The sequence below is a fragment of the Dromiciops gliroides genome, chromosome 6, assembly GCF_019393635.1.
Source record: "Dromiciops gliroides isolate mDroGli1 chromosome 6, mDroGli1.pri, whole genome shotgun sequence".
Classification (NCBI taxonomy): domain Eukaryota; kingdom Metazoa; phylum Chordata; class Mammalia; order Microbiotheria; family Microbiotheriidae; genus Dromiciops; species Dromiciops gliroides.
In genome coordinates this window covers 7,672,756-7,806,854 of record NC_057866.1, presented here as the reverse complement: position 1 = coordinate 7,806,854, position 134,099 = coordinate 7,672,756, and the positions used below count along the sequence as shown (strand labels likewise).

The 134,099-nt window shown below is 53.5% G+C and overlaps 11 protein-coding genes across 21 annotated transcripts in view; 4 read left to right on the top strand and 7 right to left on the bottom strand.

Moving 5' to 3' along the window:
• The window catches only part of CARNS1 (carnosine synthase 1), a 13,251-nt gene extending 9,519 nt beyond the window's left edge, over positions 1-3,732 (top strand). For both annotated transcript variants that reach the window (XM_043970139.1, XM_043970138.1), the window contains exons 9-10: positions 206-486; positions 1,818-3,732. In XM_043970139.1, coding sequence (XP_043826074.1) covers positions 206-486; positions 1,818-3,044 — 1,508 coding nt within the window. In that variant the 3' untranslated portion in view covers positions 3,045-3,732. The remainder of the gene's footprint in view (positions 1-205; positions 487-1,817) is intronic.
• A 12,526-nt stretch (positions 3,733-16,258) lies between these two features.
• RPS6KB2 (ribosomal protein S6 kinase B2) lies at positions 16,259-24,508 on the top strand. Of its 2 annotated transcripts, XM_043970149.1 has the most exons (15): positions 16,259-16,486; positions 18,147-18,181; positions 18,390-18,510; positions 18,738-18,806; positions 19,398-19,545; positions 20,095-20,152; positions 20,280-20,380; positions 21,147-21,237; positions 21,324-21,414; positions 21,527-21,634; positions 22,814-22,876; positions 23,402-23,479; positions 23,567-23,674; positions 23,767-23,879; positions 24,013-24,508. In XM_043970149.1, the coding sequence occupies exons 1-15, from the start codon at positions 16,409-16,411 to the stop codon at positions 24,191-24,193; spliced, it is 1,443 nt and encodes a 480-aa protein (XP_043826084.1). In that variant the 5' UTR covers positions 16,259-16,408; the 3' UTR covers positions 24,194-24,508. The 2 variants fall into 2 exon arrangements, with proteins under 2 accessions (XP_043826084.1, XP_043826083.1); XM_043970148.1 differs by lacking the exon at positions 21,527-21,634 and having other exon boundaries at positions 16,275-16,486.
• Positions 24,509-24,687: 179 nt separating this feature from the next.
• On the bottom strand, positions 24,688-27,107 carry LOC122730793 (protein tyrosine phosphatase receptor type C associated protein). Its single transcript, XM_043970164.1, has 2 exons — positions 27,005-27,107; positions 24,688-25,631 (listed from the first exon to the last, which is right to left on the bottom strand). Exons 1-2 carry the CDS (start codon positions 27,005-27,007, stop codon positions 25,035-25,037), a joined length of 600 nt encoding a protein of 199 aa, XP_043826099.1. The 5' UTR covers positions 27,008-27,107; the 3' UTR covers positions 24,688-25,034.
• A 1,405-nt stretch (positions 27,108-28,512) lies between these two features.
• Positions 28,513-36,521, bottom strand: CORO1B (coronin 1B). Of its 3 annotated transcripts, none has more exons than XM_043970143.1 (12): positions 36,391-36,506; positions 35,759-35,874; positions 35,145-35,347; positions 33,481-33,603; positions 33,245-33,374; positions 32,405-32,586; positions 32,071-32,190; positions 31,474-31,578; positions 31,232-31,377; positions 31,100-31,157; positions 29,328-29,630; positions 28,513-29,084 (listed from the first exon to the last, which is right to left on the bottom strand). In XM_043970143.1, the coding sequence occupies exons 3-12, from the start codon at positions 35,343-35,345 to the stop codon at positions 28,956-28,958; spliced, it is 1,497 nt and encodes a 498-aa protein (XP_043826078.1). In that variant the 5' UTR covers positions 35,346-35,347; positions 35,759-35,874; positions 36,391-36,506; the 3' UTR covers positions 28,513-28,955. The 3 variants fall into 3 exon arrangements, with proteins under 3 accessions (XP_043826078.1, XP_043826081.1, XP_043826080.1); XM_043970146.1 differs by having other exon boundaries at positions 28,513-29,081; XM_043970145.1 differs by lacking the exon at positions 35,759-35,874 and having other exon boundaries at positions 36,391-36,521.
• Positions 36,522-46,152: 9,631 nt separating this feature from the next.
• On the bottom strand, positions 46,153-47,493 carry GPR152 (G protein-coupled receptor 152). Its single transcript, XM_043972058.1, has one exon. The coding sequence runs from the start codon at positions 47,491-47,493 to the stop codon at positions 46,153-46,155; it is 1,341 nt and encodes a 446-aa protein (XP_043827993.1).
• A 1,886-nt stretch (positions 47,494-49,379) lies between these two features.
• LOC122731782 (calcium-binding protein 4-like) lies at positions 49,380-63,962 on the top strand. Its single transcript, XM_043972057.1, has 9 exons — positions 49,380-49,401; positions 52,803-52,954; positions 53,055-53,080; positions 58,858-59,275; positions 60,189-60,219; positions 60,428-60,571; positions 63,240-63,349; positions 63,577-63,724; positions 63,841-63,962. Exons 1-9 carry the CDS (start codon positions 49,380-49,382, stop codon positions 63,867-63,869), a joined length of 1,080 nt encoding a protein of 359 aa, XP_043827992.1. The 3' UTR covers positions 63,870-63,962.
• Positions 63,963-67,720: 3,758 nt separating this feature from the next.
• TMEM134 (transmembrane protein 134) lies at positions 67,721-72,092 on the bottom strand. 6 transcript variants are annotated; one of them, XR_006353547.1, is made up of 8 exons: positions 71,617-72,092; positions 70,970-71,034; positions 70,795-70,887; positions 70,380-70,456; positions 68,860-68,904; positions 68,576-68,629; positions 68,270-68,481; positions 67,721-68,097 (listed from the first exon to the last, which is right to left on the bottom strand). XR_006353547.1 is itself a non-coding variant. In XM_043970167.1 (7 exons), the coding sequence occupies exons 1-7, from the start codon at positions 71,788-71,790 to the stop codon at positions 68,399-68,401; spliced, it is 591 nt and encodes a 196-aa protein (XP_043826102.1). In that variant the 5' UTR covers positions 71,791-72,092; the 3' UTR covers positions 67,721-68,398. The 6 variants fall into 6 exon arrangements, 5 of the variants coding, with proteins under 5 accessions (XP_043826102.1, XP_043826104.1, XP_043826103.1 ...); XM_043970167.1 differs by having other exon boundaries at positions 67,721-68,481; XM_043970169.1 differs by having other exon boundaries at positions 67,721-68,481; positions 68,860-68,875.
• Positions 72,093-80,331: 8,239 nt separating this feature from the next.
• Positions 80,332-85,371, top strand: LOC122730787 (aryl hydrocarbon receptor interacting protein). 2 transcript variants are annotated; one of them, XM_043970155.1, is made up of 6 exons: positions 80,332-80,491; positions 81,228-81,378; positions 82,837-83,025; positions 84,444-84,620; positions 84,708-84,849; positions 85,116-85,371. In XM_043970155.1, exons 2-6 carry the CDS (start codon positions 81,277-81,279, stop codon positions 85,319-85,321), a joined length of 816 nt encoding a protein of 271 aa, XP_043826090.1. In that variant the 5' UTR covers positions 80,332-80,491; positions 81,228-81,276; the 3' UTR covers positions 85,322-85,371. The 2 variants fall into 2 exon arrangements, with proteins under 2 accessions (XP_043826090.1, XP_043826091.1); XM_043970156.1 differs by having other exon boundaries at positions 80,350-80,491; positions 81,199-81,378.
• Positions 85,372-86,084: 713 nt separating this feature from the next.
• On the bottom strand, positions 86,085-98,438 carry PITPNM1 (phosphatidylinositol transfer protein membrane associated 1). The gene is made up of 23 exons (XM_043970137.1): positions 98,203-98,438; positions 97,443-97,657; positions 97,203-97,324; positions 96,550-96,774; positions 96,095-96,421; positions 95,900-95,995; positions 95,346-95,453; positions 94,819-94,889; positions 93,976-94,223; positions 93,575-93,764; positions 92,497-92,604; positions 91,953-92,116; positions 91,181-91,359; positions 90,710-90,880; positions 89,547-89,711; positions 88,958-89,106; positions 88,493-88,603; positions 88,299-88,415; positions 87,918-88,066; positions 87,682-87,831; positions 87,306-87,489; positions 87,051-87,179; positions 86,085-86,636 (listed from the first exon to the last, which is right to left on the bottom strand). Exons 1-23 carry the CDS (start codon positions 98,278-98,280, stop codon positions 86,376-86,378), a joined length of 3,717 nt encoding a protein of 1,238 aa, XP_043826072.1. The 5' UTR covers positions 98,281-98,438; the 3' UTR covers positions 86,085-86,375.
• Positions 98,439-101,656: 3,218 nt separating this feature from the next.
• CDK2AP2 (cyclin dependent kinase 2 associated protein 2) lies at positions 101,657-104,092 on the bottom strand. The gene is made up of 4 exons (XM_043970172.1): positions 103,775-104,092; positions 102,540-102,640; positions 102,315-102,447; positions 101,657-102,155 (listed from the first exon to the last, which is right to left on the bottom strand). The coding sequence occupies exons 1-4, from the start codon at positions 103,854-103,856 to the stop codon at positions 102,088-102,090; spliced, it is 384 nt and encodes a 127-aa protein (XP_043826107.1). The 5' UTR covers positions 103,857-104,092; the 3' UTR covers positions 101,657-102,087.
• Positions 104,093-109,428: 5,336 nt separating this feature from the next.
• Positions 109,429-113,629, bottom strand: CABP2 (calcium binding protein 2). The gene is made up of 7 exons (XM_043970163.1): positions 113,573-113,629; positions 112,507-112,671; positions 111,748-111,778; positions 111,327-111,461; positions 110,172-110,281; positions 109,875-110,022; positions 109,429-109,482 (listed from the first exon to the last, which is right to left on the bottom strand). Exons 1-7 carry the CDS (start codon positions 113,627-113,629, stop codon positions 109,457-109,459), a joined length of 672 nt encoding a protein of 223 aa, XP_043826098.1. The 3' UTR covers positions 109,429-109,456.
• Positions 113,630-134,099: the final 20,470 nt, after the last annotated feature.

The following is a 134,099-nucleotide window of genomic DNA, read 5'->3' as shown; positions in this document are numbered from 1 at the left end:
TGCCCTCTGCGCCCCCCGTTGGCCTCCCGACTACCTCTGGTGACGTCTAGGCCCAAGACTCCCAGGTCTCAAGCCCTCAGGGGCCAGGCCTCTGTGCCCCACACTGAGCTGCCCCAGGAGCCGTCAAGGGCCAGGACCTTCGGGCCTGGGGGTGATTCAGGGCGGCCTCGCCTCGCTGAGCCCTGGTTCCTTTTCGTCCCAGCAGGTGTGGACTTGGCGCTGACGCCCGTGGGCCCCGGAGGCTCACTGAGCCCGGTGCTCCTGGAGCTTAATAGCTGCCTGTGCCTGGAAGCCTGCGGGCTTCTGGAGGGACAGTGGGCCCGGCGGGGCCGGTGTTCCCAGTGGGCGGCCGCGGGGCCCCTGGTGGAGACCATGCTGCGTCGCTCGGCGCGCCACCTCATGGAGGGCAAGCACCTGCTGGTGGTGGGCGCCGGTGGTTACAGCAAGAAGTTCGTATGGGAGGCGGCCCGGGACTACGGGCTCAAGGTGAGGGGGCGGGGCCCGTGCAAGTGTCGAGCCAATAGAGGGAAGGCCTGAGCGTGGGGGCGTGGTCAGAGCCAGGGTCGTTACAGGTAGGGCGCCCTAGGAGAGAGAGGCTGGGGGGGGAGGCGGGGAGGTGCTGAAACTAGGTCTATACAGGTGCAAGGAGGGAGGACCGGGGAGCCTTGGGCACGGGGCGTGGCTGATCCATTGTGGGCGGGACCAAGAGAAAGGGAACTGTCCAATGGATCTTCCCTTCAGTTTGACATCTGGGCCCCTGGTTTTGCGTGGCCTCAAGGATGGTTCTTCCCCTCATTCGTCCATTCACAAATTCCGATCTACCCCCTCTCATTTTACAGACGGGCAGGAGGTGGGTCCCAGCAGGCAGGCCCGAAGGAGGCCTCCTATGTGGCCTAACCACATAAGGCGGTTCTTGACTCTGGGGAACTCATGGTCAAGTTAGGGAGAGTCTTCCCACAGCCGGGTCTTGCTAGGACACTGAGCAGGCATTCTGAAGGAGAAGCCTGGGGGAATTGAGCCTTTAGCTTGGCCTTTGAGGGTCATGATAATAACGATGCTGGAAAGATCGAGTCCCAGGGCTTCTAGAGCTTCACATGGAGAAGTAGCCTCAAAGCCGTCTGGGTCTAACCCCTCCTGAACAGGACTTTCCTCTGCATCTCCCGAGGGCTCCTCCAGTCTCTGCTGGTAGACCTCCAGTGCTGGGGAACTCCCTACTTCCTGCAGCAGCCCCTCTGCTCAGGCCTCTCTGAGCTCCAATCTAGCTCACTGCCACCCCTCCCGATAGCTGCCAGTTCACCTCTCCGAGGCCCAGCAGGGCAAGTCTAGCCCACTTTGCCTAAGGCTGATCCTTCAAAGCCCAGAATCCTCCTCACCCACCCAAGCCTTCTCTTCTCTTCTTCATCCTTCACATGCCCAGTTCCTTCAAACAATCCTTGTATGTCATGGCTTCCAGGAAGGAAGAAAGGAGGGAAACAGCCATTTATTAAGGGCCTACTATGTGCCAGGCACTGTGCTAAGCGCTTTACAAATATTATCTCATTTGATCCTCACTACAACCCAGGGAGGTAGGTGGTATTATTACCCCCATTTTACAGATGAGAAAACTGAGGCAACCAGAGGTTAAGTGACTTGTCCAGGGTCACACAGCTGAGGCGGAACTTGAGCTCAGGGCTTCCTGACCACAGGCCCAGGGCTCTATGCACTGCCCAGGGAGGTACAGAATTCCAGGCTTCACAGGAATTCTGCCCAGTAGGGAAGGGATGAGGCGGGGCTGGTCTGGCAGGGGAGGCCACACTCTCCATCCTCTGTTCTCACAGCTACACCTGGTAGAGTCCGATCCCAACCATTTTGCCTCTCAACTGGTGCAGACCTTCATCCACTTTGATGTGACAGAGCACCGGCGGGATGAGGAGAATGCCCGCCACCTGGCAGAGCTGATTAGAGCTCGGGGCCTGCAGTTGGATGGCTGCCTCTCCTACTGGGACGACTGCCTGGTACTGACATCCTTGCTGTGCAAGGAGCTGGGCCTCCGCGGCTGCCCCCCAGCTGCCATGGGCCTGGCAAAGCGGAAGAGCCAGACGCAGTCTCACCTGCTGCGGTGCCGCGGCCCCCGCTGGCCCGCGCCTTCCCTCTACGCGGTGCCCTGCTGCCCGCTAGAGGTGCCCGATGACGTGGAGCGGGCTGCTCGGGTGGTGCCCCTTCCCGGGGTCATGAAACTGGAGTTTGGGGCCGGGGCGGTGGGCGTGCGGCTGGTGGAGGACGCCTCTCAGTGCCGCGCCCACTTCGCCAAGATCTCCCAGGACCTGCAGGGGGAGGCCGACCACCCGGGCATCGGGCTGGGCTGGGGCAATGCCATGATGCTCATGGAGTTCGTGGCAGGCACGGAGCACGACGTAGACGTAGTGATGTTCTCAGGGAGGCTGCTGGGGGCCTTCGTCTCAGACAACGGCCCCACCCGCCTCCCGGGCTTCACGGAGACCGCAGCCTGCATGCCCACGGGGCTGGCCCCGGAGCGGGAGGCCCAGCTGATCCAGGCCGCCTACCAGTGCTGCCTGGGCTGTGGGCTGCTGGACGGCGTCTTCAACGTGGAGATGAAGCTGACCGTGGCGGGGCCGCGGCTGATCGAGATCAATCCCCGCATGGGCGGCTTCTACCTGCGCGACTGGATCCAGGAGCTGTATGGGGTCGACTTGCTGCTGGCTGCCGCCATGGTGGCCTGCGGCATCCCGCCCGCCCTGCCCGCCCAGCCCAGAGCCCGGACCCACCTGGTGGGGGTCATGTGTGTGGTGTCGCAGCACCTGCAGGCGCTGAGCTCCACGGCTAGTCGGGAGGCTCTCCAGGCCCTGCACGAGCGGGGCCTCATCCGCCTCAACCTGCTGGAGGAGGAGTTGGTGCCGGGAGAGTACGAGGAGCCGCACTGCAGCATCGCCTGTGCGGGCAGCAGCCCGACCGAGGCCCGCCAGCGCCTGCTGGGGCTGTGCCAGGGCCTGGGCATCGACTCCCCAAACTACCCCGTAGCCCATTTCTTGTCTCATTTCAAATAGCAGTGGGGGCAGGGGGAGGAGCCCTAGGGCCAGGCCTTCATGCGCTGGGCAGGAAGAGGGGGTGGAGTCCCAGGTAAGGCTGTCCGGGAGCGGAGAGGAAAGAGGAGCTGTCCCAGGATATCTGCCTGTCCTGGGAAGGAGAGGAGGGACCCCCGCCCCCGGAGAATGAGGTGGCCGGGAGGCCGGGAGCAGCGCTTCCAAGAGAGGATATCGAGGTTTGGGAGCCAGAGCGAGGAGGGAGAGGGTTCCTGCCCCTACCCATCTTTAGCTTGGCGGGGATCAGGAGACCGCTCTGTGGCCAAGCCGAACCCTACCTTTGCCTTCTAGAGAAAAGGTTGGGAGGCACTTTTCAGATCCACTCCCACCCCTTCTATTTCCCTTTCAAGAGCTCTACCAGGGGATAGGCAACTGCCCAAGGCCCCAGGGGTGCAGGAGCCAGGCCTTGAACCCATCACCCCTCTCCCAGCAGCCTCTCGGCCTGGCCCGCCCCCTCCCCCACTGTACCATCCCACCCCTCACCCTCTCTAGGCCCTTCCTGTCCTTCTAACCCAGTCTCTCCTAGGGCCTGAGGCGCCCAATGCTTCTGCTAGGAGAGAAAGTCAGCCTCTCCGATCTGGAGCTGCCTTTACCTCTTTCCTCCCTGCTGGCTGGAATGAATGCCCCCTGCTCCACCCCTTTCACATCCCCAAGGCCAGATCAGCGATCACTCTTCTCTTCCCCTCCTCCTATCCCTTCCACCCAACAAAACAGCAACTCTCCATGACAGTCTTCCACAGCTGCAATTCTCACTGGGGCCCTAGGAGGGGTACTGGCCAGGAATCATCAATCTCACGTGAAGCTGCCCTTCCCCTGGCAGAGATGTGTCTCTGACAGCGAGGGGGCTCTAGGAGGAGGGTGGCGATGGCCCCTAAACCACTGGGTGTGCTTGGGGAAAACTCCACAGCTGTCGGTGACTAAGGTCAGAAACCCGGAGCTAGCTTTTCCCCCTACACAGGCCTCAGCCGCTGTGCTAACAAGGCAGTGGGTACTTTCGGGGGACCTGCTTTCTTCAGCCATCGCAGAAATCCCCAGCTTTAGCAGCCCCCACACTAGCCTCTCCCCCTAGTATGTCTTGCCCTTAGGTCAGGCCTTCCATCCCAATGTTAGTGACTTGGCTGCCCACTGAGACCATCACAGCTCCCCACTAAAAACCCACTTAGGGCTGCAGAGGCCCTACGAGAACCAACCTCACCCAAAGAGAATCCAAAGTCCTAAGGTGGAAGTAGGTCCCACTCAATCCCCTCATTTTACCATGAGGCTCAGAAGGGAAGGGGGCTAGCCCAGGGTCTAAGGCTGGGCACAGACAGGACAGCAGGAATGGACCCACCAGAGCATCTAATCCAACCGTCTCACTTTGCAGATGGAGAAACTGTCCAGAGAGGGACAGAGACTTGGCCCACACGCCAAGCTAACTAGGAACATAGCTGGGCCTCCTAGCTCGGGGTGACTAAGTTGCCCTCTCGTCTTTTCTGGAGGGCCCTGCTTGCTGCCTGCCCCTCTAGTTCTGGGTTCGCAGCAAACTCGGTGGCGCCCCCTTTAAGCAATTTCCTCCTCGGGACTTAGGGCTCCATGACGACACCCCTTCCTTGGCAACGCTCCCAGCAGAAAAGTCACCGAGGGAGTCCACAAGCCGGCCAGGGACCGGGCGGACCACTGCGCCTGCGCCAACGTGTTTGTTTGGGATATTTTGATTCTCTCACTGTAACACTCGAAGAGTTCCTGGTAAATAAAGTCGCTGTGAAGGTCTCCGAGTCTGGCCGCGATTCTCAGCGTCTCCCAGAGCTCTGTGTACAGCGCCAGCCCACTTTCTGCTTCCGGGGCGGGGAGTGGGTGGAGCGAAGATTGCTTAGGGAGTTGGACTGGCCATTGGCGGAGGGATGACGTCCCTTCTCTGGTTTTGGGATGATCTGTGGGAGGGGGCGGGGGACCTGAGGCTCGTGATCTGAGTAGCGGGGTAGCAGTGGAGCCAATCCAGTGGTCCAATCCAACAAACATTTATTAAGCGCCTACTAGCTGCCCTTGTGCGAAGTTCTGGTAATACAATCAATCAAAACAAAGTCCCCGCCTTTAAAGAACTTACACCAGAATGGGGAGAGACACATAGGAGGCAGGAAAGGTTGGGGGTGGGGAAGACCAGGGACTGCCTTGGTCGGGGGATCTTCTTTCCGTTGAAACTAGGGTAGTGCAGCAGATGAAGACTGTAGTCAGCTGGAGGAGCCCAGGCTCTGCCCGCTATATTTGGAGGCATCGGGAAGAGTTTGGTAGTCGACCCTCCAGACCTCCAATCAGAGGCGAGAGGAGGCCGAGGGAGGCGATCGGCCAAGGCTTCAGTTAGCAGCCTGGTGATGACTCCATGGATAGAGCACCGAGCCTGGAGTCAGGAAGACCCGAGTTCAAAACTGGCTGCAGACACCCACTAGCTGTGTGACTCTGGGCAAGTCCTTTCACTCCGTTTGCCTCAGTTTCCTCATCTACAAAATGAGCTGGAGAAGGAAATGGCAAACCACTCCAGGAGCTTTGCCAAGAAAACCCCAGAGAGCATCACGAAGAGTGGGACACGATTGAACAACAAAAACCACACGAGATTAGAGGTGTTGAGTTTAACCTGGGGAGGGCATCTTATTATAGTCACAGCCAGAGCTTAGTGTAAGCTCTTACTACTGGCCTGGACTATTGCCTTAGCCTTCTAATTGATCCTCCTGCCTCAGGCTTCTCCCTTCTTCAGTCCTTCCTCTACACCCCATTTGGGGATTTCTTGGCAGAGATACTGGGGTGATTTGCCATTTCCTTCCCCAGCTCATTTTACAGAGGAAGAAACAGAGGCAAAGTGAAGTGATTTGCCTAGGGTCCCGGCTAGTATCTGAGGTCAGATCTGAACTCAGGAAGATGAGTACCCCTGATTCCAGGCCTGGCTCTCTATCCACTTCACCATCCAGCAGCCCCATATGTGAAGCGCCTTGCCCTTACAGCAAAGGGGGCAAATGAACAGGCAGCCAGCGGGCTGTGTGTGTGGCTCACAACTCACTCCAAAGTTCCTGATTAAAATTCAATTGGGAAATATCAAACAATATAAATAAAATTACATTTTGAAATGAAGTTAATCCTTATGGGAAATTTAGTATCTCCTCCCCTCCCCCCTTTCTATTTGCTTTATGTATATGTAATATACATAATGAATAAGCCAACTATTGCTCCATAACCTAATCGAGACTGAGTCCTTATTTTGGCCACTTTGATGGGCATAAGGAAGTACTTCAGAGTTAGAGGAATTTTCCATTCAGATTTTTAATGCAGTTGAGCATTTAAAAGTGATCAGTAATCATTTGTGCTCTCTTTTACAAATTGTTAACATCCCTTGATCATTTATCCATTGTGGACTGAGTTACTACTGGTGACTGTTTAACTGTTCCATACACATTTTTTGTTTCTCTCAAGGTATGTGTGTGTGTGTGTGTGTGTGTATGTCTGTTTCTGTGTGTCTGTGTCTGTGTATCTCTGTGTGTCTGTGTAATCTCCCTATGGTTTCATGAGTCTGAAGGACTGTAGATCCTTGGGGAAAGGTGGTAGTCACCAAAGAGAGGAGGAGAATTCTATGGATTGGTTAGGAGTTACCGTGTGCCCTTCTTGGTATTCTGAATTTTTTGTGGGGTGGAATGCCATTGTGAGCTGGGGATTTGCCCAGGAGTGTCTGTGGAGACTCAGATGTTCAGGTGCTGTATTCCACAGTGCCCAGAGACATCACTGGAGGCAGCAGAATGAGCCAAAGAAGGGGATCTTTGAGGAAGAGTCAAGTTGGAAGCAGACTGCACAGTCTCAGAGTGAGGCATCCTGGGCCATGGCTCAAAGAGGTGATATATGGGAATTGTCCTTGTCCCTGCCTTCCAAAGCCCAGCATTTTTACAGATCTTGGCGGATGGAAGTGAAGAAGAGAAACCACAAATGCCCAGGGCTGGGGATGTCACCTGAACCTGTCAGGGCCATCCCTGATGGGACTTTTTAAAAGATACATAATATATGGGGCAGCTAGGTGGCACAGTGGGTAAAGCACTGGCCCTGGATTCAGGAGGAACTGAGTTCGAATCAGACCTCAGACACTTGATACTTACTAGCTGTGTGACCCTGGGCAAGTCACTTAATCCTCATTGCCCCGAGCAAAAAAACCAAAAAGATGCGTAATATACCCAAGGAGGCCATTAACAGAAAGAAGGACTCCACAGACACCAAAATATTTACAGCAGGACTTTTTGTGGTGGTAGAGACCTGGAAACAAAGTCGATGCCCATGTACTTTGGAAACATCTAAAACTCTAACCCTTACATGAATGTAATAGAATATGACTGTATTGTAAGAAACAATGAACAAAGAATGGATACAGAGAAGCATGGGGAGACTTACATAAAATGATGTAGAGGGAAGTAAGCTGAGTCAGGAAAGCCAGACACACGCAAATGTAACAAGGAAATGGAAAGAACAATTGCCACAAAACAATTGAAACCAATATTAGGCAACAATAAAGAAGAAGCTTTACCTTAAAGAAGAGTCATACAGAGACACCTCCCCCATTCCTTTGCCCCCTGGATGTGGAATAATGCATATACTATTCTCTTTTTTTCCTATATGTTGATCAGTTCCACCAACCTTTTTCTCTTCTTCTTCTCCTTAAAATTCTTTTGCTGTTATAAAGGATGTGGAGAGTAATTTAGGGGAGACATCTAGGCAATATAAAAACAAAATATAAGGGGGCGGCTAGGTGGCGCAGTGGATAAAGCACCGGCCCTGGATTCAGGAGTCCCTGAGTTCAAATCTGGCCTCTGACACTTGACGCTTACTAGCTGTGTGACCCTGGGCAAGTCACTTAACCCCCATTGCCCCGCAAAAAACATATATATTAAGCAATAAATATCTTTTAAAATGCACAGAAGGGCAGCTAGATGGCACAGTGGATAAAGCACCGGCCTTGGATTCAGGGGGACCTGAGTTCAAATCTGACCTCAGACACACTTAACTAGCTGTGTGACCTTGGGCAAGTCACTTAACCCTCATTGCCCCATCAAAAAAACCCCACAAACAAACAAAAAACCAAAAATGCACAGAGCTCTTTGGCATTGGTCCCACTTTGTCTTTTGGTGTTTGTTTTTTCTGGCTGCAGCACACTGGATGGAGGCATGGAGCACAGGAGAGACCCTGGGGTTCCTGCTACAGATTTGGACAGCTGGTTGGTGGGTTCTGCTTGGCCTCCAGCCAAGGAGTGTAGGCAGCATCTGCTGGGGGGGATGGGATGAGGTCATTGTGGTGACTTGTGAGTTCCAGTCCCTTCCCACTTTGAGAAGGCATGCTAGCAGTTCTCTGCAAAGGCCTTTGGGTGTGTCTGTCTCCCCAGTCCCTACAAGACCCAAGAGGTCAGATGCAGAAGAGGGTGGGGTGTTGAGCATTCAGATTTTACCAGCTGGAGCTTCTCTTCTTTTTTTAAAGTAATAAACATTTTTATTTCTAATTTTAAGTTCCAAATTTTATCCCTCCCTCCTTCCTTTCCCTTCCCTCCCTTTCCCCTTCACTTCCCTTCCCCATCCCTGAGGTGGTAAGCAATCAGATGTGGGTTACACACATATGATCATGTAAAAATTACCATATTAGTCATTTTGTACATTAAAACTTGAATAAAAGAAAAAAAATGAAAGTGCTTCAGTTTGTGTTCCATCAATATCAGTTCTTTCTTTGGAGGTTTCTTTAGATAGTATGTAGTCCTTTGGGATTGTCTTGGATCATTGTATTGTTGAGAATAGTTAAGTCACTCACAGTTCTTCATCAAACAATATTGCTGTCTCTGTGCACAATGTTCTCTTGGTTCTGCTCTCTTCACTATACATCAGTTCATACAAGTCTTTCCAGGCTTTTCTGAAATCATCCTGCTTCTCATTTCTTAGAGCACAATAATAATATTCCATCACTATCATATACCTTTGATTTCCAGTTCTTAGCCACCACAAAAAGAGCTGCTAGAAATCTTTTTTAACAGATAGGACTTTTGCTCTTTTGGGGGATGTATTTGGGATATAGACCTAGCAGTGGTATGCACAGCTTTATGGCCTTTTGGGCACAGTTCCAAATTGTGGAGCTACTCTTGCTGCTGGAGTGTTAACAGTGTTACACTTTATAAGATCATAGAATCTAAGCCCTTTAATTTTGTATATGAGGAAATGGAGGCTAGTACATTTACATCAGGATTTAAGCCCATCTCCTCTTGATTCCTATACTGAGTTATACTCAGGAGGGAAATGGAGAATGGGATCCAAGTGGGTGGCGGCATGAGCCAAGGGAGGATTATGAGTTATTATTTAAATGATTACATAACCTTAGATGGGGACACAAGCTGGAGGGAAAATCTGGAGAGGGTTGAAGATTACCTGCACATGCTCAGTGGAGGACAGCTGGGATAGAAAGATGAGTGCCATCTGGTGGCCCTAGTTGGTGCTCCAAGGCCCACTGTAGGAAGCAACATTGTCTCAGCCTTACTACCTTGTCTCAATGCTCAGGGCAAAAGTGTATCTTAAGCCTTAGAGGGGAACTTAACCCTTTCAACTCTGGACCTCCCACACTAGTCAATAGTTAATAAGCATTTATTAAGCACTTACTATATGCCGGGCACTATGTGCCAGGCACTGGGAATACAAAAAAAGAGGTAAAAGACAGTACCTGTGGGGCAGCTAGGTGGCACAGTGGATAAAGCAGTTACCCTGGATTCAGGAGGACCTGAGTTCAAATGTGGCCCCAGACACTTGACACTTAACAAGCTGTGTGACCCTGGGCAAGTCACTCCTCACTGTCCTGGAAAAAAAAAAACCAACACGAAAAAAAAAAAAGGCAGTACCTGCCCTCAAGGAGTTCACAATGTAATGGGGAAGACAAGAAAACAAGTAGGTATAAACAAACTAGAAATTAAGAGGGGTTGGGAAAGGCTTCCTGTAGAGTATGGAACTTGAAGGAAGCCAAGGAGACCATTCCAGGCATGGAGGAAAGCCAGGGAAGATTCCTGGAGCTGGGAAGTGGAGGATCGTGTTTGTGGAATAGCCAGGAGGTTGGGGTCATTGGATTGAAGAGTATATGTCAGGGAGTAAGGTGTGAGAAGACTGGAAAGGTAGGAGGGAGCAAGTGATGAAGGACTCTGAATGCCAAACAGAATTTGACCCTAGAAGTAATAGGGAGCCATTGGAGTTTCTTGAGTCAGGGAGGGGAGGGGTGAGGTGGGTGGGGGAACAAGTTGATTTGATCTGATCTGCACTTCAGGAAAATCACTTCAGTGGCTGAATAGAGGCTGGATTGGAGCCAGGAGAGACTTGAGAAAGGCAGACCTCCCAGCAGCTATTACAATAGTCCAGGGCTGAAGGGATTAGGGCTAGCACCAGTTTGGGGGCCATGTCAGAGGACAGAAGGCAGAGTATCTGAGAGATGGTAACAAAGGGGAAATTGACAGGTCTTGGCAACAGACCAGATATGAGGGGTGAGAGTTAGTGAGTTGAGGATGACTCCTAAGGGACTGAGAGCATGGTGGTGCCCTTGATGGTATTAGGCAAGTTATATGATGATTAAGAAATTTGAGAGCCATAGTTTCTGGGTAATTGAACAATTTTATTAATAAGGTCAGCAGGTTATTAATAAAAGGATGGCCATTTAGCCATCTCTTTAAGACCAAAGACCCCTAATGGTGATGGGCTCACAGTTTATATGCCCTTCAAAGAGGAGGTGTTCCTGAGGGATGCCTAATTACCTCTGATTGGTTAATCCGATGGGAGATGAGCTATGTTGGGGGAACTGATTTAGGTCACTCAAATCTTGGTCAAAGAGACATCAATGTCCATATCACCTGTTTTGATAATAGGGAGAATCACCATTTTCCCAGGAGCTGTCTGAGCAAATACAGTGAACAGGAATATACCTATTAACCCAAACAGAGTTTTTTACTGTCTGGTTGGATCTTGGCCTGGGCAAATCTCTGAGAGAGATTTCCCACATTGGTTGGTTTCTGGATGAGGAAGTAGAAAAGGGGGGAAAAAAACCTTGGTTGTAGTACAATAATTAGTTGTTAAATATAAGAGAGAAATATTAATTTCTCACAGTTAGGACAGGGGAGGGTTTAGGGGAAAAGATCATGAGGTCAGTTTTGGACATGTTGAGTTTAAGACATCTACTGGGGGTGGCAGCTGGGTGGCACAGTGGATAAAGCACCCATCTTTGATTCAGGAGGACCTGAGTTCAAATCTGACCTCAGACACTTGACACTTACTAGTTGTATGACCCTTGGCAAGTCACTTAATCCTCATTGCCCTGAAAAAAGAAAAAAAAGATGGCTATTGGACATCTAGTCTTTGATGTCTGAAAGGCCCTTGGAGGTGCTAGACTGGAAGTTGGCAGAGAGGTTGAGGCAGGAAAGGTAGCTTTGAAAATTATCAGCAAAGATGTACCAAATCTGAAGCTTTACTATAAATCGGCAGTCATCAAAACTATTTGGTCCTGGCTAAGAAATAGAGTGGAGGATCAATGGAATAGGTTAGGCACAGGAGACACAGTAGTAAATGACTTTAGTAATGTACTGTTTGATAAACCCAAAGACTCCAGCTTCTAGGATAGGAACTTGGTATTTGACAAAAACTGCTGGGAAAACTGGAAGAGAGTATGGCAAAAATTAGGCATAGGCCAACATCTTACACAATATACCAAATTAAGGTAAAAAAAAGAGTCCATGATTTAGACGTAAAAGGTGATACCATAGGTAAATTAGGAGAGGAAGGAATAGTTTACCTCTCAGATCTTTGGAAAGGAGAACAGTTTATGACCAAACAAGAGATAGAGAATATTATGAAATGCAAAATGGATGATTTTGATTACATTAAATTAAAAAGTTTAAAAGAAGCGATGCATCCAAAATTAGAAGGGAGACAGAAAGCTGAGAAACAATTTTTATGGCCAGTACTTCTGATAAAGGCCTCATTTCTAAAATATATTGAGAACTAAATCAAATTTATAAGAATCCAAGTCATTCCCCAATTGAGAAGTGGTCAAAGGATATGGACAGGCAGTTTTCTGATGAAAAAATCAAAGCTATCTATTGTATATAAAAAAATGTTCTAAATCACTATTGATTAGGAAAATGGGGGGCAGCTAGATGGCACAGTGGTTAAAGCACTGGCCCTGGATTCAGGAGTACCTGAGTTCAAATCCAGCCTCAGACACTTGACACTTACTAGCTGTGTGTGACCCTGGGCAAGTCACTTAACCCCCATTGCCTGCAAAAAAGAAAAAAGAAAAAGAAAAATGCAGATTAAAACAACTCTGAGGTACCACCTGATACCTATCAGATTGGCTAATATGACAAAAAAGGAAAATAACAAATGTTGGAGAAGCTGTGGAAAAATTGGAACACCATTGTTGGTGGAGCTGTGAACTGATCCAACCATTCTGGAGAGCAATTTGGAACTATGCCCAAAGGGCTATAAAGCTGTACATACTCTTTGACCCAGCAATACCACTTTTGGGTCTTTTTCCCAAGGAGATCATGGAGGGGGAGGGGATCCACATGTACAAAGATATTTGTGGCTGCTCTTTTTGTGGTGGCAGGGAATTGGAAAATGAGGGCTTGCCCATCCATTGGGGAATGGCTGAATGAGTTGTGGTGTATGAATGTAATGGAATACTATTGTGCTGTGAGAAATGATGAGTAGGCAGATTTCAGAGAAACCTGGAAGGACTTACATGAACTGATGCTGAGTGAGATGAGCAGAGCCAGGAGAAGAACATTGTGCAAAGTATCAACAACATTGTGTGTTGGTCAACTGTGTTAGAATTGATTCTTCTCAGCAATGTAATGGTCCAGGTTAGTTCCAGGTGACTGACTCATGATGGAAAGTGCTCTCCAAATCGAGAAGAAAAAAAAAAGAACTGTGGAATCTGAATGCAGATTGAACCATGCTATTTCTATTGTTTTTGTTGTGGTGGTTTTTCCTTTTTGCTCTGATTCTTCTTTCACATCATGTCCAATGCAGAAGTATGTTTGATGTGATTGTACATGTCCAGCCTATATTAGATTGCTTGCTGTCTTGGGGAGGGGGGAGAGGGAAGGGAGGGAGAAGAATTTGAAACTGGAAATCTTAATGGAGACAAATGTTGAAGGCTATCTATCTCTACATGTGGCTGGAGAATAGTAAAATACTTTTATGGGAAAAAAATCATCAGCAAAGAGATGATAAGTAAAGTCATGGGTACTGATGAGATCACCAAGGGAAGTAGTCTACAGGAGGAAGAGAAAGGCCCCAGGTCAGAGCCCTGAGGGACGTCCATGATTAGAGGGTGTGTTCTGGATGAGGATCCAACAAGAGACAGGCCTGCTGGGTAGGAGAAAAACCAGGAGAAGGTGGTGTTCCAAAGAGCCAGAGACATCAAGGAGAAGAAGGGAATCAACAGGATCAAAGGCTGCAGAGAGGTCAAGGAGAATGAGCATTGAAAAAAAGCCATTGGATTTGACAATTAAGAGACATTTGTAACTTTGGAATTTCTATGGATTGGCATGTTGGAATCCAGAATGTGGGGAGGCTAAAAAAAGAAGAGGAGAAGTGTGGAGGCATCTACTGTGAATGGCCTTTTCAAGAAGTTTAGCCCCAAAGGACAGAAGAGATATTGAAGAAGAGTTCTAGGCAAGGGAATCATGTGAGAGCTTTTTGAAGATGGATGAGACATGGGCATGTTTGTAGGCAGTAGGGAAGGAGCCAGGGGTCAGGGAGAGATTGAAATGACAGAGTGGGGGTGACAGAGGGCATCTGTTGGAGGAGAAGGTATGGAATTGGATCCACTGAACAGGTAGAGGGGGTTAGCCCTGGTAAGGAGAGAGGCTACTTCATCATATGAGACAGGGGTGAAGGAGAGTGGCCCAAGGTAGATGAGGGATAACAAAATGAGAAGAGGAAGAGAGGGAGCTAATGACTAATGGCTTCCATTTTGGAGGGTAAAATAGGAGGCAGGGTTCCTAGCTCAGAGGGTGGGGAAGGGGGGGGGCTGGATTATTTCCACAGCTGAACTTTTCTGATTTGGTGAATAATGCCTCCTGTGGCCCACCATTTCTTTTTTCTTCTTTTGTCCTTTTTTTGTGTGTGTGTGTGTGTGTGTTTTTGGTGAGGCAATTAGGGTTAAGTGACTTGCCTAGGGTCCCACAGCTAGTAAGCATTAAGTGTCTGAGGCCAGATTTGAACTCAGGTCTTCCTGACTCCAGGGCCAGTGCTCTATCCACTGCACCATCTAGCTGCCCCTATGGCCCACCATTTCTAAGCTGGCTCCAGCCACCTTTTGTTTTTCTCCATAGAAGAGTGTATCACTCTGCTCCCTTGGGTCCCCACTTATCATCTCTATAACTTTCAAACCCAAGAACCTTGGACCACCACTACCTTGGATGTCTCCTCTCTTTCTATTAGATTATAAACTAGCTGAGGGCAAAGACTGTCTTGGCTTTTGCATTCGTATCCCCACAGGACAGTGGACAGAGTGCCAGGCCTGCAGTCAGGAAGACCTGAGTTCAAATCTGGCCTCAGACACTTGCTAGCTGTGTGACCCTGGGCAAGTCACCTAACCCTGTTTGCCTCAGTTTCCTCATCTGTAAAATAAGCTGGTGATGGAAATGGCAAACCACTCCAGTACCTTTGCTAAGCAAACCACAAATGGGGTCACAGAGATTTGGACATGACTGAACTCTAACAACACTACTGATAATACATGGAGTGCCTTGGGTTTACAAAGTACCTTTGGTACAATAATGGGGTTTCAAAATTGTATCTTGTTCTGATCCCCGATTCCCCCTCCCCTTCTAGTAAGTCCAGTAAGTTTATAAGTAGCACGTGAGCAATAGCAGAAAATCAGATTACAGAGGGGATTTCCCAAAGACCAAAGGGGCATACTTTACAAAGTCTATCATACTAACCCAAATTCATACCCTGCTAATATTTACTGAATTGGCAGAAGCCATCTAGATGCTGTCAGGATTCTGGGTCCTACCATACGGGAATCCCAGACCAATCCCAGATCTCCACAGCTCCTGACAGACCAGTAGAACATCGAAAGGTGTGGCTTCAGATCATGTGGCTATGTTGACCAACTAACCCAAGGTGACACAGAGTGGAATTAGACCCCCCCCCCAAAAAAAACCCCAAAACAAAAACCCTATAAAAAGGAGACCTCGAACTCTGGCCCGAGCCCTCTTACATCTCCATGGGTCCCTGCTGCACAACGCTCCCAGTTCTAATCCCTGCTTCTGTGAGCGACTCTCTCCCCCCTCCCCTTTCTTCTCCATCCCCATCCTCTTCCTCATGTTGCCTGACTCCGGTCTGCCTCCATACCTCTTTCATTGCTGGTCCCTGTACCCTCTGTTATTAACATGTGATTGCACTCCCACCTCCCGCTGCCATCGTGGGCTTTCCCATAGAGTACCCAAAGAACCAGGTGTGCCTGCCCCCATTTCGCAATTTCAAAATTTCATAAAGTAATTATCAATTCAAATGGTATAGGGTAGACAAGTCCATGTTACGAGAAAATTGACGCTCTTGTCCCAACCCCGTCCCCTACGAGGGTTCTGGAAGGAAGGTGGGAGGGAGGCGTTTCGAAAGGGCTGAGGGGCTTTTACTTTGTGGGCCAGCGCAAAGGAGGGCTCCCCTCAAATCGCTGGATTGAAGTGCTTAATTACAGCCACGTGGACGGACTGACGGATGTTTGGATTTACTCTGTCCTCCCCCGAGCCCACACCCTCCCGTTCATCTCGGGCTGGCCCAGCGATCCGGGAGATTTAATCCCGAGCTGGTTTTTGTCCTCAGACTAAGCCGGCAACGAGCAGGTCCACACCCTGCGTGGGGAGAAGCTGTCAAAGGCTTCCAACAAAGGGTGAACTCATCCAGTCAAGTTTCTCGGGCCCAGCCCCGTCCGCGGGCTGTGAGCTGAGCCGAACAGAACTAAACGGAAGTGAACTGAATTGAACTGAAGTGAAACTGAACTGAGTTGAAGACAACTGAATGGGTCAGAATTGACGTGATCAGAGCAGAGAGCGGTCGGGAGTGGAGGAGAAGGTGACCCTCGCCCAGCCCACGGGGCCGGGCCGAACTCGAACTCCCACAAATCCCCGGGAAGGACGCCGCCTCCCTTCCGGGCCCTGTAGGCGGTGGGAGGTGGCGGAGCCGGCCCGTCTCGGGGTGACCGTGACGCCCGCACGCACAGACGCACGCGCTCAGCTGGACCCAGCGGGCGGGGGGGACGCGGGACGCGGGACGCGGGGCGCCGGCGCCCGGGCCGGTGCCGCCATGGCGGCAGTGTTCGATATCGACCTAGAGACCGAAGAGGGCAGCGAGGGCGACGGCGAGCCGGAGCTCAGCCCCGCGGTAAGGCTCCTCTCTGGGCCTCAATTTACCCGTCTGTCAAGTGAGGGCGCTGGACTGGAGACGCCCCCTGCTCCCTACCCGCCGGGATGAACCCTCTGTGTCCGCAGTCCTGGGGGGAGGGGGCGGAGTCTGCGCTGACCTGCGGCGTTCTGAGACCCCCCCCCTTGCAGTGACCCTCCGCCTTCCGAGTGCTCCCTCCTCTGAGACTCCACGTTCCGGAGGCTCTGTGCTTTGATACTCCACGTTCTAAGCTCTCTGCTCTGACACTCTACGTTCTAAATTCTAAAGTTCCTCCCGCTCTGAGGGCTCTCTGCTCTGACACTCTGAGTTCTGTGATTCCCCTACTAATACTCCCCATTCTAAAATCCCGAGGCCCCTCCCTCCTTGGACACTGCGTTCTGAGGTTCCCTGCCCGCCCCCAGTCTACGTTCTAAATTCTAAAGTTCCTCCCAGATCCGAGCCCGCACTCTCTGTCTCTCTCTCAGTGTGTCTCTGTCTGTCTGTCTGTCTGTCTGTCTGTCTGTCTGTCTGTCTGTCTGTCTGTCTGTCTCTGACACTCTGAGGTCTTCGGTCCCCTACTGAAACTCCACATTCTAAAATTGGAGGCCCCTCCCTCCTCGGACACTCTGCGTTCTGAGCGCTCCCCCCACCCCCAACAGTCTACGTCCTAAATTCTAAAGTTCTTCCAGATCTGAGGGCTCTCCGATCTGCCACTTACATTCAGAAATCTAAGGCCCTTTCTCCTCTGATCCTCTGCATTCTAAATAATGGGAGCCCTCTCTGTTCCGACACTCGTTATTCTTGGGGGAGGGATCTTTGCTCTGTCTTGTAACACCCTAAATTCTGAGGATCCTGCTCAGAGCCTCAAACACTCAGCGCTGGAAATCGTCGGGCTCCCCCTGCCTGACCGATATTCTGCTTTAGCTGTCAGGAGTTCTCCTGCCCGAGTGTCCTGTGGTTCCGGGGCCCCTCCCTCCCTGGGCCCACAAATGAGGTTCCCTCCCCCATCTTTCTCCAGGCCCACTGGAGGTCGGTTCCCTTCAGTGCCCTGCCACACTTCCTCTCTAGCATCTTTCCTAGACCCTGTATGTCAGGCCTCCTTCATCCCCTGCCCCAGGATTCTGGGGTTCCCTCCCTTCCAGTTCTCCAGCCTTATCTATTGCCCTCTCTTCCCTGACTTCTCTCTCCTCTCCAGGCTTCAGTCTGCAGTCAACCTGTAGCTAGACTGAATGGAACCCATGCCCTGGCCAGGTTCACCTCCCTAACAAGGCCTTTTTTCACTCTCACCTCCCTGCCTCTCCTCACCTCCCTGGCCTAGTTCCTTGGATAGGCTGTCCTATTCCAGTCCTTTGCTGGAGTTAGGGGATCCTCGATTTAGAGCTGAGTGGAAGAAGTCCTTGAGTCCAGTCATCTCATTTTACTAATGAGGAAACTGAGGCAGCTAGAGACTTACCCAGGGTCATACAGCTGGTAGGTGTTGGAGGTTAGATTGGAATGTCCCCAGTCTGGCAGGCCACCCACAATGCTGCCCTGCTTCTGCCTTTCCACCTTCCTATCACCTTGTTGCCAGTGCTGTTTTCCAGGAGGAGACAGGACTGGGGACTTGGCCTGGGTGTCTGGGATCAGGGCTGACAGAGCTGACCTTGAATTTCTCTCCTAGGATGGTGATCTGGATTTGAGGACAGCTGGTTTGGAGTGAGTCAGGCAGAACCTGAACCAGGGGAGGGGAAGGTGGTGGGGGCTAGGCTGTCCTGGGTTACTGGGAGCAGGGGCTGGGCTGTCCTGGGTTATGGGGGTGGGGTGGGGGGGAGGGAGAAGAGGTGCTGGGCTCTCCTGGATTACTGGGGGGGGGGGCTGGGCTATGTGGCCTGGAGCTTTCATTTCACCAAGGGTATGCCCACAGGCCCGTGGGGCACTATGAAGAGGTGGAATTGTCAGAGAGCAGTGTGAACCCTGGCCCTGAGCGAATCGGCCCCCACTCCTTTGAGCTACTCCGAGTCCTGGGCAAAGGGGGCTATGGCAAGGTATGGGCATAGGCCTTAGGAAAGGCATCTCTCTGGAGGGTGGGGCCCTCCTGGCAGCACCCACGCCCCTTCCCAAAGGCAGCCTGGGCCCCCCAATACGCAAGCCTTCAGGCACTTGCTGCCTGTCTTTTCCCATGGGCACAGCCCCCTGCTACAACCCCAGGAAGGTGGGCTTCCTGGCAAGTGGCACCTCCTTCCGGAGCCCACACCCTTCCCTCCTCTTCCAGGTATTCCAGGTCCGGAAGGTACAAGGCACCAATGCAGGGAAAATATTCGCCATGAAAGTGTTGAGAAAAGTGAGTGGCATCCCTGGCAGTGGAGGCAGCTGACTGGTTGGGTGGGGTGGGCCTAGGGGAGCTGGTGAGCCAGAGCTAGGGCCAGGGGCCCTCAAGACATCCCCTTCCTTCCCAGCTCTGATGCCACTTTGCCAACCTCTGCCAACTGGTTGGCCTCTGTAGTCTCTTCCAGGCCAAGGTCTGTGAATCAATGTCTTCATTTTATAGAGGGGGAAACTGAGGCTGAAAGAACCCAAGGCAGCTGCCCAGGGATATGACAGTAGAAGCCCTTTCAAAGTACAAAGCACTTTTCACTTGAGGAAGCCTCAAAAGATTGTTCTCATTTTACAGAAGAAGCCGAGGTTGAAGAAAGTTAAGGAACTTGTTTAAGGTCCTACAGCTAGTGAGCACTAGCACCAAGAGAGTACTTCAGGAATATTTGTGGGAATGGGCTGCGGGCTCTGAGCTGGGACCCCAGTCAGCCTGACCCAGAGAGCACCATCTGGCAGAGCTGGGAGGGTCTGGCACTCAGGCCTCTAGTCCCATTGGAGGGTACTGCTCCCAACAGGGTCTGACTCTCCATCTCTCCTTCCCTTACCCCTACCCTGTCAGGCAAAAATTATGCGCAACGCTAAGGACACAGCCCACACACGGGCAGAACGGAGCATCCTGGAGGCTGTGAGGCACCCCTTCATCGTGGAGCTGTTGTATGCGTTCCAGACTGGTGGCAAACTCTATCTCATTCTGGAGTGTCTCAGTGGTATGGCTCTAGCTTCTGGAGCATCTCATTGGCAGAGTTCTAGCTCATTCCGGAGTGTCTCAGTGGTAGAGCTCTAGCTCCTTCTGGAGCATATGAGTGGCAGGGTTCTAGCTCCTTCTGGAGCATCTCAATGGCAGAGTTCTAGCTCATTCTGGAGTATCTCAGTGGTAGGGCTGTAGCTCCTTCTGGAGCATCTCAGTGGAAGGCTCTAGCTCCTTCTGGGGCCTCTCAGTGGGAGGGTTCTAGCTCCTTCTGGAGTGCTCCAGTATTATGACCACAGGGTGGCACCTGCCTTTCCCCATCCCCACTTGTCCCCTTATTCTCCTGTAGTCACGAGCAGGCCATTGGAGGGAGGGTTACTTACCTCACAGCACAGGCTGGGCCCCTCGAAAGGGTTTTACCCTCAAGTGTTTGTTTCCATTTCCACAACAGCCCTGAAAAAAGCAGGGACAATAGGGATTTCTGTGCTCTTTTGACATGAAGAAACTGAGGCACAGGGAGGGGAGTGATTGGCTTAGGGTCACCTAGAAAGGCCTGTTTGTGTTCTAGGAGGAGAGCTCTTCATGCAGCTGGAGCGAGAGGGCATCTTCTTGGAGGACACGGCCTGGTGGGTGACAGGATGTCCTGGGTTGGGCAAAAGTGGGGGAGGGGGACAGATAGTGGGGGGGGAGGGGGGAAGGAGGTCTGGGGCCCAGCCCTCACTCGCCCCTGGGACCTCTGTCTTGTCTCTTCAGTTTTTACCTGGGGGAGATTACATTGGCCTTGGGTCACCTCCACTCCCAAGGAATCATCTACCGGGACCTCAAGCCTGAAAATATCATGTTGAGCAGCCAAGGTATGTGTGTGTGTGTGTGTCTGTGTGTGTGTTGGGGTGTTGGGGTTTTTGTGTTCGTATAGGGATGTGAGTATGTAGGGATGTGTAGGAGGTGTATATGTATGTGTTTATAGGGGTGTGTGTGTGTTTGTAGGGTGTGTGTGCGGTATATGTTTGTAGGAGCTGTATATGTGTTTATAGGGATTTATGTGTGTATAGGGGTGTGGTGTACGTGTGTTTTTGTATGGGTGTGTATATGGGTTAGTGGGTGTGTGTTTGTAGGGGTGTGTAAGGGTGGGGCAGTCAGGGAAAGGGTGAGCCCAGACTTCTCAGGGAGAGAGGGGTTAAGGGGCCCCTTTAATCCCAGCAGCAGACTCCAACCAAGGTGGGACTTTCGAGCCACCTTGGTTTGTAGTTCTGATTATGGGTCAGCAAACACCGGCCTAATGCAAAGAAAGCAGAATGTGAATCGATCCCTGCCCTGAAGGAGCTCAGTCTGTCAGTAGACAAGACTTGGTTGGGATCTCCTTCATTCCAAGTGGGTCCTTTGCCTCTTCTGAGAGCTGCTATCTCTTGGAAGAGAACCACCAAGCTGCTGTCTGCTTTCAGATGTTCTTAGAGGGGCTCCCAGTGGCCAAAAGCCCCTTCCTTCTCCTGTCCCAGGAACGAATGGCGTGTTGGAGGGGTTGCCTCAGTTTCTTTCTTTGGGCACATGTTGTATGGGCATCCACCCATGGTAGATGCTAAATAAATGCCTGTTGACTGGCTGGTCCTACCTCTTCCCCAGGCCACATCAAGCTGACAGATTTCGGCCTGTGTAAGGAATCTATCCACGAGGGCTCTGTCACTCACACGTTCTGCGGCACCATCGAGTACATGTGAGGAGCCAGGGGCTGGAGGGGTGGGGTGGGGGAGGGTCAGAGGGCAGGAGCCTGATGGCCGATGGCTGTCTTTCCTGCTCCAGGGCTCCCGAGATCCTCACCCGCAGTGGCCACAACCGGGCAGTGGACTGGTGGAGCCTGGGGGCCCTGATGTATGACATGCTCACAGGAACGGCAAGTTCCCCATCTTCTCAGGAGGGTGGGTGGGCGAGCAGAGGGGAGAGCTGGGAGGAGCTGGGCGGGAGGGCAGCAGCCAGTGTCTCTGTTCATTGTCTGCCTTCTCCAGCCGCCCTTTACCGCAGAGAATCGAAAGAAAACCATCGATAAGATCCTCAGGGCCAAGCTGACGATGCCACACTACCTCACTGTAGATGCTCGGGACCTCCTCAAGAAGGTGGGGCCGGGACTCCCCCAGGTTCTAAGGAGGAGCCACTCTGGGCTCTTCACCCCGCTTTGCCCCCCTGCTTCCTGCCTGGAACCTGGGGACAGAGCCCTGGGTGGGGAGTCTGCTCTCCCACTTATCCCCCGGGGCTCCTGGCCCCTGAGGGCCTCTTCAGCTTGAGATCATGGGCCACTGTGGTGTGTGTGTGTGTGTGTGTGTGTGTGTGTGTGTGTGTGTGTGTGTGCGCGCGCGTGCGTGCGCAATATCCAGATTCTAGTCCAGGAAGGGAACCCACAGGGGTCCCACTTCTGCCTTCCCCTACCCCTAGTCAGTCACAAGGGATCCTGGGTAGGGATGGGGAACCACAGGCCCCCTGGGACTGAGGCCCTTTCCTAGAATCAGAGCTGAAGAGGACTTCGGAGAAGAGGGTCATTGAGTCCCATGGCTGAGTAAGGCTCTGAGGCTAGATTTGAACCCAGGACTTCAGACTCCCAAGACCTTATCCACTTTCAGAAAGAGTCCTGAGGTTCATGACTAAGAAGGGCCCTTCTCCCTCACTGGGACCAAAGACTGGGACCAAAGTTCTCTGAAGGCCAGTGGAGGAGGGAATCTGGTGCGGCTCATGGAGTCAGGAAGATCTGGGAAAGCTCTCATCCCTGAGACAAGTGACCCTGGACTCTCAGAGCCTCAAGTTTCCACATGTGTAAAATGGGCATAATCATGCCTTTGGCCTCATCCCCCCTCCCCCATCAGGACGCTGAGGCTTAAATGAGATAAGCTATGGAAACAAGAGGCTTTGCAAGGCTGCAGGCACTACAGGGGTGGAAGGTGTAGAGAGGGGAGGCCCCAGAAGTGTGAGGCTTTTTTCAGAGCAGACCCTCGGACAACCTGGGAGCCCCAAAGGGTGGGTCATTCCATCTTCATCCGGGGAGCCTGGCTGTGCATTTCCTCGGGATCAGAGCCGTCACTGGAGGCCCTTGATCGGAGGCTGGCCGGCCTTGTCAGGGAGATGGTAGAGGGAAGGCTTGTTCAGGTAGGGGTCGGCTGGATGAGAAGCCACTGACATCCCTCTCACCTCTGATAACCTCTAACTCTCCCAAGCGCTGTCTCTCGGGGTGCTCAGACGTGTGTGGCGGCTGGCTTCTCCCCCCAGCCCATCTCCCTTCCTCTCCCTCTCTCTTCCTTCCCTAGTTTTTGAAGAGGAACCCCAGCCAGCGCCTTGGGGGTGGACCTGGAGATGTGGTGGATGTGCAGGTGGGCCAGGTGTCCTTGTGAGGGTTTGCACTAGAATTCACACAAGTGCCAAATTGCGATTCCTAAAGTGGAGCTGATTGTAGCCCCCCTCAAATATCCTCAGTGGCTTCCTACTTCTGCAAAAAGAAAATCCAGACTGCTCAGTTTGAAGATTACGTATACACACGCACACGGGAGCACGCATGCTGGCGCTCACTCTTGATCTCTCGCTCTCTCTCCCTCCCCCTCCTCCCCCCCCCCCTCTCTCTCCTGATCTCTCTTTAAACTAACTCAGGTGCCCAGTGCTACCAGCCTTCCTCCTCAAACCCCCATAGTTCTCAGTACTGTTTCCTGCTTGAAGCCACAGTATAGCTTGTATTCCACACAGACACACACACACACACCCATTCCCTATACAGAGGGCAGACTTTCTTTCATTTCTTTGTCATGCACACAGTAGGCACTTCTACATGTTGGGGGAATGGCCCTCCCTGTTGGGCCCAGGGTCAGGGTGTCAGCCTTCACCAGGAACTGCTCTTCCTACAGAAACACCCTTTCTTCCGCCACATCAATTGGGAAGACCTCTTGGCTAGACAAGTCGAGCCCCCCTTCCGGCCCTGCTTGGTGAGTATACATGTATGGAGTGGGGTCCCCCAACCCTGCTCCAGGTAAACCTGACCCCCCCGGCCTCCTTTCCTCCCCCCACTGCAGCAGTCCGAAGAGGATGTAAGCCAGTTTGATACACGCTTCACAAAGCAGACACCCGTGGACAGCCCTGACGACTCGACTCTCAGTGAAAGTGCCAACCAGGCTTTCTTGGTGAGGAGCCCCCATGGGTGTCGGGGGTGGCTTGAGGGACAAGGGGGACATGGGGAAGGACCAGTAATTCATCTCCTGCTGCCGTCTGCCAGGGCTTCACCTACGTGGCCCCCTCGGTCCTGGAAGGCATCAAGGAAGGCTTCTCGTTCCAACCCAAACTGCGGTCTCCTCGACGCCTCCACAGCAGTCCTCGTACCCCTGTCAGGTACCTCAAGCCTAGCAGGGCCAAGCCAGGCCCAGCGGGGGGGGGGGGGTAGAGGGGAAGGTTGTCCCAGGGCTTGGGCTGGAGCTGGTCTATGAAGCCTCTGACTGTGCCTGTGCCTCGGTTTCTCCCTCAGCCCACTGAAATTCTCACCCTTTGAAGGCTTCCGACCCAGCAGCGGCCCAGCCGAGTCCATGGAGCTACCCCTGCCCCCACCCCCACCCCCACCCCCACCTCCAGTCAGCTCGGCCCCTCTTCCCATCCGGACTCCCACTGGCAAGAAGTCCAAGAAGAGTCGGGGCCGCTCCAGACGCTAGAGAGGGGGCTGACACTGGCTGTCCTGGTCTGTCCCTACGCCATCCTTGAACTCTGAACTCAACCCAAATTGCCCCTTCACCTCTTGGAAGAAGGATTTCTTGGCATTGTCCTGGAAGAGCTGTGGGCCCCTTGGGCCAGGCTGAGCAAAGTGCCCTTGGGGCCTGGGGGGAGGGCTCCCTCTGCACAGAATCATGGGAACTGCTACGGGGAGTACCAGGCCACAGCCTCAGGGAGCAGCGAGTGCCCTCCTCCCAGGCCCTTAGCTGCTTGTTGCTGTGTCTTTTAGGAAATTAAATATTTGAATTGTGGCACTAGCTGGGGCCTCTGCCTTCCTGTGAAGGGGGTGTGGCCAGAATCTCGACCTTAGGGACAGACACCACCTGCTCGTTGTCCCCCCGCCCAAGGTCTGCTGCTGGTTGCCCTGGGCAGGGACAGGAGAGAGGCTGGGGTTGGGGGGGTGGGGGTGTCTGAAAAGCACAGAGGAATCCAGCACAAGAGTCTTTATTTCAAAGGGGGCAGCCCCCCACCCCATCCTGGATCTTGAGGGGGCATCTTGGTCCTTTTGCCCACACATACAAGGGCAGGGAGGTCTGGGGTGAGAGGGGAGAGTGCAGGGATGGATGGGCATTGCTGTTGGCACACAGTCTTGGGGGTCATGGATGTGGGGAGATGTGTGGTGCCCCCCAATCCTTCAGGATCATGGCAGTAGACAGCGAAGAGTACTGGGGAGTAGGCAGGCTGAGCTGAGCGGGGCTCCGGGGAGGCTGGGGGTGGGGTCCTGTTTATCCCCCTGGCAGCCTTGGGGCAGAGAAGCTGGGCCAAAGCCCCCCTCGCCCACACCTAGAGCGCAGTGACACTGAGGCCCTGCCCCCCCTCTGTCCCTGCCCCATCCTCCCAGGCTGCACTTCCTGAAAAGGCGTGGAGGTCACTCAGCAGGGCCTCGGCACTGCCCCCAGCGCTGGGGGGCTCAGACGCAGGTGCAGGGACCCCGCTGCCTCTCCCCTGCTCAGGGCAGTCTCCCCCCTGGGCTGCCTCTGGGCTCCCAGGCACACCATCCTTCTCTTGTTGGCCTGGCTGTTCCTCCTTCACTTCCTCTGGTTCTAGATCTTCCTCCTCCTCGCCCTCCTCATCTTCCTGCTTTTCCATGCTGTCCTGAAGTTCTGTGACGGATGACTCTCCCAGCCAGCGGCTCAGCCCTGTGGCCCGTAGCAACCGGCGGGCCTGGCGCCACAGGGAGGTGCCCAGGCGGTTGGGGTGGTAGTAGCCCTTGGATTCTCGGCTCAGGTGGTACCAGGCCAGGGCCAAGCCCATCATCAGGAGCAGCAGCAGCACCACCAGCAGGCACACGGTGACCGAGTTGTGGGAGCCGCCTTCCTCAGAGCCCAGTGCCCCTGGCAGAGCTGCCAGCACCATCAGGCCCCTGAGCCTGGACAGAGCCTGGAGAAGGGAGGAGGGGAGAGGTGGAGAAGGGCTCACTCTCCAAGTGCCTGGCTGCCTTGGGGCCCAGCTCAGAGGCTGCATGAGGTCTAGAGTAAGGCGCCCAGCCCTCCTACTGACTCGCCTGAGGCTGATCGAGTACCCGCCCAAGCCCCAGTGTTCTCATCTGTAGAATGGGCGTGGGCTCTTGTGAGGCTGAGGTGAGGAGGAAGTGTGCCTTTACACAGGGTTGTGTGACTTGGGGATGACTGGATGGGCACCTCTGCCCAGTGGGGAAGCTCCTCAAGTATGTAGGCCAGCCTGGTCCCCTCCTCCCATCCTGGAACTTGGCTTCGGAGAAGAGCCAGGATTTCAGTCTCTGGCTCGGGCAAGTCTACTCTGACCCCAGCTTCTTCACCTTTAAGGGGTGGATAGTGACAGGGAGGGCTTTTCTCTACGAGGATGGGAGGGAGCCCCTCTTCTGCAAACCTGAAGTCCAGTCCTAGGCCACAGGATGCAAACTGGCATGGAGAGTACCTGACACCTCCCTCAGAGGGCTCCCCTGTGCCTGATCTCTGGGCCAGAGGTGCGGTCATGGGCCTACTGCCCCAGAGCAGAGCCCAGGGCCTTGCTGGCGCCCTCCCTACCAGTCTTGGGGTCCCCTGCTCCCCAATTAGGGCACAGACCTTCCCTCATCTCTCTGCTTGGCCTGTCCTCCCTCCCCCCCAGCCAGCCGTGGGGGGTGCACCCCTGGGGATGTAACCTACGCACCCAATGCTAATGCTGCCGCCTCCATCAGAGGAAGCCTGCGGTTGGAACAAAGCAGGTGGCTGTTCTACTTGTGCATGCTTGCAGGGGTAAGCAGAGAGCTGAGAGCCTGTTTCTGGCCCCTCGCTTCCCCACCCTCAGTGGGCCCTGGGATGGGGCCAGTGACCCTGGGAACTCTGGCCTGTCCCCCCCCCCCCTTCCCACTTGCACCTTACCCCATCCCCTTCCAGCCATTTGGGCCCAGCACTGGGATCAAAGGATCCCTGACCTTGTGGATAGATACCCAAGCCTGGCCTGAGAACTGGAGTTGGTTCAAGCTTGCTTGTGCCCCTATCTAACTGTGTGACCTTGGGTGAGTCCCTTCACTTCTAACTGCCCCAGACAACTCTGATGCTCTAAGCCACAGGGCAGGTGCTAGGAGTTTGCAACACCTGTGAAGTTTGAGGCTGGGTCAAAAGTAAATCCTAGGAGATGGGCATCGGGGAGGCAGGACCCACAGAGGTCCCAGAAGGTGCCTGGCCTGGTCCATCCCTGGAGTTGGCTAGCCTTGGGATAGAGGGCCTGGGGTCCTCAGCCCCCAGAGCATCTGTGCCCACTTCCCCTTCCCCACTGTCCCCCCAACTCACCATCAGGCCCCTCTGGTCTTGGAGCTGGGCCTGGGCACTCTGGTGTCGTCCGTAGCTCTGACTATGTAACAGCCTGGGGTGGGCAGACAGGGTGAAGGAGGTAGGGACCGTGACCTGGGTTAGCCTGGGGCTTCCGGCTTCCTGTCTCTTGCCCACCCCCTCCCTGAAGAAGGCAGGGGCCCAGTGCTGGGGAAGAGCTAGGGGAGGCTGATGCAGATCAGCCTGGGGGGGTGGGGCTGCCTGTTCACCCTGCTCTTGGCCATGGCCTTGAACAGGAGCGATCTTCCTCTCCCAAACCAGAGGCCTAGGAGCTGAGGGCTTGGGGTGGTGAGGCCGGGCAGCTGGCACGGATGAGCACTAAGTTCTGGGAGCTCACTTTCCAACAAAGGAAACAGTTAACAAGTGTGTGGGATCCCAGTGGGAGGGAGCCAGGGAGGGCTTGAAGGGGGCCGGAGGCCGAGGTGAAGGGGGCCGATGCAAAGGCAGCAGGTGAGAGGTGAAGTGTCTGTAACACCAGGTGATCACCAAGTGCTGGGAAAACCAGGAAGGGCACTAAGAGAACCCACAGCATTTTCTATCTGATCCTAGAAGTAATAGGGAGCCACAGGAATTCATTGAGCAGGAGTGACAATCAGATCCGGGCTCCAGGACAATCACTGGCTGCTGGTGGAGGGTCCTGAGAGCAGGATATCACAACAGTCCAGGTGTGAGGTGGTCTGAGTGACAGGGACCGACCATAGGTAGAAGCCATGCAACAATATGGACATGTGGGAAGAGTGGGAGGGAGGGGTCCAGAACGAATCCCGGGTTTTGAGGTGGGTGACTGATGCAGCCTGGGAAAGTTGGGCCAAGGGGAGCTTTGGGAGGTGAGTCGTTTTGGATTGCTGCCAACGGGATGTCCTGTCTGAGATGTCCAAGGTGCTGTTGGCGAAGGGCGGGGACAAAGGCTAAATAGAAAGCTCTGGGAATCATGGGCAGAGATGGTCAATGAATCTCTGGGGGCTGATGAGGTCATCAAGCGGGGGCCAGTGGCCCAGGCTAGAGCCCCGAGGGACCCCATGGTTAGTGTGGCATGGATGAAGGTCCCCCAAAGACTTAGGGGAGCTTGGGAGTGCAGGAGGCAGCCCAGGGGAGGGTCGTGTCCCCCAAACCTAGAGGAGACCCTCAAGAGAGGGCAAGGATGGTGAGCTCAGGCATTTGGGAGGAAAGGAGGGATCTGGTCAGATAAAGGAAGGATGCCTGATTGTGGGCAGAGGGAACAGCCAGTGGATAGGGAGAGACTGAAACTCAGGGAGTGGGGATGACCCCAGATTCATGGACACTAGAGCCCTCTTATCTCTGAGCAAACAGGCTTATAGGGAAGGTAGTTTGGGGTACAGAGGCGCAGAACAGCAGGCCCACGACTGGAAGGTAGAGATGCCTTTTCCCTTCCCAGTAGCCAAGCACACCTTCCCCCTCCCCTGGTCCCGGCCCGCCCCCCCAGCAAAGGGTGAAGCCAGGCCAAGTTCTTAGAAAGAGGTTTTTATTTGGAATGAAAATAGAGTCAGCCCATAACTTCCACCGGGGAGCGAGGGCAGGAGACTTGGGTCTGGGTGAGCCTAGGAGTGTGGGCTTCGGGGGGCTGGGAGAGGGACAGCTGGTCTCTTGGAGGTGTGGGAAGGTCTTGCCTGGTGTGTATATATACATACATACATATATATATATATATATATGTATATGGAGGTGTGGGAAGGTCTTGCCTGGTGTGTATATATGTATATGCATACATACATACATACATATATATATATATATATATATATGTAAAAAATCATTCTCGGTAACAAGTATAAAAGTGGTCCAGACCAGAGCTTCCTGCTGCCTAGCCAGGAGAGGCCTCTCAGCATGCGAGCCCAGGCCTAGCCCACGCTGAGTTCGCCACAGAGCCTGGGGAGGGCAGGAGGGATGGCCACTACACGTCGCCATTCTCCATGCGGCCCAGCTGTTCTTCAAGGCGGGCAATGCGCTCCCCCTGTTCCTTCACCAGTGTCCGGAGCAGCCGGAGCTCACGGGTTACCTCTTCTAGCTTCGCAGACTCCTGCTGTGGAACCAGGGAACTGGTAAGGCCCAGGCAGGACTGGGCCAGAGAGTGTGTCCTCACCCAGTCAGAGTTCTTGGGGAAATTCCCAGAGCCCTGCCCACCCTAGCACCCAACAAGTCAGAGGCCTGCCAGGCCCATGGAAGGGGGTGGTGTTTTCCACTTATTTCTCTTCCTTCCCATGGACTGGGCTGGGCCCTGCTGCTTTCTGGCCAGCCCTAGGCCAGCCGGCAGGTAGATACATACCCCAGCCGCAGGGAGGCTGCTGCTGCTGCTGCTGCTGCTGCTGCTTGGGGCGCTGACCGGGGTGGTAGTGGAGGCCGGTGTGGAAGCCGCAGCCCGGGTGGGTGTGGGGGCTGAGGTCGCCCGGCTGTCATGGAGGACGTTTTTGCGGCTGACCTTAAGGTCCCTCTGCTTGCTGGGCACGTAGGCTTCACGGAGGGAGATGAGCAGTGGCTCCGCATCACGTCCACTCACCCACTCTTCAGCCTCCAGGGCAGCCTCAGGCCCCGCTGTGTCTGGGTACAGGTCATCCTGAAACAGGTCTGACTGTGGGGGTAGGAGAGAGCCTCTGCTAGGCCAGGGCGGAGGAAGAGGCGCCCACAGACTCCCTACCCCCAAAGGGGTGAGATGGACCGAAAGGGCCGAGAGTCCTCACCTGAAGTCAGAGCACTCTACTGAGCCTGTGGCCCCACATTACAGACAGGCAAAGTGAGGCCCAGAGACCACCAGCCTGAGGCCTCCAAACTGCCCAGGGGTAGAACCAAGGCTTGAACGTGGGACTCTAAGTCTGACTCCAAGTCTCTTGTGTGCACTTCCTGTATCACTACCAGCGGTCAGCCTCCGTGTGTCTCTCCTGGTGCTCAGGCCCTTGTCAGCCCTCACCTGGGAGCCTAATGGGACCCCCTGCCTCTGGCCCCCACCCTCAGGCAGACACATTAGTCGTCCAGACAAAGTCCAAATGTCTTGGCTTGAGCCACAACCCTGGTCTGGCCTCCACCTGGAAGTCTGCTTTACCGCCAGCCCAGAGAAATCTTAACTCTTCAGACTCTGCAGGGAAGCAGGGGCCGTCCAGCTTCCACACCTTGGCCCGCAGGACTTGCCCCTCTGCCCCAGCCACACTTGAGGCCTAGCTCAGGGAACCGCAGGATCCCCCCCAGGTTGGGAGGGACCTCAGAGGTAACTAGTCCAATCAGTAAATGAAAGGAGCCTGCTCCATCCCCTGAGGGGGTCACTGAGCTCTTGTGGGGGAGACTGCTCTAGGGGTAGCTGCTCCACCCAGGACGCTCTGACATCCCGCCCTAGTTAGACTATCCTTGGTGGCCCAAGCTGAAGTGTCCAGGCTAGTGGAGTGCCTGGGTCACATGAGGATGGATGGGCTGGAAGAACAGGGTGGATGCTTGGCCTGGAGGAGAGGAGACTTGGGGGATGGCCCTTATGGGGAAAGAGGATTTGATTTGTTCTCCCTGGCCCAGGGCTAATAGGGGAAGTTGCAAAGGGGCAGATTGAGGCCCAAGGTCAAGAAAAGCTTGCACCAGTGGGATCTGTGGCGGGCGGCGGGGATGAGCGGCTGTGACAGGTGGGGGCCTTCCCTCCCAGGAGGTGGGTTCAGGCAGTGAGGATCCCTTTGGGCTGGGTATAGCCAAAGGCCACCCAACCCTCAAATTCTGTATTTGTTAAGTTCAGTTGAGCGGGAATCCAGCTCCCAGTGCCTTCTGGATCCTCTGGGGACTTCCGGCTCCTTGGTGCCTTGAGGATGGTGTACTGGTCCCATCTGCCCAGTGGGGTAGGAGAGCCCCTGGGCACTGCTGCCAGGCCCTCCCCGAGGCTTCTAAGCCACACTGAACATCCCTATTTCCTTCTGCTAGTCCTGGTGACCTGCCTGTCCCCAACACCACCGGGCCCAGAGACGGGCCAGACAAACATTGGCCCGAGAGCTGGAAAGGGTGGAAGATAGAACCTGGGGAATCAGGCGGGAGACGTAGGCGGTCCAGGGCCAGGGCATGGGCCCCACTCACCTTTCTGGGCACAGTCATGATGATGGGCTCACACTTCCGCTCATGGAGCTTGTAGAACCTGTACGGGGAAGAAGGATCGTGAGCCCAGGTCAAGGCTCAAGGCCTGGCCCGGCCCGGCTCCCGGCCCCTCACCTGGCGATCTCACACTTGCTCACATCCAGGCCTCTCTTGGGCATGCGTCCCATGCCCCGCTGAGGCTCCTTGCTAGTAAAGGTATTCAGGAAGTGGATATAGGGGGGCTCAGCGGTGATCTCAAAGTAGCGGATGCTCGAGTCCCCCTAGAGAACAAGTGGGGGTCCGAGGGATATCAGGGTCCCGCACAGGTTCCACACTCTCCCCACCCCCCAGATGTCCCCGCCTCAGCTCATCCCCACCTTGCCACAGACGTAGATGACGTTGGTATCGGGGTCGTAGAAGGGAAGCAGGGCCCCATTGCTTGAGTCCAGCTCCTGCAGAGCCATGGGCTCCTCCAGGTTCTCCTGCCACATGAGAGGAGGCGTTAGCGGTGCCGGAGGGTGGGATGGGGGTGGGGGGTGAGATCCCTGTTCTGTTCCCCATCCCATTCGGCCCCATCCTTCAGTTGGCCCCACGGAACAATGAGGACGTTGGCTTTGGTAGTGTCTATGGTCCGACTCTGTTCTATGGTCTGTGGTCCTTCCCACCCTGACATTCCATGTTCTAGGTTCCTCAAGGCTCTGACATTCTGTGTTCTAGGGTCTGATTGTCCTCTGAAAGCCCACGCCCTAGCCAGCTGACATTCCATGTTCTTTGTACCATCTGGCCTTCCATGATGTTGGGGGTCTTGAGCCTGCTTGCCTTCTCCAGGAATTAGGGTTAGGGTTCCTGCCCATGTACTTAGCGCCCTTTGCTAAGCATCCAGCCCCCACTGCTCACCTGCCCACCTTGCTGCCAGCTCTCTAGCCTAGCGTGTGCTCTGAACCACACCGGCCCCTCAGAAGCCCTCAGCTTACCGGGTCCCAGAGTGCCAGCTGCCGCTCACTCATCCGGCTGAAGCCTGTGGTAAACACTTTGCCATCAGCCAAGAAAATGGCCCTCATGGGCCGGGCTCCTTCGTGGGCCTTCTCTCGTTCCTGTGGACACAGAGCCCGGCCACACATCGCTCACATCCCACCCAATGACTCCCTTGCTCCCACAGGCCCCTGGGAACCCAGAAGTGAGTTCCCAGCACCTCAACTCCCACCCGCCATCTGCCCTCAGGGCTCAGCTCACTAAGACCCCAGATCCCAGTCTCTCCGACCCCCCTCTCGTTGTGGGGTGGCCAGTGGAGGGGGGGGGCACACATACCGCCACCAGGGTGCCGCGTCGTGGGTCAATGATGCGCACGCTCTTGTCCTTGCAGGCGGAGCAGAAGAGGCTTCCATTGCGGTTCCAACTGATGTTGTAGATGAGGTCAGGGTGCAGGTCATCTAGACGGTACAGCTCCTCGGCCGTGCCCACGTTCCAGATAAGCACCACATTATCGCAGCCTGCAGAGCCCCAGGCCCAGCGGTCAGATCTCTCCATGCCCAGATACCTGCCTACTAGCTCAGGTCAGAGGCCTGGCTTTCATTCCCAGCTCTGCCACTGACTCGCTGGCTGGCCCTTGCTCATCCTATCTGGCCAATAGGGTAACAACGACAAGTCCTTCCCCCTGCTCGGACTGGCAAAGGTGAAGAAACCCAATTACGCAACGGAGTAATTAACTACAACCCTTCTAATCGCAGGAGCCGAGCTGCTCATCATTGGCTAAGGCTAATAATCCCAGGTCTACAAGCAGCCGATCCGGTCATGGGACCAGAGACAGAGAACCTGGAGGCACCTGAGGCCCAGAGCAGGTTACACAGCTAGGAAGTGACAAGGCCAGGTCTCTCTGAGAGCGGGCCGGCATTTCTGCAGTGCTTTACAGACACTGTCCTCACAGTAACCCTCTGGGGCAGATGCTATTATTATCTCCATTTTGCAGAGGAGGAAACTGAGGCCAGGAGATTCAGTGACTTGCCCGGTTAAATAAGCATCTGAGGAAGGATTTGAACTCAGGTCTTACCATTCCTAGTCCACCTAGCTGCCCCAAGCTCACTGGGGTCCTGAGGTTTATCCCTGAGCCCTTGGGTGACTCAAGGGCAGCATGGGGGGGGGGAATCAGACCTGCACTGAGGAGAACGTTCCGGGCTGTCGGATGCCAGGTCACGATGCCCACTCTCTTGGAGTGGCCCTCTAGGACGACCACGGGTTCTGTCAGGGGTACCACCAGGCCGTTCTCTGGGATCTGCCAGACCTGTGGGCCAGACCACAGGGACCCCCCGTGGCCAAGTGTTAACAGGGGGCCCCCAGAGGAGGGGGCCTTCCCCTCTCTCCCCACGGCTCAGTCCCCAGCCCCTCACCATGACTGTGCAGTCCTCAGAACCACTGGCAATGACCTCATCATTGTGTGGACACCAGTCAATGTCAAGGACGGGTCCGGTGTGCCCACATACCATGGGGTAGGACTTGTCAATGCGCCCCGTCTGTAGGCATGGAACAGGGTGGAGAGGGAAGAGAAAGTCAGGGGGACCCCACAGGTCACAGGAGCAGAGGCCCCAGGGCTGGGGAGGCGGAGAGAGAGCTGACAGAAAGAGGCAGGGACTGGCCCAAGGTCCCACAGGGAGTGAGCAGTGCAGCCCAGCCCCATCCCAAGGCCTCTCGCCCAAATCCAGTAGCAATTTTTGATACTGAGCTTTACAATCTCGGTGACCTTGGGCAAATTAGTTTATAGCTTGGGCCTTCACTTCCTTGTCTCTACAATGGGACTCAACACATGCCTGGCCTTCCTGATTCTTTTTCAAGGTCAGGATAAGAGATGTGAACAGACACGCGGGATGGTTAGTCTCCTCTCCAGAGGGTTAGAGAAAATGCAGTCCAGAGAGAGGGTGATTCACGCCCCTCTCCTGAACAGTCCTAATTCTTCTAGTGTTCAGTCATTTTCAGCGTGTCTGACTCTTCATGACCCTTTTTGGGATCTTCTTGGCAGAGATACTGGACTGGTTTGCCATCTCCTTCTCCAGCTCATTTTACAGATGAGAAAACTGAGGCCAACAGGATGAAGGGCTCAGCTTTGGCCAAGGTCACAGAGCTAGTGTCTGAGACCAGATTGGAACTCATGAAGATCAAGCTGACTATAGGCCCAATACTCTATCCACTGCCTTAATTCTGCTGGGGTACCCCACTCCCTGTCATCCCTGGGGTTCATGACTTCAAAGTCATCCTTGACTTTGCACTTGCCCTCGACCCCCCAGGCATCCAATAGTTGTCAAGTCTTGTCCATTCCCCTTGCACGCCTTTGCCCTTCCCTACCCTCCCTAGCTCAGATGGTCAGCACCTCTCACCTGGATTATGGCACTAGCCTCTGCACTGGGCCAGGCCTAACTCAGGCTAGTCCAGTGATTCGGGCTTGGAGTTAAAATGCAGTGAGACACTCACGGACTACAAAATGCAATCAAAACAACCGATGGGTTTCCCTGCTAGTTTTTCCTCTCTCCCTCAGCTACTGAAATGATTCTCCTAAAGCACAGGTCTGAGTAACCAGAGCACACCCCTCCACTATTATCTCCAATGGCTCCCTATTACCTCTTGGAGCAATTGGAAGCTCTTAGCTTGGTATATATGGCCCTTCACTGTCTGATGATAACCTGTTTTTCTAGACTCCCCCTCACACACTCTGCACTCCAGTCAACCCACCTGGCCTAATTTCTCCAGGCCTTTCTATCCCACTTCTCATATGGTTTGGCAATGCCTGTCTCCCTGGCCTGGAATGCACTTGCTCCTCACCTCTGCTCTCTGGAATTCTTAGCAGACACCTCCCGTACAAGGGCTTTCTCCATAACCCTAATTGTTAATGCTCTCTGCCCCCTCCAATCACTTTCATATATTTTATATCCACTCATCCATCCTCCTGAAGAATGTAATTTCGTTGAGGGGAAAGCCGCTCCTATCTGTCTGGGCCTAACACAGATTATGTCCTTAATAAATACCCCCCCCCCAGGGGCTCACCCCCTGCTCATGCAGGCACCTTGCTCAAGGGCAGCACCATGAAGGCCCCCCCACCACTGGCCTCCACGATGATTGCCAGGAATTTGGGGTTCACGGCACAAAAGGTGCTGTCCCAGGTGACCCGGGACACCCGGATGTCTTCATAGCATTGATCATTCTTGAGCGGCTGGCCAAAGACGTGCCGGAACTTGCTCTGTCTGACCACTTTGCGGAATGACATGTCTGGCAAGAGAAAAGCAGAAATGAACCCTGCCCCCCCAAGCCCCAGCCCCCACAGTTAACCTCAGTGCCCCCCTTCTTCCGGGGCCACAAGAGGACATCCCTAGGCAACTTAGGGGCAGGACAGACTCGCAGCCTTAAGGGACCTTATAGCTCATGGAGTCTAACCCCTTCGTTTTACATATAGAGAAACTGAATCCGGGAAGGAAAAGGGACCTTCCCAGATTCACCCAGATGGCCAGCAGCAGAGCCTGGTCTTGAACCCAGACCCCATCTTGTGTTACGCTATGTTATGCGTTAAGTCAAAGGAAAAGGGGGTGGGGTGTAGCACTCCATTTCTAGTCCTGGCCCTGACGTTAGCTCAGTTTGACTTGGGGCATTTCTCTTTCTCTTTCTGGGCCTCAGTTTCCCTACCTGTAAAGTGGAAACAATGCCCCTTCTGCCTCCTTCCCTCCTAGGTGATAGAGAAACCCAAGGCTCTCTGTGGCTTCTTGGGGGACTTTGGGAAGCTTTCCTTTAGCAGTTCCCATCTGCAGGGATGGAGGGGGGAGGGGGAGAGGTGTTCCAGAAATCTCCTCCCAAGGCCTTGGAAAATAGGGCTGTCCTTAAACCACCTCCTTCCAGCTCCCAGAGGCTCCCTGACCTGGGCTCCCAATCATCCCCTCCCCTAGTCTGTCTGCTGGGATGGGCGCCCCTCCCCCAGGCCTGGTCCCAAATAGATGGGTGAGGCCCCTTCTCTGCCTGGCCTGGGAGGGGGAGCTGTAGGTCCCCCTTCCCCTCCTCCAGAGGAATTAGGCCAGGGCCGAAGCTGCTGGACTAAGGAGTAAGCGGGTGGCGGGAAGCACCCACATCAGCAGAGATGGGGGGGGGGCGCTGCTGGCTGGAGGGATGCAGGAGGGGTCCCCTCCCCCCGCCCCTGGCTCCCCTGTATCCCGCGCCCCAGCCCCGCTCCCGGCCGGTCCTGGGGTTCCAGTGCACGGGGGGGGGGGGGGGGAAGTGATTGCCTCGGGCGGCCGCGCCCCCTCCCCAGCCCCGCCCCTGCTCACCGGTGGGCGGGTGGGCGCCGCTTGCGCGGGGCAGCGGGACCGAGTCCGGCGGTGCCTCTGGATCCCCAACTCTGGGAAGCAGGAAGCGGGAATCAGGAAGTGACCAAGGATGCCCGTGGGGGGGAGGGGGAGAGGGAGTGGGGAGGAGGGGCGGAGGGGCGGGGCGGGGGCGGGGCCTGGAAGGAGAAGGAGGAGGGGTCTGGGGGCGGCCACAGGGGGAGAGGGCCTGGACTGGGAGGGGAGGAGCCTAGGGGAAGTGGGGGGTGTAGGAAGAGGGGCTGGGATCCGGGAGAGGGGCGGGGTGGGGGGGGGGCTCGAAGTGGGGGAGAAGGAGGAGGAGTCTGGGGGCGGCCGCTGGGGGAGAGGGGCCGGGCTGGGAAGGGAGGAGCCTGGGGGAAGGGCGTGTAGGAGGAGGGACGTCGGAGGCAGTCACGGGACGGGGAGGGGGGGGGGAACCGAAGGAGGGGGGCTCGCGGAGAAGGAGCAGGGCGGGGATTCTGGCGGGCTAGGAAAGGAGGGGAGGAGCAGCCCTGAGAACGAGGGGGCTACGGGGATCTGGGACCCTTCTCCCACTCGGCACTCCTCTCCCCCCAGCCATAGCCCCCTGGAAGGGCCCCTGAAGGGTCGGAGCGTCAGCAGAGCTGGAAAAGAAGAGAGGGAAGGGAAGCGGCGAAAGGAGCGGAGTGGAGGGGTGGGCTGGGGGCAGAGCCCCTCCCATGTCGGCTAACTTGCGGGGAGGGGAGGAATAAGGCTGCCCCCAGCTCCCCGCAGCCCTGGGGCGCAGGACACCTTATTGGACCCTGAAGATCTGAGTTCCAACTCTAGTTCTATTATAGGACCGTGGGCAAGTCTTCGCCCTTCTCCGAGCCTCAGTGATCTCGTTTGTAAAACCTAGGATTGGACTAATAACACCCAACGTTCCTTCCATCTCTAAATCCGGAGGGTTATTTGTGCAGGAGCAGATTATCAGAGGTGGGACGAACCCCAGAGACCACACCCTTCCTCCAGTTTACAGCCGGGGAAACCGAGGCCCAAGGAAGAGAACAGACTTGGCCAAGCTCACATAGTGAGATAGGATGAGGCAGTCCTACATCGTGTGTGTGTGTGTGTGTGTGTGTGTGTGTGTGTGTGTGTGTGTGAGTAAAGGTCCAAAGAATGGAAACTGAGGCCTTAGAGGAAAGACCCCTCACCCCTACTCCAGGTCCCATAGCTACTAAGTGGCAGGACCAAGACTTGAACTCGGGTCTTTCCATTCCAAAGTATGTCTGAGGAGGGTGTCTAAGAAGCGAAGTTGTTATTAATAATATTCTTAGGTCCCTTCTCCTCCCCCACCCCACTTCTATTGACCCTGCCCTTGGAAAGGTAAGTATGGAACGGAATGGAATCACATCAATTCAGGAGAATCATGGCCAGGATCTAGGAAGAATCCCCACCCCTGCTTTTGTCCCCATCTCCCCCTCCCCAATAAAATTCAGGGCTCTGTTAGCTGGGCCAGGTTGGTCCCCCTAGAGAAGAAGGAGGATTGGAATTTGAGTGCTAAGCCATCCCAGCCTGGTGTCTTTGGGCCGGGTATTCAGCATTCCCTCACCTTCTTTGGCAGATGGACCATAAAAAGTTTTACTTGGCTTGCTTATCAGCCTTCGTTATTCGATCAGTCAGTCAAGTCTACACATATGTCCCAGGCATAGTACCAAAGTCAGTCCCTGCCCTCAGGGAGCTCACCATCTAATGGGGGAGACAACTGTGTACGCCCGCGCTATATTAAAGCTAAGTAGGAAATAATCAACAGAGAAGAAGCCACAGAGTTAAGAGGGATTGGAGAAGGTGAAATTTTAGCTGGAACTTGGAGCAAGCCAGGGGAGTTGGGAGAGGGAGAAAGGAGGGAGAAAATTCTGGGCATGGGAGCCAGGCCGAGAAAATGCCCAAGACCCTCTGGAGATGGAGCGGCTGGTTTGCAGGCGAGCCGGGAGGGGCTTGTCACGAGTAAGACGCCCGGACAGGGGCAGGGAGCTGGATGGACGAAGGCCAAGCGGAGGGTTTCCATTTTATCCTAGATGTGATAGCGAATAGAGGAGGGATATCGTCGGATCTACAGTTTAGGAAGATCATTTGGCAGCTGAGCGCAAGGAGGATGCACTGCAATAGGGAGGCACTTGTGGCCGGAGACCGGGCGGCAGCTTGAGCCAGGGCTCATACGGGAAGAGACGAGGACCCTGCTGGGGTGGTGGCAACGTCAGCGGGGAGATAGGGCTGTGTGTGCGAGAGATGCTACAAAGGTTCAGGAAAGAAGGACGAACAACAACAAAGGGAAAATCATCAGACCTTGGCAATAGATTGGATATAAGGAATGAGGGAGATGACTCCGAGGTTTGGATTGGAGTCTCAGGGGTTGGGAGGATGAAGGTACCGTCAACAGTAACAGGGAGGTCCCGGAAGAGAGGATGCTTTTTTTTTTTTTTTTTTTTTTTTGCGGGGCAATGGGGGTTAAGTGACTTGCCCAGGGTCACACAGTTAGTATGTGTCAAGTGTCTGAGGCCGGATTTGAACTCAGGGACTCCTGAATCCAGGGCTGGTGCTTTATTCACTGCGCCACCTAGCTGCCCAGAAGGGATGCTTTGAGAGGAAAGATAACAAGGCCAGTTTTGAACACGTTGATTTAAAAGATGTCTAGAGGGGCAGCTAGGTGGCGCAGTGGATAGAGCACCGGCCCTGGATTCAGGAGGACCTGAGTTCAAATCCGGCCTCAGACCCTTGACACTTACTAGCTGCGTGACCCTGGGCAAGTCACTTAACCCCAATTGCCTCACCAAAAAAAAAAAAAAAAGAAAGAAAGAAAAAAAGAAAAAAGATGTCTGGATACTTGAGATGTCTCGAGATCAGCAGAATAAAGTTGGATAAGTATTGGTGAGAATCATCAGCATACACATGGTCCACGGGAGCAGGCGAGATCCTCAAGTGAAGTAGTTTAGAGGGAGAAGAGCAGAGGGCCTGGGACAGAGCTTTGTGGGACTCTCATGGCAAGAACGCATGATCTGTTTAAGTTTTTGTTTTTTTGTTTTTTGTTTTTTGGAGGCATTTGGGGTTAAGTGACTTGCCCAGGGTCACACAGCTAGTGTCAAGTGTCTGAGGCTGGATTTGAACTCAGGTCCTCCTGACTCCAGGGCCAGTGCTCTATCCACTGAGCCACCTAGCTGCCACAAGAACGCAAGATCTGGAGGAGGCTCCAGCAAAGGAGATGGAGGGTTGATCATATATATAGGTAGGGGATTAACCAGGAAGTGGGGAGGGTGTCCTGAAAACCTAGAGTGAAGAGAGTATCAAGGAGGAGAAAGTGATCACCAGTGTGCAAGGCTCTAGAGAGGCCAAGGAGAATGAGGACCAAAAAAAGGCCATTAGATTTGACAGTTAAGAGATCATTGATACCTTTGGAGACCTTTCAGTCAAGCTCTCCCTTCCCCAAAGCCTGGACTGGTTGGGGAGGTGGCAGTGGGCTATGGAAGGTGCTTCAAGCACAGGCCCAACTTTATCAGGCTCTGGAGAATGGGGAAGGCTTCCCAGGAGGGTCCAGTGATGGATAGTGTGCTGGCTGAAGTCCCACAGACCCAGCTTCCAGGTCATGTAAGGGTAGTAATCTGCATTGGCGGCATCATGGAGCCTTGAGATATTGCTAATTGTATTGACACACTAGAGAACTGTCATATGCATTATAATTTTTTAAGAATCATGAGTCTTTCATCTCTCAAATATATAGTGACTGGAGTCAAATTTATAATAATATGAGTCATTCCCCAATTGATAAATGGTCAAAGGATATGAACAGGCAGTTCTCAGAAGAAATCAAATCTATCTATAGTCACATGAAAAGAAAATGCTCTGTCACTATCCATTAGAGAAATGTAAGTTAAAAAAAACCCTCTGGGGTGCCACCTCACACATATCAGATTAGCTAATATGACAAAAAGGAAAATGACAAAAGTTGAAGGGATGTGGGAAAATTGGGACACTGATGCACTGTTGGTGGAGTTGTGAACTGATCCAATTATTCTGGAGAGCAATTTGGAACTATGCCCAAAGAGGGGTAAAACTGTGCATACCCTACCCTCATTTCCAGTGAATCCAAGAGCAGAACAGACTCAGAATGAGAATCCCTGACATTCAAAGCTGGAAAGGATCTTTGGGGATATCGAGTCCAATCTCTACTTGCACAGAAATCCTCTCTACAATATCTAGAACAAGCCTTCCAGCATCCACGTGATGGTGAGCCCTCAGCCTCAATCAGTAGCTCATCCCACTTGGGGCAGCTTTTGTTCAGATGTTTCTTCCTGATATCAAGTTCAAAGCTGCCCCTTTTTGTAGCTTCTGTTCCCAGTTCTGACCAAGCAGAGCACAGCTAAACCTTCTTCGTTAAGCCCTACAGATGTTTGGGGAAGCTAGATGGCTGGAGTCAGGAAGACTCCTCTTTGTGAGTTCAAATCCAGTCTCAGACACTTACCAGCTGAGTGACTCTGGGCAAGTCACATCACCCTATTTGCCTCAGTTTTCTCATCTGTACTTGTTTTTGTCCTTCGTTCTTGAAGGATATCTTCCATGGTTCTCAAAGAGGACCATGACATCAGGGAGGCGATGTTATGACTTATACTGAACTGGATTTAAGTGAGGAAGGGCTGTGCAGGGTCACCAACCTCAGTCTCTCCTCCAGAACCATCTGGGTCCAGTAGCAAGTCATAGATCAGGACGACTGGAGATGGCTCCAAATGTTTTTTAAGTGACTTGTCCAGGGTCACACAGCTACTGAGGAACAAACAGTTCTCACTGGAGAGGCCAGACAAGGTCATTCCCTCCTGGACAGGATGGTCTATGCTCACCCTGACTCTTGTCTCCTCCATTCCTTCAGCCGATGTGTAGTAGGAGCCTGTGTCATCTCCTGTGCCCTACGCCCTCACAGAGCTAGAACATTCCATGTTCTGTGTTCTAAAGGCCCTCCAGCTCAGACATTCCATGTTCCAAGGGCGTTCCTGGCACCTACATTCCATGTTCTATGATACTCCCATTTTGTTCTGAGCCATCTGCCTCATAGTAATTTGTGGTGGGTAGGCATCAAGGGAACCAGTTCTGTGTCAGCCTCAAGGCCCAGGAGGGTGAGAAAGGACTAGAGGGGGCCCACTTCCCTGAGGACCCTGTGTTTCAGAGGGGCTCCTTTGGAACCCCAAAGGTTGGTAGCCCCCACGTCACCCCCAAGGACTCTCTGACAGATCCTCAGGGTTTTGATTCCTTTTTATCCCAGAACAAACAAAAGAAACGCTCCAGGCATTTTCAGTCTGTCCAGCATATACGAGCATTTATTGAGCACCAGTAATGTGTCCAGCACTGTCCTAGGCACATTGGGAAATACAACAGACATCCAAGGTGTGCCCCCTCATGGCCCTCTGCCTTGAGGGGGAGGGAGAGGAGGAGGTCCCAGGCAGTCGATAAGTTGATAGGGAAAGGGTTGGATTGTTTAACACACAAGATCTGAATCCCAGCATCTTTGGATACAATATTGCCTGTCCCACATTTCTGGGCCATATGGCTTAGTAGAGAGTCCTAGGTCTAGAATGCAGGCAGTTACAGCTAGCTCTGAATGCTAACCCAAAGAGCAGAGCAGTATTCTGGTTGCCTCCACTGGGCCTTGGGGATCTGGCCAGAGCAAGATGGGCCCCCAACTGAAGCACTTGAGTTCTTTTCAAGGGGCCTAAATCAGTGAGTCCTTCCTTGCTGCCTCCTTGACCATCTGCTTTTAAAATGCAAGCTCTTAATGGGACAGCTACATCAAGCTGCAGTCAGTTACTTCCCACTCAGCGTGAATCAGGTGTATAAGTCCCAGAGAACTACACCCTGAAGGACTGTGGGCTTGTGCGCTTTGGGGGCAGAGGTCATTTCGGAGGCCAGGGTGATGCCAAGGAAGCTGGGACATATTGGGGCAGCAGTGGGCACAGTAAGCTTGGGAGGGGAGCGTTACAGGCTGAGAGCCACAGTTGGTCTTGACTCTGCACGGTTTGGGCCGTGGGGAGCCTCGCTGCAGTTTCTATCTGGGGTCTTCTATTGTATCTCTCCCAGCAACACTCAGCTCAGTGCCTGCCTCCCTCATAGAGAACTCAGGCAACCTGCAGTTTGGTCTGGACTGATGGGCTGGAGACGTCTGTCGGGTAGCAAGCAAATATTTATCCCTTGTCTCCTCTGTGTAAAACCAGTCAGATCCTGGGCACTGGGGAGAGGAAACAGGTATATCTAAAAGTCAAGCCCTGCACTCAGAGAGCTCCCAGTTTAGTAGGAGAAATGAACAGGCAAAATGCCAAGAGAGCATTGGCTGACATAGGAGAGGAATGCAGGTCTCTGGGTTTTCCAAAGACAAATGACTGGCTGGGGCATGGGAAGGGGAGAAATCTAGGTAGGCTTCATGGAAGAGGTGGCATATGAGCTGAGTCTCATGCTAGGAAAGATTCTGTAGAGATGTGGCGGGGGGAACAGGGGGAACAATTCAAAAGTATCAAGTCTTGGCCCTGGAAAGGTCCTCTGAAGACCCAGAGTTCAACTGATACCCCAACAGGCATCCCCTTAACAATATCCCCAATAGGTGCCCTAGTCCCATTCTGGATCACTAGAAATAAAACATGGCCATGCTCACTTCTAATCTAGCCACTGAGTTTGTTAGTAGTGTAAGAACCATCAGCAGAATACACAAAAAATACAAGATGTATTTCTGTCTCACCTCTAACTTTGGATTGCATTTTTGTTTGGGTCTAAGAAATATAGCCTTTAGGGGCAGCTAGGTGGTGCAGTGGATAGAGCACCGGCCCTGGATTCAGGAGGACCTGAGTTCAGATCCAGCCTCAGACACTTGACACTTACTAGCTGTGTGACCCTGGGTAAGTCACTTAACCCCAATTGCCTCACCAAAAAAAAAAAAAGATATAGCTGTGTATGTGTGTGCATGTGTGTGTGTAAATACACACATAGACAAATATATAAATTCTACAAATATATAACACGTATATACATATTATACATATCAAATACATATATAAGCACAGATTGATTCAGCATGGCTCCCAGAAGTTAGAATCTATGGGTTTTACACCGAGGTAGACATAGGGAAGTGGAACACTTTACAAATCCACCAGTGTAAGGCAAGAAACATAAAATGAAGGGACCCTTGAATACATCGATTATGAGAAGGCCAAATAAAGCTGCCAACCACAGGAATTGGCTGAATTCTTTTGGTATCAGATCCTGTACCCATGGACTCAGTCATTCTAGGTGTTTCTATCAACCTGTCCCCCTTTCTCCTGCTAGGGGAAGGGATCTATTTGAAGACCTCTGGTTACATAGAACTCATCACCTCCCAAAGCAGATGATTATACTGTTGTTTTTTGTTTGGGGGTGAGGCAATGAGGTTAAGTGACTTGCCCAGGGTCACACAGCTAGTAAGTGTCAAGTATCTGAGGCTGGATTTGAACTCAGGTCCTCCTGACTTCAGGGCCGGTGCTCTATCCATTGCACCACCCAGCTGGCCCTGATGAATAGCAATCAAGAAAATGCAGGAAAGAGCCATCTAGTTAGGTATATTAAGAAGAGGACTCAGGCAACCTGTGTAGCATGGAGAGGTATGGTTTAGACAACAGTCCATTTCTGTGGCTCAGAAGTGGTTGAAGAGTGGTTTGTGGCTCCTTGCCAACTCAAAAGGAGATTTCCCATGGAGTTCCCAAGGACCTGCATGTGACCCTGGGCTGTTTATTCCTTTAATCAGATACTTGGAAGAAGTAGAATAGAGATAATGTTTCTCATTTCATCCAGACTCATGGATGTAGGGAATTCTTGGTGAGGAAACTCCCTCCACCAATGCCCAAAAGCAGATTGGCAACAGCCCAACAACTTAGGAGAGAGCTAAAGTGCCAAGAGACTCAGAAATCCCCCCCCCAACCAATTTAGAGTTGGTTGAGAGCATTGTAGGTGAGCTGCCCAAGGTCACACAGCCAGTTGGTATCAGAAGCAAGACTTGAACCCAGGCTCTCTCTTACTCTGAAGCCATTGCTCTATCCACTATACCATGCTGCCTATCAGTGATGGCACTCTTGTCAAATTTGCAAATGACACATAGCAAGGAAGGACAGCAAACACACTGGATCCAAAAAGACCCAACAAAGATACCAAATGATTTCAACTGGTTAGGATATTTGGCTGAATTAAATAAGATGGAATTCAATATGGGTAAATGTAAAGTCTTACACTTGGGTTCCAGACACAAGTTTCACAAAGGGCAAGATGGGGGAAGTGTGTTTAGAAAGCAGTTTGTGTGAAAAAAGATCTGGGGGTCTGAGTGGACCACAAGATCAAGGTGAGTCCATAGCATGACATGACAGCCAAGAGAGCTAATCTAAAGCCATTTTAATCTGCCTTCTATATGCCCTATGCTATCCACATTCATAGAGCTGTATACCATTTTTGGTACCTCATTTTAGCAAAGTCATTGTTGGCAGGCTGAGCTGGGTCCAAATTGGTTAAAAGGCTTATACAGCAAGCACTTAATCGTTGTTTGTCCAATTGGACTGACAGACCTTGAGGGAACAAGGCTTGCTTGACTGCAGTGGGGAAGACAAGGCTTGGGGTAGCAGGGAGAGTGTGCTCACTGTCATGAGGAAGAAAGAGCAGACTTCTTTCGGTGACCTTGGCCCTTGAGAGCAGGTCCAGAGCAGTGAGAGGCAGAAGATGGAAGAGAAAAGATCAGCCTACATGAGGAAAAGATCCCTAGCAGAGAGAGTGGGCTGAGCTGTCTGGGAGGTAGGGAGGGAGCTCCTGCTCCCGCTCCTTGGAGGTCTGTGAGCCGAGGCTGACCAGGAAGGCTGGAGCCACTGCCAGTGAAGCTTGGCTTGGGCCCTGCCATCGAGGAGGTTCTGCACCCTAAGGTGGAGAGGCTGGAGGTGAAGGTAGGCAGCCCAGAAGAGACTGGGGCCTCATGGTCCGAGGTACCCAAAGGGCTGCTTTGCCCAGCAGGAGGCTTCCACAAATCAACATCCGGGCACTCAAACCACACTGGACCAACGTGGAAGATTTCATGAAATGGAAAGGAGCCGTCCAGGGACTTCCCTCGGGAAGTCAAGGACGCTCCTGCCGCCCCCGGCTTGTCTTTGGTGGGATTCAGATCGGGTGTCCTGCCCCCCACAAGAGCACAGAGGCTAGGCTTCTCCCTTCAGAGGGAGTTAGGAAAATCTCCCGGGGAGGCCACTTTGGGAGGTTGGAGAGGAGGTTGGGGGCCCTCGACAATTCTGGCATCTCCATTCTCTTCTTGGCATTTTGAGGGAGGAGCAAGAGGTAGGTGGGAATGCCTGATTTGTGGAAGCTGCTACTTGCCTGGGGAGCGGGGGGCCCACACCAGGGCCGAGGTACCAGCTTAGGGCCCTGCTCCAAGGATCTGGGGTTGGAGGGAGCCAGGGGCACACCCCTCATAGCTAACTCCGAGTCCTCGAGTCAGGGGACCCCTGGGGAGCTATTTGTTGGGTGGACAGAGGGAGGAGAAGCTGGTTCCTCTGATGACACTTGTGGCTTTCATTCCCTGTGCCACCCGAGGGGTCACCTTTTCCAGCTCAGGTGAATAAGAGGGATCTTCCCTTGATTTCTTTCTCTCTTCTGGCTCTCAGCCCATTGGCTGGGAGTGGTTGGTTCTCCAGGCTCCCTGCGGTGGGGCAGCCTTGTCTGCCTCCCTCACTCCAGTCCACATTTCTCCTTTCAAGGGGGGCCATGGGTAGGGGATGTCTCTGGAGGTGCATCCCCAGAGCTCTCCCCCTCGGGGGCAGGGGGCATGACCTGCTCTTCTGGGGCAACTGTTGTGGGCTGTTCTGTGGGTAGACTAGTTGTGGGTCCTTCACAGGGTTCAGAGGTTGAGGTAGGGGGAAGTTCAGAGGATTGAGCTGGAAGGTTGGCTGTAGGAGGTTGATCTGCCAGGTTTGGTTGGGGCTGGGCAGTAGGGTTCACCTGGACCTGGGCCATGGGGTTCACCTGGGGCTGGGGCTGGGGCTGGGGCTGAGTGGTGGGAGTGGGCTGGAGCTGCACTGCTGGCTCTGGCTGAGGTGGTGGTGAGGCTGCAGGCATGATGCCCCTGAATTGCTCCTCCGCCAGGGCGGCAGCAAAGGAGGAGAGCATGGAGTGAAGGAGGGCACGGATGTTGGCACTGGCCAAGACACAGAGGAAGGGGCTCAGGCAGCTGTTGAGCACGAGCAGGTAGTCAGAGTAGACCAGTGCTTCCCAGAGGAAGTAGCCAGCGTAGGCGTCCCACAGGTAAGCCAGGTAGAGCAGCTGGGCCAGCTGGTAGGGCAGACGAAGGACAACGTAGGCAGACAGGATGGTGGCGGCCACGCGGGAGAAGCCGGCCAGGCGGGTCCCCGCTCTGGCGTCCCGAGGCTGCTGGCGGCGGAGCCGGCAGGCTTGGATTTGGGTCAGCACATGAGAGCCCAGGAGGAGGAGAAAGAACAGCAGCCCACCAAGGATCTCCAGCACCCTCAGGGGCAGCTCCTCAGTGTCCCAGAAGTCAAGGCAGATGACGAGGTCATACCACCACACGTTGGCCTCGGGAAAGATGAGCCAGGGCACACTGAAGAGGGTGGCAAGCACCCAGGCCCCTGAACACAGCCAGAGGGGCAGGCGGGATGGGCGGCGGCAGGGATACCACCGAGGCAACAATGCCATCAGGCAGCGGTCGAGGCTGAGGACGGCCAGCAGGAAGAGGCCTGAGGAGTAGGAGATGCCCCAGAGGAAGTAGTAGAAGCGGCAGGCAGCCGTGCCCAGGGGCCAGTGCCCCTGCAGCCGAATCTCCATGACTTGGAAGGCAGTGGCCACTAGGAAGAGGAAGTCTGAGACGGCTAGGCTGAGCAGGAAAAGGGCCAGACGCTTGCCAGCCCTGTGCCGGGCCTGGGAGCCCGCCAGCCATCCCATGAGCCCATTGGCCGGCAGCCCCACCACCAGCAGTGTGACCAGGAAGGCCGTGTCCCAGCCACCTTGAGGATAGTAGTCGTCGTCCAACTCAGATCTGGTTCTCCAGGGTGGAGCCAGCCTGGCACTGCCTGCTCCCATTGTTGGGGGCCAGGCTGCTGGACCTACAGGGCAGAGGGAGAGGAGAGAAGGGACAAGCCAGGACTTGGGTGGGGGGAGTGGCGCCCTAGACGAGACCTCAGCACCAGTGAGGGTAGATCTCAGGGCCAGCACCCACTCGCCAGGGCCCCAGGGTAGGGTCATAGCAGGGTCAGCAGAGAGTGGTCTGAAGCCCGGGGAATCCTGCCTGGTTCTTTCCAGACACCTGACCCAATTCTACTGTTCTAGGAACACCTCACCCTGTCTGGCTTCTGGATCCTCCCCAGCCTTCGTAGGGGCCATGCCGTGTGGTGAAAAGAATGCCCACCTCAGTCCTCTGGTATCTGTGTAACCTTGAGCAGCCACCCTCTCTGGGGATCAGTTTCCCCAGGATGACTGTGCATACCCTAGGGATCCTTTCCCGATCCCACAAGCTGCCCTCAGCCACCCCAAATGACTTTGTGTTTCCTCTTCCGAATATATCTTGCTTCCTGGATAGAATGAAAGCTCCCTGAAAGCAGATTGTTTGGTTTTTGTCTTTGTACTTCTGGTGCCTAGCACACAGCCTGGGTTAGGGTGGCATCTAATAAATGCATGTTTATAATACCAGAGGGCCTGGGAGGTGAAGGGACCCATCCAGGGTGTCCCAGCTAGGAAGTGTCCAAGGCAAGATTTGAACTCAGGTCTTCATGACTCCAGGCCCAGTGCTATGGATTAGATTGCCAGGCCTTCTCCTGATTCCCTCAGGGGTCTTGCTTCACCTGAGGGAGAAGACTGGGAGAAGCTAGGGAGCTTGTCCATGCCTGCCCTGCTTATAGTGCCTGGGTAAGGAAGAGGAAGGTATCCCTGACCAGGAAGATTCAGGAGGTGATGGGAAGGGTGACTGCAGAGCCAAAAGGCCTCTTCCAGAAGGCTGGCCAGCCTTCCTGCCTGCCTGCCTGCCTTCCTTCCTTCCTTCCTTCCTTCCTTCCTCCCTTCCTCCCTTCCTTCCTTCCTTCCTTCCTTCCTTCCTTCCTTCCTTCCTTCCTTCCTTCCTTCCTTCCTTCCTTCCTTCCTTCCTTCCTTCCTTCTTTCCTTCCTTCCTTCCTTCTTTCCTCCCTCCCTTCCTTCTTTCCTTCTCTCTTTTCTTTCTGCCTTCCTTTCCTCCTGAGCATCAGTTTACCCCCTCTGTAAAATGGGTTACATGACCTCTAAGGACCCTTGCAGGCACTATACTTCTCTTTCCTAGGAGCCCTTCCTGGAGGGGCTCCCAGATTGGTCCTTCCTGGGACAGTGGGCTTCCTCTGGGCCCAACAGACAACATGGTAAACAGTTCCCTCATTTGGAGTAATGGGGCTGAGGCTTTCCTCTTGACCCAGCTGTGAGACCTTGGGCAAGTCCCTCCTCCTCTCTGGGTCTCAGTTTCCTCCTCTGAAAATGAGAGTGTGAGCCCCAATGGCCTCTAAGTCCCTTCTAGCACTAACTCCCATCATCCTTTGTTTATGCCTCCAGCCTCCTCGTGGTTTCTGCCCCATCTGGGGGGCCAGCTCTTATGGGTGGCAACACTCCTCTATTGGGAGCTCTCTGTTAAAAAGTCATGGGGGGACTCTTTCCCACCATACTAACCCCCCCAGGAAGCTCCTCCCCAAACCTCCTGGGCAGGGGACCCCTTCTCTCCCTCAGGTATCATAGGCCAGGAGCCCCTGGGGGTAGAGAGGCTTACCAGCACCGGGGACAGAGATGAGGATGGGGCAGAGAGCTGCGCGCACACACACACACACACACAGTCTGACTCCTGTGCATCTGCTCCCGGTTCCCCTTGCCCAGCAGTGGAGGCCTAAGGGGTGTGACTGCCCGTCTGCCAGTCTGTCTCTCTGGGGTTGGGCTCTGGCTGTAGTGGACGTCGCCCCATGCACTTCTGCAGCGGGAGAGGTAACCCAAGACAGGCAGGCCCATTAAACATTCATGGAGCTCCTCTCCTAGAGAAACCCTAACCCCAGTCCCGCTGGCCAGTGTTCTGGAGTCCTGCTGCTCACCCCCTCCCCCCCCCCCAACCAGGCTTCCAGTCCTGCCTCAAGTCCATCCCCCTGTGAGATCACTAGCATCTTGGAAATATCACCGGGAGGTCAACAGAAGTGGCAGAACCAAGTGAGCTCCCTCCAGGGAGAGTCATTGTTCATCATGCAGCTTTATCATGTGCACACCTAGGCCTGAAGGACCCCCAGATTCCTTTGGCACCTCTGCCCCAAACATCCCTTAGATTGGCATTCAAGGCTCTTGACGGTCTGCTTGGTTGTTGAATGCACAGGGCCTGGCTCTATTCTAAATGATCTTGAGCCCTGTGATCCTCTAAATCCTGCCCAGCCAGTAGGGTCCTAGAAGGACTAGCAGGAGCAACCACCTGGGCATTCAACCCGAGAGAGACAGAGAGCAAGCTGAGAGCAGTCACTCAGTCGGTCGGTCACTAAGCATTTATTAAGCACCTACTATGTGCTAGGCACTGAGAATGCAAAAAGAGGCAAAAGACAGCTTCCCTCAAGAAGCTCATAATCCAAAGGGACTATCCCAGAGGGGTGACCAGATTAGCATGTGAGTAGGTCAGAGCTGGAAGAGACCTCAGAGGCTCTTGAGGCCAACTCATATCTGAGCAGGAAATCTCTGAAATACTCATCCAGCCTCCTCAGTGACAGGGAACTCACTACCTCCAGAGGCAGTCCATCCTACTTTGGGATAGCTCTCATTGGTAGGAAGCTTTTTCCTCACATCAAACTTGGTATGTTCCGTGAATCTGTGAACTCACTGATCAAGGAGCTCCCACAAACAGCCCTCTCTGTCCCAGGACTATTGGTCACATCCTCCTGTTTTTCCCATGGGCATGGGGCTTTCCTCTGGGTGTTGGCATTGGTTGGATGCCAGTGGTAGATGGAGCCTAGCTCTGGTCCTATATCTCTCCTTTACACAGTTTTGTCTGCATGACTGTTGCTCCATGATCCCTTGTTTCCTCCTGAGATCCACCACCCACTCCTTGAATGCCCTTGGAGTGACCCACAATTCGAATTCCATCAATTCAGATGTCTCAGTTTCCAGAGACAGTGGTGGTCTTGGTTCTCAGTCAAAGAGCTTGACTGGGAGAGTATAGGGATTTATTTATTTTTATTTTTGGTGAGACAATTGGGGTTAAGTGACTTGCCCAGGGTCACACAGCTAGTAAGTGTTAAGTGTCTGAGGCCGGATTTGAACTCAGGTACTCCTGACTCCAGGGCCAGTGCTCTATCCACTGTGCCACCTAGCTGCCCCCTAAAAACAATTTTTAACCTTTGTTTTTTATAATTTTGACTTCCAGGAACACTAATGCATTGTTGGTGGAGTTGTGAACTGATCCAACCATTCTAGAGAGCAGTTTGGAACTATGTCCAAAGGGCTATAGGACTGTGCATACCCTTTGACCCAGTAATACCACCACTAGGTCTATATCCCAAAGAGATCATAGAAAAGGGAAAAGGAGGGGCAGCTAGGTGGCACAGTGGATAAAGCACCAGCCCTGGATTCAGGAGGACCTGAGTTCAAATCTGGCCTCAAACACTTGATACTTACTAGCTGTATGACCCTGGGCAAGTCACTTAACCCTCATTGTCCCGCCCCCCCCCAAAAAAAAAAAGAAAAGAAAAGGGAAAAGGACCCACATGCACAATTTTTTTTTTCAGGGCAATGGGGGTTAAGTGACTTGCCCAGGGTCACACAGCTAGTAAGTGTCAAGTGTCTGAGGCCAGATTTGAACTCAGGTCCTCCTGAATCCAGGGGTGGTGCTCTATCCACTACACCACCTAGCTGCCCTGTACAAAAATATAGCAGCTCTCTTTGTGGTGGCAAAGAATTGGAAATCAGGGGAATTCCCATCAATTGGGAAATGGCTGAACAAGTTGTGGTATGTGAATGTAATGGAATACTATTGTGCTGTAAGAAATGATGAGCAGGCAGATTTCAGAAAAACCTGGAAAGACTTAAGTGAACTGATGCTGAGTGAAGTGAGCAGAACCAGGAGAACATTGTACACAGTAACAGCAACACTGTGTGATGATGAGGTGTGATAGACTTAGCTCTTGTCAGCAATACAATGATCCAAGACAATTCTAAAGGACTCAAGATGGAAGATGTTCTCCACATCCAGAAAAAAGAACTATGGATTCTGAATGCAGATTGAAACAATGGTTTCTACTTTTTGGTTGTTGGGTTTTTTTTTTTTTTGAGGTTTTTCCTTTTGCTCTGATTCTTCTTTCACAACATTACCAATGCAGAAATCTGTTTAATGTGATTGTACATGTATAACCTATATCCGATTGCTTTCTGTCTTGGGGAGGAGGGAGGGAGAAAAATTTGGAACTAGAAATCTTATAAAAACAAATGTTCAAAACTATCCTTACATGTAACTGGAAAAGAATAAAATACTTTTATGATTAAAAACCCCCCAACCAATTTCGAGTTCCAAATTTTCTCCCACCGTCCCTCTCTCCCCTTGCCTCTCATCGAAAAGACAAGCTGTTTGATAAAGGTGAAGAATACAGGTGTTTGAAAGATCTGTTGTTTCAGGGAGATGCTTGGAGGCATGAAAAGCAATTGTCGGGGCAGCTAGGTGGCACAGTAGATAGAACAACAGCCCTGGAGTCAGGAGGACCTGAGTTCAAATCCAGCCTCAGACCCTTGACAATTACTAGCTGTGTGACCCTGGGCAAGTCACTTAACCTCAATTGCCTCACACACACACAAAAAAGCAATTATCAACCAACTAGCCTATATTAAGCACCTACTATGTGCTAAGTGCTGTGCATACAAAAAAAAAAAGGCAAAAGACAGTCTCTGCCCTCCAGGAGCTCCCAATCTAAAGGGTGAGATAACATGGAACCCAAGAAGAGATCTTGGGGACAAACGGGCTAGGGCTCTGAGGTTGGGAGGAATGGGGGAGGCTTCTTGCAGAAGGGGTGGCTTCAGTGGGGACTTGAAGGAATCCAGCGAAGCCTGGAGGTGGATGAGCATTTGGAGTTGGGGTTGTGGTTTGTGAGCAAGAGTCAGGAGGCCAGGGCAGCTAGGTGGTGGAGTGGATAGAGCACCGGCCCTGGATTCAGGAGGACCTGAGTTCAAATCCGACCTCAGACACTTGACACTTACTAGCTGTGTGACCCTGGGCAAGTCACAACCCCAAATGCCTCACACACACACAAAAAAGAGTCAGAAGGCCCAGGGCACTGGCTGCAGGTGCACATGGAGTGGAGCATGGAGCGGGGTGTGATGGGAAGAAGGGGCAGCTCCTGAGGGGAGGCTTTGCTGTTTGCTCCTAGAGGTGACTCAGGACTTCGTGCTTAGGGGAGTCCTGCGGGCAGAGCTGAGTTTTGGGGAGACGCTTTGGCAGCTGAATGGACAGATAATAGCCCGGAGTTCGCAGGGAGGTTCACCAGCACAAGGTGCCTACTGCGCGAAGTCCTCAAAGCCGGTGACACCAGCCATTTCTCAAATGAGACAGCCCCTCCATCTCATCTCTGGGCATTTTCTTGGGTCCTCCTCCATGCCTGGAAGGCTCTTTGTCCTCATCTCTGCCTCCTGGCTTTCTTCAAGTTCCAATTAAAATTCCATCTTCTACAGGAAGCCTTCCCCAATCCCTCTTTTTTTTTTTTTTTTGCGGGGCAATGGGGGTTAAGTGACTTGCCCAGGGTCACACAGCTAGTAAGTGTCAAGTGTCTGAGGCCGGATTTGAACTGAGGTACTCCTGAATCCAGGGCTGGTGCTTTATCCACTGTGCCACCTAGCTGCCCCTCTAGACATCTTTTAAATCAACGTGTTCAAAACTGGCCACCTAGCCGCCCCTCCTAATCCCTCTTAATTCTAATGCCTTCCCTCTCATTTCCTGTTTGTCTTGTGTAGGTGCATGTACATCTTTGTTTGCTCCCTGCCTCCCCCATTAGCATGGGCAGGGCCTGTCCTTAGCCTCTTTTTTATATCCAGCACTTAGCACAATGCTTAGCACATAGTAGACACTTAGGAAAGGCTTACTGGCTGACTCACTACAGGAGAGTGGGCAGCATCAGAGAAAAGGGATATGTACAAAGGTAGAAATGACAACACTTGGCTATGGGTTGGAGATGGGTGCCAAGAGGGAAGAGCAGAGTTTGATGCCCAAGTCAGGAGCCTGGGTGACTGGCGGTGGGGCCCGCCCTCAGGAGTTCTAGGAAGAGGAAAGAGAGGGGGTTTTTGGACATATTGAGTTTAAGATGTCTATGGGACACCCAACTCAAGATGTTGGAAGGGCAGTTGGAAATATGATGCTTAGAGGTCAGGCTGGACAAGGAGAATTGAGAAAAGTCAGCAGAGATGCTAACAGACACCATGGAAGGAGAGAAGAGGACCCAGGATGGAGCCTTGGGAGACCCTCCCTCATTGTTAGTGGACTCGATGCCAAGGAAATCCCAGCAAAGAAGGTTGTGAAGGAGCCACCAGAGAGGTAGGAGAAGAGCCGTAGAGAAGTGTCAGAAAACCTTAAAAACCACACACGATGGCAACTCTTCCTCGACCTCATAGAAGGTGCCCTACTCCCAGCTGCAAGCGATTCCACCCCTGCCCCACTCCCACCCTGTGAGGGGAACACTCAAGCCCCAGGTAAATTCCCCCTTCTACAGGAGTCCTTTCTTAGTCCTCCCCAGCCCTGGGGCCCTCCTTCTGCTATCCCAACTCTAGCTTGTTTGTTAATAGGTGTTTGCATGCTGTCTGCCCCATTAGACTGGCAGCTCCCTGAGGGAAGGGGATGAGGGTTTTTTTTCCTTCTTTTCTTTGGACCTTTAGCTTTTAGCACAGTGACTGGCACATAGTAGGCACTTAATAATTGCTAGGTGACCAGCTGCCTAAGGCACATTCCCCATGACATTCTCTTCCTCAAGGGGCCTCCATGGCTCCTTATTGGTTGTTGTTGTTTGTCCTTCATTTTCTTTCTTTTTTTCTTTCTATTTTTTTTAAAGTAGTAAACATTTTTATTTATAGTTTTGGGTTCCAATTTTTATCTCTCCTTCCCTTCCTCCCCTCCCCCCTCTCTAGGCGAAAAGCAATCAGATATGTGTGATACATGTACAATTATGTAAAAGCATTACTATATTAGTCATTTTGTATAAGAAAACTTGAATAAAAGAAAAATGAAAGTGGAAAAATAGCATTCTTCAGTCTGTGTTCAATCAATATCAGTTCTTTCTTTGGAGGTGGATATAATGTATTTCATCAATAGTCCTTTGGGATTGTCATTGTATTTTTTTTTTCAGGGCCCAGGGTCACACAGCTAGTTAAGTGTCAAGTGTCTGAGGCTGGATTTGAACTCAGGTCCTCCTGAATCCAAGTCCAGTGCTTTATCCACTGTGCCACCTAGCTGCCCCTAGATCGTTGTATTGTTAAGAATAGTCAAGTCTTTTACAGTTCTTCATCAAACAATATTGCTGTCTCAGTGCACAACGTTCTCTTGGTTCTGCTCACTTCACTATACATCAATTTATACAAGTCTTCACAGGCCTTTCTGAAATCATCCTGCTTGTCATTTCTTATGGCACAATAATAATATTCCATCACCATCATATGCCACAGCTTGTTTAGCCATTCCCCAGTGGATTTCCAATTCTTTTTTTCCCTTTTTTTCTTTCTTTCTTTCTTTTTTTTTTTAAGTGAGGCAATTGGGGTTAAGTGACTTGCCCAGGGTCACACAGCTAGTAACTGTCAAGTGTGAACTCAGGTCCTCCCAAATCCAAGGCCAGTGCTTTATCCACTGTGCCACCTAGCTGCCCCTGGATTTCCAATTCTTAGCGACCACAAAAAGAGCTGATATTTATGAAGAGGTGCTTTAAATTACTTTTGAGTAGAGAGATGAAAATTAAAACAACCACCTGACACCTCTCAGATTGGCTAATATGACAGAAAAGAAAAAATGATAACTGTTGGAGATGTGGGTAAATTGAAACACTAATGAATTGTAGCTGGAGTTGTGAACTGATCCAAACCCTGACCAGAGAAATTTGTAACTATACCCAAAGGGCAATAAAGCTGTGCATAGTCTTTGATCCAGCAATACCATTACTAAGTCTCTATCCCAAAGAGATCATAAAAAAGAGATGTACATGTACAAAAAGATTTGTAGCTGCTTTTCTTGCAGTTCCAAATAATTAGAGATGGAAGGAATGGCCATAAATTGGGGAATGACTGAACTAGTTGTGGTATATGAATGTAATAGAATACTATTGTGCTAAAAGAAACGATAAACAGGCAAATTTCAGAAAAACCTGGAAAGACTTAAGTGGACTGAAGCTGAGTGAAGTAAGCAGAACCAGGAGAACGTGATACATAGTAACAGCACCATTGTGGGATGATCAACTGTGATAGACTTAGCTCTTCTCAGCAATACTATGCTCCAATACAACTCTAAAGGACTCATGGAAAATGCTCTCCACATCAAGGGAAAAGAACTGTGGACTCTGAATGTACATTAAACAATCCTATTTTGAGGTTTTGAGACTTTATTTGTTTGTTTGGGTTTTTCTTCCCTTTTGTTGTGATTTTTTAACAACAGGACTAATGTAGAAATATGTTTAATGTGATTGTACAAATATAACATATCACATTGCTTTATATATTGGGGAAGGGGGAGGGAAGAGAGGAAGAAAACTTTGGAATTCAAAATCTTATAAAAACAAGTTTGAAAACTCTTTACATGTAACTGGAAAAAGTAAACTATTATGATTGGTCAAAAATGAGAAAAAAGAGCTCCTTTAAATGTTTTTGTACAAATAGTTCTTTTTCTCTTTTTGGGGATGTCTTTGAGATACAGATCTAGCAGTGCTATTGCTGGATCAAAGGGTATACACAGTTCTATAGCCCTTTGGGCATAGTTCCAAATTGCTCTCCAGAATGGTTGGATCAGTTCACAACTGCACCAACAGTGGATTAGTGTCCCAGCTTTCCCACATCCCCTCCAACATCCAATATTTTCCATTTTTGTTATTTTTGCCACTCTGATAGGTGTGAGGTGATACCTCAGAGTTCTTTTAATTCATATTTCTCTGATAATTAGTGATCTAGAACATTATTCCATATGATTATAGATAGCTTTGATTTCTTTGTCAGAAAACCGCCTGTTCATATCCTTTGACCATTTATCAATTGGGTAATGACTTGTATTTTTAGAAATTTGACTCAGTTGTTTATATAATTGAAAAATAAGGCCTTTGTCAGAAATATTTGTTTCAAAATTTTTTCCCCAGTTTTCTGCTTCCCTTGTAATCTTGGTTACATTAGTTTTGTTTGGGCAAAAACTTTAAAATTTTTGTTGTCCTTCATTTTCTTTCTTTTTTTGCGGGGCTATGGGGGGTTAAGTGACTTGCCCAGGGTCACACAGCCAGTAAGTGTCAAGTGTCTGAGGGGGGATTGGAACTCAGGTCCTCCTGAATCCAGGGCCGGTGCTCTATCCACTGCGCTACCTAGCTGCCCCCCCCCCCACTTCATTTTCAAAGAGGAGCAGTGACATCCCAGGGCAATGTCTTGATTCCTCCATGAATTGGATCTAAGTGAGGCAGAGCTGCACACGCTCCGTTCTCTCTTCCAGTGGCAGGATAAGTGAAGATGATGCCTGGGATACCATAGATGACTTTAGTGTCTTCTACGTCTCACCAAGCTCTGAGCTTCCGCCCATTCTGGCACGCTTTTGGTAGACACCCCCTAACTCCCTGTTAGGTTCGAGGCCTATAGAGGTGACCCTAGAATAGGGCCTTTACCTGGGGCACAGACCTGGCCAGTCTTATCTCACAAGCATTTCCTTGATGTACCCGATGGTCCTTGGATTCACCTTGGATGCTGAGGGGTCCCTGAACTGAATTCATGCATCTTTGCGGTATTTGTGCCCCATGTGTGGAAGGCATCCTCTCCTTACTTCTCCCTGTTAAAAATCCTTATCTGGGGGCAGTTAGGGGGCACAGTGGATAAAGCACCAATTCTGGATTTGGGAGGACCTGAGTTCAAATCCAGCCTCAGACCCTTGACAATTACTAGCTGTGTGACCCTGGGCAAGTCACTTAACCCACATTGCCCTGCAAAAATAAATAAATAAATAAATAAATCCTTATCTGTCTTCAGGCCTCAGCTGAGCTGCCTCCTTCTTTGTAAATAATAATCAAAAGAGCAGCTCGCATTTATAAAGCCATGTACAGTTTGCAAAACATTCAGCAGATGTTAGCTCATTGGTTCCTCACTACAACCTCAAGAAGAAGATACTTTTGTTATCCTGGTTTTGCAGCTAAGGAAACTGAGACAAACAGAGGTAAAGTGACTTGCCCAGGGTCCTACAGTTAATAAGTGTCTGAGGCTGGATTTGAACTCAGGTCCTCCTGACTTCAGGCCTAGCCTCTAGACTGATAAACGTACATGTAATTTCCTTCAATGAAATATAACTCTCTGAGGGTGAGCAGTTGGGGTTTTTGTTGTCTCAAAGCAGTCACTTGTAGATTAACTGATTGATGTCAGTGCATCGATTGTTTAGCCACATAGCTTCCTAAACCAAAAAGTTGCTCCGTGACATCCGCCTGATGCAGCCCAATATCCCCCCACTACATGAAGGTGCTGTCTCCAGAAGGCCCCTGTGAAAATGGGAGTAATTGTGTGGATGGGGGGGGGGCAGTCAATGATACATCAACAATAATGCCTCTGATTTCTATATGACTAAAGGGCTCATTCTCCCCCTTCTACAATGAGAATCTGAACCTTGAAGAGAGGTTCCGAATTCGAATCTCTGCTGTCTGTGTGACCCTGCTGTGTGTCTGCCTCTCAAGGCCTCATTTCTTCCTCCGTAAGATGCAAAGGTTGTGCTCAATGGCCTTCTAAACTAGCTCAGTCTTTATCTAGACCTGGTGGTCAGCTCCAGAGAAGTTGGAGATTCCCAACAAACTGGGACCACGGGAGGCTCAGGAGGCGCCCCATCTGAGGAAGGATGTCCGTCAGGAGTGGAGCGGGGTGCTAGTGGCAGATCTTGGCCCAGTGCCTTAAGCTGCCCACCTGGGCATACTGTCCTCTGGGACACTCTGTTTCTATTGTCATTGATCTCCTTTGGGCGCAGGGGAGTCCAGGGACCCCAGGCCAAGAACCTCAGAGGCCCCTGAGTGGGGGAGGGGAGAGGGTTGAGGCCCCCCCTGGATGATCAGCCTGGGCAGTGTGCTTCTTACTTCCCTTAATCCCCAGTCAGTGACCTGACCCCAGCCCTGCAGGTCCCTGGTGGGGGAGGAAGGCGGGGGGGGGGGGGGGGGGGGGGGGGGGGGGGGGGGGGAATGGAACTAAGCTGATTTTCTGGATCCTTGAGAGCTGAATGTGAACTCAGTTACACTATTCCCTCTTGGCCCTGTCCTGCATGGCTGCTAAGCATGGAAGCAAACACAAGAAGGAAGGGAATAGCCAGGGTGGGGGCCCTGAGAAGCCCCCCTCGGGGGAGCCTGTCAGGGCCCAGTGTGAAGAAGGGCTCTTGAAAGACCCGTGCTTGAGGAGAAGCAAGAGAGAGAAGGGGCACAGGGAGCCCCGCAAAGACAGAGGGGAGAAGACTGAAGAGGACGGGCAACCCTCTGGCAGGGGCCGGGAAGCGGACAAGAGTGGCAGGGCCTCTGCCCAGGGAGAAGCTGGGCCTGGGGAAGGCTCCCAGGCTGCCCTGGCTCCTGCCCAGCGAAGGCCGTCCCAGCGGCACCGGGGAGACTCACACCATGACCCTGCCCACAAGGCTTACTGGCCCCTGCTGAACAGTGTCTTTGGCAAGGTGAGGGCCTGGGTCCTGGGATTGTGGGGATGGGAGGCCTGGGCCAACAATGAACACCAAGGAGCCCCCCCCCCCCGGGTTCCTCTCCTTTCTGGGCAGTCCCTAGCTTGGTGCGGGAGGGGTATGGGGCAGGGACCCTGATTCCTCCCTTGCACACATGTGCATGCACCATGCATGCACGTGTGCACATGTGTGCGCACACACACACACACACACACACACACATACACACACATATTGAGGCCCAGGGCTGGGGGTGGGGACTGGGGAGGAAGGGCTAGGCAAGTGATCTCAGGGACATTTATGGAGCACTTGTTCCCCTCAGGACTCAGCTGGGCACCAGGGGAAATAGAGTTTAGATAAGACAGTATCTGTATTCCTGGATGTAGCTCATGCACAGTTCAGTGGCTGGAGGCAGAGTACACACTTGTGCTGGGCATGGCTAATTCTGCTCTGTGACCAGTCACATCTCTGAGCCTCAGTGGCTGCATTTGTAAGGGAGGACAATCCCTTCCGTGCTGGCTGCCTCCTTCTGGGGCTGCCAAAAGTCTCCCAGGAGCAAACAGATGAGAGATTTCTTTGTGAAACACTTACCAACAAATGTCTGACATTCTTAGCGTGGAAGTGTTCAATATGGACTAAGTGGAAGGGATCTTAGGGATTATCCAGCGCAGCCTCCTTGTTTCAGGGATAAGGAGTGGGGGAGGGTCCACAGTAAGTGGGGGGCAGCCTAGGACCCCAGATCTGACTCCCAGCCCAGGGCTCTTTCCATCCCACAGAGGCAGATGGTACCTTCCCAGACTGCAGAGACAGGCACGAAGGGGGCCCCTGGGCAGGAGCTTGGGAGAGGGCCTGCGTGTGGGGACCGGAGGCTTTGGGTGTCCCAGGCTTCCTCTGATCTTTCTTCTTGCAGGATCGGGAACTGGGACCTGAGGAGCTGGATGGTGAGCCATTGTGGAAACCGAGGCCTGGGGCAGAGAGAGGGGAGAGGGGCCAAGAAGGAGAAAAGAAATGAGCAGGGGGCTGGGGAGCCTTGGAAGCTGGTGTAGACGGGTGAGGGGGGCCATTCGGCCCGAAAGGGACTGGCAGCCCATGATGTAGGGATGCTGATGAGCTCTGGCCTTCCCTTCCCCCCTCGCTGGGCCTGCACAGAGCTGCTCGAGGCCTTCAATGAATTTGACACTGACAGAGACGGCTATCTGGGTTACCGCGAGCTGGGGGCCTGCATGCGGACGCTGGGGTACATGCCCACAGAGATGGAACTGATTGAGATCTCCCAACATGTCAAAATGAGAAGTCAGTGTCCAGATCCCCGGGGGCTGGGAGGGGAGGGTGCTGTGCTGAGTGTGTGTGTGTGTGTGTGTGTGTGTGTGTGTGTGTAGTCTGTGTATGTGCATGCGTGTGTATGTGTGCAGTTATAGGGATGAGGCCTGGGAAGCAGGGATGGCACAGGATGGGCACAGGAAGTGGGGCCGGGCCAGCAGTGGGCATCTAGAGGGCAGCTGGGGGAGTGTGATGGAGCCAGACAGCCTGCAGGGGGAGGGCTTGAGGTGCCCATCAAGGTCAGACTGAAGATGGGGGTGTGGGTGGGGGAACCTTTCAGTCTGGACAGAAAGAACTGGGAGCCCATCAAAGCCTAGTTAGCAGAAGACAGAGATCCTCTCTGGGGCCTGAAATTCCATGCTCTGTGTTCCAAGATTCCTCCCGGAGGTGAATTTCTGTGTGTCCTGTTCTAAGATTCTCTTCGACTCTGAAGTTCCATATCCTAAAGTCCCTCCCAACCTTGACATTGTGCCCTGTGATCTAAAGATCACTCCCGGCTCTGACATTCCATGTTCTATGTTCTAAGGGCCCTCCCAGCTCTGCATTTTGTGTTCTGTGTTCTAAGTTCTCTCCTAGATCTGAGAGTCTGTGTTCTATGTTATAAGGTGCCCCCCCCCAAGCTCTGACACTGTGTTCTGTGTTCTAAGGGCTCTCCTAGCTTTGACCTTCTGTGTTCTAAGAGCTCTCTCCTCTCTAACATTCTTTTTTTTTTTTTGGTTAGGCAATTGGGGTTAAGTGACTTGCCTAGGGTCACACAGCTAGTAAGTGTTAAGTGTCTGAGGCCGGATTTGAACTCAGGTCCTCCTGACTCCAGGACCGGTTCTCTATCCACTGTGCCACCTAGCTGCCCCCCTCTCTAACATTCTAAGCTGCTCCTGTTGTATGAGATGGGCAGCAGGGGCTTGAAGGAGGAGCTCCCATGGGGTTTGAAGGAAGTCCTTTTAACACAGATAGCGAACTGGGTAGGACCTCTGGCTTCTCCCAAGCTGCCTGCACTGTCTGAGTATTATTGGACAAAACTTTGTGCAGGAGGCTCGAGGTCACTTCCCTGGTTCAGACATGAGGCTCGGCTGAGTTTTCCTCCTTTTAGTTCATTTGCAGAAGCAAAGCCAAGCAGCCCCCCTCACTTCCTGGTTTGTGAGGCAGCAGGCCAAGCCTCTTGGAGGGGTCAGCTGGTGGCAGCTGGCCAGATGGCAGACACACGCGGAGGGAGGAAGGGCCGGCAGCCTCTGGAGGGTCAGAGAGATGGCTGTCCCAGGGAATCGCACCAGGCTGGAGAGCAGTGATCAGCCGGCAGGGGTGTGTGTGGGGAGAGACGTGGGAGGCGCCGGAGACCCAGCTGGACGCAGATGGCCTGGACTGTCCTTGGAAAGGCTTTAGTTTGGGTTTTCAATGCAATGGGAAAACTGGGTCCAAAGGGGACATCAGAGATCATCTTGTCTAACTTCTTCTTTTTACATCTGAGGACATGGAGGCCCAGAGGGGTCACACAGAGAGAAGACAGCAGGGCCAGGATGCGAGTTCTAGTCTCTTGCCTATATTGTTTTCTGTCACATTACACCATAATAGATACAGAGGAGATGGAAGGGCTTTTGGGGGGTGGGAGAGAAGGGACTGGGCTGACCAGGAGAAGTCTCTTGGAGAAGGTCGTATTAGAGGAGAATCGCCAAGAAAGCTCGGAAACCTAAGCAGGACATGGGAGGGAGTGCAGCATTGCATATACAGGGCACAGCTGGGGCAAAGGCCCGGAGATGGGAGATGGAATGTCATGGCTGGCGAACAGCAAGGGAGCTGGTGGAGCAGGATCATGGAGTATTTGAAGGGGACTAGAGTGTCAGGAGACTGAAAAGGGAGAAAGGGGCCGGGGTCGTGAAGGGTTTTAAAAGCCAAACCAAGACTTTTAGATTTGATCTTGTTAGGACTTCTTGATAGGGAGAGTGACATGGTCAGACACTGGCTTCTGCCAATGGATGATAATGGACCCCTTGGGAGCGGAGGAGATCCCCCAGTGAGATGATGGCAAAGGGGAGGGGCAGAGAGCCCAGAGCAGAGCTTTGGGAGACACTCAGAAGAGGGGAGCGTTCCCTAGACAAAGATCGGGCCAAGGAGGCTGAGCAGGCGTGGTCAGAGAGGTAGGAGGAGACCCGGGGAAGAGAGAGCCTCCGGAAGGTGGAGCTGGACAGTGTCATCACAGGCTTGAGGATGGGGATGAGACCTTCCGACTTGGCCATTAAGACATCGCTGGGGACTTGGGGGAGGGGCAGCCTCAGCTGAGTGCGGGACTGGAAGGTTGTGATCAATCAGACCTTTTGGCCTCCCAGGAGCTGCCCCGCCTCTGAGCCCCCGGGGCATACAGCCTGGGGCCTAGGCTGGACACAATTTCTTGGGTGTCTAATCCAGGGCCTCTCCGTAAGGGGGGAGGGTACTTCATTGCGTGGAAGAGCTGGTCACGGCCCCACTGAGGGGGCAAAGTCATCCAAGGTTTACAAATACTTTCCTTACACCCTGCTCCAAGGGAGTGAGTGTGGGTCCCAATGTCCCACAGCCAGGGTGAGTGCCCCCCAGGGCCCTGTTAGAGACAGGCGCTTGGGCACAGAGCAACCCAGGCTGCCATCCTAAAGCTTCTTCCTGGGTCCTGCAGTGGGTGGCTGTGTGGACTTTGAAGAATTTGTGGAGCTGATGGGGCCGAAGTTGCGAGAGGAAACGGCACACATGTTGGGCATCCGGGAACTTCGCATTGCTTTCCGAGAGGTAGGAAGAAGGGGCCTCTGTGTGTGTGTGTGTGCGCGCACGCGCGCGTCTGTCTGTCTGTCTGTGTGAGTAGACCATGGGGTTAGAGAAGGAGAAAGAGAAAGGTTCTGTCCGGTCTGGGAAGGGGAGCTTGGTAGGATTCCGTACTGGCTGGAGTGATCGGCAGGGCCAGGGGTTTGAGGGGGACAAGTGTGGGGGCTGAGTCCCTCGGCCTGACTTTCCTACAGTTTGATGCAGACAGGGATGGCCGGATCACTGTGGCCGAGCTGCGTGCTGCTGCTCCTACCTTGCTTGGGGAGCCCCTGGTGGGGCCTGAACTGGAAGAGATCCTTCGAGAGGTTGATCTTAATGGAGACGGACACGTGGACTTTGATGGTGAGACCAGAGCACTGCCCCACCATGGCACTCCCATAACACCCTGCTCCACCCCGACCTCCCCTTTCCCCTGACTCTGATGCCCCGTCTGCTCTCATCTCTTCCCTCTACCCCAGAGTTCGTGATGATGCTGGCGGCCCGCTAGTCCCCCACGATGCCCCAGAGGACAGACGAGGCCAGTGCTCTTTCCGCTCGTGACATCATCTGATTTGGTGGCCCACTTCCAACCTCCCTGGGTGCCCCGATGCTCTCACCTTCATTTGCTGGGATTCCCCTTGAACTAGTAGCACCCTCTGGGCTGGTACCAGGCACGACTACTATTGGGCCATCCCTATCCACTCATCCCAGAGGCATAGAGCTGCCTGAGACCCTCAGGTCTACAGATGAGAACACTGAGGCCCAGAGAAGGGATGGAGCACAGCTGCCACTGCCTCTTGTCTGCAGCTCCTCCTGACATCCAGAAACGGAGAAGCCGAGTTCAGATCCTGCTTGGATGCTGACGCCCTCTGGTGACCTTGGGCAAATCACAAAATTAGGGGATCAGAGCAATCTGTCCCTGCGGTCCCTTCCAGCCAGAGAGTGACAAGTCCAAGGTTCTTTGCCCACCTTCTCTAGGTAGGCCCCCTGGCCTCACACTGGCCCACACTGCCCCCTTTTTGTCTCGGGATCCCATCTTGAAGTAGACCGTGCACTGTCCCAGAGCCTCCAGCTGTGCCCTGTCTGGTCTGGTCTCTGCAAGGATTGGGGCAGGTTTTGACCCCTTCTCCTGCCTCCCTGACCTCAGCCCACCAAGATCTGGGCACACTGGCACCAGATGGTACTTGCTAAGTTCTCTGAGTCTGGAGAAAGGGCAAAGCAGAGCCATAGCAAAGGGCAGGGTCAGGAGAGATGTTGCCTGAGGTTTCCCGACACTGGGAATTGACCAAATGCCTTTGTTGGGACCTCCTTCTCACTGGCTCACTGGGCCTACCTTGACAGGGGCCTCTCCTGCCCTGGCTGCTGCCATCTCACCACCCCTGCCCACCCAGGCCCACAGCGGGCATCAGAGGGCACTGTCCTTCTGCCTGCCCTGCCTTTTGTCCTCCACCTGTCCCTAGAAGAGGCAAGGAAAGAGGTCTGGATCAGTAGGAGCCAGAGAGATGGGGCAGGTGCCAGTTTCTTAGCATGGCCCACATTCTGGGATGGCTCTGGTGGTCCCTGGGGGAGCCAACACCAGGCTCTGAACCAGGACGCTGGCCTCCAATTCCCATCTTCACGTCATTTTCTCTGGGTGCCCTTGGCCCCGGGGCATCAGGCACATCAGAAGCATTAGGCACTCTGGGGCCCGGAAGCAGAGGCAGAGGCTGCTAGCCTGAGAAGGTTCTCTTTAGACAAGAAGGACTTGGGGCCCCAGACTCCCAGAAACCCATGCCCCAGCAGGGAGGGGACAAGTGGAGGCAGGGTCCTAAGGCCCATAGCCTAGATGGAGCTTCTTTTGGTAACAACAGACAAAGCACCTTTGGAGGAAGCAGGGAGTGGCACCTAGAGCTACAGAACAGCCCCTGAACAGGGAGGGAACAGGTGGTGGGCAAAGTGCTCCAGGCTGGAGGGAGAGTGAGAATGTGGCTCCAGTTGCTTTTTACATTTTTATTTCATTTTTCTGGGGGGTTTCTTTGGGGGGGGGCAGTGAGGGTTAAGTGACTTGCCCAGGGTCATACAGCTAGTAAGTGTCAAGTGTCTGAGGTCAGATTTGAACTCAGGTCCTCCTGACTCGAGGGCCAGTGCTCTAACCACTGCACCACCAGCTGCCCCTTTTATTTCATTTCTCAATGAACAAGCCTTCCCTCAGTCCCTGGGTTCCAAGTCCAGCTCCGCCCGATCCTGCCTGTGAACCTCAGGATTGAGGAGCAGGTGGGCACCTCGGTGGCACCTCAAGTGACTCACACGACAGAGGCTTCCCCACAAAAACGCTGGATGGCTCGAGCGGCCCATTTGGTGCTGTTCCCTCTGGCCTCGCAGCTGGGAAGAGCTGGGCTCCTAACAACTGTGTTTGTGCAATGCTTTAGGGACTGTGGTGACGCCTTTCACTGGAGGCAGGGGACAGAGGGGGGGCCTGAAGATAGGACAGGTTAATTCCGTTGCTTCCCTAGTACCTGCATACCTAGTCAGTGTCTGAGGCAGGGTCTGACTTTGTCCTGATTGCGAGTCAGGACTCAATGGGCCATCGAATAGATCCTGCCTTTGATCAATGATGAGCTGTGTGACCTTGGGCAAGTCACTTCATTCTCTGAGCCTCAGTTTCCTCATCTATGAAATGGGGAGATAAGAGCACAGCTGCTGAGAATCATATGAAATAGCTACATATGTAAAGTCCTTTGCAAAAGTGTGCTCTTCTTAGTAGAAGGGGTAGCAGGAGAGGGCTCTTTCTTCCCGCTCTGTCCCATGGCCTGAGGAATCCAGGCCTCAGAGACCAGAGTTGAGGAGAGGCACCTGATGACATCAGGGTCGGGGTGAGACCTAGAGAGCTCCCTCCCCCCTATGGGAGAGGCTGCCGGCCACAGGCTGGGGGAACTCAAGGCTGACTGTCCAGTTCTAGGCATCACAGTTTAAGAAGGGCCCCCGAGGAGAGTGTGGACAGACTCCACCTGAAGGAACCTGAGGTGCTTAGGCTGGAGAAGAAAAGCTTGAGGGGGGTGGGGCACAAGCCAGCTCTGCTTGTGCTGCTGGGCCCCCAAAGGGCAGGGCCCAGAACAGCAGCCCATTAGCTCTGGTGGGAGGCAGGCTGGCTCCTCTCCTCAGAGGTCTCCTGCCTGAGCTTGGGGACAGCTCCCAGCCTGGCTCAGGCCTGAGTCACACCAGCTGCCACTGCAGGCCCCTCCACCTCCCATTCCGTGACTTGGGCTATCAGGAGGAAAGAGGCAACGGGCCCTTCCGGAGCTTGTATTGAACATTCCTCTGTCCCTTGCCAGGAGCCTAATCCAGCATCCAGGGAAGTGGGGAGGGGAGGCCAACCCTCGCCTGGAATGCTAGGGGATATTCTGTAAGGAAGGAACGTGCAGACTCCAAACGTTTGTACCAAATGATGCAAAGCCAAGAAACTAGAACCAAGGGATAATGTACAGGGTGATCCCAGCTCTGTAAAGGGAAACAAGAGCCGGGTTCAAAAACTAGGGTCACAGCCCTGAGCAGGCTGATGGTGAAGCAGGTCTCCAGACCTTTTGGCAGAGAGGTGGTAGACTCCATGTGGGGAATGAGGCATACATTGGCTACTGCTGTTTTGCTGTGTTATACTTTGTCACAAGGGAGAGATCTACTGGGGAGGAGGTGGGGAAAGCATTGGCAAATAGCACTGATTGAATATTAAATTAAAAACAAACCTTTTCCCCCCTTTTTCTTTCTTTTTTAAAAGAGTTCTTTTAAGGGTTCTTTGCAGGGGTGGGGGCTACAGGTATGGAATATTGCATACACTATCAGACTTGGTGGATAAATCGGTGAATTTTGTAAAGCTGTTTTCCCTCACCAGACCCTTTCTTCATTCTTTGTTACAAAGAGATGGATCCCAAGGGAAGGGAGGTGGGATCTATTTGGGAATGAAGGTAATATAAAAATAAAAGATGCCAATGAAAAGTATAAAAAGAAGGCCCTGTGGGTGGTGAGATTCCCCATTCTAGGCATGATGGGAAGAGAGCCAGGTCTGCAGTTCAGAGACCTGGGCTCTGTCATCTTGGGCAAGCGACTGAGCCCTTCTGGGTCAGCTTCTGTGACCTACCGCAAAGGGTTAAAAGAGGCATGGAGGGGGGCGGTTAGGTGGCCCAGTGGATAGAGCACAGGCCCTGGAGTCAGGAGTACCTGAGTTCAAATCAGGCCTCAGACACTTGACACTTACTAGCTGTGTGGCCTTGGGCAAGTCACTTAACCCCCATTGTCCCACCAAAAAAAAAAAAAAAAGAGGCACGGAGGACAGAGTGAGGGAGCTGAGGTTTAAAGGGGAAAGAAGCAAGAGCCAACTCTTCCAGCCAGAATGAACACCATTTTATTTGGCCAGAAGACCCCAAGTGTGAGAGTGGCCCCAGGGGCTTCCTAATAAGTTAAAGGCACCAGGATTAAAGGTGAGATGGGGGAAGGCTGGGGCCCCAGAGCCCGGGAAGCCTGGGGAGGAAGGGGGAGGGATGGGGCTGAAGTGGGGGCAGTAAACTTCCTGAGCAAACCTCCAGCTCTGACCTCAGGGATCCTGTGGTGGGCTGGGCTGGGCTGGGCCAGGCCACAGAGGACCAGGCCAGGAGCCTTGTCTCCTCAGACCAAAGCCAAAGTCCATCGGCTCCATCTCTAGCCCGTCTAGCAGGGGCAGAGGGTCCAGGTTCGAATCCAGGCTCTGCTGCAGACTAGCAGGCTGTCTGTGGGAAAGGCATTTTCACTCCCCCCTTGGGAAGAGTGGGGGGCACTGGCCTGGCTGGCCTCTGGGATCTCTCAGCTCTAAACCCTAGGAGGGGGAGGGGGAAGGGAATGCTTCCTGGAGGAATCGCCTTGGAGTTAGTTACCCCTCCCCAGCCAGGCCCCCTTCCTCACCCTCTTCCTCCCGCCCAGCCTGGAGCTGTGCGGCCTCCAAGCATCCGGCCAGCTGTGTCCATTTCCGGGCTGCTGAGGCAGCAGCAGGGGGCAGGGGGAGAGCACTCCATCCCAAAGAAGGCCCAGGGCTCATTTCTCAAAGTAAGGCAAGTAGAAAAACTGGAAGCCTCGGTGACCCTTGACAGCGAAGTAGATGAAAATGACGTGGTACACTGCAAGGGAGGGACCTGTCACCACCTTGCCCTGCCTTCATCCTTCCTCGTCCCCCTCCCCCCAGGCCCCTCCCCCTCCCGGCCTGGGGTGCACCTCCAGGGATGAGCAACAGGAAGCCAGGGACAAAGAAGATGGCACTGGAAACACCTGCGGGGGGAGAGGCGAATGGGCTGGACTCCATCCCTGGCCCTGGCAACAATGCTTGGGCCGAGGGCCAGGGCTCAAGGGAGGGCAGCTGGGTGTGTGGGTGGGGGCCAGGGCTGGGCCCATCCTCCCCCCAGAGTCCGGGACTGAGCCTCTCTCTTCTCCTCCCCAACCCTTTTCTCCCCATCCCTTGAGCACCCCAAATCCCAGGGAAGAAGACTTAGGGCTCTCACCTGGAGAAGGCTTGGCCTGGAGTCCCACCCCAGTGAGAATGAGTGCTTCAGTCAGAAGGCCCAGAGAGAGGTCAGGAGGCAGATGGGGGAATGGGGGGGGGGGCTAGGTCAGAGAATCTCTGCCAATCGCTACATTTTGAGCTTCTTAATCCCTCCTGGAAGCCCCCCCTTTAAGGCCTTTTGAAGGTGCTACCACCTCCACGAGGCCCCTCCTATTCTGCCCTAGCCCCCCAGGCAGAAACTTTACAAGTAAGAAAACTGAGGCCCAGCGGTCACCCAGATATGAAGCAGAGTCTCTTCTGCCTCCCTCTGCCACTACCCTCTGCCCCCCACCTCTGCCAGAATTCCTCTGTCTTGTGTATTTACTCATCGGTGTATGTTCTTTCCCTGGGAGGGTGTCAGCTTCTTGGGATGGCAGGGGCCTTCACTGCTGCCTTTGGATGCCCAACATCTAGCTTAGTGTGTTTGGCACATGGTACCATTTTCTTTTTCTTTCTTTTCTTTTTTTTTTTTTTGGTGAGGCAATTGGGGTTAAGTGATTTGCCCAGGGTCACACAGCTAGTAAGTGTCAAGGGTCTGAGGCCGGATTTGAGCTCAGGTCCTCCTGACTTCAGGGCTGGTACTCTATCCACTGTGCCACTTAGCTGTCCCTTTGGTACCATTTTCGAAGACAAGGAGCCAAGCCCAGAGAGGGAAAGCAATTGCCCTAGCTCACACAGCTTTGCCGTTAATCTTGGCAATTGGAGATCTGTGAGGGTGTATGAACTCAAGGAGGGCAGAGGTATCTTCTCTAAACTTGGGGCTTCCACCAGCACTGCCCCGCCCCCGCCCCACTTTTCTCCATAGGCCAGGCATGCCTCATATCCCTAAATTGTCTCCATTCTCTCTTGGCTATGAACTCAATTGATGGACCTTAAAGATCAGAATTAGATCTTGGATTTGGAACGAAGCCTAGAGGCCTCCCTGTCCAACTCCTTACCTGAAGCATGAGCTCCTCCTTCCCTCCCTCCCTCCCTCCTTCCTCTTCTCCCTCCTCCCTTCACTCCCTCCTTCCCTCCCCCATTACTTCCCTCCCCCCCATTACTTCCCTCCCCCCCTCCTTCCTTCCCTTTCTCCCTCCTTCCTTCCTCCTTTCCCTCCCTCCCTCCCTCCTTCCTTCCTTCACTCCCTCCTTCCTTCCCTCCTTTCTCCCTCCTTCCCTCCCCTCCTTCCTTCCTTCCTTCCTTCCCTCCCTCCCCCCCTCCTTCCTTCCCTTCCTCCCTCCCTCCCTCCCTCCTTCCCTTCCTCATTACTTCCCTCCCTCCCTCCTTCCTTCCCTCCTTTCTCCCTCCTTCCCTCCCCTCCTTTCTCCCTCCTTCCCTCCCCTCCTTCCTTCCCTCCCTCCTTCCTTCTTCAGTCCCTTCCAACTCCACCCCCAACTCCTCCCAGCACATGAAGGGAAGGCTAGTGGTTAGTTAGGGTGTGAGATGGGACACGGAGCCCTGGGTGGGAGGGGGCATGCCAGGGAGCCAGACACTCACTGAGGCCCAGCAACAACAGCAGGAAGGAGGCTAGAACTACCCGGCGATTCTTCTGGATCAGAGGGTGCTTCGTCCAGCTGAGGCCAGACAAGAAACCATAAATAATGATACCGACGATGGTAAAAAAAATCACGGATCACATTTGTACAACATTTTAAAGGGCTATCGGCTCATCTCACACCCCCATTTCATGGAAGGGGGAAGCTCAGACCCGGAGAGGTTACAGCCACAGGACAAGTCAGGGGTGGGGTTGATTGGTCTCTGGGTTCCAAGCCCAGTGCTCCGATGGGAGGGAGTATCGATAAGCTGGGGCTGGGAGGGCATCCGGGAGGGAGGTGAGGATGAGGCAGGTCGGGGGCTTGTCCCTGGCCAGGTTGGCTGAAGCCTCAGAGGAGGGAGGGGCCCAATCCCTCACCTGCAGCAGGCGTGGTAGGAGCGCTGGGTACTGTTGCTAATGGTACTGAAGGACCACTGGGAACTTCTGGTGGAGGAGCGGCCAGCGTCCCTGCTGGGAGAGGCCACGCTGAGCAGGGGGCCCTGGGCAGGCCAGGAGTCAGGGGAGGGCAGGAGGGGAGAGGGGGCGGCCTAACCTGAGCTTCATAGCCCCATCGGGATCCGAGGGGCTCCGGACGGCATCCTCGTCGTTCTCCAGATTCTGCTCCAAAATAAAACAGCGCTGGTTGTTGGGGCGTGTGTGTGCGGGGGGGGGGGGATTGCCCGGGCCCCCCACCCCCCACTCTTTCAGCCCCCTCCCCCCACCAGCCCGGAGGCCCTTCTGAGCGACCCGACAGCTGCTCACCAGCCGGACAAGTCTGATGATTCACAGAAACCGAAACCAGTTCGGAGGTGGGTGGCTGAGAAGGCCGAGTTAGAGCCCAGGTAGGGAGGTACCTGCCGGTGAGGCAGGACAGGCAGCAGGGCTGGGGAAGACTGGCCCGGCAAGAGACTTGGCTTTGCGGGGGCAGAGCGGGGCCTGGATGAGAAGCCCCGGCTCACCCGGACGCAAGCGCCTTGGGCGGGTCTTTTCCCTATCTGTGAAGTTGGAGGGGGGTGCCTTGATTTCTGGGGTCTCTTCCAGTTTGAAGTCTTATGACTTTGGGCTTCCGGCCAGATCCTGGGATCCAAAGCCAATGAGATTCCCCGCCCCCCATTTCAGAGATGAGGAAACAGAGACCCTGAGAAGCCGGGGTGCTGGTCGGGGCTAGCGTGGGCGAGGGAAGGGGAACGCTGTTCTCACCTGGTACTTGAGACGAGACTGCTTCTCGCCTTCCTCTTCCACGTCCCCCCGGCTCTTGCGCTCAAAGTGCAGCGTCCCAAAGCGCGGAGGGGTCCCCCCGGGCCCCGGGCCCCCCTCCTCCAGGGACAGCTCAAAGGCATCATCGATGCTGAACTCCGAGCGGCCGCCGCTCATGGCTCGGCCCCCAGCATGGAGCTGCCCTGCAGCTGTGCCCAGCTGCCCACAGCTGGCCCGCCTGGGCCGGCTCTCAGAGGCCCATGGCCCGTGCCGCGCCACTCAGGGCGCTGGACTGGCCACTTGGCACCAGGATCTCCCTCGAATTTCGCTTCAGCCTCCCGGGACGCTGACACTCCAGCCCCAGAGTGGGGTGGGGGTAGGGGAAAGGGGGCTGCTGGGGGAGGGGTGAAGGAGGAGCTAGGGCCCCCACCCCCGCCACGGGAGGCGAGGCAGGAGCAGTCAACCGCCTATGGCTGGATATCTTCACCTAGCCCGGCAGGGGAGGAGGAGGGAGGGGCACCAGTGGGAGGTGGGGGTGAGTTGGGAGGAGGGAGGAGCGAGAGGAAGAAAGGAGGAAGAAGGAAACTCCACTTCGTTAGTGAGTACTAAATGTGGGAGGGCGGGTTTAGTTTAAGCAATCCCCCAGAAAAAGATCTGAGGGTTCCAGTGGCCTACAAATTCAATCTGAGTCAACGGTGTGAATGGGCAGCCAAGGAAGCTAAGGCACTCTGATTTAAGCACAACATACCGAACAAGCATTTGTTAATTATCTACTAAATAGGGACAGCTGGGTGGTGCAGTAGGTGGTGGGCCTGGAGATGGGAACACTTCACTTCAGGCTCAGACACTTCCTAGCTGTGTGACCTTGTTGCTGTTCACTCCCATCCCACTCTGTGACCCATTTTGGGGGGTTTCTTGGCAAAGACACTGGGGGGGTTTATTATTTCCATCTCTGATTTATTTTACAGATGAGGAAACTGAGGCAAGTAGGGTGAAGTGACTTGCCCAGGGTCTCACAGTAAGTGCCTGAGGTCATGGCACTTGATCACCTTATCCACTTAGCTGTGTGACCTTGAACAAGTCATTTAACCGGTTTCCCTCAGTTTCCTTATTTGCAAAATGGAGGTAATAATAGCAACCTCCCAGCATAGTTGTGAGGATCAAATGACATAATAATTATTAAGTGCTTAGCACAGTGCATAACACAGAGTAAGTTCTATGTAAATGTTGGCTATTATTATTACTAAGTGCCAGGCACTGTGTTAATTTCTGGAGCTACAAAGACAAAAGTGATTGAAACACATGACCCAGGGTTACCAGAGAGCTCAACTGACACACTGAATGACCCCAAGGGCATCATTTTCACCTTTCTTTTCTTTCCTTGTCCCCATTTTCAGTTACTCCAGGAAAAGCCAATATACTCATGGTATTTCCCCAAATGTGAGTGCCTTTACAGGCACTGAAGGTAACAAATGCATAATGAGTATGGGGACAGCCTTTAATTTTGACCACAGAAAATACAGAAGGTACAAAGCACTTAAAGGATTCATAAAACATTTAAATAGTTCCCGAGTTCCTCCGGAAGGGAACTGAATGCTGGATTGTTTTTGGGTTTTTTTGTGGGGCAATGAGGGTTAAGTGACTTGCCCAAGGTCACACAGCTACTAAGTGTCAAGTGTCTGAGGTCAAATTTGAACTCAGGTCCTCCTGGATCTAAGGCTGGTGCTTTATCTACTTTGACACCTGGCTGCCCCCTCTGCTGGATTGTTTTGGGACTCATTCAGACATCTGACATTCTGGTCGATGGCTCTGTCCCATAGAATTTGGCACAATCTGCTCCCTAACCCCCCAAAAAGAGGGTTTATAACAGTCAAGTGAAACTTAAACAGAAATGGAACCCTGTGGGCTGCATCTTGACTTACCACAATTATGCCAGTCTACATTGTATTGTATTTTTCTTTAATTTGTTAAACATTTCCCAATGACATTCTAATCTGGTTCCCGTCTCCCTCAAGAGTTCAGTGAGTGGGGAATTTAGACTTCCCTTCTCCCCCCAAAGTTAACCATGGTCTGGGGGTTGTAGATCAAGCAAAGCTCTTCCTGGCACACAGCACTGTCCAGGTAAACCACTGGCTTTGCCCTTTAAGTAGGGCACTGCAGCAAGGACTATGAGGATAATCCTTTCCTTTCTCAAAGCACGTCCCTGCTGGAAATCCTGTCTCCTGAAGGCCAATCCCAGAAGGAAGATGAACTCCAGAAATACCTCTCTTCTGAGGGCACCTATGCTACATGATTGAGAATTATTACCTAAGTGGATACTTACAAGCCTGGGAAGTAAGTGCTATTATTACCCTCATTTTACAGATGAAGAAAATGAGGCAAATGGGGGCTTTAATGCTTTGCCCATGATCACATAGCTACTAGGTGCCTAAGGTCAGATTTGAACTCAGTTCTTCTTGACTCCAAGCCTGGTTCTCTATCCTCTTGGCCAAATTGCTGGTAACTATACTGGGGGTGAGAAGATGGAAATCCTGAACCCCTGCTTGCTAACCTTTTGAAGAGCACCCAAGGGAAAAGGTGAGGAAGGAATCCTGAGGACGATGAGATCGAGTTGGACGTCAACTCACCCTTCTAGACAATGGAGCACCAACTTCTCTAACAAAGGTCCATCCCCCTGAATGCTAGCCAGCCAACCATCTGGGGGTTCCCTGTGCCAGTGTTGCACAGCAGAGGGAAAATTAGCAGGTTTTGGAGTCTGAAGACAGGAAGGCAGATCTTTCCTCTGTCACTTCCCTGGGTGACCTTGGGCAAGTCACTCCCCCCACTGTCAGCCCCAGTTTCATCATCTGGAAACTGAGATTAGACTCCATAAACTCTGGGATCCCTTCTAGCTCTAAATATGGGATGTCTGACCTATAACACAGCCTGTGATCCATAGGGAGGTGTCCCTAGATGCTTCCAAACCTGTTTGACTTGACATCACATCAGATATGTATTCTCTATTCTCTATACGTTATATATTCCCCCCTTATGTATTCCAGTGGGGGGCATGGCATTTACAAAGACAAATCAATTCAAAGGCTGTACTGGTAATAAGGACTGAACCTGATATTTCACTGAGAACTCTCACATGAGGAGACTCCTCTACCAATAAAGGTCAGCACCTTCTTTGTAATCTGTAGTCTCATAGAGTTTTTAGCTAATGAATGGGTGTGGCCTCAGACAAACTGAGACCTAGGAAAGACCTTAGCTTAAAAAGGCCAAGGTCTCCCACTGGATTGGGGCCATCTATGTCTTGCCACTGGACTCTGATGACTCTGGAGGAGCCAAGTGGGGCTGATGACTTTGCACAGTTCTGCTTCACTTAAGTGCAATTCACTTGCAAATCAAGACATCATCCTGGGGGCAGCTAGGTGGCGCTGTGGATAAAGCCCTGGATTCAGGAGGACCTGAGTTCAAATCCAGCCTCAGACACTTGACACTTACTAGCTGTGTGACCCTGGGCAAGTCACTTAACCCCCACTGCCCCACAAAAAACAACAACAACAACAACAAAAACAAAAAGACATCATCCTCCTGATATCATTGGTTCTCGTCGAGAACGAAGGATAAACAAGTCTCAGAAAGTTGCTTATATCATTGAGAAGTAAAGTGACTTGCCTAGGGTCACCCAACCAAAGATGGGCCTTGAACCCAGGTGGCCCTGGTTCTGAGACTGCTCTTTGGGTACTCTGCCACAGCAGGAGGTAATAGGGAGCCAGTGAAGTTTGAGAGAGAGAGTATGTGTGTGTGTGTGTGTGTGTGTGTAAGAGACAGAGATAGACAAAGGGACAGAAAGACAGACAGGAAGAGAGAGGAGATAGAGACAGAGAGGAGAGAGAGACATGGCTAGACTTGCACTTTAGGGAAATCATTTTGGCAGTAGAGTAGAGGATAGATTGGTGTGGGGAGAGACTAGAAGCAGTGGGACCAGTTAGAAGGCAGCGGTCTAGAGGCAGCTAGATGGCACAGTGGATAGAGCACCGGCCCTGGAGTCGGGAGTACTTGAGTTCAAATCCATCCTCTGAAACATAACACTTGCTAGCTGTGTGACCCTGGGCAAGTCACTTGGCCCCAATTGCCTCACTAAAAAAAAAAAGAAGGCAGCTGTCCAGGTGCAAAGTGGCAGGAGGCCACACACTGCAGCTTGTTAGGACTTAGCAGAACTTGCAAAGTCCCTTAGGAACCAAGTCACCTTTCCCCCCAAATGAGACTAGGAGAAACTGCTTGACTTCTCTTCAGCACTTGAGACTGCTGCCCCTCTCCTGCCTTCTGCTGGGATACTCTTGTCCTTCTGGCTTCTGGTGACACTGCTCTGCCCTGCTTGGCTCTCCTCCCTCTTGTCCTCATCTCCTTTTGCTGGCTCATCATTTTGACCCACCCTGTAACTGTGGCTGTTCTCCAAGGTGCTGTCCCAGTCCCCTTCCCTTCCCTTCCTTGTCTACATTCTCTCCTTTGGCAACCTCATCAGCTCCCATTGGTTAAAATATTTCTGCACCAAGGACTTCCAAATCCACGTCCAGCCCTAACCTCTGCCCTGGACATACCTTTTCCTCTCTCTCTCTCTCTCTCTCTCTCTCTCTCTCTCTCTCTCTCTCTCTCTCTCTCTCTCTCTCTCTCTTTCTCTCTCTCTCTCTCTCTCTCTCTCTCTCTCTCCCTCACCCCCTCCCTCCCTCTCCTTCTCCTCTCTCTCTTCTCTGTTTCTGTCTTCCCCCTCCTCTCTTGTTTCGCTCTCTCCTGTGTGTCTCCTCTTTCTCTCTCCTTCCCTCTCTTTCTCCTCTCTCTCCCTCTCCCCCCTCCCCCATCTTTCTCTTGTCCTTCTAGTCACCCAACTGAGCCAATTTCAGAGTCATCATCAGTTCCTCAGTTTCCTTTACTCCACAAATTCAATCAGTGGCCAAATCTTAGAGATTTGCCGCCCCCCTTTGCCTTTGCCCCTTCACCCACAGCCCCCAAGGTGGCTTAGGACTGCTTCATCTCTCACTTGCAGTATTCGGGCAGCCTCCCAATTGGCCTCCCTATCCCACGTGTCTCCCCTCTCCAATCTCTCCTCTGCAAAGCTGCCAAAATGACCTTCCTAATGCACAAATCTGACGATGTCACTCCTCAGCTTCTGAATGCCCAGGGACTCCCTTATTGCCTTTGAGAGTAAAACCAAACAATAAACAAAACCTCCTCCCTGGACATGCAGCCTCGTGCAGCCTCGCTTTCCAGGTTTGTTCACAATCTCTTCCTTCACACGCTTTTTGTTCCAGCCACTTTCCTGCTCTTCCCATGTCCCTCTGTCCCCTTGGGCCTGGGTGCTCCCTCCTAACCTCGGCCTCTTAGAGTCCCTGTCCTTCTTCCTGTCATGCCCCACCCCCAGGACTTGCACTGGCAAGACCAAGTGCCCAGATGGCCTTCTGAAGGTAATCCTGTTCTAATTTGAGCTCATCTCCCAGCCAGAGGGCGCCACAGTGCAGTGCTGGGCCTGGAGTCAGGAAGACCTGAGTTCTAATTACATGCCCATAGACTCACTAGCTGTGTGACCCTGGGCAAGTCAGTGAACTTGTATCTGCCTCAGTTTCTCCAACTGTAAGATGGGGATAATAACAGCACCTACCTCTAACTGTCATTGTGAAGAACAAATGAGGCACAGGTATACCTTGGAGATACTGCAGCATTTCTTCCAGATCACAGCAATAAAGCAAATACTGCAATTAGGCAGGTCAGGAGAAGTGTTTGGTTTTCCAGTGCATATAAAAGTGATGTTTATACTATGCCGTAGCCTAGTAAGGGTGCAATAGCATTATGTTTTTTAAAAAACAATGTTTTGTTGTTCAGTCCTGTCCAACTCTTCAGGACCCTATTTGTAGTTTTCTTGGCAAAGACCCTGGTGATCAGGGATCATTAATGTTAGGATTGGGAGCACCATGGTGAACTGAATCCATAAATTCTCTGTGTGTTCTGAGTGGCCATGAGCCTTCTCTCTTCCATCCCTCTAGCATAAAGCATGAGCAGTAGTAGGGTGCGGGAGGACTGACTCCAATTTTGATAGAAGTTCTACTGTGGATAGAATGCTCTCAAACAGCATCTCATGCTACAGAGAAATCTGGAAGGAAGTCAATGGGTCTGTAAAACTTCATTGTGGGGCAGCTAGATGGCGCAGTGGATAGAGCACCGGAAGTACCTGAGTTCAAATCCGGCCTCAGACACTTAACACTTGCTGGCTGTGTGACCCTGGGCAAGTCACTTAACCCCAATTGCCTCGCTTAAAAAAAAACAAAACTTCATTGTTTTCTTATTTTAAGAAACTGCCACAGCCACCCCAAACCTTCAGCAACTATCACCCCGATAAGTCAGCAGTCATTGACATTGAGCCTCCATCAGCAAAAACATTATGACTCACTGAAGGTTCAGATGATGGTTAACATTTTTTTTTTTAGCAATAAAGTATTTTAAAATTAAAGTATGCTAGGTAGCCCAGTGGTTAAAGCATGAGGCCTAGAGTCAGGAAGACTCATTTTCCTGAGTTCAAATCCAGCCTCAGTCACATACTAGCTGTGTGACCGTGGGCAAGTCACTTAACCGTTTGCCTCAGTTTATCATAATATATCATATATCTTAATATATAAATTTATATTCCAAGCTAATTAATCTAATATAAAGTTTTTTTCATTCAAAATTCCTTGAAAGATGTAACAAAAGACATAACTGTTCAATGACCTTCTGATCGAAAATATCAGGTAAGGGATTAAAAAAAAGGAGATGTATGCTCGACAAAATGTGTTTAGCACCGTGGAAAAGACACAGCACATCTGAGGTGAAGGAGTGATTCTCTGTGGATGGTCCCCGGTGTTCTTGTTCAAGGCTTATAGTACAATGACTGCATTAAGCTCAAAGGCTCAGCGCCTCCTGGAAGAGATCTATGATCACTTAAAAGCATTTGGCCCCAATATCAACACCAAGTGGGTGAAAACATCTATCAGACAGATTTCAACATGCATGGGAGGCTCATACTAGAGTCTGTCCAGCAGTATTGGTATCTGGGACAGGCAGTACGGATGGACATTGAATTGGGCCCAGAGCTGAAAAGAATAAAGGTAGGCAGGGCTTGCCCTTGAAAAACTGAAAAGAGCCTTCATTCCTTCCCACCTGGTTGTAAAGCAAAGGCCATCTTTTTTTTTTTTTTGCGGGGCAATGGGGGTTAAGTGACTTGCCCAGGGTCACACAGCTAGTAAGTGTCAAGTGTCTGAGGCCGGATTTGAACTCAGGTACTCCTGAATCCAGAGCCGGTGCTTTATCCACTGCGCCACCTAGCCGCCCCAGGCCATCTTTTCAATACAAAAGTTTTACCCACATTGGTGGGTGGCAGTGAGATGTGGGATCCTACTGACTCTGAAGAGCTAAAGATGATTACCACACAGATGGCAATGGAAAGGGACAGAACCCACAACAGGAGTAAAGGATGCCATGAGGAACTGTACAACAGGAAGTGATGGGATGGTCCTGTGGCAAGAGAAAGGGAGGTCATGAGGACAGCCTGAGGGATATTGGGAGAAAGAGGAAAGCTTCTAGGACGTCAAGTGTCACCCAGGCTGGGCGGCATCTATCAGTCAATCAAGACACAATGGTAGGGGCAGCTAGATGGTGCAGTGGTCAAAGCGATGGCCCTGGATTCAGGAGTACCTGAGTTCAAATCCAGTCTCAGACACTTGACACTTACTAGCTGTGTGACCCTGGGCAAGTCACTTAACCTCCATTGCCCCGCAAAAAAAAAAAAAAAAAAGAAAGGAAGGCAGAGGGGCAGCTAGGTGGCACAGTGGATAGAGCACCGGCCCTGGAGTCAGGAGTACCTGAGTTCAAATCCAGCCTTAGACACTTAACACTTACTAGGTGTGTCACCCTGGGCAAGTCACTTAAACCCAGTTGCCTCACTGAAAAAAAAAAAAAAAAAAAGAAGGGAAGGCAGGGTTTGAAAGCAGGTGTCTCCCTAATCCAAAGCCAAGCCAGAAAAAGACTGAGGGGGTAGCTTTCTGTCTCCCAGTAACTGAAGGGCTGTCAGTTATATGGAAGAAAATTGGCCTTAGGTTTATACGATTCTAAATGTCAGGCTGAAAGGGTCTATCGAGTCACTCCCGCCCCATTTTTCAGATGGGGAAACTGAGGCACACTAGGTTAAGTGACTTGTCCAAGCTCACATAGGGGCAGAGGCACAGGTGGGATTTGAACCTGTGCTCTTCCCATTGCAGCACACTGCCTTATTCTTCTGCTTGCTACCAGAATCGGAACCAGAAAAATTATGGAGGCAATTGCAGAAAGGAAGACCAGCTTGATGAAAAGAATCGCTTCCTAACAATCTGAGCCATCCGTGAAACTGGTAGTGAGCTCCCCATCACCAGACATCTTTAAGCAAAGGGTCCACTTGTCTTGATAGGTTGCAGGGGGGTGGGGTGCTTCTGGTTCCAGCACGAGTCGAGCTAGATTAAAAGGTGTCTTGCTTTGAAATTCAGTGACTCTCTCTCTTTTTAAACTGCCCCGCTCCTCAGCCTCAGAGAACTACAAAACCAGCGGAGCGTAAGAGAGTTCTATCCACGCATGTGCCAACCTCTCTGGCTTCTTTACCCTCAGTAAAAATGGCGCCGCAGCCGCCTCCGGAAGTTGCCGAAACTGCGGTTCCGGAAGCTGCCAAAACGAAGCGTTTCCGGAAGTTGCCGAGGTTGTCCGGAAGCTTCCGAGAGGAGGGCATCAGGGAAGCAGGATGGCGGACTTGGTTAAGAAGCTGCGGGCGGAGGGCATCGAGAAGCGGGTTGTACAGGAGGGCACCGGGGAGCTGCCCGACTTCCGGGACGGAACCAAGGTACGGCTCCGCCCGCTGCCGGCTCTCGCCGCCGCCCCGCGGGCCCGCTACTCATGCGGGGCGGGGGGAGGCCCTGGAGCGGGCGGCTGCGCGGCTTCGGGGGCCCCATTGGCCCGCAGCCCCAGCACTCACGTGGTTGCTCGTCGTGATTGGCCAGCGTTTGCCTTGAGGGCGGGGCCGGGTGTGTCGGCCCCGCCCCCGGTCGTTAAACGCTGCTCTTGCGGTCCTGGGCGTTGCCTGTCACTTGCTCCACAGCGTCGCCTTGCGGCTGGGTAGGAAGCTCCGCTCGGTTCGAGGCTCAGCTCTGACCCTGGAGGAATGGAGCTGGAGGGGGCGGGGGGGAGGGACGCAGGGCCAGCCGAGCCTTAGTTTCCTTGCCCATAAAATGGGGATAATCTTAAGGCACCGTCTGCAGGGAGCCTTAAAACGCTCCGGGAATGTTGCACTTGTGATGCTTTGATGACTGATTTCATGACACACACCCCCCCCCCCCGCCCCCAGGGCAGTCCTTGTCCCTGCTTGGGGGGGATGCGCCAGGGGCCCCTCACTCCGCCCCCCCCCGCCCGGTCTCTGGGGAGGACCACGGGGAGTGGGGCCAAGCCCTGCTCAAGGGAAGGGGTCCTTGCCGCCCCCTGGCTTTCGGGGGCGGGGTCAGGGCCTGGCTGCCCCCCCGCGGCCGCAGCCGGCCTGACAGGCTGGCCCCCCAGGCCACCTTCCATTTCCGGACCCTGCGCAGCGACGAGGAGGGAGCGGTCATCGATGACAGCCGCCACCGGGGGAAGCCCATGGAGCTCATCCTGGGCAAGCAGTTCAAGCTGCCCGTGTGGGAGACGATCGTCCGCAGCATGCGCGAGGGCGAGGTAGCCGAGTTCCTCTGTGACGTCAAGGTGAGGCCCCGCCCCCCGGGACCCCCGACGTGTGCCCCACCCCCCTGCACCTGGCCCGCATCTTGTTAGAGGGAGCCCCGCAGGATATCGGGCAGCACCATTTCTGGGGTGGATGTGATCTGTTGGCTCTTTGTGCCCGTAGCCGCGGGACCTCCGCCCCCTCATCCAGCGGAAAGCATGGCCCCTGCCCCTGGGAAGCTGGGGGTCCCTGATTGTGGTCCTCCAGCCGCCCGGGAAGCAGGACCTCCCCCCACCCCAACACACACCTCCCCAGGTGTGCCCTGGGGGATCCCTCCCCAAGGTGGAGCAACTGCCCCTGAGTCTTCTCCAGGCCCTGAGTTCCTCCACTGCTCGGTGGCCTTTCTCTGAATCCCCATGAGCCCCAGAGCCCAAACCTGGGCTGGTTGGCCGAGGACCGTGGGACTTCCCGTCCTGGAGTCGGGCCTCGGATGTGCTGATCTTCAGCTCTTCCTTCTGGGTCCTCATCAGGTTCCATTCCTGTCGGGATCTTTGGTTTGGGAGGCAGCTGACCTTGTCCAGAGACAGGCAGCCAGGGGCAGCTAGGTGGGGCAGTGGATAGAGCACTGGCCCTGGAGTCAGGAGGACCTGAGTTCAAATCCGGCCTCAGACACTTGACACTTACTAGCTGTGTGACCCTGGGCAAGTCACTTAACCCCCATTGTTTGCAAAAAAACCAAAAACCAAAAAATCAGAGACAGGTAGCTGGCTGCCTGCCTGACCGACAGTTGGAACTGGGAAGAGGGTCTAGATCCCTCAGTTCTCTGTTGGCCCAGCTCTTAAGCCTGGGGTCCTTTGGAATTTAGTATAATTCAGGGTAATACTGTGGGTCAGAACTAGGGGAGGCAGAGATGCATGGAGTGGCTGCTGGGTGTGCCAGGTTCTGAGCAGACAGCCTGGGGAGGCCGGAGCCATTCCTGTGGATCAGAGTTAGCCAGGAGCCCAGGCAGCCTTGGGAGAGACTTAGATCCTTGGCATGGAAGGGCAAGGGTGAAGGTGATAATGAACAGCCCTGTGCTGTCCACATCCAGGTGCAGTGACACTGGGCCTGGCTGAAAGCAGTGGGAGAGGGGCTGGGAGGGGCCTGCGCCAAGGCAGGGAACAGCTGAAGGGGAGGCAGCTGAGGGGCAGTAGACAGCTGGGACCTGGGATGTACCAGGCCACCTTGGTGCCCTGTTTCTTCTTCTCTAAAGAGGTTTTCTAAGGCCCCTCGTAGCCCTGACATCCCCTGTTCTAAAGCCCCTCCTAGCCCTGACATCCCCTGTTCTAAGCTCCCTCCCAGCTCTGACATTCCATGTTCTAAGCTCCCTCCCAGCTCTTACACCCACTGTTCTAAGGCCTCACCTAGCTTGGATGTTCTTGGCTCCCTCCCAGCTCTGTCATTCCATATTCTAAGTTCCCTCCCAGCTCTAAAGCCTTGTTCTCTCTCACTTCCTGCAGCATGTGGTCCTGTATCCACTGGTATCAAAAAGTCTCCGTAACATTGCTGCAGGCAAGGACCCCCTGGAGGGCCAGCGGCATTGCTGTGGCATTGCCCAGATGCAAGAGCACAGCTCGCTGGGCCATGCTGACTTGGATGAGCTGCAGCAGCACCCCCAGCCCCTCATCTTCCACATAGAGATGATCAAGGTGAAGGCCAAGGGGAGGTTGGCTCGGGGAGGAGGCTGGAGCCTGGCATGCATCGGCTGGGTGATGTTAGTCCAGCCTTCGTTGTCTCCCGGGGGAGGCTCCGAATGCTTGAGAGGCTCAAATAATGATTCCCGTAGGTTGTCAGTCATAGCACCCCTGCCAGGGGTGGGGGTGGGGTCCTTTGGCATCCCCTGCAGCACACTCTCTGTTAGCTTCCATGACAGCCTCAGTAGGCCGGCCTATGCCTGATTCTGGGGCTTGGGACCTGGCCTTGCTCAGTGCCAAGGGGCCCTTCAGTCACAGCCATTCTCAAAGACCATCTGCAAGTAGCAATCTGCACTGGGGGAAGGAGTGTCTTACTGATGAAGTCCCAGACTGTTGAGGGTGGGGGAGGAAAAACGAATGACAGTGGCATTGCTCAGGAGGGCAGGCCCCATTTCATAGGCTAGGAAACTGAGGCTTTCTTCCTTGTTTAACTGACCAACCAATGGGCATTCAGTAAGAGTGCTTGCTCTGTGCCCAGCACTGTGTGGGAATCAGTGTAGACAAAGAAAAACCCAAAACTGACCCTGGGGAGGGGGTTACATTCCATCTGGGGAGACGGGTCTGTACAGAGTGAGCCCAGGCAGCTGGGGAGGAGGGAGGGGGGAGCAGGGAAGGCTTCATGGAGGAGATGGAAGACCCCGTGTCAGGTGCAGGGAGTGGCACGAAAGCCAGCGTAGCCAGACCTTGGAGAGCGGTGTCTGATGGGCTGGGAAGGCAGGTTGGAGCCAGAGGTAAAGGGTGAGATGGGGCTTGGTCCTGGGGGTACTTAAGCAGTGGAGTGACCTCGTCACCCAGGGTGAAGTGGGGAGAGGTCTGCTTTTCCATCCTGCCTCCCCATGTGACGTGGGCCTTAAGGTGCCCTCTAAAATGGGGTGGGGGTGAACAAGAGGATACCAAGCCCCCTTAACCCTCTTTGATATTCTGTGTTCCAAGACCTCCTCAAGCTCTAATGTTCTGTGTTTCTAAGGTACCCTCCCAGCTGATATGCCATGTTCTGTGTTCTAAGGCCACCTTTCCAGCTCTGATAGTCTATGTTCTAAGACCCTCCAGCCCTACTGTTCTATGTTGTAAGCCCTACACCCCCGGCTCTAATATAACATGTTCTGTATTCTTTTTTTATGTCCTATGTTCTAAGGTGCCCCCCCACCCAGCTCTGACATTTTATGTTCTAAGGCCACCCCAGCTCTGGTATTCTCTGTTCTAAGGCCCGCCCAGCTCAGATCTTCAGTAATTCTAGGAGCCCAGGAGAGGATGGAGATATAAGGGCCTTCTCCAGGGGGATGCTCTCAACCCCTTGTGGGTTCTTGTCGTCCCAGCGGCTGAAGCGGCTTTGCTGCCCTCCCGAGGTGTGATCCTGCCCCCTGTGCCCACAGGTCGAGGCTCCTGGTACCTACCAGCAGGACCCGTGGGCCATGAGCGATGAGGAGAAGATGAAGGCCGTGCCCCTCATCCACGAAGAAGGCAACCGTCTGTACCGCGAGGGGCGCGTCAAGGAGGCTTCCGTCAAATACTACGATGCCATCGCCTGTCTGAAGAACCTGCAGATGAAGGTGGGGCAGGAGGGGAGCCTGAGCTGCCCCCGGGCAGGCAGCCCCGGGCACCTCCCTCACCCACACCTGTCTCTCCTCTGTGCCCAGGAGCAGCCCGGCTCTGCCGACTGGATCCGGCTGGACCTGCAGATCACCCCACTGCTGCTCAACTACTGCCAGTGTAAACTGGTGGCCCAGGAGTATTATGAAGTGCTGGATCACTGCTCTACCATTCTCAACAAGTATGAGGGTGAGTGCCAGGGGCGGGGGCACCCTCCCCTCCTGCCACCGGCCCTCTGGGCTCCCTGTGTGGCCCACTGTCTCTGCCTTCTTTCTCTCCTGGCAGGCAGTGAAAAAGGAACACTGGGTTTGGGCCCTGATCCCAGCTCTTCTCCATAGGACCTGGGTGGCCTTGGGAAGGACCTCAGTTTCCCCCTCTGTCAATGGTTCCCTCTAGTGGAGGGGTCACCAGGGAGCCTCCAGGACCTCACCCCCTCTGCCTGGCATCTCCCTCAGATAACGTGAAGGCCTACTTCAAGCGGGGCAAGGCCCATGCAGCAGTGTGGAATGCCAGGGAGGCCCAGGCCGACTTCGCCAAAGTGCTCCAGCTGCAACCGGCGCTGGGCCCTGTGGTGAGCCGCGAGCTGCGTGACCTACAGCACCGGCTGCGCCAGAAGGACCTCGAGGACAAGGCCCGTTTTCAGGGCATCTTCTCTCCGTGACCAGCCCTGCCCCGCTGTGCCCACCCCCTGTATAAATGTATTTATCTGCCTGCTTGAGTCCTTGCTTCTCTGTGGGGGGCCTGTGGCACTGCTGCTTGGGCCAGTCACTGGCCTTGGGATTACAGAAGACCTGAGGGTGCCGTGTGCCTGTGTGGGTTGGGGGGATGTTGTCCCATGGGGTCTCTGCTCCCTCTCAGGGTGTGGCAGATGGGTGTGGACTCCTGGGGCTGAGAGGAAAGACCTGGCGAGGCCTGACAGCCTGGTCCTGCCTCTGTCACAGCCTGGGTTAGGCTAGACCCTTCCTCTCCTTGGGCCTCTTTGCTCATCTGTAAATGAGGGGTCGGCCTCTTCCAGCTTAGTCTGAGGCTGTCTCTGAGGTCCTAAGACTGGTCCCACCATCCCAGGGAAGGCTTCCCCAAGGGCCTGTGGTGGTCTGGGCTGGGAGCCCAGCGGGATGGTGAACGGCAGCCTGAGGGGCCAAGAAGACCCGTGGAGAACAGGAGATGGGGGAGGGGGTGAGAGGTCTTGGGTTCCAGTCCCTGCTGAGCTGCTCATTATCTGCGTGTCCTTGGTCCAGTCCTTTCCCTTCCTGGCTCTCTTCCTGACCCAGAGCTGGGGTGCTATGGCCCAAGGCCAGAGGGACAGGAACCCCTGAGGTTCCCATACCTGAGGGAGGCCAGGGAGAGGCCCTGGGCTTGGGGGGCTGTGAGCAGAACCCGAGGGGCCTGGGCGGAGCCCCAGGGGCAGGCACCACAAAGCACACTATGCCACGGTTGGGGTTTAATGTTCACAGTTTCACACGTCATGGAAGCCTCAGGGGCCCCTGCCCCTCTGCCCTCTCCCCAGGGCCTGTCCCCTCACATTAAAGGGATTTTAACACATTGACAGGGAATGGGGGGATACAGAATCAAAGGGCACTAGCCAGAGGGGCAGCAGGAGGGCTGAGTCTCAGGGAGGTGGGCACAGGAGCCAGCCCCTTCTCCCCTGGGGGTGGACTGGGGCGGGTGGGGGGGGGATTGTCAATAAATAAGCAGTTCTTGTGGCTGTGGGCCAATTACTCCTCACTGTCCAGCTTCAGGCTGACGCTTCGGGCCTTGGCCCGGGCCAGGGCAGTTGGTGGGGTCCCTGGCCCCTCCCGGTCAGCCTGACTGGGCCCCCGTGAGCGGAGCAGTTGGCTCTGTTTGCGGAGAAAGTCCACGGGGGCTGCCACGTAACTGCTCTTGGCCAGCCCTGTCCTTGGCGGGGCCTGGGGCGCGTGAGGGTGGGCTCCTGATTCCAGCTGGGCCAGGTGGGCCACGTAGCCTTCAGACAAGAACTGTGGGGAGAGAAGGTGCCGTGGGGGGCAAGCCCAGCCAGGAGGACTACTGCTGAGCTGTAGGACCCTCTGTGAGCCAGCCCACATGAGGATGTTGGCACAGAGTGTGGCTTGGGGGGGCGGTATTTATTAATGCCTTCTAGGGGCCTGGCACTGCTAAGTGCCTCACAAATATTCTCATCTGACCCTCATGGCAAACCCGGGAAGTGGGTGCTATTAACCCCATTTTACAGTTGAGGAAACTGAGGTAGGCAGGTGCCACACAACTGGTGAAAGGCTGGATTTGAACTCGGATCTTTCTGATTCCAGGCCCCTGGGCAACATAGCTGCCTCCAGAGGAAGGCACAAGTCTGTTTTACCATATCTGCCACCCCCTGCCCAGTGCTGTGCCCTCCCCCATGGCCAGCGGCTCACCTGGCATTGGGCCTGAAGCTTGCGGACAGCGCGACCCACGATGTAGGTCTGGCTGGGAGGGAGCCCCAGGGCCCCGTACACAGCCACATCCTTGGGGGAGCCATAGCCAGCCACAATATTCAGCTCTACCTGCGGTCAGATGCAGGTTCATGTCACCAACCGCAGCTCTGTCCGTCCCCTGCCCCCATCCCCAGGCTTGGCCCCTGTGGTCCCACTGATGAGCATCCTGGGCAGGATTAGAACCCAGGCTCTCACCTCCTGCACCAGGCTCTGCAGGAACACGGCCTTCTGCCGCAGGGGGTCATGGGTGAGGCCATCACAGAAGGAGACGACCCCGTGGGGGAAGTTGTGTTGGGAAAGCCAGGCCACCACGCGGTGTTTCTGCATGTCGGGCCGGCCCGTCACGTACACAATCAGGTAGCCTGAGTCTTGCCAATGCCTGCAGGAGCAGCGACAGTAACAGCTGGTCTGGCCTTGATGGGGACCCGGGGGGGGGGGGAGGGGCAGGGCCAGGATCTCCCCCTTTTACAAATGGCAAAACAGGCCCGGCAAGTCACTGAGAGTAAATGTCTGAGGCAGAATTGGAACCCGGGTCTCCGTGACCACCAAGGGGAGGGGAGGACGCTCGAACCTGACCACGTCCACAGCTCCAGCCCTCACTTTGGGGTCGCTGCCCATGATGGAGACGCTGGCGGTGAAGGATCCATCGATGCTGAAGACCACAGCCTCGGTGCCGCGGGCCACCACGGTCAGGCAGCACTCGGCATGAGTGTGATCGCCCCTGCAGGCAGGGACAGAGGGCCCTGGGTACAAGGCCCGTGGGCACCGTGCCAGCTCCCCTTCCCGCGGCCCATCCCAGCCCCTTACCTGACCACCATCCGGACTGGGTAGACACCGATGCCCAGGGAGCGCTCGGGGGGCACGGGGAAGGTGAGCCGGCCGGAGCTGTTGGTCACTTCCGTACCAAAGTGAATCCACTTCCCAGAGAGAGGCTGGGTCATGATGTAGACGTCCACCTGGCATTGGAGGGAGCAGGGAGGGAGCAGGTGGCATCACTGGGCAGGGGCCCCCACAGGAGGGACCTGTCCGGAGTCTCCCAGCCCCTACATAGCAGAGTTGGGGGTCTCGCCCCCACTCCCCTCCCCCACGTGGGAGTGCTGGCTGATGGGGTGCGGGGAGGGCTGAATCTCATAGGGTGACACGGTCTGTGACCCGGGTGGAGGGCGGGGCCACCCTGCGGGCGCTGACCTTCTCTCCGGTCAGCGTCACCACGTCCAGGGGCCCGTACATGAAACGCCCGCTCAGCACCTGGGGCCGGCCCTCGCACACGATGACGTCACTCGCCCGGTGGTTGGAGGTTACGTTCTGCGGGCAGAGGAGGGAGGGCCTGCGGTGAAGACTGAACCAGGAAGGGGGAGCGGGGGGGACGGCGGGCGGCGTACCCGAATCTTGACCTGGGTCCTCTTGCGCTGCCACTTCTCTCGAGGAAAGGCGGGGCTATACATGGAGGGCTCCTCACACTCTGCCAGCTGCGGCCGCTCCTTCTCGATGACCTGAGGGGGCGGGGGTGGGCTCAGCTCCCCCGCCCGGCCGGAGCCCGCCCCGCCCCTCAGCAGGGAGTGATGCTGGGCAAGGCCCAGACTCACTCCGCCATTCAATGCCTTTAGGACCTTCCCAGCCTTGACATTCCCTGTCCTGCGTCCCAAGGCCCACCCAGCTCTGACATCCATTCTGGGGATTCGAGGCTCCTCTGGACGTGGGGCTCGCCATGTGGGAAAGGGGCAGTTGACTTAGGGAGAGTCATAACCTAATATCCCACTGGGTTTTCCCAGCCACCCCAGGACCTTCTCTCCGGTAGCACCCCCAGCCCCAGAGCCCATCCTAGCTCCTCTCCCGTCCCCTCCCACCTGGCGCAGAATGAAGGCCACCACGTCGGCAGACTCCCAGTAGCTGGCGTGGAAGAGGTGGGGCAGCGTCACCGTAGGGAAGGCCGTGAGAGCCTCAGGGCAGTAGAGGGAATAATCGATCCGCTTGGTCCCCCACCAGCGATCTAGGACTGCGCCACAAGACGGGTCAGAACTACCCCAGCCCCTCTGGGCAGGCGCTTCCCCCCCAACGTACCCCCCCAGGTGCTGCCCTCTTCAGCCCCACCCTGGCCCTACTGGGCAGGCGCTGCGCCCCCCCCCCAGCCTACCCCCCCCCAAGGTGCTGCCCTCTCCAGCCCCACCCTGGCCCTACTGGGCAGGCGCTTCCCCCCCAACCTACCCCCCCCCCAGGTGCTGCCCTCTCCAGCCCCACCCTAGTCCTACTGGGCAGGCACTACGCCCCCCCCCCCAGCCTACCCCCCCCAGGTGCTGCCCTCTCCAGCCCCACCCTGGCCCTACTGGGCAGGCGCTGCGCCCCCCCCCCAGCCTACCCCCCCCCAGGTGCTGCCCTCTCCAGCCCCACCCTGGCCCTACTGGGCAGGCGCTTCCCCCCTCTGCCCTGCAGACTCACTTCTGACCACCTCGCTGGCTGTACTCGGAGCGCCTGCTGGGGCCGGGGGCTCGGACCCCAGCTCATTGCCCCGCCAGAAGCCACCACTGGCCGAGGTGGGGGTGGATGGCACCATCATTTCCAGCTCCTCCAAGAAGAGGCCTGAGCGGCTCTGTAGGGTGTCCGCTGGCAGAAGCACAAAGAACACAGAGGGCATGGGTGAGAGGTGGTCCTGGCTCTGGAGCCGACCTCCCCCACTGCGGAGTGATTTCAGTCTGTGCTGATGTCTCTTTTATACAAAGGAAGTCCGTGCCCAGGCAGGGCAGCTGACAGGCATCTGCACTTGAACCCAGGACTCCTCCCCACCCTCTAAGCCACAATAGTCTGCTAGGATGATGGAGGAGCAGTGAACTAGGAGTCAGACCTTCCTGTCTCTGGGCCTCAGTTTACCACTATGTAAAATGGGCTAGTGGAAAGCCTTCTTCAACCCAGAAGCCCTGGGCTGCAATCTTAGTCTGCCACTTAAACTAGCTGGCCAAGTCATAGGAGCTTGATGGGCCTCATTTTTTGTCTCCATGAAATGGGGATAATAGAAACTATGCCAGTAACTTCCCAGGACATGACTCAGTGTGAACAACAGCCCTAGAGCTGGAAGAAGCCCTGAGAGCCAGGGAGGAAAAGACCTTGCCTGGGCCCCCCCCCAGGTGAGAGGAGCAGAGCAAGATTCGAACCCTGTGCTCCTTTCAGGCTGAGTAATGGGCAGGCAGTGTTGGCATATCAGACCGCAAGCTCCTTGACCTTTCTTTGTATCCCCAATATTCAGCCCAGTGTTTGGCATACAGTCGGTGCCTAGTAAGTGCTTGTTGCCTGAATAACTGACTGCACACATGCACACATGTGTGGACACAGGATGCACACGTAGACTCACCCATGCACAGGTACATCTATACACATCCACCCCAAACCCCCATAAGTCCTCCTGCTTTCTCGGCCACCCCAACCCACCAGCAGCACGTGGGTAGTTCTCAAGTGGGGCTTGTGAGGCTCAGGGGATGGGGCAAGGAGGCCCCGAGAACCCCAGAAACAGCTGGCATTTCGGCAGCACATGTTCTCTCCTCTGCCCCAGACTTTGGCAAGGGGCCACTGTCCCCTCTTCCCCTCTCTGGGACCCGGCTGAGCCTTACCTAGCAACAGGGAAGTGCCGTCTCCCAGGGGGAATTTCTGATAGCGGGGCACGGTGAGGGGGGCGATGGCCTGGAACTGGGGGGCCAGCAGAGGCTCCAGGCGGGAGGCACAGGGGTCGGCAGCGTGGAAGAGGTTGTATATCTGCTCACAGGCTGGGCGTATCTGGACCACTGGGGCAAGGAGAGAAGGGCCAGGGGAGCCCTCAGGGACCCAGGACTGTCAGGCAGGAGTCCACATCATGTGTCCCTTTGCACAGAGGGGAGGGAGTGGGGAGCACCCCAGCCCCAGGCAGGCTGAAGCTACTGATGCTCAGGGGGTGGCCTCCGTGGCCAGCACATGTGGATGTGTGGACAAGACTTAGGGGGATGTTTCACAGGCTTCAGGAGGTGGACTGGTATTCGGGGGCAGACGGTTGACCCCTAGCTCGACTCAGCCACCTTCCTCCCCATTGCCCCAGCTTGGCCCCTCACCCTCCAGGGCGGGCATCACGGTCTTGCGGAGGGCTAGCACCAGGCCCAGGGGTGAGCCAAAGAGGAAGAAGCCAGACACCTTGAAGTCAAGGCGGGTGGGGCCGTCCGTGGCCTCTGGGGCTGGGCAGGAGACGGTGCTCCCCCGCCGGGGTTCTGCTGGGGACGTGCCAGCCTGCAGGCTGGCCAGTAAGGAGGCAAGTAGGGGGAGAAAGGAGGGTGGTAACAACGTGGGTGGGTGAGGAGAGCACGCCACCTATCCAGGCCGACCACACAGTGCCCCTCTTTATACATTCCACGTCCAACTGATGTGGTCCCAGAGGCGAGTTTCAAACATGCCACTCTCTCCTCTCCAAGACTTTGCCTGGGCTGTCCCCGATGCCTGGCGTGCCCTCCCTCTTCACCTCAACGTCTTAGGCTCCCTAGCTGCTTCCGCTAATGGAGTCCCCTCCCTCCAATTACTTGGTATTTTCCCCAATAGAATTAAGTAGGGAGTGTTTGGGTTTTGTATCCCTGGCCACTTAAATGCTTTTCAATGAATTAATGGAATAGCATCCGAAGCTTTCAAGCCACAGAGGTCCCCAAGGCTGTCTAATCCAATCCCCTCATTTTACAGTTGAAGAAACTGAGGCCCAGAGACTTTACAGAGCTTGTCCGAGATCCAGCTGGGAAAGGGAGGAGCCTCAGGCTCCAAATGCAGGCACCCCGCTAGACCCCACACTACCTGGGACGGGGGAGAAACACTGGCGGGGCTGGGGCACTGGGAGACACCAACCTGCAGTGGGAGGACGAGGCGTCGGGCTCTGGGGCCGTGCCATCGCTGGGCAGGCGCTGGGCACCAAGAGACCCGGGCTCTGGGCTGGCCCGGCTCAGACTCTCCATACCATCAGCCAGCGGGTCACGTCCTGGGCCTTGCTCTGGGGACAGCAACTCATTGTTCTGCAAGGAAGGAGATGTCCCTTGGTTGGGGAGGGGGTCTCACTTCTGACCATGGGGGAGGTGGTGGAAGGGTCATGCCGAGGGCAAAGTGCCCACATCTCTCTTCTCTGCCCCGGCTCCTGTGCCCCATGAGAATCTCCCCATTTAGAATGGGACAGGGAGAACTGACAAAGGGAGGGAGGAGGGAAGAGAAGAGGGAGGGAGGAGAGAGGGGACAGAGGAGGGAGGGAGGAAACAGGGAGGGGAGAGGGGAGGGAGGAAGCAGAGAGGGGCAGGTGCTAAAGTGAAAGGAGAGACAGAGGAGAGGATGGAAAGAGAAGGGAGCGGGGAGGGAGAGAGCCGGGAATGGGGGCAGGGGAGCCCCCCCCCCCCGTACTGACCACGCTGCCCCGGCGGCTGCTGCCCATGCTCCCCGAGCAGGCATTGGCACTGTAACACAGCGCATCGAAGCCCAGGATGCCGCCAACGCCGTCTCCGATCAGCACCACCTGGGAGGACAGACATCCCCTGAGCCCAGTGCGGTCCTTGGTCCTCCCCAGGGTCTCCATTGGCCCCTGAAGGTGCCTTCCTCTAAGGGCCTAAGGGGATTGGGGGAAAGGCAGGGGTGGGGCAGGGCAGCCTGCACTTGGGGGTGGGATGGGGATGGGGATCGGGTGTGGAGGCCAAGAGGAAGGGGATCATGGACCCCCGAGGAAAGCAGCGTGCACAACTCTGGGGAGGCATCTACACTGGGCACCCTGGTCAGGCCCTGGCTAGAGTGTGAAGTTCCCTTTTGGACTGGTGAATGTACAGGCCACGGGCACTGGACTTGGCTGTGGACAGCCTAGGCGGCTTTAGGTGTTAGACCGCTAGGCATCCTCTGAAGGAACTCTTCGTGTTTAGTCTGGACAAGTCAGGGAGATAGCATGGCGGGGGGGGGGGGGGGGGGGGGACTGGCTCCAGGGAAGGCCCCTTCCACTGTGGAACAGCTTAGGGTGTGGTTCTTCTCTGTGCCTTCCCCCCAAGGCCCCTCTGCTGCCCTCTGGGGCCAAGCGGACCAAGGCCGATGGCCCTTCCAGTGCATCGTGTCTGTGTACTGCCGCCCCCCCAGCCTTGGTCTTCCCCAAGCCTGAGCCCCAGACTGGAGAGGAGTTTGACCGGGGCAAAGAACAGCCTCATCCTCCGAGCAGGCACAAGGCCCTTTGAATTTGGGCTAAGCTGCTCTGAGCTTTCCTGGGGCCCCACCCCCTGCTGACTCCAGCACAGTCCACAGCAACCTTCCATCTCCCCTGGCCTGCCCTGAACCCAGGCCCAGCACATCCCATCTGCCTCTCCTTCCTTCCAGCCCATTGTTTCAGCCTGCTGGGATTGGAGGATGGGGGTGGCAGGCTGTGCTCTGCTCAGCTAGGCCCCTCTGGGACAGAGAACTAGACTTGGCCAAGGTCACCCAGCCCTTGCCCACCCCAGGTCCTCCCTGACCTGCCCACAGAAGCCGGTCCCCTCAGGCGAGCGCAGGAAGGCAGCATAGGCCTGATTGGTGCGGGTGATGACGGTGGCCACGGCCCCTTGGTAACGAGAGGAGGAGGTGGCCAGCAGGGGCAAGGCAGCCAGAGGGATGTGGTCCTGGGAGCGAGACAGGCTATCCCCATCATGGCTGTAGGGACTCAGGCTGTGGGGAGGGGACAGCCAGGGTCGGTGGCCAGAAGTCAGAACCCAGTGGGTTCCCCTCCCTGGGCTTCCTGACCTATTCTCCAGGGGGATGGAGCCCCCACAGCCACCCCTTCCTCAATGGGGAGACAAGATGGCTTTTCTTGTTTCCTCCCCGGCTCATCTCCCATCATCCCTCCCATGCCGACCCCTCAGCCCGCCCCGGGTGGTACTTGGAGACGAGGGCATAAGCTGCGGCACAGATGGGTGGGCAGGGCACCAGGCGCAGTGCCACATGGCCCAGGGCCTCAGGGAAGTGGACCCGGGTGATGGCATCGAAGGCTGCACTCAGGGTCTGCACATCAGCCTGTTTGGAATCCACATCTCCTGGTCCAGAGTCCAGAATGTTCCCACTGTGTAGGATGAGGAACAGGGCGTGCACGGCGCAGGCCTCAGGCCCCAGGTCTCCGGCCACCAGGCCCTGGAGTAGGGACAGAGGTGTGAGCAGGCAAGGCTGTCCGTGGATGAGGGCCACAAAATAGATGTGGGGCCGAGGGCTGAGGGCGTGCCAGGAGGGAGGGGAAGAGATGCCCTCAGCCTGCAGGCCGCTAGCTTCTCTTTCCAATCACTATTTTGGCTGCTGAGACGCTGGAGTGGGTGGTAGGCAGAGAGCTGGCTGGTCTTGGAGCCAGGGAGCCCTCCCTGACTGGGGCAAGCCACCTGGCATCTCAGTAGTGGAGGTGCCAACCTGGGCTGGCAGAGGGAGGTCCCTCAGTCAGGAATTCCCTAAAGCAATGACGTCACAATTTCCCTCCCCGTCCCCTCTTTGACTAGGCGCTCATCTCTGTTGGTCCTCGGCTGCCAAGGACTATTGGTGCTGGGGGCACTCCAAATTCAGGACCCTGGGGTCACACCCCGACTGCACTGCCCTTGTTACACTTCTGTGTGATGTACACACACCTTCCCATCTACACACTGTTACACATCTGTCACTGTGGGCTGAGGGTTCCTTCTCACCCAGGGCCCTCTGCCAGGCTTCCCTGTGGGGGGGGGCACCAAGAGGGAGGCCGACTCACCTCAGGGTCCCTGGAGGTTCCTGCCGAGTCTCCTTCACCCTTGGTGGCCTCGACCCCGGGGTCTACAGGGTCTGGAGGAGGAGGCCAGTGAGGGCCCGGGCGGCAGACATTACCCCCCTCCCCCTCCCCACAAAGGAAGGGGCCCAGCCATGGGGGGAGGGGAGGGGCTGGCTCAAGAGTCCTCACAGGCTGTCCCCGCCCCCATAAGCCTGGCACAAACACTCTCTTCCTCATTTTATAGCTTACAGGAGATCTGAGCTGGAAGGGGCCCCCGAGACTGTTGGGTGCAGCCCGCTCCCTTCTTACAGAGGCAGGGGCAGGGACAGGAAGGAGTGAGACGAGTGACTAGTCACCCAGCTCTCAGGGGGCCTGGCCCCCACACCTCAGAATGCCAATCCAGTGCCTGGATTGCCCAGGGCACTACACTGGGCAGGGCAGCGAGGCTTTGGGCAGGCAAGGGGCTCTCCAGGGCTCAAGGTCAGGGTCAGTGCCCCGCTGTAGCCTAAGGGAAGCCTCTGGGCGCTCACCCGAAGCCCCTGAGGCCACAGCGGGGGAGGCAAAGGCGTCAATGAAGTCATTGGAGTTCCACTTGGTCATCTCCTTGGGGAAGACGTCCTCACAATCAGAGAAGCCTTCTGCAGAGGGCGGGAGCAGAGTGAAGGGGAGGGGGGAGCAGAGTGAGGAGGGGGAGGGGGAGGGGGGAGCAAAGGGGCAAGGAGCGGCTCCTGCCAGAAGCCTGACTCCAATCTCCCTGCCCCCTCCCAGGGCCAATGCCACCTCCTCCAGGGAGCCCTCCCTGCTGCCCCGTTGGACCTCCCCCCCCCCCCCCCCCCCCCCCCCGCCCCTGATCTGATGGTATCTTGTATCATTTCCTGGTCTGTGTGGAGAGAGTCCACAGACCTGCTCCCTGACTGAACAGTATGTCCACCCTGGAGAATGGCAGTCACTAAGGGCAGGGGCTCTCTGTGTTTCTGTGTCCCTGGCCCCTTGCCCCACACTTGGCACATGGTAGGGGTCCTTCATAAATGCTTGAAGGAAGGGATGGGAGAGAAATGGAGGGGGGAGGGAGGGAGAAACATACCATGGGCGTCAAAGAACTCGTCCTCAGAGCTGTTCTCTGAGTCCCGCGCAATATTCTGCATCCGCCATTCCGACAGGCTCTGTGGGGACACCCCCCCTGCAAAGGCCCCTTTGGTGACTCTCTGGGGTCCTGAGCTTCCCCCCCCCCCCCGCCCCAGCTCAGTGGCCTGGCCCCCCCCCCTCCCCCCGCCCTCACCTCCATGCTGGGAGGAGTAGGAGGAACGAGGAGATGAAGACCACTGCTTGGAGAAGCTGTCGGTGTCCGGAGAGGCATCAGCTGCTGGCGGGCCCTCGGGCCCCTCGGGGGTTCCTGCTTGGCTGGCAGCAGCCCGGCCCTCAGCCCCGGGCTTCCCGTCAGGCTCAGCCCCTTCCCCCTCTGGTGTGGTGCATTGGGCCATCCTCCTGGCCAACATGCGGGCGGTCTCCTCTTCCAGAGCCCGGATGTCAGCCATGCTGAGCTCGGTCCACTCATCCTGCCAGCACCAGGCCTGGCGATGGGCTCGAAGCATCACCCTCCGAAGACCTGTGAGGGAAGAGCCGGAGCCTGAGCTGGGCCTGTGTGGGGGAGCGGGAGGGGAGGTGTTCAGGGCCCAGGGAACTTGGCATGGGCGGAGGCTCCCAGGGCAGAATCCCGTAGCCCTTGTCCCTCACCAACATCATGGATGAACTGCTCGATCTTGGCCTGCATGCCCCAGTAGCGGAATTCCACCTTGCAGAGTTTGTAGGCACACATCAGGGGGCCCGACTGAGCAGCCAGCCGTGCCCAGTCGTCCCCGAGGGGCCCCCGGCCCGTCTTGGCGGAGCGGTACAACCGTGGGTCCTCCTCGGCCTTGTACTCGCCAGGAGCCACTGCATCCCGCACGATGTCGATGGTGTCTGGGGGCAAGGCAAGGCAGGGCCTTCCTGGGACACCCAGGCAGGATCCCGGAAGGCCTTGAGAGCCATTTCACCCAAGCCCCATTTCACAGACGAGGAAACCGAGGTCTGGAGGTGTTACTGACTGATGAAGAGCAGAGCAGAGGAGTGGGATCCCAGCATCCTATCGCCTGCCGCACTCACTCTCCCAGACCTGTAAGGGCTGCGGGGTGAGGGTCCTTATGCTCATTGGGGATTGGGGCTTTTTGCTGTAGGGGGGACTCCTGGTGTGGAAACTCCCTCCATGACTGATATGAACTTAGCGGCATGGAGAGAGTGAAGTGACTGAGCCAGGATGCCACAAGGTGGGACTCGAACCCAGGGCCTCGTGCAAAAAATGACTAGGCAAGGTCACAGGGCAGGGATGAAGGCCCTCCCCTGGCCCATACCCAGGATGCGCTGCCTCCTCTCTGCCCCGCTCAGGTTGAAGACGTTGGGCTGCTGACCCCCATCAGGCCGGTAGTAGGTTTCTATTTCAATGGAGAATTTCTCGACAAAGGGGCAGGTGTAGCTGTGGGAGGGCCAGGGGCAGGGCTTAGTTGGGGGCTGGGCCAGCAGCCCAGCCTCCCCCAGCCCCTCCAGTTCAGCCCCTGCAACCCAGCATCCATGGCTCCTTCCCCCAGCCTCACCGGGTCCTGGTGTAGGGATAGGCATTCCAGGATTCCTCTTCCACCTGCAGGGCGGCCTTGGGCAGCAGGGCCCGGAACCACCCGGGGATGTGGGAGCCCACATGGTAGACCTTGTGGGTGTACTGCCCGCTGCCCCCCGGCCCGTCCTCATAGGGCCTGTTGGCCAGGATTTCCACCCCACTGCCCTCGCCACTAGACTCCTCCCGGCTCTTTTTCTGCAAAGGCCCAGGTCGTCAGGTCAGGGGCCAGTGACTGGGCCCCTGCTCTCCCACCTGCCCCCCCAAGTCCTCAGTGTCCCCATCCCTCCCCCAGCGGCCAGCTCCTTTCCACGGCCTCCGAACTCTTCCCACCCTGCAGCCACCCCCCCCCAACCCAACCAAGCCTTGGCCTCCCCCCTCCCCCATCCTTTTGCTCCCTCTCTGGCACTGCCTCCTCCACTCAGTACTTCCCTCCCCCACCTCTGGCTGCTCCGCAATCTCCTGTCACCTCCCCCTCCCCCCTTTCTTCAGCGTCTGTCTGGGGTCTCCCCTTCCCTCTTCCCTCTTCCCTCCATCCCTCTCCTTTCATTCTCTTCTCCATTATTTCCATTCCCCTGTGTTTTGTGGCCTCCCCTCCTCCCTTCCACTCCACGGCCCATCCACTCCACGGCCCATCCCCTCCCCCGTCGGCACCAGCGCACCCTCCCCTTCCCCCTTCCTCCCTTGGCCGCCCCCTCCCACCCAGCCCCCGCCTCCCCGGGCCAGCTCTGGCGGGGCCCCACCTGGATCATGTACAGCTGGGCCACCTGGTACTCTTCCAGGCTCATGGGCAGCAGGATGTGGTATTCCTTGATCAGCATGGTGCCCGCCTGCCCGCTGCTTGACCGGCAGAGACGGTGCCCGCCTGCCTCGCCTCGTCTCCCCTCCTGGCTCGGGATCGGGGCGCGCCCGTCAGGGCTGGGGCGAGTCCAGGGTGTCCGGTCCCCCGGCTCGGGGAGGAGCCCGGCCCTGGCCCCAGCCGCCCTCTGCTTCCCCGCAGCCCCCCAACCCCATCGCCCGGCCCGGCCCCGGCCCCGCGCCCGCCCCCCGCATGAAGGAGGAGAGGGGAGCCAGGGGAGCCTAGGAGCAGCGAGCCCAGGAAAGGAGAGAGGAGGGAGGAGGAGAGCTGGGAGGAGGGAGGAGCGGGGAGGCGGGAGGAGGGAAGGAGGAGGAGGGAGGAGGAGAGAAGGAAGAGGAGGAGGAGAGAAAGGAGGGAGGAGGGATGGGGCAGAGAAAGAGCGGAGGAGAGGACAGCAGTGGCGGCCGGCCCGTGGCGGGAGGCCGGAGGCCGGAGGCAGGAGGCCGGAGGCCGGAGACCGGGGGCAGGAGCCGCTGCTGCCTCCCGCCTCACCCGCTCCCAGGCTGGAGCTCAAAGCCGAGCTCCCTCTGACCTCCTTTCAAACGCCACCGCCGCTGCCCCCCTCTCCCCGTTTCCGCGGCAACGGAGCGCTGACGCGTCCACCCCTGGGGGAGACGAGCCGGCCCCCGCCAGCCAGCGGCTCCTGCCGGCCCCCCTCCCCCCAGCCTCTCCGGCTTCTCCAGCCTGGCCCCTCCCCCCAACGCTGTCCCACACTCTTCTCTCCAACAGCCCCATCCGCCCCTCCTCCCGTGGCCCCCACTTCCCCCATCACGCCTCATTCTCTCTTCCCCCTTTCCTGGGTCCTGACATCCCTACCCTCTCCCTTCTCCCAAAATATCCCCCTTCCCCGTCTTCAACCTCCAAACTCCCCCCCCCCCACACACACACCTCCACATCCCTCTTCTCTCATCCTCTATTGGGCCTTTATCCCTCCCCTCCTGCCAACATCTCCCTGCCCAGCCCCCAGCATCCCTCCTCCACCTGCCCCAACACCCTGCTCCCTCTCTATATCCCCAACCTCCTCCGCCTCCTAGCCCCTCTCTACCCCTCCCCTTTTTCTCCCTTAATCACCTTCCCTTGTCACCAACATCCCTCCTCCACTCTCATCCCCTCCCCATGCCCCAACCTTCCCCCATCTCGTCTTTCTCTTCTTCCCCCCAAATCCTTCTCTCCAGTCACCAACATCCCCTTCTGTCCTCTTGCTTCACCCCAACCTCCTCTCACCAAACCTCTCCTCTTCTTCCCTTCATCTGCCTCTGCATCTCCCCCTTATCCCCAAACCCCCATCGAGCCCCCCCCCCCCCCGCCCCGGGCACATTTCTCCTTTATCCTCCCATCTTGCCCTGCAGATCTTGTGGACTCCGGGATAACCCTTCTGCCATGACTACTTGGGAGTGGTAAGGGAAGGTCAGGGGAGAAGGGACTCCCTATTTCTTTCCCACTGTTCCCCGCCAGTGGCCAGCTTCCTTCCAGGCCCCCTCCCCCTGTGCCTCCTTCCCTTTGTACCCCTTTCCCTTTCCAGCCCCCTTCTCTCCCTCACCCCACCTGCTCTGCTCCCCAGGTGGCCCCTTCTTCCTGCACTGCCTGCTTCCCCCCAGCACCTTTTTCTGCTCCCCAGGTGGCCCCTTCTGCCCCCAACCTTTGGTTTCCCTCACTGTTCGGGACACAACGGTTATCGGGTGAGGCCACCAGGCAGATAAGAGCTGTCTGCATTGGCTCCCTTGAGAACCCTCGTTCCCCAGTTCTCTCCGACCCCAGCAGAGCAGTTCAGATTTGGGCCCCCTCTTCAATCTGACCTCCCAGTCCTCCCTGAATTTCCTTGGGGCCAGCAGGGCTCCATGTGATCAGCACTTTGATGCTCAGACCCCGCTACCGTCAGGCTCCAGCCCCAAGGCAGCACCTGCAGGATTCACTCCTCTTCTGCCCCTACCTCGGGGCTAACCCTCCCCACTAAGCCACAGGGATCCAGGCAGGGAGAACTCCACTGGCCCCAAGATGGGCCCTGGCAGTGGGAGGGCCCATGCCTGACTGGCCACCCTCTTTCTGGAAGGAGGTAGGAGCCCAGCCTGGGGCCCTGGTGGGAAACCTCCCAGGAGAAAAGAAAGCCTAGCCCACGGAGCTGGATGGCATAAGTTCCTGTCCTCTGTTCCTTGGCCCTTCCCATTTCTGCCAGCCCCCAGTGGCCTCAGCTGAGCTACTTCCCGTCAGTTTTTCTGTAAAAAGAGGGGCCCTGTTGGCCTGAATGACCTCTGAATTCTCTCCCAGCTCTGGCATTGGCTTTTCTAACGGCCTGAGCTTGGTGGTCTCTGAGGACGCCTGCCTCTCAGAATGAACTTTGACTCCGCCCCCCCGCCCCCCAAGCCAGTCCCTTCCTAGCAGCTGCGTGGGCACCTCAGTCATCCAGATCCTCAGCCCCTTCCCACCTTCCCATCCCCCACCCAGGCCCACATTCATGTACCTCTGACCCTCCCTCCCCACCAAAGCACAAAAAGGGAAGGAAAAGACCACTCTGCCCAAACCTGCCTTCTGGTCTCAGAGAAGAGCTGGGGCCTTCAGGCTCCCAGCCAGAGTGGCTGGACAGCCAGGCTGTCGATCACTCAGACAGACAGACCTGGCTGGAGCCAGGCTCCCTGGAGAGAGGCCAATGGCCTGGACCACATCTTTGACAGCAGAGCCAAGCTGCCAGGCCCATTCTGCAGACAGAATGTAGGGGCAAGGGTGGGAGGCCAATCAGAAGCCTTCATGAGGCCCACTAGCCTCCCTGGTCCTTCTCTCTTCCAAGGGGACCCAAACTGGGCAAAGGGTAACTGGCTCTGCAGAAGGCCCTGCCCAGCTCCACCCTGGGACCTTGCCCAGGGGAAGGCATCTATCTCAGATAAGGAGGTGGGCAAGGACTCAGCTGACAGGTGAAGGCTGGAGGCTGAGGCAGGACCCTGCCACTCACTGACCTCTTCTGGGCTCAGTGCCCAGGGGACCACACTGGGATCTAGTCCAACCCCTCATTTTACAGACGAGGAAACAACCTCTGAGAGCTGAGTTGACTTTCCCATGGTCATCCAGGTCACTACAGGGAGAGTTGGGGTTCAAGTCCAAGTCCACTGCCCCCAAAGCCAGTTTTCACAGGCTCATCCCTGATGTCCCTTCCATCTCAGAGCATGTGTTCTAGACCCTGCCAAATTCAGTGGAGCATCCCAGCGCTTGGAAGGATGCTCACGGACCATCAGCCATGAGGTGGACGTGCTGAATGGCTGCACCAGTGACTTCCCTTGGGGCCCCCACCCACCCTAGCCTTGGACCTGCAAGCCCAGGGCCTGCCAGCAATGTCTGCAGAGAACAACTCCAAATCTCCTTTTATTTATAGAAAAAGAGCATTTAGTAAAAGACGCTGAGAAAAGGTGCTGCCTCCAGCGGCCCAGAGGCAGGGCCCAGAGGCGGCGGGTGACCAGGAGGCCCCAGCCGGAGGAGGGAGGACATCCAGCATGGGACAGAGAGGGGTGGGGGCTGAAGGTCAGTACTGTGCTGGGGGCGGGGAGAAGGGCGGCCTGGGGCCAAGGACTCTCCAATCCCCACTGGCTACGGGGGAGGCATCAGCTCCGCTGCCTTTGCCTGGCGCTGGATCCAGCTTCTCCCATCCTACCCCGTGTGGCCGGAGGTCACAGGACAGGAGAAGGTCAGGAAGAGAAGAAGGGCATGAGGGGAGGGGCTCTGCTCCAAAAGGTGATGCAAAGAGGTGGGAAGGTCCATAGGGGAGAGAGGGGGCAGCACGCTGTTACGTGCGGGCATTGCGCTCTGTCTCTGCCAGGCATTCTCTGACCAATGCTCGGGCGTGGATGATGCCTAGAGAAGGGAAAGAGAAGACTGACTTGTGGCCTGGGCCAGGCCAGACCCCCTCCCCCTCATCCCCTTTCCTTGTTGTTCCTTGCCCCTTTCAGTGTGTTGGTCTTATTCCTTGGGACCCAACAGGAGGGGGAGAGTCTGGGGCAGGGGCCCACCGACCTCGCTTCAGCCGCTCCATGGCACTCTTGCTGCCAGCATAGGTGGGCCGGATCTCCTTGCCCATCTCTTCGATGACGGAGAGCAGGTCTGTATAGGTGCTCTGGGAGCCCTGGGAGCCAGGGGGCTTCATAGCCTGGAGGGAGACAAGGTGCTGGAAGCCCCGGCCCCCTGGTCCCCTGATCCCCTGCCCCCCGCCTGCCTCTGCCCCATCTCAAAGCCACTCACCTGCACATAGCCCATGGAAGGTGGCCCGAAGTCATTGAAGAGGGGTCGGAAGGGGGCAGCGGCTCCTGGAACTGAGCCTGAAGGGGAGGGGACACTTGTGGCTGTAAAGGATCGGGTAGAAGGAGGTGGTGACTGGGTGGCCTTGGGCCAAGCCCCTCTCAATAGCCCCTTCTTTCCCCAGGCTCCCCCCAGAGCAAAATGACAAACTCCAGGCTATCTAGCCCTCTGCCACTGACCCCAATGTGACCCAAATGAATCTGGGGTCATCTCTCCCATTAGAACGGGAGCTCCCCAAGGCCCGGGCCTGGCTGACCCGCCTTTGTACCCCTGAATTACAGGGATGCCTGGCTCTGCCACCCTATGGGCCTTCCCTTGTAACAAAGATAACCAAGTGGCACATGAGTAGGGCTGAACAGGGAGCATTCAGCCCCAGGCAGAGAAAGGAGGGAGGAGCTGCGATTCTTTTATCCTCTCCTGAGCTTACTGCTGAGTCGTCTCGCAGTCGTGACTGACTCTCCGCGACCCCATTTCGGGTTTCCTTGGCAGAGATCCTGGCCTCGTTTGCCGTTTCCTTCTCCAGCTCATTTGACATTTGAGGAAACCGAGGCAAACAGGGTGACCATGACTTGCCCAGGGTCCCCCAGCTACCAACTGCCTGAGGCTGGATTTGAACTCAGGAAGCGGAGTCTTGCTGACCCCAGGCCTGCCGCTCTAACCACTACACCATCTAGCTGCTCTCCCAAGCTACGAGATCCCAAACCGCCTCTTGGCTGGGGTTCCCGTTACTTTACACCAACTGCCCCCTTCTTCCTGCTGCTGCTCCCCTAAACTGCCTCTGGCTGCAGCCCGGGGGGATCAGAGGCAGGGGGTCATGGCTCTGGTCAGAGAACAGGTCACGGGGGCGCCCAAGGGACAAGAGGACAGACCGCCGGAGCTGGGAGGGGATTTAGCACCCAAATCACGGCGTGTCGGGGGTTAGAGCCCGTGCACCTCAGAAGGGGATGAGGCTCAGAAGCTACCGGGGGGGGGGGGCGCAGAACCTAGAACGCGCAGGCGCGTCCGGGGGTCCTAGAACTTACAACATGCAGGTGGGACCTCGGGGGCCTTGGAACCTACAAGGAGGCACGTCCGGCGCCCGAGAGCACGGGCTCGGGAACCCTTTAGAGCCCGGCAGCGGAGAGTCCGATCGGGGGCGTGTCCGCCCCGCCCCCCGGAGCCCCGCCCCCCCGGCTCACCTGAAGGGATGGGGGTGCCGGGCCCCGGCGTGCTGGAGCCGGTCGTGCTGCTCGGCGCTGGAGCGATGGGTTTGTAGGACATTCCCAACTCTTCGGGAGGGCAGCGGCCACTCGATTCTCCTCCGGATTGGCCAAGCCGCTGCGGAGCGCGCGCTCTGATAGGTGCGCCGCCAGGAAGAGCCCGAGGCCCGCACTTGCGATTGGCTGGGGCGCACGTCACTCGACGCTCCCAGCCAGCCTTTTCATTGGCCGAGAGTCCCGGCCCGGACCTGCCGCGGATTGGCCCCCGTAGCGTCGGGCTTCGCACCTGTCTGGCTCGGATTGGCGGGCGGAGGATGACGGCTGCGATTGGAGGGTTCGGGGAGGCAGGCGAGCGCGCTCCCGGTCCGATTGGCCCGGGAGGCAGGAGGGCGGGGCCGGCTGGCACCGGGAAAGGAGTCTCCGGTGTCGGGCCGCCTCGGCTCGCGCTGAAGGGTCTCCTCGGCGAGGCTCGGCCGCACGCGCCCTCTTTCCGACCGGCTCTGCTGGCCCGCTCGTGCCTCCTTCGGCGAGCTCGCGCCGCTGCCCGCACCGCCCCCGGGGGTTAAGCCGCCTCGCGCTCTGGGGCCGCCGCCGGAGTCGCCGGAGACGCGCGCCGCCGCTCTCCCTCTTCGGACACCACTGGGCGCGAGGCTGTGACGTCAGGTCGCGCCCCGCCCCTACGCAGGAGCGTCACCGCGCGTGGCCCCGCCCCCTGGCCCCGCACGCCCTTGAGGCTCCGCCCCGTCTCCGTGGCAACCGCCCCGCCCCACCGCCCTCCCTGGTCCTGGAAACCCCCCTGCTCCTCCCGGGAGACCCCGTTTCCTTGTCCTCCTCAAAAGACGACCCCTCATTTCTTCCTCTAGGAAATGCCCCTTCCTATGATTCCTTGAGCCCCCCCAAAGACTCCCCTCCTTAGGAAACCCCCACCTCTTCATCTCCCCCAGGAGACCCCCACTCCTTACCCTCCTCTTCTCATCATCCCCAGGAGACCCCCTTTGTTCTCCACAGGAAGCCCCTTTCCTTGTTCCCACCTGGAGACCCCCCCTCTTCTAGGAGACCTTTGATTTTGGTCCCTTCCCAAGAGCCTCCCCTTTCCCCTCCCAGGAGGCTACCCCTTCCCCCCCCCCAGATAACCCCTCCTTACCCCCCCAGACCCTCTTCCGTACCCCCCCCAGGAGACACTTCCTCTTTGGAGAAGTCTCCCTTATCTCTCCCGGACCTTCCTTCATACCCCCTTAGAAGCACCTCTTCTTAGACCTCCATCTTCACTCCACTTTAGCAGACTGTGCCCATCCGCCTTTGAGAGACCCTCCTGCCACCATCAGACCCCTACCCCCCATTAGAGACCTTCCTCCTGACTTCTTATCTGAACCCCTCTGCCACTGCCCCTCCCTAGGCAACCCCCCCCCCCCATCAGTGAACAAGCTTTTATTAAGCACTCATCTGTGTACACTGGGTTTCATGCCATTGATCTCTCCTGGTGGTCCTTCTCATGGTCTCCTTGCTGTATCTGCATCACTGACTGTGGGTGCCCCCAAAGGCTCTGTTGAGCCCTGCACTCTCTCTCTGTCTCTGTCTCTCTCTGACTCTCTCTGTCTCTGTCTCTGTCTCTCTGTCTCTGTCTCTCTCTGTCTCTGTCTCTCTCTCTGACTCTCTGTGTCTCTGTCTCTGTGTCTCTGTCTCTCTCTGTCTCTGTCTCTCTGTCTCTGTCTCTTTCTCTCTGACTCTGTGTCTCTGTCTCTCTGTCTCTGTCTCTCTCTGACTCTCTCTGTCTCTGTCTCCGTCTCTCTCTCTGACTCTCTCTGTCTCTGTCTCTCTGTCTCTCTCTGTCTCTGTCTCTCTGTCTCTCTCTCTTTGACTCTCTCTCTCTGTCTCTCTGTCTCTGTCTCTCTCTGACTCTGTCTCTGTCTCTCTCTGACTCTCTGTCTCTCTCTGACTCTCTCTCTGTCTCTGTCTCTGTCTCTCTCTGACTCTGTCTCTGTCTCTGTCTCTCTCTGACTCTCTCTCTCTGTCTCTGTCTCTCTCTGATTCTCTCTCTGTCTCTCTGTCTCTGTCTCTGTCTCTCTCTCTCTGACTCTCTCTGTCTCTGTCTCTGTCTCTGACTCTCTGTCTCTGTCTCTCTGTCTCTCTCTGACTCTCTCTCTGTCTCTGTCTCTCTGTCTCTGTCTCTGACTCTCTCTCTGTCTCTGTCTCTCTCTGACTCTGTCTCTGTCTCTGTATCTCTGACTCTCTCTGTCTCTGTCTCTCTCTGACTCTCTCTCTGTCTCTGTCTCTCTGTCTGTCTGACTCTCTCTCTGTCTCTGTGTCTCTGTCTCTCTGTCTCTGTCTCTCTCTGTCTCTGAATCTCTCTCTGTCTCTGTCTCTGTCTCTCTCTCTCTCCTGGCTCACTTGGTGAGCTTATCAGCTCTCAAGCGTTCCAGGCTTCTCTCACCTGTATATTCAGCCCCCATCACTCTCCCAAGCCTGTCTCTCAGCTGCCTTTTGGACAGCTTGAAGCAGACCTGCGTGCATCTCAAGCTCAGCATCTTTCCTTTCAATCTTTCCTCCTCCCACTCCCCCAGGTTCCTGGTCTCAACTGCTCACCCTCAGCTCCCTCATATGACCTTTCACAAAGTCTCTGTGTGTGCTCTTCATCCCACTCACACCATCCCGGGACTGTCCCCCTTCCCCCTTGCCCATTGTCCCAGCTGTTGCAGTAGCCTCTGGTGGGTCTGCTTTAGGTATCTCCCTCCTACAACCTCCGAGACCCAACTGCCAAAGTGACTTTCTCAAAGTGCAGGTCTAGCCGTGTCATCCTTCTCAATAAACTGGGTTATGATCGGGGAGTCGTTTTTCTGTGGTGTCTGACTCTTGGTGACTCCATTTGGGATTTTCTTGGCAGAGATACTGGAGTGGTCTGCCATTTCCTTCTCCAGGTCATTTTACAGATGAGGAAACAGGGTGAAGTGAATCCCCCAGGGTCACAGAGCACAGAAGTGTCTGAGGCTGGATTTGAACTTGGGAAAATGAATCTTCCTGACTCCAGGCCTGGCGCTCTGTGCGCTGTGGCGCCCCCTAACTGCCCCCAATAAACCCTGGTGGTTCCTTATTCTGGGATGAAATAAAAAATGCTGTAGTTGACATTTAAGCCTCTTCCTACCCTTCCAGTCTCCTCCTTGGCGCTTCTCCCACCATCTCCACCCCCTACCCCCACCCCCACGCTCTCCAGGCCTCCCCCCACCCCAGTTCATTTACTTTGTATCTTGTATGTACATCCTCATGGATCCAGTACTGTGGCCCATTTGAATGTGAGCTCCTTGAGAGCTGGAGCTGTGTTCTTGCCTTTCTTTCTGTCCCTGGACTCAGCAGGCATCGAATAAGCATTTGATTGATTGAGCAGCCTGTCACCAGGCCCTTCCCGAGGCACCGGTGGGTCCTTGGTTCTCTGAGTAGGAAGTGTGAGGGGATGGCACAGACAAAGAGTGCAGACCTGGGTTCTGGGCTGGACACCGGCGCTGGGATTAGCTTCTCCCTGGCATGCCCTCTGAATGTGGAGCAGCGGCGTGGTAGACGGGCCCTGGTGAAGGCGAGGACACATGATCCCAAGGGGGGCAGTTTCTCCAGCCAAACTGGCCATCTCCCCACCCCTGAGTGCCCCACTTCCCAGTATGATGGGAGCTTTGGGAGAATTCATAACTTTAACACTGGCATCTGGTTTTTCTGTCTGAGCAATGGGGGCCACTGATGGAGGAAGTGTGGGGGGATAGAGAGTAGGGCTCCCCCACCCAGATAGTGTAGGCTTTCCTGATCCAAGGGAAGTGTTGAATGGAAGCTTATTGGACTGGATTGGATTGGAGTCCCCGATGGGGGCTTCAAGGTGCTAGCTACAGGGAGCCTGCCTGGTTGTCTTCTGTGTGTCTCTGTGTCACTTCCCATTTCTGCAGCCGGGTCTAGTGGAAGCAGCAGGAGACTGGGGGTCAAGATCCCCAGTGTCCTGTCTCGATTCTCCCTAATTTAGCTTTGTGATCTTGGACAAGCCATTTCCCCTCCTCTGGAGCTCAAGTTACATGAGAAGAGACTGCACTACTGAACACGAGGGTCCCTTCCCGCTCTGAAGTCCTGTGAGTGCCAATGAATCTTCTCTCTTTCCACCTTCTTCCTTGACAAGGAGGTCTTGGAGAGAGAGGAGTATGTGTGTCCTTGTAAGCACTGTGGGGGAACAAAATAGCTTCCTGCTCCTAACTCTTCTGAGGGAACAGCTGATTCAAGCTGGGCTTCACCCTTTTCCCCAGCACCCCTGGCCTTCCCAAAGGCCCTTCCTGGGCAGTCCTCACTCTTGGAGGGAGAAAGCATTGGGAGATCCTGGAGGATGCTCAGACACTGCCCCCCGCCCCAGGCAGCCTGTCCAGAGAAATCTCCTAATTAAGGAGGATTAAGGATTAATGGGGATTTTCTAGGGTGAGTGAGGAGAAAGCCCACCCTGGCCAGCGCTGGCACCTTCTGCTTGCACTTTCTGTGTTTGTTAGAGAGGAGGAAAATGAGGCCCTGTCACAAGTGAGGCAGTAAGGGAAGGCGTCTCCTGCTCACGGTCGCGGCCGCCATCTTGAGGAGGTCATTTCCATCCATCCTGCTCTTTTCGCTCCCAGGACCAGAGCCTTTGTTCAGTCTTCCTGCTTCCAGTTCTCCAGACCTGCATGTGCCGAACCTTCCACATCTGGTCCAAACTCAATCCCTGCTTCCAGGGCCTGAAGAGGGTTTCAGCCTTGGCCTCCCTTCCAGGCCAATCTAACCCTTGCCAAGCACCCACCCTGGCTTTGTTCTTGTGCTCCCCCTGAAGTGTCCTCTCAGCCGTCAAGATCGAGGTCCAGCTCTGGAGAAAATGGTTCTCTAGTAAGCGTTTCTCGTTCACTAGTTGGACCCAATATCCCTTTTGTCTCTTACCTCCCACTACTTAGTGTCCCTCAGCTATGATCTAAGGCAGAGGCCTTAAATTGTGGAATCTTTGCATCCCTGTGGGTGGCTAGGGTGGGACAGTGCTTGCACACAGTAGGTGCTTCATAAATGTTCCATTGGGAAAGGGCACCTTATAGATAAAGGGCAATTGGAATGTGTCCATATTTGCTTTTGAACCAGCGAAGTTAGGGCTGGATCCCAGAGGCAGGACTGAGGCTCCATCTCCACCTGGAGGGCCCCCTCCAATGGGTGCTAGGTTCTAGACAGACAGAAGCTGGTTAGGCAGTAGTAGCCCAGCAAGGGGCAGAGTCGATGCAAGGAGCGTTTGTTAAAGGTCACTGTTCTTGGTCCTCTCCTCAGATCTTTCCCAGATCCAGCCTCAAACAATCATCCAGTCTCCGAGGAAAGAGGAAAAATTCCTCGTGGTCAGACATCCAGAAACTTTATTCTTGTTAAGGATAAGGACAGGGATGGGGAGGGGCACACACAGGCCCACCAGGGGCAGAGGGACTTGTGAGGAGTGGGGAGAGACCAGGGATATAGAGGGAGAACCTGGGAGCCTTCCCCAGGCACACAGTTTCGGTGAAGGGCAAGGGGGAGGTAAAGGTAGGGGGATCCCAGGAGTGGGATTGGATATTCCCTAGGATTGTGGCTGAGCTGGCATCCCAGGGTTCAAGCTGCTGCCCTCAGGGTCTCTCCGTGGGCAGGCTGGCAGCAGGTCAGGTCAGGTCAGCGGGACATCATGCGCACAAACTCTGTAGGGGCAGGGCTCTCAGCTCTCAGGTCCCCACTTGGGGAGGTTCTGGGGCTGATCTAAATGTTCAGCTCTGACCTGGAGGGACTCACGCCATACTGGGTACCAGGGTCCCATCTGGAGCTAACATAACCCTGCCAGAAGAGGCTGGGGCCAACCTTTGGGGTTGGACGGAAGATATGTAGAAAGCAGACTTGATTCTGGAGCTGACTTTGGTGACTATGGGCAGGTGCTTCCTACTCTTGGGGGCTTGGTTTCCCCCTCTCCATAGTAAGGGGCTGGGCCTAGGTGGCCTCTGAGTGTCCTGCCAGCCATTTCTGGGGCAAGGGGGGCATTTGCTTTTCTAGGGGATTCTTGGGAAGGCTAGGAGGGGCATCCTGGCTCAGGTGGTACCTTCAAAGTCAACGAGTCCATCCCCATTGAGGTCAATGTCATGCAGGATCTCGTCCACCTCCCGCTGGCTGAGGCGCTCTCCCAACAGGGCCTTCAGGGCTGCTCGCAGCTCCCCCAGACTGATCTGGCCATCTCCATTGGTGTCAAACTGGGAGAACCCCCGGGAGGAACACCCTCAGTCATGGAACCAACCCCTCCTGAGCAGCCCCCACCGGAGGCCACACCTGGCCCCGGCCCCCTGGACCAGAGCTCCCCCCTCTCCATCTCCGCCCCCCGCCCTCAGCTGCCTGGCCTCACCTCCCGAAAGGCATCTCGCAGCTCTCTGACTCCAATCATGTCTGCGGTCTCTGCCAGCATTTTGGGGCCCATCAGCTCGACAAAGTCTTCAAAGTCCACCTTCCCACCACCTGGCATCCAAGGTAAGCAGAGCAGGGGCCCGGCTCCCAGCTATAACTTATATAGAACTGCTTCCTCCTAGCACTGGCCTCCCCAGGGACCCCTCTGTCCTGTGTCTGCCTCAGCACAGGGGCACTTCGCAATCTGCCCGCCTTCCCTCATCACTTTAAATTCACTTGGTCTATAGTTATTCTCTCTTCAGCACCTGGGGCTCAGCACCTAGCACCGAGCCTGGGCCTTCCCCCCCCTCTTAATCTATGATTTCCTGGCTGTAGGGAACTCCCCAAAGAAAAACTAATTCCCTCTGCCAAGGCCAACGGGAATCTTTTCTTCTCTCAGACTTGTCTGAGACATTGAGAGGTTCTGTGACGGCCCATGGCCACACAGCCAAGATGTGTCAGAGTCAGAACTGGAACCCAGGGCTTCCTGACCCCCTGGCCAGGGGTTCATTATTCCTGCTGCCTGGCACGTATACAGCAGGCACTTAATAAGTGATTATTAGATGGATATAAATCAATCCGTGGTTTCCACTTCGATCCTGAGACAATGGTGGAATGCATGGAGGGTCGGCTTTGGAATCAGCAATAATAATAATAGCAGCATTTTTCAGGTTTGCAAAGGGCTTCACAGACCCCTCGTTTGATCCTCACAGCAGCCCTGAGAGGCGGGTGCTACTATGGTCTTTCTGTTACGCATGAGGAAAGGAGGCAGTCATGGGGGCTAGGAAGTGTCTGAGGTCACATTTGAACATCTTCCAGACCACAGGTCTCTCTATTCATGACGCCACCTAGTGGCTGTCTTTGACATACGCAGGCTCTTTGGCCAAGTCCCTCTTAACCCAGGGGACATCCATGTTCATCCTTGGGTTGGTTCCCTGACCACCATGGCGGGTTTGAAGGAAAGCCCAGAGATGCCCCCAGGGGCCTTCAAAAGAAAAGGCCCAAAGGGATTGCCCAGCCCTGGCCCCTGAGGCTGATGCCCCAAGAGGACTGTCCTTCAGGGAAAACCTTGGGGAGAGGGCAGCCTGAGGGCCCCCCAGGTGGGCCAGGGACATACTGATCTGCTGGGAGATCTCGATGAGTTCCATCTCAGTGGGCATGTAGCCCAGAGTGCGCATGCAGGCCCCCAGCTCACGGTAACCGATGTAGCCGTCCCGGTCTCGGTCAAACTCCTGGAAAGCGGTCTGTAGCTCTAGGAGAGGGGCCGTGTGAGTGTCCCCCCGACTCCCATCCCTCCCCAGGCCCCCCACCTCTGCTCCCTCCCTAGAGTGATCCTTCCCCCCTTCAGATCCTCCTCCTCAGCTCTGATGCCCTTCAGGTTTCTGCTTGGCCTGTCCCTCCCCTGGCCCCCACCCCACTACTCTATCCCCCCCAGCTTGGAGCCCCAACTTACAAGAATTCTGGATGTGGGAACTAGAGCTGAAACAGGGGCGGGGAGGGGTTAAAGGAATGGGAGGCCCGGGGAGGGCCCGTTTTACCTTCTATCTCTTCTGGGCGAAGCTCCCTGTCCTGAGAGGGAGACAGAGCCTGGTTACCGATGAGGGGTCCCCTGGGCCACAGTCCTTCCCCTTTCCTTCCCATCCCCCTCCCCACCAAGCGGACCCTGGCTCTCCTGGGCTCTTTCTCCTGCTCACACCTGGTGCTCACTGTCTTCCCTTATCCCTGATCTCTCCTAGGTACTGCTATAGACTCCTCTGTGCTTTCACGCTGCGCCCCAGGTGCTGAGCCCAAACCTTGGCTCACCTGGCTCCCTCGGGGGCCCTCTGGAGGGAGGCTGGGGGTGGGCACATCCCCCTTCCGCTCCCCAGTGTTCCTCTTCCTGAGTGTCTCCCCCTTCCTTCATTTCTCTCCTAGCTCTTGTCTCCCAGCATCGCGGGTCTCCTGGCTTTCTCCAAATAATCTCATTTACTTCAGCAAATGCTTTACTAAATTTAAGTCACTGCGCAGAACATCATGCCAAGTCCTGTCCTCTGGAGGTCTCTGGAGCTCTGGGCGCCTCACGCCTCATCCCTGGGGGTAACTCTCTGTCCTTCCTGGGTGCCCCCCTTTTCCTCCCCTTGTTCTATCAAAGGCTTGAGCCTAGGACAGCGTCCTCAGCCGGGGGAGGATGGTTAGGGAGAAGAAAGGTCAGGCAGGGGTCAGTGGACTGGGGATCTCCAGGGGGTTAGGGAAGCAGGGGACAGAGGGCAGGCCCAAATGGTCAGGCGTGTGGTGGGCTAGGAGCAGTGAGTACATACAATCTGGGTGGCTGCGATGCTGGGCCGGAGGAAGATACAGGCTGGGCCCACCAGGCGGTTAAGGACTGAGTAGGCTTGGGATTGTGACTCAGAAGCCAACCCCTGATCCTCCGAGACTGTGCTTGGGCAGGAGCCCCCAGGGGACCCCAGCCGTGGCCAATGGTCCTATGGCAAAGCAGGGAATGAGAGGCTCTGGAGGGGGGCCACTGTCAAGGGCCGGTTTGGCTCCCCACTTATCTGGAATAGGTAGCCCCTACAAGGGATGACCTGAGGGACATTGGGCTGGCCCTCTGTGCCCAGAAATGGAGCCCCCCTGGCCTGGCCCTGGGCCTGGGCATTAGCCACTCTTTCCCAGCTCTGACATATGTTAAAATGTTACCTATGTCACCTGGGAGGGGAAGGAAGCTCTTTCCTACGTCAATCAACTGCCAACCAGGGAGAGCCTAGAGCAGGCTGTAAGAAGACTGGGCATCCATTGGGGAACAGGGTGGGGGAACCTGAGATCGGAGACAAGGGGCATTCCTGAGGGCATCATCACTGGGGCAGTGTCTGGGGGCAGAGTGGGGAAGTTGATTTACTATTGTACCCAGTCTCAGCCCTTTGGGGATTTGGGCAACTCCACAGAACATTGAATATTGGCGTGGGAGGGACCTTAGAACATAGAACATGTCAGGGATCTTAGAAGATAGAATATGGGAGCTGGGAGGAACCTTAGAACACAGAATGTGTCAGGGATCTTAGAAGATAGAATATGGGAGCTGGGAGAGATCTTAGAACACAGAATGTGTCAGGAATCTTAGAACATAGAACATCAAATATGGGAGCTGGGAGGGACTGTAGAACATAGAACAGAATACCTCCCCAGAAAGGACCATAGACCACAGACCATCAGGCCCAGAAGGGCCAGTCTAGGCCTGACGCTGGTGCCCCCACCTCTGTCCTGAGGGCACATTTCCCCCCCATCCTGATCTGCCCAGCACCCTATTCCCCAAACACTCCCCCTGCCCTGCGCCCCTGCCACAGCCTCCTCAGACCCCACCCCTCTCCCCAGCCCCCCTGCCCATACCTTGAGTGCCCTGCATCTGGGCCGCTTGGCACAGTTTCCCATGAGTTCCTGAACCATGCCAGGACCGGGGGTCCTGAGAGGAGGTGTGAGAGCCAGCCCCTTGGGTGCAGGGACTCAGCCTGCTCCCTGCTTGTGAGCTCTTTAGGAGATTTGCTAGGGTTTTGTTGGGGAAGACTGGGGGCAGGTGGGCGGCACCAGGCCTCAGGCACAGGGGCTGGGGCCCTAATCCTGGGATTATCTCGGTCTTCAAGTGGAGGGGGACAAACCTGCCCTGGGGGAGCCGGCTGGGGTCCCTGTGCCTCCCTGTGCCTCTGCTCCCTAGGTGCCCCCTCCCCACTGGGGGTTTTCCTCCTCCAGACTCCCCTCCCCCCTTACCCTTTTCAGCTCTATCCTTAATCTCTCCACAATCTAGCTAGATTTAAGTCTTCCCCAGAGCTAGGGGCTGCCTTCTGGGTGGAGACAGCCAGTCCCTGGGGACTGGGGAGTAAGGGGGACTTTCTGAGGGTTGGGAACCACCAATGAGGGTTTCCTGAAGCACTGGGGACCCCTGCTCCCCTCATCTCTTCCTTGACCTTATCCTTGCCTCTGAGCTTGGCAGGGAACCTCTAACTTCCCCCTCCCCCAACACCACTTTTTTTTTTCTTGAGGCAGTGGGGGTTAAGTGACTTGTCCAGGGTCACACAGCTAATAAGTGTTATGTGTCTGAGGGCAGATTTGAACTCAGGTCCTCCTGAATCCAGGGCTGGTACTCTATCCACTGCGCCACCTAGCTGCCCCCCAACACCACTTCTCATGCCCTCCTCCCTAGCACAAAGCCTGGGTGATCATGGGGACGAGAAGGGAGGCCCTGCCAACAGTCCTCAACCATGTTGGGCTCCCTCTGCGAGGCCCACTCATCAAGGGGTCCTATGGACATGAACCCCAGCCTTCTCTCCGTCCAGAGGCCCTTACCGGCCCATAAGCAGCCTCGATCTGGGCAGCGAGCTCTTCTGAGTCCTGGAGCCCGTGATCTGCAGGGTCGGAGGAAGGGCTCGCACCACGTTTCCCATTTGTCCCTGCTTCCTGGGGTCCCGGGCTGGTCAGGGCCCCGCTGGGGCCAGGGTCTTCCTCCAGAGCCCTTGCGGGGTGGTTCTGAGGCTGGGCCATGAGCTCCCCGGGCTATGAGCTCCCTGGGCCTTTGGTCCTCTGGGGAGACCCATGAAAAGGAAGGTGCAGGAACTCAATGGACTCCCGTACTCCCCAGCTCCCACTCCTTGGCCGCAGCTCCTCTGAGGTTCCCTGACCTCGGCTGGAGCCTGGGGCTCCCACAGGGCCGCAGGCAGGTCTGCTGTCACCCTCCCCACCCCTCCTGCCATCTTGTTGTCTTCCCATTGTCCCACATTACTGCCTTGGATTCCAGGAGGTGCCGCTGGGGCTGGCTAACCATCCTGCCTGCCCTCCAGGACCTCTCCAGAGGGCCCTGCCCCCACCCTGCGCCCCTCAGGAAGATGCCAGCTGGACCCCAGTCCTGGCTCCTTCTTTGACCTCAGCCGGCTTCTTCACTGGCTAGGTTGCACATGCCTGGCCCTGGACACATAAGGGTGGGCCTCCGTGGGCCTTGGCTGGGGGGGGTGGGGGCGGCAGGAAGGAGGAGGAAGAGGGGCAATGTTGGGGCTCGCTCTTGTCCTCCCCACGGCCTGGAAGGACACCTTGGCAGAGCTCTGTCCTGCTTGACTACATGTCACAGCTCCAGCCAGCCTCTGACTGCCCTTGCCCTCTGCCCTCTGCCTCCCCCTTCTCCAGCAGTCCCTAAGGCCATCCTCACAGCTCTCTCTGGTTCCCACAATGCATGTCCAGCCCCTTCTCTCCCCAACCCTTCCCCATCCCCACCTTACTCTCCCCTCCTAAGACCAAGGGACTCAGCCCTCCATGCCCAGCCCCTCTCACCAGCCTGGGCTCTGGCTCCTTGAGCTGGACAGAATGAGGTCAGTTTGCCTCAGGCCTAGCCCAGTGCCCCTCTCATGTTTTATTCACCTGCCCCCCCCCCAGCCTTTTGTCACCGGGAACCAGATCCCCCCTCCAGTCAGTCTCTCTGCCACCTGAGCTAGGTCCTGCCTGCCCCTCCTGGGCCTCCTCCCCAGCTCAGGTCTAGGGCCTGCAAACAGGCATGCCCTCCCACTGACACAGCTTCTTCTGTCTTGCCACATTGGTGGTGGTGAGGGCAGGGAGGAGGCCTACCTTGTCCAACCCTGGGGTAATAAAACAGCCCAGAGACTGTATCTGAACTCCCCTCATTCAATAGCTGTGTCCCCTACAAGTTGTGTGATCAGTGAGAGCCAGGATCTTTGTTCCTCTGTTCCTTTGTTCCTTCCTTCCTTCCTTCCTTCCTTCCTTCCTTCCTTCCTTCCTTCCTTCCTTCCTTCCTTCCTTCCTTCCTTCCTTCCTTCATTCCCACAGCATTATTCATTCATTCATTTATTCATTCATTCCCAGCATTGCTGGGATGTTAACAGGGACCTGGGATCTCTGCTGGGCCACCCTGTTCAGTTCTGGGTCTACAACGTCTTGCCCAGAGGAAGGGGACCAGGATCAGGGAAAGGCCCGGAGGTCTTGCCTTGGGGGAATCAATGAAAGGAAGTTGCTGTGTTTGGCCCCAGAGCAGAAGCCTGGGGAGGAATCTGGTCACTTTCTTCAAGCCCCCAAGATCTGTCATGGGGAAGAAGGTTAGACTTGTTCCACTTGGCCCCACTGGCAGAACCAAGAGCCCCTGCCCCTACCCCATTGTAATTACGTTGTCTGCATTTTGCCTTTGAGTTCCAAGCAAGGCAAATCTCGCCAATAATGGGTGACCAGAGGGGCGGTGGGCTTCCTTGGCAGGTCTGGATCTCCAATCAAAGGCCATTGCTGAGACAGCAGCTGACTCCAGGGGCTGCTGCTGCTGTCTACCTCCTGACACAGGGCACAGGCTGAGTTCAGGAGGAGAGCACGTTTGTGGGCAGGATCAACACTGGAACTTATTTCGCTTAACCAAGCCTTTTGTTACAAGGGTCTGGTTTTACTTTTTTGTTTTTTTTCCCAATGGGAGGAAGGGAGAGTGAGAAAAGAAATGACACTTATTAATTGAAACCAAAATTAAATTAAATAACAGACCAAAGACTTAGCCTGACCTAGTTATTGCTGAAGTCAGTAGGCCCGTTGAGTTTAGGGTAAAGCCTCACTCAAGGCAAGGAGGCAGCCTGTTAACAGTCCCCTTGTTCCCTCCACCGTCACTGAGGGCTAGGACTGACACCTCCAAACCAACATAGATGATGGCAGAAGAGACAGAGAAAGGACATAAGCAGGAATGTCACCAGGGAGAGTCAAGCTTGGAGGCCTTCAGGCAATGCAGAAAGAGCTGATTGTACTGTGGGGAGAGCACAGGCCTGGAGTTAGGAGGTCCTCAGCTTGAATCCTGCCTTGGGTACTTACTCACCAGTCCCTTCCAGCCCTAAATTTATCAACCTGCCTTTGAGGACAGGGCCTATCTCTTGCCCCTTATTGGTTTTTGTTTTTATTTTTGTGAGGCGATTGGGGTTAAGTGACTTGCCCTGGGTCACACAGCTAGTAAGTATTAAATGTCTGAGTCTGAATTTGAACTCAGGTACTCCTGAATCCAGGGCCAGTGCTCTATCCACTGCGCCACCTAGCTGCCCCTCTTGCCCTTTATTGGAACGTCAGGCTAGCACAGGGCCTGGTACTTATGAGATACCTCATAAGGACTTACTGACTGAGAGCAAAGGAGAGTAATGGCAGGAAATGCACAGATGCCTTGACTTGAAGTCAGGAGGACCTGGGTTCAAATCTTACCATTGACACTTCATATTTCATCAGTTAATTCATTCAATAAGCATTTGTTTATTATTTAATGGGTTTATCTTCATTCATTTGTTTTTATATCACCATTAATCCCAAATGTAGAGCTCTCTCCTCCCTCCCCTCTCCTCTCCTTCCCCTGTTCCCCCCAAAAAAGCTATTTTTTGTAGCAAGGAATTAAAAACAGAGAAAAAAGTGGTTCAGGAAAACCAACAAACACATCAGGCAGTTAAACAGTGCCTGCATCAAGTAGGCACCTACTGTGTGCTAGGCATCCTGCTGGCTGCTGGAGATACAGAAACAAAAGCAAAGCTGTCCCTGCTTTGGTGGAAACAGCCCGCATACAGATAAGCGAACAGGAAATGGATGGGGAGGACATCAGCAAATAGGGGCCTGGAGAGGAAGGAGCAAGCTTCAGGGAGTGGGAAGCTGCCCCCTCCCCCTGGGGCCCTTTCCCCTTCTCCCTCTTCGCCCCCTGCTCCCCTCTGCAGCTGTCAGCTCCTAAGCGTCAGCAGGACCAGATCAGCCCCCACACATCTGGCTTGCAGGATTTCTCTTCTCAAGCAGAGTTCATGGTAACCAGGTCAGCAAATCCCTACCACCATCAGAGCCGTGTTACCGAGACCCAGGCATCAGGATAGAATTCCACAAACATGCTTGGCCCCGTGTCAGGGATCATAGGCTGAGCCTTGGCACATTTAGTGGGCCAGGTGCCTGGCACCGAGCCCCAGAGACCTAGGCCTGCCCCAAGACCTGCAGGATGAAGGAGAAAAGAGGCCTGCCAACCCTTCGGGGCCAATATCGGGCCCACCCAGGCCTCTGCCTGGCCCTCCAATAGCAGTTTCCAGGAGCTGGGGAGTACAGGCATCTTTAAAGTACCTCCTTGTTCGAGAGGGGGTCTGTGCTCTCCCTCTGAGCCCTGTGGGGGTGATGAAGATGGCTAGTTTTATTCTACAGATAAAGGGACCGAACATCAGAGACATGGGGTGACTTTCAGAAGGTCACACAGGGAGAAGGTGACTGAGCCCAGACACTTGACTCCATGCCCGGCTCTATTTCCTTCCTTCCAAGTTCAGCTCCTCCAACACGAGGCCTTTCTGATGCCCTGAGCTGCCGGGGGCGCCCTCTCTGGCACCCCCAACCTAGCTCCTATTTGTACTTACACATACACACATGTTTACATCTGTCTCTCTGCGTGTTGTCTTCCTCAGTAGACCAGAACCAATCTGAGGGCACACAGCATTCCTCTTTGTATCTTGTGGCCCTGCATCGTGCCAGGCACGTGGCAGACACTTCCTGAAGGAACAAATAATTGAATGAAATCAAGGCATTTCTTGGAACCCATCACCAATGGTTGTGTCATTGGTATTCATTGATTGAGAAAACATGCACCAATGGAAAGTTGCCACGAATTCAATGGCGCTCTTAAAAGAGTATGGATTTTATGAATTCTGGCAGCATCTGAAGATGTTGGCAAACAGGAATAGACAAAGGGAAAGTGTGTTCTTTATTCACCCAACAGCAGGCCAGTTGGCAGAGGGTAAAGGGCCTGCAGTCACGAAGGCTTGGGCTCATGGCTGGCCTCAGACACTTCCTAGCTATGGGATTCACCCTGTCTGAGCCTGTTTCCTCACCTGGAAAACGGGGCTATTTACTAACAGCACCAACCTGCTGGCTGGAATTGCTATTGTCAATAACTCCAGGGATCCCTGCCCTGTGGGGGCCATAGGCTGAGACTCACTGATCTGGCCTAAGCCCTCCTTGTACCCAGGAGAGAAAAAGAAGCCCAGGAAATGATTGTTGAGAGGCATCTGTGACTGATCTTTGCCTTGGGGACTGTCTGCTCACCCCTCCCCTTCCTGGAGACAGGAGCCCTCCTCACTGCCATCTGTTCCCACTCAGCTGCCCCACGGAAGGAGGGGAACAGACAAAGCTGCAGTCTGTGTGCACGCAGACATTCTGGCCCCGGCAGTGCCCACATCCGCGGATCTGGCTGTCATGGGATGGTAAGGGGGCAGCCAGCGGCAGTGAGGTGACCTTCTCCCCTCCTCTGACCTCAGAGTAGGTAGAGACCTAACTTCAAACCCATCTCTCTGTTACCCTCATGCAAGTCCCTTCAGCTCTCCAGGACTCAGTTTCCTCATCTGACCAATAAAGAGGTGAGCCACTAGAATGTTAAGGTCCTGGTCCGGCCCACTCAGTTTGGGAAGGTAGCACAGTGGCACAGGACTCCTGAACCTGCATTTTTTTTTTTTTGGTTTGTTTTTTTGTTTTTTTTGCAGGCAATGGGGGTTAAGTGACTTGCCCAGGGTCACACAGCTAGTAAGTGTCAAGTGTCTGAGGCCGGATTTGAACTCAGGTCCTCCTGAATTCAGGGCCGGTGCTTTAACCACTCTGCCATCTAGCTGCCCCTGAACCTGAATTTTAAATCACCTCAGACACTTTTTGGCTGTGTGACTTTGAGCAGGTCACATTCTGAGCCTCAGTTTCCCTATGTGTAAAACAAGATGGGTGGGACTCCTGATCCCTCAGAGGCTGCTTAGCTCCGGAGCCATCTTCCCGGGACGTAGCCAGTGTATGAGCTAAAGGGCAGGACTGCCACCCAAGTCTCATACACAGTGTCTGACCCTCAGCTTGAGAGACAAGCCTCTGAACCTCAGCCTTTGAGGACAGGGTCTGCTTTTGCCCTTCGTGGTATCCCTAGAGCCTAGCACAGAGGTTGGCACATAGGAATAACAAGTATAAGAATGACCAAATAGATAAATATAGGCACAAAGGGATTAATATATGCTTGTCAATTGATTCATTATGATAATAATGCTTGCATTTATAGAGTGCTTTACAAATATTATCTCATTTCTCACAACCTAGGAGGTAGATATTCTTATTATCCCATTCTACAGGTAAGAAAACTGAGACAGACTTTCCCTGGGGTCACATACTAGTGTTGGAGGCAGGATTTGAACTCAGGTCTTCCTGACTGCAGGCCCACTGCTCCACCTGGCTGCCTCAGTGCTTGGTCCAGGGAGCCAGATTTTTTTCTCTCTAGCCATCCAGCCCTCCTGCCCTCTGATGCTGCAGAGGATGCATCTGATCCCTTCTTCACATATGTTGGCATGGGCGCCACAGTTACAGAGGATGTCAATGAGCCGGAGGGTGTCCTGAGGAGAAAGGACTCCTAGGATGGCAGAGGGCCTTGAACCGAGGCCGTGTGAAGCCCTTAGAATGCTGAACATGACTTTAGTTCATCTAAGGGAGAGATTAGATTAGATTAGATTAGATTAGATTAGATTTCTTTTGCCTTTTTTTTTTTTTTTTGGTGAGGCAATTGGGGTTAAGTGACTTGCCCAGGGTCACACAGCTAGTGTCAAGTGTCTGAGGCCGCATTTGAACTCAGGTCCTCCTGAATCCAGGGCCGGTGCTCTAGCCACTGCGCCACCTAGCTGCCCCACATCAAATGTTTATGGATTATGTCTGGGCAGAAGAGGCTGGTGGAGTTGGGGGGAGGGGAGATAAGGCAGCTACATCCAGCCTAGCCCAGCCCAGCCCAGCCCAGCCCAGTCCACTTCAGTTCAGTTCAGTCCACCCAGTCTAACTCAGCCAGGACATCTGTTCCTCTTAAGCTTGCAGATGGTAGTAACCTCATGAGAAAATATCTCTCACAAATCCCTAAGAATGAGAAAAAGGAGGAGAGGACCCCTCCCCAAGGACATGTAACTTACAACAAGGACGTATAACAATGGGGGAGGAGGGAGGAAGGGCTGTCACAATGAGAAAAGTCTAGATCCGGAAGCAGGCCAAGGAGCAGCGGGTGCTAGATAGATGTCAAAAGCTGATTTGGTGTCATGGAAGAAACAATTCCCTAAGGAAGAGTGCTGTACAAGTGGGCTGGGCTGCCTCTGCAAGGGGTGAGCTCCCCATCACTTGAGGTCTTCAAGCAAAGGCTGGATAGTTCCTTCTTGGCAATGGCATCAAGGGCATTCTTATTCAGGTATGGGTTGGGCATCAAAGGAGCTGGCGTGCCTTCTAACCCTGGAATTCTGCGACTGCCTATGCTAGGTCTTGAGTGCTTTTTTCCTTCTTCCATAGGATTTGACAGTCAATGTGGAGCTCTGCCCTTTGAAAGGAGAGGGAAGGGAATGTGCATTTATTAAGCACCCACTGTGTGACCCATACTGTGCTAAGAGCATTATAAAGAGTACCTCATTTGACCACAGATATTTCCAGAGGTAGTTTCTGGAAACAGTCCTGACCTGGACTCAGCCAAATGCCCTGGGCCTGAGTTTGTCATGAGACTACTCTCCTCAGGGGTCCCTTCTTACCAATCTCCCTCCTAGACCCCTTGTGCTCCCATGCTCTAGTCAGCCCAGTCTAGATCAGCCCAGTCCAGCCCAGTCCAGCCCAGTCCAGTCCAGTCCAATCCAGCCAAGCCCAGTCTAGCCCAGTTCAGTCCAGCTCAGTTCAGCCCAGTTCAGTTCAGCCCAGTTCAGCCTAGTTCAGTTCAGTCTAGTTCAGCCCAGTTCAGCCCAGCCCAGTCCAGCCCAGTCCAGCCCAGTTCAGTCCAGCCCAGTCCAGCCCAGTTCAGTTCAGTCCAGCCCAGTCCAGTCCAGTTCAGTCCAGTTCAGGCCAGCCCAGTTCAGCCCAGTTCAGCCCAGCCCCATTCAGTCCACTTCAGTTCAGTCCAGCCCAGTTCAATCCAGTTCAGCCCAGCCCAGTTCAATCCAGTTCAGCCCAGCCCAGTCCAGCCCAGTTCAGTTCAGTCCAGCCCAGTTCAGCCCAGTCCAGCCCAGTTCAGCCCAGTCCAGCCCAGTTCAGTCCAGCCCAGTTCAGCCCAGTTCAGTCCAGTTCAGTTCAGTCTAGCTCAGCCCAGTTCAGTTCAGTTCAGTTCAGTTCAGTCCACCCGGTCTAGCTCAGCCAGGACAGAACAGATGTTCCTCTCAAGGTTGCAGATGGTAATAACCTCATGAGAAAATATCTCTCACAAATCCCTAAGAACAAGAAAAAGGAGGAGAGGACCCCTCCCCAAGGACATGTAACATACAACAAGGACATATAACAATGGAGGAGGAGGGAGGGAAAATACTTGTCTCCTCTGTGAGACTCAAATCACAAAAGGCTCTTTTGCTTCATTAATTTCGTTGCCATACAGTGAGAAAATCCCTTTATTTGTTGGTCTCATTAATGACTTTGTTCTTCATTTCCTCCGAGTCTGGAGTCATTTCAGTGTTTGTTTTAGTTTTTAATTTGCACTGTAGCTGTTGTGTTTATTGTTTTCCCGTGTTTGCTCTCAGGTCATCAGCAGCTTAGGCACCGTGGATAAAGTGTCCAGTGTCCGGACTAGAAACTGAAAGACCCGAGTTCAATTTTGACCTTAGATAGTAGCTGTGTGACCTTGGGGAAGTCAGTTTACTTTTATTTGCCTAAATTTTCTCAAATTCGAAATGGGAATAATAATAACACTTCCTTCTCAGAGTTGTTGTATGGATCAAGTGAGATCATCTTCGCAAAGCCTTTAACACAGGGGCCGGCATGCAGTAGGTGCTTACTGAATGCTAGTTCCCTTCCTTCATGCCACTCTTCCCACAGTTCTCGAAATTCTTTTCTTATTGAGCTGTCCCATGACGTTTGACCCAGTTTACCCAGATGTCCTCCTAGCAGATGCCACCCTCTACTTCCCGTTAATTGTGGGGATGTCACTTAACCTCTGAGGGCATCAGGATATTTTATAGCATAAGTGCTAAATTGCAGATGGATTGCCAATCTGTGCCATGGAAGGGGATTTTCATGCTTTGACAAAGTCAAAGGTCAGAACCAGCTCCCCTCCACACACACACCCGAATTCAGCCAAAAAGCGAATACAATTGGGGCAGCTAGGTGGTGCAGTTAATAAAGCACTGGCCCTGGATTCAGGAGGACCTGAGTTCAAATCGGGCCTCAGACACTTGACAATTACTGTGTGACCCTGGGCAAGTCACTTAACCCCAATTGCCTCACCAAAAAAAAAAAAAAAAAGCTAATACAATTTTAGTAAGATTTTTAGTGAAAAAGTTTTCTTGTTAATGATGTTTTGCCCAGGAAAGACATGTTTATGGACTAACAGAAAAGTCCCTTTAACTGGGGTTATATTACCAGAATAACAGAGCCGAGTGAAAAGTTCATTGCATCTAGCTCCAGAACATTACCATACCTCCCCAAGGAGATTCATGACTATTCAAGAAAGAGACTGGCCTTATAGCCCAAACACGTATAACCAGTGTCCCAGAGGCTAAGGTTCTACATGGACTAAGATCTATCTTAGCAGTTTCTCAAAAAAAAAAAAAAATCACTCCCTTTGGCTTGTGTCTTCACTCATACCTTCCTCCAAGAATCTCAGAATTTGACTCATTTTGCCCTTACCTAAATTATTCCTGGGAATATTTGACTATGTCTTATATCTTATGGATAAAAGGATCTCAGTTCTTGAGCAAGTTCACAAGTTAATATCAGGTATGAGACCATCTTCATTTCATCCCATAGAAAGAAGGTAAAAACCCCACTGAGGACTCAGATAAGCACTGAAAAATGAAAATTACCCCCTCCTCTCTCCAGTGAGTGTCAACAACCCCATGGGGATCCGTACAGACCTTCAGACTTATAGCACCATCCTGTGGGTTGGACTCCTTCAGAAAGAAAAACAAAGTTCAGGTTGCGAAGTTCAGGTAAACTCCCCTGTCTTCTAATAAACCACTCTCCTTCCCTAGGACCTACACAGTCCTCCAAGGGTTTGGGGTTCCACCAAAAAGTAATCTTACCCTTGAAGCTGGCAATCCCCAAGTACCAAAGAAAAAGTCAATTTTCATATACCTAAGAGAAATATGGCTGACCCACATAGATCTACAGGTGAATTTTATCAAATAATTAACACCCATGCTACAAAATTATCCTCAACAATTGAGAAAGAAAGCACTATACCATGTTCCTTCTATGAGACACATCTAGTCCTAATATTTTAAACTGGGAGAGATAAAGCAGAGAAAGAAAACTAATGACCAATACCACTAATGTATATTGATGCAAAAACTTGAAACAAAATCACAGTATAAAGACAGTAGCACTATAGAGAAGCCTTAACTCTCCAAACTCCCTACTGCCTCTAGGGATTGAGTGGGTGCGGTTCCTTCCAAAGGGCACCTTGTGCTTGGAGTTGTTAGTAAGACCACTTGTACAACTAGCTCATCCATCATAGTTCTATTTGTTGTTCTTCCCCATATCCATAGGAGTGTACCTCTTCTCTCTGGTGAGCTGGTTCAGGAACTTCCCCTGCTCTACAAACTTTGGGATTAGGCACTCGCTCCTTTTCTCTCCATGAGGCATTGTTCTAGAACTCAGTTTGCCCTCAGCTCCCTTAGCTCTAGATCTCTTGGTTTTTGTTGTAGGAGGTTTTTGTTTGTATTTACATAGGGAGATTTACTTTGAAGATATAGCAAGAACAGAAGTACAAACATTTCCTCCCAATACCCGAGGGCACAATACAACCTTGGTCTTTGAATAGAATGGGTTCAGATTGAATAGTTTGTACATAACATTAGCTCTTCCAAGTTCAGTTCCAAATGCATCATATCTGATGGAAGGAGGACTGTATATCTGCTGCTTCTGGTCATAACTGGTCACTCAGGACTTTACTCCTCATTGGCAAATCCTTGCATGAATTTCAGTTCCCCCAAAACTACACAGTGTGCATCATGGTGTGTGTGTGTGTGTGTGTGTGTGTAGGTGCAGGACTATGGGTGTGGGACTTTGTATACATTGCCAGATTTGGTTATGTTAGTTTAGTCTTGTTGAACCATTTTTCCTTCCCTCACTTTTTACCTCTTTTCTTTCCTCTGTGAGAAAGAATTAATTTGAACTCCTACTCTATTCCAATCAGTATTAATCAATTTGATATGGTTCCACAGGGGTAGTGATTATAAGTTCTGTATATTAGGCCCCAGGGTTGTGAACTGCAGGTTGTAAGTTCACTTGTTCAAGCGTAGGAAGCTAACTAGAGGCCCTCCACCCTTGTTTTTCCTTGTCATGGTAACCAAGCCCAGTGTGGTGGAGGTGAATCAATTACACGGAAAGTCCTCAGGACCACTGTATCTCCAGACCACCATCTCATGTTCAGCATGAACAAGTGACCATCTCATGACCTCATGACCATCTACATAGTGGAGATAATCCCTGCTTCACCCAAGCTGTGGCCCTGCTGACATACCATTTTTGCTTATTTAGTTTATGTCAACCAATGGAATTCTGTACTTTGTACAGCCGCTTTAGAACATCCAGGTAATAAATCTGGTATCCAACCTTATAAAAATAAGGTACTGGGGGCAGCTAGGTGGCACGGTGGATAAAGCACTGGCCCTGGATTCAGGAGGACCTGAGTTCAAATCCAACCTCAGACACCAGACACTTGCTAGCTGTGTGACCCTGTGTGACAAGCCACTAATGAACTCCCTAAGAAAAAATCTCCAGGGCCAGATGGGTTTACAAGTGAATTCTGCCAAACATTTAAAGAACAATGAATTCCAATATTATACAAACTATTTGGAAAAATAGGTGAAGGAGTTCTACCAAATTCCTTTTATGACACAAATATGGTGTTGATACCAAAACCAGGCAGAGCCAAAACAGAGAAAGAAAATTATAGACCAATTTCCCTAATGGATATTGATGCAAAAATGTTAAATAAGATATTAGCAAGGAGATTACAGCAAGTGATCACCAGGATAATACACTATGACCAGGTGGGATTTATACCAGGAATGCAGGGCTAGTTCAACATTAGGAAAACTATTAACATAATCAACCACATCAATATGAAAACTAACCAAAATCATATGATTATCTCAATAGCTGCAGAGAAAGCTTTTGACAAAATACAGCACCCATTCCTAATAAAAACACTGGAGAACATAGGAATAGGTGGAGCTTTCCTTAAAGAAACAAGCAGTATCTACCTAAAACCATCAGCAAGCATTATATGTAATGGAGATAAGTTACAGGCATTCCCAATAAGATCAGGAGTGAAACAGGGATGTCCATTATCACTTCTATTATTTAATATTGTACTAGAAATGTTAGCTTTAGCAATAAGAGAAGAAAAAGGAATTAAAGGAATTAAAATAGGCAAGAAGGAAACAAAACTATCACTCTGCAGATATGATGGTATACTTAGAGAATCAACTAAAAAATTACTTGAAGCACTTAACGACTTTAGCAAAATTGCAGGATAAATCCACATAAATCATCAGCATTTCTATATATGACCTATAAAGTCCAGCAGCAAGAGATAGAAAGAGAAATTCCATTTAAAGTAATGGTAGACAATATAAAATACTTGGGAATCTACTTGCCAAGACAAATCCAGGAACTCTATGAACACAATTACAAAACACTTTTCACACAAATCAAATCAGATCTAAATAATTGGAAAAATATAAATTGCTTATGGATAGGCTGAGCTAATATAATAAAAATGACAATTCTACCTAAATTAATTTACTTGTTCAGTGCCATACCAATCAGACTACCTAAAAATTATTTTATAGAGCTAGAAAAAATAACAAAATTCATCTGGAAAAACAAAAGGTCAAGAATATCAAGGGAACTAATGACAAAAAATGCACAGGAAAGTGGGCTAGCTGTACCAAATCTGAAGCTTTACTATAAAGCAGCAGTCATCAAAACTATTTGGTACTGGTTAAAAAGTAGAGTGGAGGATCAATGGAATAGGCTAGGCACAGGAAATGCAGTAGTAAATGGCACTAGTAATGTAGTGTTTGATAAACCCAAAGACTCAAGCTTCTGGGATAGGAACTCAGTATTTGACAAAAACTTCTGGGAAAACTGGAAGATAGTTTGGGGGCAGAAATTAGGCATAGACCAACATCTGACACCTTATACTAAAATAAGTTTAAAATGGGTACATGATTTAGACATAAAAGGTGATACCATAGGTAAATTAGGAGAGGAAGGAATAGTTTACCTCTCAGATTTATGGAAAGGAGAACAGTTCGTGACCAAACAAGAGATAGAGAATATTATGAAATGCAAAATGGATGACTTTGATTACATTAAATTAAAAACTTTTTGTACAAACAGAAGCAATGCAATCAAAATTAGAAGGGAGGGAGAAAGCTGGGAAACAATTTTTACAGCCAGTTTTTCTGATAAAGGCCTTGTTTCTAAAAAAGATCAGGAACTAAATCAAATTTATAAGAATCCAAGTCATTCCCCAATTGAGAAATGGTCAAAGGATATGGACAGGCAGTTTTCTAATGAAATCAGAGCTATCTATTGCCATATGAAAAAATTATCTCCGTCACTATTGATTAGAGAAATGTAAATTAAAACAACTCTGAGGTACCACCTGACACCTATCAGATTGGCTAATATGACAAAAAAGGAAAATAACAAATGTTGGGGAAGCTGTGGAAAAATTGGTGAGGCAATGAGGGTTAAGTGACTTGTCCAGGGTCACACAGCTAGTAAGTGTCAAGTGTCTGAGGCCGGATTTGAACTCAGGTACTCCTGAATCCAGGGCTGGTGCTCTATCCACTGCACCATCTAGCTGCCCCCAAAATAGGATTTTCTTTTTTTTCGGGGGGGGGAAGGGTAATGAGGGTTAAGTGACTTGCCCAGGGTCACACAGCTAGTTAAGTGTCAAGTGTCTGAGGCTAGATTTGAACTCGGGTCCTCCTGAATCCAAGGCCAGTGCTTTATCCACTGTGCTACCTAGCTGCCCCCACTTATCTTGTTTTTTAACAGCTCTCACTCTGAGGTTGGGGAACCCACATTTGCTCCTTTCTAACTTTCCCCCATGACCCCTGATTCCGGTCCCTAGAGCCAAACTGAAGAAGACCAATCCTTCTTCCCCATGATGGCCCTCCCACATCTGAGGACAGCATCCATGTCACCTTCTCCAGCCTTCTTTTCTCTAGCTTAACTATGCCCAACGGGTCGGTCCCCACAGCCCTGGATTCCAGCTCTTTCCCTATCCTGCTCTGAATGCTCTCCAGCTGACCTGGGAATGTTTAGAACTGAAGCCACTACCAAAAATGAGGTCTGGGGAGGGCAGAGGACAGAGAGATGAGCACCTCCACACTGCTAAAAGCTCAGGCCCTGTTGAGCCACTCAAGAACCCATTGGCAGGGGCAGCTAGGTGGCGCAGTGGATAGAGCACCGGCCCTGGATTCAGGAGGACCTGAGTTCAAATCCGGCCTCAGACACTTAGCTGGGTGACCTTGGGCAAGTCACTTCACCCTGTTTGCCTCAGTTCTTCATCTGTAAAATGAGCTGGAGAAGGAAATGGCAAATCATTCCAGTATTTTTGCCAAGAAAACCCCAAACGAAGTGTCGGATAACACTGAATAATAAAAATTGAGGGACATCCCTTCATTTTCTGATTCTTTGCCATCACAAAAAGAGCTCCTATAAATATTTTTATACATATGAGTTCTTTTCCTTTTTCTTTGATTTCTTTGACTGAGTAGCAGCATTTATGGGTCAAAGGGTCGGGTTTTATAGCTTTTAGGGCATAATTCCAAATTGCTCTCCAAAATGGTTGGACTTGTTCACATCTCCACCAATAGTGCATTTCTGTATCTATTTTCCCACAGCCTCTCCAGCATTTGTAATTTTCCTGCCGTCTAAAACAATCTCATGACTGTGAGGTGGTACCTCTGAGTTGTTTTAATTTGCATTTCTAGAATTATTATTGATTTAAAGAATTTTTTTCATATAATCATTGAGAGCTTGAATTTCTTTTTTTCTTTTTTGGGAGGGCAGAGCAATGAGGGTTAAGTGACTTGCCCAAGATCACACAGCTAGTAAGTGTAATGTGTCTTAGGTTGAATTTGAACTCAGATCTTCCTGAATCCAAGGCTGGTGCTTTATCCACTGTGCCACCTAGCTGCCCCCAGTAGAGAGATTGGATTTCTTTCTCTGAAAACTGCTTGTTCATATCCCTTGACCATTTGTTAATTAGGGAATGGCTCTTATTTTTATAAATTTGGCCCAGTTCTCAATATATTTGAGAAATGAGACCTTTATCAAGAAACTTGCTATAAAGCATTTTCTCCCAGTTTCCTGCTTTTGTTCTAATTTTGACTGCATTAATTTTGTTTGGGCAAAAACTTTTTAATTTCATGTAATCACAAACCTCTCTATCTTGTGTTTTTTTCATGAACTCTTCCCCTATCCATAGATCTGACAGTTAATTTCTTCCATAATCCCCTAGTTTGCTTATAATATCATTCTTTATGTTTAAATCATGTACCCATTTTCAGCTCACCTTTGTATATGGTGTGAGTTGTTGGTCTAGGCCATTTGTAGGTCTACATTTCTACCAGACTACTTCCCAATTGTAACGATTGGAATGACGCCACCTGCTGGAGACTTCCTGTAGAAGAGCTCCTCCCATGAAGTGAAGGTCTTTGAGGGCAAGACCAGGAGTCTTTTCTTTGGCGTCAGGAAGTGACACGGGCTAGTGGGAGAAGGAAGGAAGAGACTGGCGCTCCGTCTCTTTTTCCTGAGGACGCTGGTGGAGAGCGGAGCTAGAAATGCACTCTCCCTTTAATAGATAGGAATCTAGGCCTTTCTCTCTCTTTACCATTCTTATTCTCCTTAATAAATGCTTAAAAGTCTAACTCTTGCTAAAGCTTATAATTTATTGGCGACCACTCATTAGATATTTTAGACAGACTAGCTAGAATTTTAGCCCTTAACACAATTTTTCCAGCAGTTTTTGCCAATTAGTTCTTATACCAATAGCTGGGGTCTTTGGGTTTATCAAAGGCTAGGTTACAGTGTTCATTGGCTTCTGTATATTGTGTACCTAGTCTGTTCCATTGACCAGCTATTCTGTGTCTTAACTGGTACCAAAATATTTTGATGATTACATCTTTAAAATATAGTTGAAGATCTGGTACTGCTAGTTCCCTTTCATTTGCATTTTTTCATTAATTCCTTTGATATTCGTGACCTTTTGTTCCTCCAGATGAATTTTGTTATTTTTTTTTCTAGCACTATAAAGTAGCTCTTTGGTAGGTTGTTTGGGGTGGCACTTAATAAGCAAATTAATTTTTATTGAATTAACTCAGCTTACCCATGAGCAATTAATATTTCTCCAATTATTTAATTCTATGTTTATGTGAAGAGTGTTTTGTAATTTTGTTCATGTAGTTCCTTTATGTGTCTGGGCAGGTAGACTCCCAAATATTTTATACTGTGGCAGTTATTTTAAATGGAATTTCTCTTTCTCTTTTTCTGCTGAGTTTTGTTGGTAATATATACAAATGCTGATGATCTGTGTCAGTTTACTTGATATCCTGTAACTTTGCTGAAATGATTAATTATTTAGATTAGTTTTTTAGTTTACTCTTTAGGGTTCTTTAAGGAAATTATCATATCATCTGCAAACAACAACAGCTGATGGTTTTCCCCCTTGTTGCTTATGCTTATTTCTTCAATTTCTTTTTCTTGTCTTATTGCTATTGCTAACAATTCCAGTACAATATTGAATAGTAAAGGTGGCACTAGATTTCTTTACTCCTGATTTTATTGGAAAGGCTTCTAGTTTATTCCCATTACTCTTGGTTTTAGAAATATACTAGTTTTCATTTTAACAAAAATTTTATTTATTCCTATGCTTTCTAGTGTTTATTTTTTTAAACAAGAATAAGCGTATTTTGTCAAAAGCTTTTTCTGCATTTATTGGAGCCCACCCAATTGTATTATGATCTAGTCTATCTTTCCATCTTTTCTACAATAGTATGAGACACTTCATCAAAAGCTTTGCTAAAACCCAGGTAAACTACGTTCAGCATATTCCTCACCTACCAGTTCAACAATCTTGTTAAACAACAGAATTAGGTTAGTCAACCATAATGGCTCTTGAGGAAGCCCAGCTGGTGCATTCGAATTCTTGCTTCCCTTTCCAGATATTTGCCAACCATCTCTTATTTAATCCCTTCCATGTTTTCCCAGTGTAGCATCTGTGATGTTAGTTAGGGAGATGGGAGGCTCAGGATTCCAGAACTCACCAGTTGGGGCAACTTCTTTGAAAATGACTTTCTGGGACTGTTTTTGGAGACTTCTGAGAGAAATCACAGGGATGGGTGAGGATGTTAGGTGACGTGGGGTCCTTTTCCTTTCTACCCTGAATACTGGAACTCTTGTGAGCTCTTGTGGTGAGATGGGACAGTTGGATTCGTGCAATGACCAGGAGGTATGGACTAGTTGTTGTTCTGTCATTTCGGTCTTGCCATTTCCTTCTCCAGCTCATTTTACAGATGAGGAAACTGAGGCAAACAGGGGAAAGGGGCTTGCCCAGGGTCACACAGGTAGTGAGTGTCTGAGGCCAGATTGGAACTCAAGGAGATGAGTCTTCCTGATGCCAGGCCCTACACTCTCTATCCACTGTGGCGCCCCCTAGCTGCCCTGATATGGACTAGATGATAATGCAATTGGATCAACTCCAATAGATGCAGAAAAAGCTTTTGATGAAATACAACACCCCAATCCACCTCTGCTGCAGCCCCTTATTACTTGCCCAGCTCTTCCAACGTCTGTGTCTCCTCCTTCTGGTGAGAGGAAGCTGAGCCTGCCTTTGTAGCTGGCAGCACTGGCCCCCAGGCTTCTTGCCATGGGCACTGTCCTCTCTGTTGCTCACAGGGCTTCCAGGGCTGTTACTTGATCCTTCTGGATAAAACGAGACTTTGATGGCTGCTCATTCGTATTGATGTGATTAATGCTGGCATTGGGTAGAGATTCAGAAATGGGTTTTGATCTCCAAAGAGAGGTGAAAGACACAGCCCCATTTCCATGCAGTTGGGGCATAAGGAGGGAAGAAGAGCAGACTCTAATCCCATATGGAAACCTTCAGAACAAGGCAGGTGCACTCCCTGGCAATTCTAAGTTTACATATACTTATACATATAAGTTTACATTACCCTGAAGAGGAAAGAATTAGAGAGATAGACACAAATAGAGATATAGATAGACAGACATAGATTCAAATTTACTTGTTCATCAGAATCAGAGTAAGGATTTCATATCTATCTATCATAAATCTATCATCTATTTATACATCTATCTATCTGTGATCTATCATCTATCATCTAGCTATGTATCATCTATCTATACATCTATCAATCTATATATCTATCTACCTATTTATCTATCATCTATCTATCCCCTAAGATATCAACTGAGCTTTCTTGAGGCAAATGGGAGTAATGCTTGGGCAGGACCAGAGCCCCTGAAGGAGTGGCTTGCTATATGTACAACACACACCCCTAAAATCTGCTGAGACCAGCACAATCTCTTGCCTGTGGGGGCTTGTAAAGGTGCTGCCTGCTGTCTTTGGGAAAATGATACCCCAGGAATCAAGGTCAAGTTCAGTAGGCTACTGTTTGCAGATTCTGTTTTCTTTCTTCACCTTTTGAATGATGAAATTATCATTGAGGTAAGTAAAGGCATTATTTGCTGCTCTGCTTTGGTATTGAGAGAAAGAGAGAGAGAAAGAGTAAGCTCTAGTAGCTGTCTGGATAGTTCCCCCTCACTACTATATTATGCCTCTGTACCAGGCTTGTAATCTGTTTCCTAAACACATCATCGATTTCTTCTTTCTGACTGAGTGGTCTGCAGTATATTCCAATGACAAAATCACTTCTGTTTCTTCCTTCATTGATCTTTACCCAAATGCTTTATGCCCTGCTTACCTTCCTCTGATTCCTGGATTTTCTCTAATGAGGAGTATACAGTTCTTCCATCCCCTCACTTCCCCTCCTTTACCCATCCTCTTTCTTTTGAATAAGGCATCAGTTTTGTCACAGATCAGTGATACCTCAGCCTCCTTGAATTAAAGCCTCTAATTCCCCTTGTTTGTTGCCTAAGTTTTGGGCATTTATGTCAAGACATTTGAGGCCAGATGTTTTACTATTGGCTTCTTTTGGGGGTTTTGTCTCAATGTGCTGTTCTTTCCCCTTTGTTATAGCTGCTTTGTATCGTATCTCTCATGGTGAACAGACATGGACAATCTTTTCCCAACTCTTTCCTTTTTAGTTGAAAGTCTTTTTCAACCAAAACAACCAATTCTTATTAAGTGCTGATTATGTGGCAGGCACTGTGCTAAATGTTTGTGACACTAAGGAAAGCAAAACAATTCCTACCCTTCCATTCTAATGGATGATTAGATTTGGAGGAGGGGGGTGAATAGATCTGTACACCGCCAGGCAAATATATTTTTGCTATCCTTTGTTAAGTGGATTCCATCTCTGGTCAAGAACCTGTCATTCTTAGGTTTTGAGCTGTGGTCCAGAAGTCCAAAGCCCATTCTCAGATATTAACTTCTTAGACAGAAGTTCACTTCTCAAATCATTTTTTCTCTTCTTTATCATTTGCCTTCAGTGAACAACAAGAAAAACTCAAATTGTGCTCCTCAAGTGGTTTCTTAACCGAGACGTTGTCATCTTCTGCTACACTTCTTAGGTTCCTTTGGCAGATTACTACTCTTCACTTCCTCCTTTGACCATTACTGTATGATTTTTTTACCCAATAGCATCTGTGGTATTACTATATAATTCTTGGCAGGACAAATGAATGCTTCCTCCTGATATTCACTGCTTCCTCCTCTTCAGGAATGCTTCTAATCTATTTGTTGTTGTTGTTGTTG

Coding starts and splice junctions, on each gene's coding strand:
- RPS6KB2 (XM_043970149.1), top strand. CDS start 16,409: ATGGCGGCAGTGTTCGATATCGACCTAGAGACCGAAGAGGGCAGCGAG. Junction 16,487..18,146: donor AGCCGGAGCTCAGCCCCGCG/GTAAGGCTCCTC, acceptor TTTCTCTCCTAG/GATGGTGATCTGGATTTGAG. Junction 18,511..18,737: donor GCAAAGGGGGCTATGGCAAG/GTATGGGCATAG, acceptor CTCCTCTTCCAG/GTATTCCAGGTCCGGAAGGT.
- CORO1B (XM_043970145.1), bottom strand. CDS start 35,345: ATGTCATTCCGCAAAGTGGTCAGACAGAGCAAGTTCCGGCACGTCTTT. Junction 33,604..35,144: donor TGGTGCTGCCCTTGAGCAAG/GTGCCTGCATGA, acceptor CCATGCCTACAG/ACGGGGCGCATTGACAAGTC. Junction 29,085..29,327: donor GCAGCCTCCCTGCGGCTGGG/GTATGTATCTAC, acceptor CTGGTTCCACAG/CAGGAGTCTGCGAAGCTAGA.
- GPR152 (XM_043972058.1), bottom strand. CDS start 47,493: ATGGGAGCAGGCAGTGCCAGGCTGGCTCCACCCTGGAGAACCAGATCT.
- LOC122731782 (XM_043972057.1), top strand. CDS start 49,380: ATGCACTTCTGCAGCGGGAGAG. Junction 60,220..60,427: donor GGGACCTGAGGAGCTGGATG/GTGAGCCATTGT, acceptor GGGCCTGCACAG/AGCTGCTCGAGGCCTTCAAT. Junction 63,350..63,576: donor TTCGCATTGCTTTCCGAGAG/GTAGGAAGAAGG, acceptor ACTTTCCTACAG/TTTGATGCAGACAGGGATGG.
- TMEM134 (XM_043970167.1), bottom strand. CDS start 71,790: ATGAGCGGCGGCCGCTCGGAGTTCAGCATCGATGATGCCTTTGAGCTG. Junction 68,905..70,379: donor GCTGTTGTTGCTGGGCCTCA/GTGAGTGTCTGG, acceptor TTCTGACTGAAG/CACTCATTCTCACTGGGGTG. Junction 68,482..68,575: donor CCTGTTGCTCATCCCTGGAG/GTGCACCCCAGG, acceptor CCTCCCTTGCAG/TGTACCACGTCATTTTCATC.
- LOC122730787 (XM_043970156.1), top strand. CDS start 80,393: ATGGCGGACTTGGTTAAGAAGCTGCGGGCGGAGGGCATCGAGAAGCGG. Junction 81,379..82,836: donor AGTTCCTCTGTGACGTCAAG/GTGAGGCCCCGC, acceptor CACTTCCTGCAG/CATGTGGTCCTGTATCCACT. Junction 84,850..85,115: donor CATTCTCAACAAGTATGAGG/GTGAGTGCCAGG, acceptor CATCTCCCTCAG/ATAACGTGAAGGCCTACTTC.
- PITPNM1 (XM_043970137.1), bottom strand. CDS start 98,280: ATGCTGATCAAGGAATACCACATCCTGCTGCCCATGAGCCTGGAAGAG. Junction 91,360..91,952: donor GCCTCGTCCTCCCACTGCAG/GTTGGTGTCTCC, acceptor CTTACTGGCCAG/CCTGCAGGCTGGCACGTCCC. Junction 86,637..87,050: donor AGCTTCAGGCCCAATGCCAG/GTGAGCCGCTGG, acceptor CTCTCCCCACAG/TTCTTGTCTGAAGGCTACGT.
- CDK2AP2 (XM_043970172.1), bottom strand. CDS start 103,856: ATGTCCTACAAACCCATCGCTCCAGCGCCGAGCAGCACGACCGGCTCC. Junction 102,641..103,774: donor CGGCACCCCCATCCCTTCAG/GTGAGCCGGGGG, acceptor GATCCTTTACAG/CCACAAGTGTCCCCTCCCCT. Junction 102,156..102,314: donor CATGGAGCGGCTGAAGCGAG/GTCGGTGGGCCC, acceptor TCCCTTCTCTAG/GCATCATCCACGCCCGAGCA.
- CABP2 (XM_043970163.1), bottom strand. CDS start 113,629: ATGGTTCAGGAACTCATGGGAAACTGTGCCAAGCGGCCCAGATGCAGG. Junction 111,779..112,506: donor GCATCGCAGCCACCCAGATT/GTATGTACTCAC, acceptor TCTCCCTCTCAG/GACAGGGAGCTTCGCCCAGA. Junction 109,483..109,874: donor TGGACTCGTTGACTTTGAAG/GTACCACCTGAG, acceptor CTGCCCCTACAG/AGTTTGTGCGCATGATGTCC.